This window comes from Chelonia mydas, chromosome 6, assembly GCF_015237465.2.
Source record: "Chelonia mydas isolate rCheMyd1 chromosome 6, rCheMyd1.pri.v2, whole genome shotgun sequence".
NCBI lineage: Eukaryota > Metazoa > Chordata > Testudines > Cheloniidae > Chelonia > Chelonia mydas.
The window spans coordinates 54,209,796-54,353,974 of NC_051246.2; the positions used below are offsets into that span (position 1 = coordinate 54,209,796).

General features: G+C 41.5%; 3 protein-coding genes across 16 annotated transcripts; 2 read left to right on the forward strand and 1 right to left on the reverse strand.

Moving 5' to 3' along the window:
* The first annotated feature begins 6,661 nt into the window (after positions 1-6,661).
* RAG1 (recombination activating 1) lies at positions 6,662-15,350 on the forward strand. Its single transcript, XM_007055236.3, has 2 exons — positions 6,662-6,801; positions 11,851-15,350. Exon 2 carries the CDS (start codon positions 11,871-11,873, stop codon positions 15,012-15,014), a length of 3,144 nt encoding a protein of 1,047 aa, XP_007055298.3. The 5' UTR covers positions 6,662-6,801; positions 11,851-11,870; the 3' UTR covers positions 15,015-15,350.
* An 8,192-nt stretch (positions 15,351-23,542) lies between these two features.
* Positions 23,543-33,167, reverse strand: RAG2 (recombination activating 2). 2 transcript variants are annotated; one of them, XM_043548437.1, is made up of 3 exons: positions 32,981-33,143; positions 26,129-26,184; positions 23,543-26,054 (listed from the first exon to the last, which is right to left on the reverse strand). In XM_043548437.1, the coding sequence occupies exon 3, from the start codon at positions 26,038-26,040 to the stop codon at positions 24,439-24,441; it is 1,602 nt and encodes a 533-aa protein (XP_043404372.1). In that variant the 5' UTR covers positions 26,041-26,054; positions 26,129-26,184; positions 32,981-33,143; the 3' UTR covers positions 23,543-24,438. The 2 variants fall into 2 exon arrangements, with proteins under 2 accessions (XP_043404372.1, XP_007055297.3); XM_007055235.4 differs by lacking the exon at positions 26,129-26,184 and having other exon boundaries at positions 32,981-33,167.
* IFTAP (intraflagellar transport associated protein) lies at positions 27,382-95,931 on the forward strand. Of its 13 annotated transcripts, none has more exons than XM_037900065.2 (9): positions 27,382-27,534; positions 36,866-37,004; positions 43,744-43,897; positions 60,826-60,983; positions 61,995-62,066; positions 63,889-63,955; positions 75,865-75,992; positions 85,470-85,595; positions 88,419-95,931. In XM_037900065.2, exons 3-9 carry the CDS (start codon positions 43,792-43,794, stop codon positions 88,506-88,508), a joined length of 747 nt encoding a protein of 248 aa, XP_037755993.1. In that variant the 5' UTR covers positions 27,382-27,534; positions 36,866-37,004; positions 43,744-43,791; the 3' UTR covers positions 88,509-95,931. The 13 variants fall into 13 exon arrangements, with proteins under 13 accessions (XP_037755993.1, XP_043404379.1, XP_043404376.1 ...); XM_037900063.2 differs by having other exon boundaries at positions 27,471-27,598; XM_043548440.1 differs by adding an exon at positions 32,722-33,111 and having other exon boundaries at positions 27,482-27,534; positions 85,470-90,828.
* The last annotated feature ends 48,248 nt before the right edge of the window (positions 95,932-144,179 follow it).

Consider the following 144,179-nt stretch of genomic DNA (forward strand, 5'->3'; position numbering starts at 1 on the left):
CTATGCCTCCTTTTCTCTATCTATAAAATGAAGATAAGAACACTTTCCCACTCACAGAAGGCTTAATTAGTTCCAAAAAATGTCTTTTAAAAAGGCCCATTTGTTCATACAAAAATACACATGAAAAAAAGCATACTTACATTTCTACATGGGGTAGCACAACAGCAGGTTGCAAAATAGGCACTTGTACAAACAGATGGTTATTTTTGCCCCCATTCCTGCAAACACATATATGCTTTATTTTAAGCAGGTATGTAGTCCCACTGTTTTCCAAATAATGGTTCGTAGGAGGGGGGCCTTTTTGTGCGTAATGACATTGGTGCTGAATGGAAAAGTGGTCCTTCTTTTTACAGTAATGGTGTAAAGTGTTTTGAGACCTTTGTATGAAATACACATGTAATGGTGTGTGTTAAAGTGGCCAGGGCTTCTATACTTATCCAGCCACATAGCTAACATACCCCTTGCGATTAACTGCACTGCGTATTAGGTACCCACCACTCTACTGCACCACAGATCAAAATGTTGACCTAGCAATTATTTTGGGAACTTGTAAGCACTTATTCTTGGAAGTGCTTTTGCAACAACATCTTTTTGGGTGGGCAGCTGGGAAATTTTTTCTCACTGTGATTCCTGTGTCTTACACTACCATTGGCTCAGCTCCACTGGTACTAGCAATGGGGAGAGAGATACCATAGACAAGGCATAGGCTGGTCTACCACAGTACCATCTAACCTTGTTTAAGGGTTGCTGATAGACTGAATGAAAATGTTCTTATAAGGAGAAAGAAAAGGAGTACTTGTGGCACCTTAGAGACTAACCAATTTATTTGAGCATAAGCTTTCTTGAGCTACAGCTCACTTCATTGGATGCTGTAGCTCACGAAAGCTTATGCTCAAATAAATTGGTTAGTCTCTAAGGTGCCACAAGTACTCCTTTTCTTTTTGTGAATACAGACTAACACGGCTGTTACTCTTATAAGGAGAGTTACACCTGCATCTCTTTTGTATGTCAACAGTGCCATCCTGCGGTAGACTTATAAAATTGCCTTGCCACTTCAGGCAGGGGGAATGAAAATGAGAATTATTAACAGCTCTACTTAGGAAACCCTAAATTGTCTTTTATGTTTGCAAAAACCGAGCAGTACATTCACTTTTCCATGCTCAGAGGTTCTTTTTACAAGCTGTTATTTTTCATTAACCTCCTCCTTTGCTGTGGGATGCAGTTTGAGAGGCTATTTTTTCAAATACACATATGATATGAATTCAAAGTATTTAGATAAATAACACTGGCATAGAGCTAAACAATAAATCACAACACAGGGAAAGAGCAGGTGCAGAGTACTAAGCAGGTGCAGCTGCAGGGCCTTACTCCTGACAGTGGCTAGGTCTTGTAAGTAATATAGTTTTAATAAACACTGTGATTTGGACATCAACGTGGCCATGATGTTCTTTCATATTACACTTGTGGTGTAAACAGAAAAAGACGCATGTCCCTCAGTGTGACCTTGGGTAAGTCATTTAGGCTTTTTGTGCCTCAGTCTCCCTGTCTGTAAAATGGGAATAATGATACTTACCTTTGTAAAGCACTTTGAAAGCTTCGGACGAAAAGTTCAACATATTTGCAAAGTACTCTTGCTGTTCCTGTAACCCACCAAATAATACGAGTGCAGGTGCTCATCCTAGGAACGGGAATATTCTGGATTCTGAAATCCCAATCAGAGTTTATTCTGACACTTTATTTCAAATCTAGTTTTAATGACCATATTCAGTGCAACCTCCAACTCCTAATGATTTATGAGGTGCTGAGGCCCATAGGGGCTGTCCATAAATTACATAACACCCTTTTTGGTGATTTTTTTGAGACCCAACCCTTGTAACACTGAAACAAAAGAGGCAAAATTAAGGACCTACCCACACCCTCCTGCATTAGGTAATTTATAGACAACCCTATAGGTTATGTCTACACTTGGACCTGGAGGTATAAATTGCCTCAAGGAACATACCCCTGCTAGCTTTGATTGAGTAGCTCATTAAAAATAGAGTATAGTCCTGGCAGGAAGGGTTAGCCACCTTAAAGATGTGCCTTGTGCCTTGGATAGGTATGTACTTGGGAAGGCGATCCTCCCCAGCAGGTACACTCTATTTTTAGCACGCTAGCTTGATCAGAGCTAGCGCAGACATGTCTTCTCAAGAGGGAATTTACATCTCCTGCTCAAATGTAGACATACCAATTGCTGCCAGATCCCCACCTTGTGACATAAAGTGATGCAGAAACACTGTTCACCACCTGATGGTGCCAGCTGCATGGGGAAAACAAATACCCATCTGGCTTAACACGGCACACACTACTGCAGAAATTAGGCTTTGGTTGGGAATTAATCACAGCCGATGCTCAGGCTACTGCAATTCAGGATGAATTAAAACTTTTACAAGCTGACTTCTCTACAAGACAATTCCACGTGTGCTTGAGAAGCAAAGCATTAAGCTGCATGCATAAGAACTCAAATGGTTACTGTGATAATTGAGCTATTTCCTAGAGTACCTGATAGTTTGTGCTAAAATCCCTGCTCCAGGGATACAGAGCAGGCATCCAGCCATCTCGGTGATGTTCTGAGTAAACACCTCAGAGAGGGATTTGCTAAACTACTTACCAAACAGCCCCTCCAACAATCCCCATTGTAGTGAACTGCATTTGTGCTGCTTCATGTAAGGAAGGAAAGCATAGCTTGTGTCAGTGGAGAGAGATTTTGATTGACACCTGCTAATGCAGCCTGACTTGGAGGGCTTTTGAAATGTTTTCTCCAAGAGCTAGTGTGTGAATAGTACCACTCAGGTTACAAGGAAGTCCAGGTAGAAGGGGGATCAGAGAGGAAGCAGGGCCCACAAGAGGCACTCTAGTTAAGGGTCCAATGTTTACAGAAATTAACAGTTCAGCTGTGAGATTTCCACTTTCCTGCTGACGCTTAGCGGGGACTGTCTTAGTCTGGGAATAACCTCTGTGTTTTCTTTTTCACTATGGACCCAATCCTGACATCCCTGCTAATTTGTTACTCAAGCAAAAATCTCAGTGATGTCCTTGCTCCCCAAAACTTCCATTTCATTTCAGTGAGAATTTTGTCTGGGTCCAAATTTGAGTCAGTTTGTTAGGATCTAGTTCTACATTTGGTTTGGATCATTGTGAACAATTTGCTCTGCGGTGGCTCATTAAACCTATTTACTGGGGCACGGTTAGCATCCGTTATGGTACATGGTGCAATTTGAACCACTGACTCAGGAGTAGCTGCACTTCCATAGGCCTCATCACTCTTGAAGCAAGTACTCTTAAGGGGCTCTGGAGTTGGGAAGTAGGGAACCCTCCCGCCTCTTTCCCCAGTAGCAAGAAAAGTGCTACTGTGTCTTGTATGAGAAGATTTAGCTAAATAACATCTTAGGGAGCACTGTCTAATCAGAGAAAGGCAGCGTGATCCACAGGAAAGGGCACCTGACAGTGAATCAGGAAATGTAGGTCTCTCCCTGGCTCTGTCTGCTCTGTGATCTGGACAAGTCACTTTGCCTCTCAGTGCCTCATTTTCCCCATCTGTAAAATGAAAATGGTGATATTTACTCTTATTTATAAAATGCTTTTAGATCTCTGGATGACAAGTACAATAGAAAAGCTAGGTATTAATAGCTAGAGAAGGAGGCGGGGATGTTAGACTCTTGGGACCTAATGGCAGTTGTGACACTTTCTCACTATTTTATCTAGAGTACTTTTTTTAGGGCCCAATTCCCAAAAGTGGGTGCCTAAGCAAGATGTCTGAATCCCTTGTTCGGATATATTGTCATTTAATCAGGGCTTGTTTGAACAAAATATGGGATTTGGGGAATAGATATAACTTTTGCCATATCTTCTGATTGCTTTCCTCAGTCTGCCAGCATCACGGCAACCTTATCTTGATTCAGCCTCAGCCAGCTAGTCCTCATCCCTGCCCCAGACACCATATAAAACACTTGATTGCATCAACTGGGAATCGAGAGATATGGAGATATGGGGCTGTTAGTCTTCAGCATAATGAAAGCACTATAGCCCATGTTTCCTGACTAACTCTCAAACTGTCCCATATTCCTGTTGAATAAGGGTATGTGCGGGGACAGGGAGAAGGAAGACAAGCTGGAATCTTGTGGAAACACAGAGAGAGCACCCTATGAAAGAAGAGCAATTCGCATGTGCAGTCAGGGTTGTAGGAGTTTATGTAGTTATGGCAGGAATCACAAGGTGGTGCTGTTACACTGAGGCTATGTCTACGCTTGGAGCTGGGGGTGTCATTCTCATCTTGCGCAGACATACATGTACTAGATCTGCTCAAGGTAGCATGCTAAAAATAGCAGTGTAGCAGAGGTACCATGGCCAGTGGTGAGTGAGGGTTGCACTCAGGGTGGCTAACTTGTGTCATCGCTTGCCGCTGCCCATGCTGTCACAGCTACACTAACACTACAATTTTTAGCAAGCTAGTTTGAGCAGAGCTAGCATGGGCACGTCTGCATAAGGTGGGAATCAAACCACCAGCTCCAAGTGTAGATGTAGTCTTAGTCTGCCAACATCCTGTTTTTAGCACGTGAGCAAATATTCAGTTTTGGGAAGACTAACTGGGTGGTTAGATTTAGTTATGCAAGATTCTGTGTAGGGGACTGGTCCATGAAGAGCCTACTGTGTGAGCAACAGGAGAGTTTGCTCTCCTCTTTGCTCTCTGATCAGAGTCAATCTTGAGGCACAGCTTCTTCCTGGGAACTAGTTATTGGTGTTCGGGCTGAGATTCCTAAAAAAGGGGATTGTCTGCATGCTTTTTGTGACCACCTCTGTTCCAGACCTGGTGTATATCACAGAATCATGTAGTAGGGCTGGAAGGGATCTTGAGAAGTCATCTAGTCCAGACCCCTGTTCTGTGGCAGGAACGAGTAAACCTAGACCATTCCTCATAGGTGTTTGTTCAACTTGTTTTTAAAAGCTTCCAGTGATGGGGACTCCATGACCTCCCTTGGAAGCCTATTCCAAAGTTTAACTACCCTTCTAGTCAGAAAGTTTTTCCGAACATCTAACCTAAATCTCCCTTGCTGCAGATTAAGCCCCTTCCTTCTTGTCCTACCTACAGTGGACATGGAGAACAATTGATCCCTGGCCTCTTTATAACAGCCCTTAACATACTGGAAGACTGTTATCAGGTCCCGCTGCCCCACCCCCCCCCAGTCCTCTTTTCTGAAGACTAAACATGCCCAGTTTTTTCAACCTTTCCTCATAGGTCAGATTTTTTAAACCAGGGGTTCTCAAACTTCATTGCACCTCGACCCCCTTCTGACAACAAAAATTGCTACATGACCCCAGGAGTGGGGACTGAAGCCTGAGCCCGACCAAGCCCTGCTGCCCCGGGTAGTGGAATGGGTGGGTCAAAGCCAAAGCCCCACTTCCCCAGGCAGGGGGAAAGCTGAAGCCCCAGTGCTTCAGCCCCAGGCAGGGGGCCTGTAATCTGAGCCCTACTGTCCAAGGCTGACACACTCAGGTTTTGGCCCCAGACAGTGGGGATCAGCCCCTGGCCCCAGCAAGTCTAAGTCAGCCCTGGTGACCCCATTAAAATGGGGTTGCAGCCCACTTTGGGGTCCCGACCCACAGTTTGAGAACCACTGTTCTAAACCTTTTATCATTTTCTTGTTCTCCTCTGGACTCTCTCCAATTTGGCCACATCCTTCCTAAATTTGTAGTACCCAGAACTGGACACAGTACCTCAGCTGGGGCCTCACCAATGCCGAGCAGAGTGGGACAACTACCTCCTATGTCTTACATACAACACTTCAGCTAATACACCGCAGAATCATATTAGCCTTTTTTGCAGCTGCCTCACATCGCTGACTCACATATTCAGTTTGTGGTCCACTATAACCCCCAGATCCTTTTCAGCAGTACTATCACCTAGCCAGTTATTCCCAATTTTGTAGCTGTGCATTTGATTTTTCCTTCCTCAGTGAAGTACTTTGCACTTGTCTTTATTAAAATTTATCTTGTTGAATTCAGACCACGTGAACAAGTGAAACAAGTTACACACAGAATATACCTAGAATCTACATCACTGAGTTATCTTCCAGTGGGTAGCTGACCTGCAAGACCCTGGCCATCTGCATTCATCAGAGAGGTTACACTCTTGTTAGAATGGAACATTACACTGGTGTCAGAAGAAAGGGCAACAATATGATTCATATTGTCTGCACAAAATTCCAATCACAAAAATGGAAGCATGGTTATGTCTGGACTGTTAATGTAGGCTTAAATGTCAGGGTCCTTCAAAGGGATTAATCCTGTGAATAAGGGTGGCATGACTGGGTCCCACATTCTTCTCCCCAATGTGTAACCCAGTGGAGAAATTAGCTCTGGAGCTATAGACATAAAAAAGCAAATACAAAAGTTTAGTCACGTAAAGGTGCAGACACTCTCCTGGAATGGCTCTGCATGGAATTAAAACTCATCTCAGAAACAAGGGGTCTCTCAAAGGAGGATCGTGTTTTTATTAACTTCATAGTTAAGCCTCGTAAATTACCAGGTGCCACCTGGAGCAGAGACTTCTGTATTGTGTTGTGGTTGATGGTAACTTGTGGTTAGCACCAGAGCGGTACTGGGAGATGGGAGGGACAGGGATACGGTGAGACAAACAGCACTGCAGTGAGCTTTAAAAATCAGAGGGGAGAGGGGGAGAGAGAGAGATTGAGAGAGATCTTGACGTTTGAAACCAATTGAGCAGACGTACAAACGACTCTACACACTGGCAGTGAGAGAAAGGTAGGCTAACAGTCTTAACTGCAATAACCCAGCTGCTTGTGAGACATACAAAAATTGATTCAACTATTTCACTGTATTAATGTACATGTCATTAATCTGATTTTATAAACTTTCTCCCAACAAGTAGCATCTCACTCCACAAACAGTCCCCCTCTTTTCAGTGGGGCTACTCACAGAGTAAGGTATTACTCAGTGTGAGTAAGAGCATGACAATCTGACCCTGTTTCAGAAGGACCTGAGATATTCTGAGATGGCCAGAAAGGGAATTTTCTTTTTCTTTCCAAGCTAAAAAGAGGTAACATTAAACACAGCTGTCAGATCCAGTTAAATTACCAGTGTATTTGATGGTTGGGGAGTGGGGTTCATGATGGAGGATTGTTCAGTGCAGCCCAATTAGAAAAACAGAGCAAAGGCAAATTTCTAGTAATGTCAGGAAAATGTTCCCAGCATTGAGGTCTGTGAAGTAGTCTTCCAAGGGACCGGGTTCAAGCTCCATTGTTTAGGAGCTGGAGAATTAGACTAGATAAAGTATTTGATTAATAGACTGTAGGCAACAATCCTGGACTAGTGGAATGGATGATCAAGTGACCTAATAGGGCTTCTTTGTCTCTCATCTCTTTAAGACATATTTGCTGAAAGGAAACAAATGAATTTTTGAACTTTTTCTCAGCAGGGAGTAAGAGCCATCTGCTGTATTTGAGTTGCAGTTTGACAGCAAGGCAAAGGGCTTGGGATCAGGTGTGGTACTAAGATGACACATCATACTAGGGTGGGACAAGGAAAGAAGGTATTAGTTACTTTGCACTAGATTTGGAACATACCTATTGCTGGCTGGTTCATCACAATAACTAGTGAGCAAACTCAGGAGTGTCATTTCAGAAAAAATTATGTGCTGGGAAGGCCAAAGTTGTATCAGCATATAGAACATTAGATGTGATTATATTATATCCTGCAAAGTCTGTGGGGGGCAAAAAGTAGAAGACATAATGAAGCATATTGACCCCTGAAAAGTTTTTTAGGTACAAACTAAGGTCAGGGGAGGCAACTGCCCCTCGTGGCCCCCTAGAAAATGATACCCCTGAGCAAATCTTAGGGGGCATAGCTTATTGGCTGCTCTCCAAAGCTGGAGAGGTGCTGATGATGCAGCTAGAGACACTGAGAATCTCAATGAAAGCCCCTGTAAACAGGTTTCTGCTTTAGCTGCAAAATCACAAGACCAAGGATAATTTTTAGTGTGTGTGTAATCAGTAAAATGGAAATAATAATACTTCCCTATGTCACAGGTATGCTGCAAAGATAAACTGACTAATGTGTAAAAGGTGCTCAGATATTCCATTGACAAATGTTTTGGAAAAGACTATAGGCAAGCAACAGCTTTATATGTTACTTGCAGAATAAATATTGACCATTTAACTGATGAATAAGTACTATGCAGTAGTAGGATAATTAAATAGAAAAGTAGTATGTGGTTACAAAGTCACTACATGATTATGTCAGTCTTTTATAACACAGACAAGGTGGGTGAGGTAATAGCTTTTATTGGACCAACTTCTGTTGGTGAGAGAGACAAGCTTTCCAGCCACACAAAGCTCCTGAATAAGGGCTCAGTGTCACTTAAAAGCTTGTCCCTCTCACCAACTGAAGTTGGTCCAATAAAAGCTATTACCTCACCCACCTTGTCTCTCTCATATCCTGGGCCCAACATGGCTACAACTATAATTTTATAGCACAGTTCAGATACCAAATAATTCACAGGTTAGTTGGCCAAATCCTAAATCCGTACTCAGGCAAAACTCCCAGCTTCTGCATTTGGCCTTATCAAGCTAGGTAGTGCAGTATTCCCAGGTAAAACCTTTGGAGGTACCACACAAGTAACTCCATGATATTTAGTGCACTGCGAAGTAGTCTAGTACGAGACAGGCAGGCCTTATCTCTGGACTGACAGTCACCTAGGGAAAAGACATTTTGTAATATTTATTTAAGGCAATAGAGCAGCTCAAAGGACTGTAGGAGAATAGGGTAAAACAGTGAAAGACAACAAGTCATTCAGTCCCTCGGCAGGCAGCAGAGTACAGCTCAATAGGCAAGCAGGACTTTGTGGGGCAAGCAGGACACCGCTCTGCTGGTAGGAGATTTCGACAACTAGGTCAGCAGGGTCCACAGCAGGGTCCAGTCAAGCAAGACAGCAGGTACAGCAGTCATACATCTGGGTACAGCTGCACCAGATAGTAGGTTACAGTTTTATAGATAGCAGGGTACAAACAAGCAGGACAGCAGGCTATAGCCCAAAAGGACAGCAGGGGATGGCAGTGCAGGCGCTCATATTCAGCATTGTAGGCAGCGGGGCACAGCAGTGCAGGCAGGTGGATATAGCAATGCAAGCAACTTGTTCTCAGTGGGATAGAATTAAGAGAAGCTGGAAAGAAAACAAACCCTTAATTTGTTTGCCAAGGTCCACTTGAAGGATTTTGAAGTTAAACTCTTAAGGCGAGAGCTGAGCAGGTTGACATGTCACTCTGGATTAGGAACTTAATCAGAGCCAGTAATCCTTTCCAGCTGGCCTTTAGAAGATTGTATTGAAATATTGCTCTATTGAAAGGTTATATTTTTTAAAAAGAGATAATCTCAGAAACATAATGCAGGAAAGACAGATCAAAATTTCAGACACTGAAAAGAACGTGTTCTTGTGTCAGGCATCCTCAAAATAGATACAGTGGTCTAGAGTTTTAGAGAGCACTATAGCTAAGTGAAGATAGCGCCTTTATTTGAAACAAATACTGTAAGGTTAAAATAATATATTCTTAAAATACATTTAACTTTGTTTTTGTTACTAACTGCAACTTGAGTATTAAAAGCAAAAGAAATCAACAAATCTAAATACTTTACACTGTGCCATTTGCTTACTTTGTGCACTTCTCCCACCTGGGCACTGAAAAATAGGCCAGTCGGTTTCACTTTTGTTTCCAGTCAGTGCCTAGCCAATTTCATTTTCAGGCTCTCATCCACTAGCACAATGTTGCAATGTTTGAATTGCAAGCCCCAGCGGGGAATATTTATTTGTATAAAATGTCATGTTTCCACAGCAACAACATCAGTGGTGTATTTGATGATAGATTGTTTTTACAAAATGTAAAATTTGACCAGACATTTTCCATTGTCCAAACCATGTAACTCTTCCAAATAAGGTCGCAGCTCAGCAAGGTATTTAAACACATGCCTGTCTTTAAGCATGTGAGTTGTCCCTTTGGGGTGGATCCTCAGCTGGAGTAAATTGTTATGGCTCCATTGACATCAGCTGAGGATCTGTTCCATTGAATTTAAGTCGTATGTGGCTAAGTGCCTTCTGAACTGGGCCCCTAAATGAGGTCATGATTCTGCATTGGGATTGGCTAGCATGGAATGCCTTTAAAGGAACCACGCACTAGTGATCCCACTCCAGGATCAGGGCCTAAAAAGTGAAGTGGTGGCAGTGGTGTTGACAACTTAAAAACATGGTATGAGAGATGCGGATTTCCACTATTCACCCTCCAGTTTAACTCAATTCCATATAAGCAGTGATCATAAGTCATCAGATATCATAGTCCTTACTCACTCAAATAGTTCCATTGACTTCAGTAGGACTACCTGTGTGAACATGGATATAGGTGTGAGCAGTAAAGGTTGGAGGATTGGATGCTGCTATCTGTTAGTTGTTAGCTGTCCTGTGGTGTGTGAAGTGAGTTGGTGGTCTCAGTGCACTTTCTATGGCCACTTGTCCACATCAGGATCAGGGCTGAGGCACATCAGTAGGGCTGTGTGGGGAAGTGTACAGTGCCCCTACCTATGCTGCTTCTGTCCTGTAGATAAACAGAGGGACGGCCATTTTTAGGGATCTCAATCTAGTACCTGTCATGAGCACTCAATAGTTTAATCCCATCCCCTTCTGGATAAAATCAGAGTATGCATGTTAATCAGTATTACTGTGTATTTTTATTACACCCAAAATGTGTAAGGTGCTTTATGAACATATAAGTAGATAGACCTCACCCAAAAGAGTTTATAATCTCAATAGGCAACATACAGGCAAAGGAGTGTTTGGGGTCAGGGGAGTGTAGAAAGCATAGTGCAAGCATCCTTTACGCAGGCCTGCCAGTGTACCTTACGTCTCAGTACCCTTCTCCTTGATTCCATTTCCAGCCTGGGCAAAGGTTACCAATTGTGCAGTGTTCTACGGCAACTTTGCTGTGTGGGTAAATATCTCAGTTTACACTGAGGTCACCAAATTGATTTTATTTGTAACTAGAGGTACTTGAAAACTGGTGAAAATCTATTGCATTTGCACAAGTCCCATCCATACTTTAATGTCTCTCCCAGTATCTTTAGTCGTACCAAATGTGGCTCTCTGAGCATTAACAGTTGTCACACACTCAGATCTTTACAGTAAATGTGGCAATAGAATCAAATATTTTTCATCCAAAAGCCTAGGCTCCTACCACTTGAACTAAAGGAAACTCTCCTTTAGTTGTTAGCCGTATAGAGCCTATGACACACAGCAGATCTGTTTCAATTCTGTCCAGTAGAGGGCAATGGCATACATACACTAGCCATTTCATTACTCTATTATTACCCCCAATTTAAGATGGTACTATGTTGTAACCTGTGTCTGTTTAATTCAATCATGGAATTCCTTTCATGGAAACATTCGCTTATTTTACAATATGGGTGAAATTTACTCCTGAGTCCTGAGTAAAGTGGCAGCACAAAGCCTATGCAGCACATAAATCTCACTTTAAACCCTGATCTGAGGACATAACTGGGTCTGAAGTGGTGCATAGGTCTTTTGCTGGCCCTCTGCACAAGGGTGAATTTTATTCGTTGTGATTGTCCAGATATCTTATTGGCATGACATAATTTATATCTACTATGGTATTTCATACTTTGGGAAAGCATCTACCAGTCATTAATGATCGTAGATTTATGCCTCTTAAAATCCACATGCTTCGTACATTTTCACCATTGTTCGTTTTGGAGTATTTCACTTACCTACAGTGCTCTCTTTTTCCCCCTCAGGTGATCCAGTTCCTGCCAGAATGGACGTGATGACGTCACCAAGCATGGGCCTGCACACCATACCAGAAGAAATCCAGTACCCATATACTAAATTTTCTGAATGGAAGTTCAAGCTGTTTAAAGTGAGATCATTTGAAAAGGCACCTTCTGGAGACAACCAAGTGGAAAATAAAGAGAAAGCAGAGAAGGAGGCTTCTTTGGACAATGGCACTCTGGTGCAGATGGATGTGGCAGTTCCAGTGGCAGAAAAGCCACTTCTGGCAGATACAGACTTAAATCACAATAAGCAGGCTCTTGAAAAAGATGCTGACAACCTGAAAATACAAGAGAATGCAGCTCATCAAGCAAACCTGCAGCAGCTCTGCCGCATCTGTGGAGTTTCATTTAAAACTGATCGCTACAAGAGAAGTCATCCAGTGCATGGACCAGTGGACTGTGAAACTCAGGGACTTCTGAGAAAGAAAGAGAAAAGAGCAACATCTTGGCCGGATCTTATTGCCAAGGTTTTTAAGATTGACGTGCGAGGAGATATCGACACAATCCACCCCACTCGGTTTTGTCACAACTGCTGGAGCATCATCCACAGAAAGTTCAGCAACGCCCCATGTGAAGTGTATTTCCCGAGGAACAGCACCATGGAGTGGAAGTCCCACTCCCCAAACTGCACTGTTTGTTGTACTGCTCGTTGTGGGGTCAAGAGAAAGAACCAGTCATCCAATTTACAGCTGGGCAAAAGGCTCAAGATCGTTGCAGAACGTGCCCGAAAAACTAAAGGTGTAAAAAAACAAGTACAGGTGAACAACAAAAACCTTATGAAAAAGATTGCCAACTGCAAGAAGATACATCTTAGCACCAAACTTCTAGCAGTTGACTACCCTGCAGATTTCGTTAAGTCCATCTCTTGCCAGGTCTGTGACCATATTCTGGCAGACCCAGTGGAAACGACATGTAGCCACTTATTCTGTAGAACCTGCATCCTTAAGTGCCTCAAAGTTATGGGCAGCTATTGTCCCACCTGCCGATACCCTTGCTTCCCTACCGACCTGGTGAGTCCAGTGAAATCCTTCCTGAACATTCTCAATTCCCTGGCTGTGCGATGCCCTGTGAAAGAATGTGATGAGGAGGTTTTGCTGGGCAAATACTGCCATCATTTGTCCAGTCACAAAGAGGTGAAAAGGAAAGAGATTTACACGCACGTAAATAAAGGTGGCCGACCGAGGCAACACTTACTCTCATTGACCAGGAGAGCGCAAAAGCATCGTCTGAGAGAACTTAAGCTTCAAGTCAAAGCTTTTGCTGAGAAAGAAGAAGGAGGTGATATAAAGGCTGTGTGCCTAACTTTGTTCCTGCTGGCTCTGAGAGCAAGAAATGAACACAGACAAGCAGATGAGTTGGAAGCTATAATGCAAGGAAAGGGATCAGGGCTTCACCCAGCTGTTTGCCTGGCAATCCGAGTCAACACCTTTCTCAGCTGTAGCCAGTACCATAAAATGTACAGAACGGTAAAAGCTATAACTGGGAGGCAGATCTTCCAACCATTGCATGCTCTCCGCACTGCTGAGAAGGCACTCTTGCCAGGTTATCATCCATTTGAGTGGAAACCCCCTTTGAAAAATGTGTCCACTAATACAGAGGTGGGAATTATAGATGGGCTGTCAGGCCTGCCACACTCAGTTGATGACTACCCAGTAGACACGATTGCCAAGAGGTTTCGATATGATGCAGCCTTGGTTTCTGCCTTAATGGACTTGGAGGAAGACATTTTGGAAGGCATGAAAGCACAAGATCTGGATGACTACTTGAATGGCCCATTCACTGTTGTAGTGAAGGAGTCTTGTGATGGGATGGGAGATGTCAGCGAGAAGCATGGAAGTGGACCAGCTGTCCCTGAAAAGGCAGTTCGATTTTCCTTCACACTCATGAACATCACTATAGCTCATGGTAAAGAAAACATAAGGCTCTTTGAAGAAGTCAAGCCCAATTCAGAGCTGTGTTGCAAGCCCTTGTGCCTTATGCTGGCTGATGAATCGGATCATGAGACTCTGACAGCCATCCTGAGCCCTCTCATAGCAGAAAGAGAGACCATGAAAAGCAGCGTTCTGCTTCTTGAAATGGGAGGCATCCTCAGAACATTCAAATTCATCTTTAGGGGTACAGGGTATGATGAGAAACTTGTCCGTGAAGTGGAAGGCCTTGAAGCCTCAGGCTCTACTTACATATGCACCCTTTGTGATGCAACCCGCCTGGAAGCCTCTCAGAACTTGGTCCTCCACTCCATAACAAGAAGTCATGCTGAAAACCTGGAGCGGTATGAGGTATGGAGGTCCAACCCATATAATGAATCTGTTGATGAGTTACGTGACAGAGTGAAGGGTGTTTCTGCCAAACCTTTTATTGAGACTGTTCCTTCCATAGATGCATTGCATTGTGACATCGGCAATGCGGCTGAGTTCTACAAGATATTCCAGTTTGAGATAGGTGAGGTGTACAAGAACCCTGACATATCTAAAGAAGAGAGGAAGAGGTGGCAGTCGACTCTTGACAAGCACCTTAGGAAGAAGATGAACCTGAAGCCCATAATGAGGATGAATGGAAACTTTGCTAGAAAGCTTATGACCAAAGAGACAGTGGAAGCAGTATGTGAATTAATAAAGTGTGAGGAAAGGCATGATGCACTAAGAGAACTGATGGACCTTTACCTTAAGATGAAACCAGTGTGGAGGTCTTCATGCCCAGCCAAAGAGTGCCCAGAATTGCTGTGTCAGTATAGCTTCAATTCACAACGTTTTGCTGAACTCCTGTCCACAAAGTTCAAGTACAGATATGAAGGCAAGATTACAAATTATTTTCACAAAACTCTTGCTCATGTTCCTGAAATTATTGAAAGAGATGGCTCCATTGGTGCCTGGGCAAGTGAAGGGAACGAGTCTGGGAACAAATTATTTAGGCGTTTCCGAAAAATGAATGCTAGGCAGTCAAAATGCTATGAAATGGAGGATGTCTTGAAGCACCACTGGCTGTATACCTCTAAGTACCTGCAGAAGTTCATGAATGCCCATAATACACTGAAAAGCCAGGGCTTCACAATCGATCCAGGGCAGAGTTTTGAAGACTCTCTGCCATTGGAAGACTCTTTAGAAATGACTGATTCTATGGAATTCTAAACATAACGATAATTTGAATTGGGTTTGCAATTAAGTCTTCCTAGACAGGGTGCAGTAAGGCCTGCAAATATCACTTTTACACTGAGTGTTAAAGGGAATCTGTCCCTGCTCAGAGGAGTTTGGTAAACATCTGGATGGTAGTTTCCAGAAAATGGTAATGCAGAGTAACTGGTTGGTGTCATTTTCCAGCCATTTTGTGAGGTAAAAGTGGAAAGAAAGGTGATTAATTTACTTTGGTCTCAAATTATTGTTTAATAAATAGCCAAAGTGAACCAAAGTTTTTAGACTATGTGATATGTGTGAAATGAAGAGGATTCAGAAGAGTTATGACAGTTACAAAGAAAGTGAAGATGTTTTTTTTTCTGTTTGCATCATTGCATTTTATTTGCTATTTAAGAATAGTTTTCCTTTTTTTAATTGATGGCCTCTTGCTTCTTAAAAGTAAAGGTTCAACATGGAGACATTTAGACGATTCTGAAGTACAGAGTCAGTATTTTTTGTATAACACATTGAGTCAAGCTCCAAAGGTTGACCTCACCAACAGTTTAAAATATTATTATTTTATTTAACATTTATATTGTGGTAGTGCCTAGAGACCAGTCAGGTGTGGGGCTCATTGTGCTAGATACTGTACAAGCACAGAGAAAAATTAGTCAGTATTTTAAAATAATAATTATAACCTAGTCAATTTGTTCTACAATGCAAGCTTGTGCATAAGCTTTGAAATCAGACCTTAAAATGAAATTTTTTGTCTCTGTACATTGTATACTTTCAAGCTTTGTTATAAACTTTGCTAACAGCTGGCACCCACAAGGCATTTTGTTCAATAGGCAATCTGTACTTCCAAGATTAGATCCTAACTGGTGTATATCATCTTAGCTCCACTGGGTGAAATCCAATGAACACACTGTCACAATTCATATTGACTTCAACAGAGGCAGAATTTCCCCTATTGACCTTAATGAAGCTACACTTATATACAGCAGCCAAGGATCTGGCCTATAGTAGTTCCCCAGTACTGTATATTGCTATTATGCTCTTCTATAGGGTATATTTCACAGACTAAGGGAACCTTTTATTGTGTTCTAGTCCTGGTTCTGATATGGACACTGCTGTCTGGAGCATGTCATTTAATTTCTCTGCCTCAGTTTCCATGCCTATAAAATGGAAATAGTTTTTACCTATCTCACAGGCAAGTTGAGATAATTATTTAGTCAATAATGGTGAACTGCTTTGAAAATGAAATTGCTATTTAAGTGCTAAGCATTATTATGTCAATATTTAGACAGCTCATAAGAATAGTTTACATTGTACTAGGGGCATCATTTAAATGGTGGCAATTTTCTTGTACACTGATATTGCTAGATGCCTTATATATATAATAAAAATAGATCAGATAGCACAGAAAACTTGACTCTTACAGGTGATAAATATCCAGTCTTTAATAGTGACCATGGGTAAAATGATTTTAACATATTAGTTGAATATTTATTAAAAATGTTGTGAAATTTGGCAACCAAATTATTCCTGAACATACTCATTAAATTAATAGCATAGTTTTATGACCCTGATGTGGCAAAGCACTTAAGCACATGCTTAATTTTAAACATGTGAATTGTCCCATTAAACTCAGTATGTCTACTTGGAGGATTAAAGTTAAGCATGTGCTTAAACGCCTTGCTGGTTGGGGTCCAAATTTGGGAGACTGTTTTTTAATTGATTGAATAATATTTTTTTTAATTATAAAATTAATCAGATAAATTCTTCAGGAAATATAATTCAAAAGTACCTAAGTGACTGGGAGTTATGCTCCTGAACACTTATGCACTTTTGATAATCCCACACTGAATGCTCATTACGCAATGATTAGCTGAGGTATTTTACTATTTGGAGAATTATATATGACACAGGATGAAATGCACAAATAACTACTGCACATGGTTTTTTTTTTTAAGCAATTCAATTCTGCTTTTATTTTCTGTTTTGACATTAGATTTGGCTCATTGGCAATTAAACTGGAAAGAGCTAATAGTTTTTATCTTTTGTAGTAGTTTTTAGTTGTGATTATATACTGTATCTTTTAGAATTTGGTATTTACCATATATAGACAATTTATAGGGAGAATTAAGTGCTAGTAATTCCTAAATATATTTTAGTGTTATTCTGACTGATTATTCTGATTTTATTGGATACAATATCTACTTCTCATAAAAGAGTTTTATAATTTAGATTTCACACTTCATATCATTTCCTTAAACAAACTTTAAGCATTCCATCAGAACTTTGGGTTGCCAATATTTAATACAGGTTTTTTTGGAAACTACATGCTTCCAAATAATTTTTCAGAAGCACTGCAAAAAATGGTGCCTTTTATATATGTTGCAGTATAATTTTCCATTTATAGCATAGTGCTGATTTTGATCATTTTAATTCTTTTTCTTCCCAGATCAATTTTTTAACTCTTTATAGACTATAACAGATATTTTCCATAATGTATAAATGTCAGTTTTACATAATGTAGCAATCTTTTCTAATACATTCAGAAACCAACTCAAACAATATTTTTGGTTTGTTTTGGAAATATTTCATCATGCAAATATGCTGTATCCATTTTTTTGCATGTTTATTTGCTGTGATTATCATATACCGTGTGTTTTATACTTGAATCTGTTTCATTACCACAGCGCCCAATCTAGCAACCCTCACTCATGGTGAAATTCATCCCTTTGCTGAGGGCCAGCATAAGGCAAATGCAACATTTAAGACTAGTCCTTAAAGTAGGGTTCAAATGGGATTTAAGTAGTGTATGCTAGCCCTCTGCACAGGAGTAGGGTGACCAGATGTCCCGATTTTATAGGGACAGTCTCAATTTTGGGGGCTTTTTCTTATATAGGCACCTATTTCCTCCCACCCCTGTCCCGATTTTTTACGCTTGCTATCTGGTTACACTACACAGGAGTGAATTTCACCCACATGTAGTCCTTACTCACACATGTAGTTCCATCCAAGTCAGTGGGCCAAATTCTGCTCCTTTTGCGCAAATTATCTCAGTACTTTTACTGAAATTCTCAAATCAAAAAATGACTTCAACAAACTGCTTATGTAAAAGCAAGTGGGTTTTGACTCATTGACTTCAACAGGACCAAGCAAGGATTACTCATGCACTTAAGGATTTACAAGACTGGGCACATACTCTGGGGAAGTTCAGTACACGGAACAGTACATAGACTGGGACTTAGGAGTGCAATGGAATTTAAACATATTCTTTTGTGAAATAACCATGTGGAACAAGTTACACTATTAAGCCAGCAAGACGTATTACAAATACTAGCAACTATGTACAGTTTGGCTGGCATTCATCAGAAAGGCAATTGTTATTTTTATTTTTTTTAACGAACTTGAATTTAGTTTCATCTCTTTTTTCCGTTGTTGTCATGTTATTTAAATCAAGAGACTTTCTGCTTGAGAGTGTTGAACTCATTAAACCAAACAATTCAAATGCTAAACACCTGCTGCAAGTGAAGCTTTTGTACACAGAGACTAGAAAAACAATACTACAGACACACAGGCGTGCATGTGAATGCAAGTGATTCTTGATTGCTAAAAGGTGCACTGTGTTTTCTCTCCATATTTGAGAAATGACCTATCATGAAGCTGTTTGATTTTGAAGTGGCTTTAAACAAGTGGAGACACTTGTATTCATTTTATGCTTTCAAAAATCACATTTTTTTCTACTCTAATAATTAGTGTAAACACCTCAAATGATTACTTTGTGGGCAATGGTTTTCTTGTTCTGAAAACTGTATTGAACTCGTGCTGTTTTTTATACAAATCAAATTCTATATCTTCCTTTGTTTAAAGTTTCTTAAGGATTTATTAAAGGCATATTCAGTTGTTGTGCTGTGAAATGTTGTATCTACGGTCCTGATTCTGGTCTCAGACCATTTTTCCCCCCATAGGATAATCGCCATTGACTTTAATGGAATCAGTCCTGATTTATGCTGGAGTAAAGGACTTCAGAATCAGACCCTAGATATTTGCAACACCATAATTTCTGATTTGAATAAGATGTTTTCAGTGCATTGTAACACAGCATTTGTCTACGGTTTTTATTGTTACTTCTTGTATCCCAGTTTCTTTATTTTTAAAATTGGTTTTAAATAAAGTTCTTAGAAATAGACTTTGGATTTGTATGTCTCAGACAGTTTTTTAGCTGTGCAAACAATTTAATGACAATCACCTTACATTTTTTCAGTTCCTTTCATTCAAATCATGAGTATTTGTCAACATTTACATTATAGTAAAGCAAAAAGCCCCAGGCAGGATCAGGGCACTGCTGTGGTAGTCCTTATACAAACACATATGAAGATTCTCCCTGAAGCCCAAAAGCCCACTCCAGCCCCTCACTCCATACGGCATTGCAGGCACTATAGCACAGCTAAAAACTCTTTTACTTTTCTTGGAATCTCCTACTGCTTCATTTAGAAATGACATCTGATCTCTGTTTAAATTCATCCACCTTGCTCTGACCATGTTCAGCCCTTCTTCAAGTCTCTCCACTGGCTTCCTCACATCCTCTGCTTCAAATTCTAGCTCCCCATCCTTGACTTCAAAGTCAACTGCAAAAATTAACTCTCACCAACCTCTTAGTTCTTGTCTCTTTTCACTGCCTTCATTAACATTTGACACAAAATGGTGGGTGGAAAAATTGAGGCCATGTTAAAAAACAGCCCAACAAGTCTCCTGTGATTTTGGATTAGCTTAATTCCTTGGCTGGGTTTCACTTTCCACATATACTTATAGCATCAGAATCATGGGGGAACCGGAGGATAAAGAGCGCTTGTAAGGAGGTAGAACCCCTTTCATCTCCAGGGCACTGGTTCAAATCACCAGTTGATGTTTGGTGGCCTGATTAAATTTGACCTGATTTGCAAAGGTTTTGAGCACCAGCAGCTCCCAACAACTCTGGTGCTTATTACCATTGAAATCAGGCCAAATTGTTCTTAGTACTGTCTACATCATACAAATATCAACATCTTAAAACTATACCATTCAGAAAGCAGTGATTGGCCCCTGTGGCAGTCTCAGGAGATGGACCAAGAAATGAAGATTCTTGGAGTTTGAACTACCTTCTCAACATGTGACGGTGTAACATGCTAGCTTTGTGTTTATGAGTACACCACAAAGAGACTAAGGTACCTACTACTGCTATGAGGTAAAGAAGTTTATTGGCTCATGTGGTATAGAGTCCTGTATGTCGGCCTACTGCCCCCACCCTACAGATATAGGTGAGTGTCAGAGATGGAGGTTTATAAAGTAATTGGGGCCTATATTTATCAAAAAGTGACTAGTGAGTTTGGGAGTCTCAATTTTTGAGGCCCAAACTGAGATGCCTTAATGGCAATGGGGCCTGATTTTCAGAGGGCTGGTGCTTAGCAATTTCTCAGAAGTCAGTTCCCTTTAAAAAATAATAGAATCATAGAAATGTAGGGCTGGAAGGAACTTTGAGAGGCCATCTAGTCCATCCGCCTGTGCTGAGGCTGGACCAAGTAAACCTAGGCCATCCTTGAGAGGTGTTTGTCCAACCTGTTCTTAAAAGCCTCCAATGACCGGGATTCCGCAACCTCCCTTAGAAGCCTATTCTGGAGTTTAAATATCATTATAGTTGGAAAGTTTTTCCTAATATCTAACCTGAATCTCCCTTCCTGCAGATTAAGCCCATTACTTCTTATCCTACCTTCAATAGACACAGAGAACAATCGATCATCATCTTCTTTATAACAGCCCTTAACATATTTGAAGGCAGTTATCAGGTCCCCGCTCAGTCTTCTTTTCTCAAGACTAAGCATGTCCAGTGTTTTTAATCTTTCCCCATAGATCAAGTTTTCTAACCCTTTTATCATTTTTGTTGCTCCCCTCTGGCCCCTCTCCAATTTGTCCACATCTTTCTTAAATTGTGGTGTTTAGATGTTGCTTGTAATTATTAGAATTGGGAGCACTGGCTGTTGGGAGTCTGAAAGGACAGGAAAAAGGAAGGAGCCGGGAGGAGTTGAAGAGGCTGAGGGAGAGCTACTGAGGTTGCAACAGCAACTTGGTAAAGAGGTTTCCACTTTAAAAAATAAAGTCCTGTTAAAGTTTGTTAGTACCTTGCCTGGCTACTACAACATAAATGTCTCAAGTGAGGTACCCAAAAGTGGAGATACCCATAATCACTAGTTATTTTTTTAAATTATGCCTGATTGTTTTGTCTGTCATACATGGATTCTTTACAGAAGATTTAAGGCACCTTGGCAGAAAGATGTGCCTTGGAAGCCTGCACTACCACTATTTGTGCTGTACCTGTTCTATAGATAGAGGACATGTCAGACTCCAGGTCCCTTTCATAAGCACTAAAATCCATGAATGAGTCTTTTGAGAGCCAATAGCAAAATCATGTCTCAAAATGATATTGCCCATACTTGTTACAAAACACAGAGGTCAGATAGATGCAGATGTGAAAGAGGTTTACTCACCTATACATTAATATCTGCTGTATTTTATCTTCTTAACCAACCCTATATGAAGAAGGAATATTTTCTATTGATTATCCATCTTTTGGAATGAATCAGTACTTTTTCACAGCACACATCTGCTTTCCAGTGGCATTGGAGACACCACAAAATCAATTATGTTCTCTAATCTTGAATGCTACGTTAAGCATCTTCACAAATATGACTAATGACCACTGATCTCTTATTTCAGTCCATCTGGGATATTATATTTTATACTGCTTATGACTTCCTTTTCCTGTAGTATTTGTATTTTCTGATTTGTGATTTGATACCTGTGAAGCTGCCTCTCACATCAAAGCTGGACTCATGGTTTCACTTACCAATTTTCTTCTCTATTTGAAATAAATGCATATTTTAAAAAGGCACCACACAAATATACAATTTATTAGTACAATGGACTGCGTCACTGGCTGAACAAGTGACAAGGCCAGCTTCTGTGCTATTTTTTTCAGAATGCATATCCCGGGAGTGGAGGGGCAAAGGGCGGTGAGTAGACAAAAAGTGGCTGTAAGCCATTTTTTGTGCCTGGCAGATTCTAGTCTTCCATATTATACAGTGCTCTGGAAACTGATGTAGACTCCAGTGTAAATTTCAGCAACCCTAGGGGCTATTTTAAGATATTGCAGCCTCTTCATGTCTGTCAGTGGGCTGCTATGTAGTTCAGAATAGCCTGAGCACAGAGAACTTTGGCCATGACCCCTCCTACCATTAATCATTCCTCTGATGTGATCTCATGCTGCAGGATGTGGTGGTGGCAGTGTGGCAAAAGTCATCTATGCCACCACGGTGTGGGAGTTATTTCCTGGAGATTGTTTCTGGCCTTTTATGTCTCCAGAACAGTGAGGCCTTAGCAGAGTAGAGTCTAACCTACAGAATATGGATGTTGGCAGCCAAATTTCTACAATTTTAAGGGATATTTTTCATGTTCTTTGGAATAACATATTGAGCTTAATTCTGCTCTCATTTATGCTGGCATGAAAAAGGAGTAATATCATTGAAGCCAATGGAGTTACACTAGTATAAAATTAGTATGAGAGGAGAATCGGGTTGACTCACTTCTGAGTTATGACCCTTTCTGCACTGCAGCCCCTAACGCACTTAGAAGCTGGAAACTGACATTTGTTTATTGTAGATCTTTGTTTTCCTCTATTGCTTATGTGCATACTGAATGTTATTGTTGGTTGGACATGAGTGTCCCTGGTGACTATAGGGTTGCTCAGGAATGTTTGACTACATATACTGGTTTGTAAGGGTTGAACGTGGCCAGAGCTGCACAGGTTGCTCAAGAGTGCTGGTCTGCTCATGTTGTTTTTCCTTTTTATCCCAGGGCCAGACATGTGAATTGGACTATGAACACACAGCTCTAGTATTGTAGGCTCACAAGTGTTGATCTGATGATACTGATATTTTTTTAAAGTGAACTGGAACAGTAACAAAAATAAAATAAAATAAATTTAAGACTTATAGGGACTTTACAAACAGGTAATACAAGACACCACAAAAAGTTAATAAAATATTGGGCCAGTCAACCTTGACAGTGACTTTTGCAATCTGAATTCAATCTGCCCATTCTGCTTTGAGCACACAACGGTATTAGTTTCCACCCCTCACAATGGCCTATTGGCAAAATGAACTGCTAAGAACTACAGTCTATATTTCAATACTTTCACACACTGCAGAGCCATCCTGGGGGTGGGGCGGGGGGTTGGGGGCAGGGTAAAGAAATAGCAGGGTAGTAGTGGACCCAAAGGAAATCATAAAAGTCCTGTTCAATGTGAGGAACTTCTTTTGAAATCAATGGGAATTCTGGGCATGGAGCAGCTGCAGAATCAGGCTCTTTATCAGACTTCAGATAGGCATCTCAGACATATATACTATAGCAATTATAGTCATTGTTTGCAAATGAAGACAGAGCTATTTCCAACCTGAGAGTCACAGTACTTAGCTAGCCACATAATAGACGGAAACAAACGTAAAGGCCATTTTTATTATAAACTTTATTAGTTCATTATACATTTTAAAATACAAACACAAATGGCAGGCTGAACAAATTGATCTTTTTTAAATGGGGAGGGCTTGTCCATGAGCCCCACCTTGAAAAATGGAAACAAAACAAATATTTAGGCACCTAAATAAGTGGTCTGATTTTCTGGTGAGCTGAGCTTCCACAATTCCAGCTGGTGCTCATCTGTGGCTGCCCAGCACCTTTCAAAATCAAAATTAGGTCCAAAATTAGGTGCCCCAAAACAGAGGCTTCCCAAATTAGAGATCCCTTTTGAAAACTGGCTCTTGATGCCTTCATATTTTTGATACAATGGGCCTGAACTAACACTGCATTACTCCAATTTAATGAATTAAAATCAGACGACTTAAACTGATGTTAGATTAGTGTAAAACTGGAGCAATGCAGTCATGAATTAGACCTTATATTTCTAGTTCTACTGATTGAATAGATTGATTTGCAAAAGCAAAATTGGTAACGCTGGCTTCCCTTTGGACCAGAGTCTAGATCATTTTTCACACAGGGTAGTGCCTTACTCTTCAAATGTTTTCTTTAAAGTCAATGGGGATATTTATGAAGTAATGTACCATTCTATTTGAGGAAGGCTATCTGAATATGATCCTATGTGTTTGTATAGTGCCCAGCACAATGGGGCACTAATCATGATTAGGACCACTGGATGCTACCACAATACACATAATAAACATCGATTTGTGAGCTACAGTAAACTGAAATAATCTAATAATTAAAATTAATAAAATAAAACACCATTAGGAGTTCTAATATTACATTCTGTTGCAACCATCATTAACTATCTTTGGTTTGTGATTTCTTCATTTAATCCTAGCTGAACCTTAATATTAGCTCAAATCTATTCAAATAACCTCCGAAGAAAAGATTTTTTCACTGGAGTTGCTATCTTCATGGATGTTTTTCTGCGCAATGGTTTCAGAGGTTGTTTTTTCACAGGCAGAACCTTCTTTGGGGTTTGCAGCCCTCTAGCAAGATCAACATGCTCATTGCAGAAGTACTTGATATTTGCCTCTGAAAGACGTATGAGCATGCCCTCAGATAGGTCCATACACTGAGCATGGACCCAATGGCCATCTCCATTGGAACAGTAGATCATAGCTGGCTTGTTGAGTTCAGTCGAATAGAAAGGGACCCAAGTGTTGATGTCAATGTCACAGTTGGCAGAGCAGGTGATCCAGTAGCCTGTTTCTGATTCATCTTCTTCATCATCTTCATTATAGGTGTCAATATCATCATCGTCAAAACTATTGGCTTCGGCACTAAAACAGAACTCCTCTGAATCTTCAAATGGAGTGGAGTCCCCTGGGTCTTCTGTAGATGTCTGACTGCAAGTTTGTGCAGCCTCCTCCTCCTCATCTCTTGCTCCTCCACATCTCAAAATGTAAAAGTAGTTTGCATCTGAAATTAGCTGCCTATTGTCCCCCGGTATACCAAGCAATATGGCCCCATTACCCATATCACTACCAAACCATATCTTGCAGTGTTTAATATCTGGTGTCCAATCTGGGGTCTCCCTTTCCACAATCTCTATGTTGTTATCTTCTAAAGTGATTGTATTACAAAACATCCTCTTCTGGTTGTCACACTGGTAGCCCCCAACCATGACAAACTCTTTATCGCCAGTCTGAGTCACAAGAGCACTGGAGACAGAGATCCCCCCAGGCAAGATGGTGCAGCTCACAGCTGGGCTGCCTAGTGGCAGGTCAATTTTTAGTCTGTATAAGTTGGGGGGTCTGATGTTATTTTCAAGAGAATGACCCCCTAGGATGTAGATGGTATCATTTCTGGCAATGGAGACATGGAAAGAAAGTCCATCCTGAAGCTCTGGAAGGATGTATGAGGTACAGCATCCAAACTCAAAATCAACCAAAAACACATGGGGCATACAGTCTACTACACTATTCCATTTTTCTGTGGTTCTTTGTCCAAGAGGGATATATGACCTTCCCCCAAATATAACACTCATACTTTTACCTCGGCTATGAACCGTGTTAATGGTATGACCATATCTGGCTTCAGGAACATCCCCAACTAACTCTTTCTCAGTGCATTTAAAGGTGATTTTCTTGCTAGGCTTGCATACTATACCCATAACATAAATCTTATCAGATAGTTCATTGTTTGGCGTTTTCCCACCATGGATGACATACTGGCATTTCTCAGACTCTGTTCTGCCCCTGACAGCGCAGACAGCAGGGTAACGGAGAGGGGGAAGATAGCAGGAATCCTTAGAGAAAAATGCAGGCTTCAATTTGAGCTCATTTTTTTTTAAGTCAAGGAGAAAAACTCCAGTGGGGCAAGATCTCTTTGGCCAGCCTTTCTGTCCAAAAAAGAAAACTTGCCCATCAAAATTCAGCAGAGAAAAGCCTGGCTGAATCAAGGATGAATTATTAATGGCTGATATCATCTGCAGGGACATTATGTCTGGTGATTGCGTCATGGTACCGTCAGTATCTGAAAAAAAAAAAAAGATATAGAAAACCACATCAGGCACACTTTAAACAATGTCAAGGTGATCAGCTCGGTACCTGACTGACTGTGATCTTGGACAACCCATGTCAATTCTGTACCTCAGTTTCCCCACCTATAAAATGGAGTAATGATATTTACTCAGCTTTGTAAAATGCTTTGAGATCTACAAATGAAAAGCGCAATATAAGAGCTATTAAAATCTAAATAAGGAATTATGCCAGAACTGGGTGAATATTGTAAAAAATTAACCCCTCTGAATATTTGACTGCATTTGTGACCTTTTCTGTGAACTTACTAGGTAACAAGTATAACAGAGGGAATGGGGAGAGAATGTTCACTGAAAGGGTGAATATTGCAGAATGTTCGTGAAAGGCAAATTCTGAATTAGTAATCATGACTATCTGAACCAGAAACAGTTCTCAGAGTCATGCCCAGTCGGAGAACAGAAACATACCATGTGACCTATGTGTTCAATTAAAAGTTTGCATTTTGAATATCAACACTACTTATAGGTGAGCTATAGACCAAGAATTAGTCACAGAAATTATTTGGCGCAATATTTTGAAAAACAAATTAAGCTGAGTAAATCACAATCTACAGAAATCTCCCCTCTCCACCTGAATCACCTGCAAAATCAATTTGTTATGAATTTATTTGCTAGACTCTAACTAGGGTTGCCACCTGTCCAGATTTTCCCAGGATCATCCTTTTTTCAACATAGCAGCCCTTGGAAATCTGAAAGGGTGCTCAGTACATACTCCCAACTGTCCAGTTTTGTGGGCTCAGGATCATCCCAGGTGTCCTGTTTTTTTTGTACCTAGTGCTAACTATCACATCATGGTTCACTACATCAGCTTCTCCAGGATGTAGTTTCAAATTGTTCTATAATTGAACAAGACTGAGCATAAACAAAATATTTCCTTAAAATGTATTCACAGGTTGAATTTGGTGCTTGGATAATAACTCTGGATTGGACTCTATAACTTTTGCATATGTTAAGTAACATTTACTCCATAAATTGGCACTACTCACTTGAGCAAATACTTGTGTGGGTAAAGGTGGGAGAACCAGGCCCGCCCTGGGCTGTTAGTTTGATCTTTAAATGGACACCATCTCTACTAAGTAACTAATCTCAGCCTGTTGCTTGGTTGGTTGCTGAGGTCAGGTTTTGTTGTATTTAATTACTGCTGATACTTCAAATGTTAATAAAGAATATTTCCCCTACTTGTTCACATTCCCAACCCCAGTAGACCTATAGCAGAACCATTCTGTACCTACGCTGCCTGCCAGCCGGGATTGCTTTTAAAGAGACACTTGGAGTCACAGCCCTTCTGGGAACTGTAGTTCTTTCTCCCTCGTTAGCTTCAATCTCCCAATAGGAACCTGCCCGGCGGAGAGAACTACATTTCCCAGCAGCTGCCTGAGCCGGAGGACGCTGCCGCTTTGCCGTGGCCTCCGCAGAGTGGGTTTCGGGTAGGGGGGCTGTCAGAGCCGGGGTGTGAAGGGTTAAGCTGCAGGCTCGGGAGGTGAGAGCAGAGGTCTGGTGAAAGCCGTGAGATGGGAGAGGAGGGAGGCTGCAGACCGATCTGGGCTCGGGAGACGCGCTAGGGCATGGGGGGTGGGTAAACGGGGCGGGGGGGGGGAGTCCCTCCCGGTGTTTGTCAACATCATGTCAGGGGCAGGGGCGGCTGCTCGACCGCCTCCCAGCTTCAGATCGCAGCGTGCATTGTCCCGGAGGCAGGGCAGTCCTGTCTGTTTTGGGCTCTGCTTCTGGCTCGGATGCTGACCTGGGACTGGGGGCAAGTCGCTGGGCTGCCTTTGTGCCTTAGTTTCCCCAGGGTAGTGTACGTGAAGATATCACACTGCAGGCTGCACCCCTGGCCAGGCGGAGGGGGTATCTCCTCTCCATTTCTCTCCCTGAAGCTCCTAGTACACTCTGGGTGCCACAGAGACTAGTTTATTTTCCTTGCCCTATTTTGCACAGTGCACGTGCTGCGAGCAGGGAAGGGGGCAGAGCACAAAGACCCTCCATGTAGTTTGGGTCAGCAGTTCTCAACCAGTGTCCCGGGCCCCCTGGGGGGCCACGAGCAGGTTGAGGGGGTCTGCCAGCCAGGGCTGGTGTGAGACTCACCGGGGCCCAGGGCAGAAAGCCAAAGTCCTGCCATGCAGGGCTGAAGCCCTTACCCTCAGTCCTGCCACCTGCGGCTTAAGCCAAAGCCTGAGCAGCTTAGCTTCGCGGGGCCCCGGGCAACTGCCCTGCTTGCTACCCCCCTAACGCTGACGCTGGTTTTTATATGCAGAAAAATAGTTGTTGTAGCTGAGGAGTTTTTATAGCATGTTGGGCGAGGGGGGGCGGGGGGGGGGGCTCAGAAAGAAAAAGGTTGGGAAGCCCTGGTCTGGGTTACGAAAACTTAAACACCAGTATGCTGATGGGAAAATCCAGTTTTGTAGGTTTTTCCTTTTCCCCCCTAGTCATATTGTTTAGAACAGGGATCAGCAACCTTTGGCATGCTGTGTGTCAGGGAAATCCGCTGGCGGGCTGGGATGGTTTGTCTACCTGCAGCATCCACAGGTTTGGCCGATCGCAGCTCCAGGCCAATGGGGGCCGCAGGAAGCGGCACGGGTCCAGGGATGTGCTGGCCACCGCTTCCCGCAGCCCCCATTGGTCTGGAACAGCAAACCGCGGCTAGTGGGAGCTGCGATTGGCCGAACCTGCGGATGCTGCAGGTAAACAAACTGTCCCGGCTCGCCAGCGGATTTCCCTGACGGGCCGCTTGCCAAAGGTTGCCGATTTATTGTGAATTCTCAAATTTCTCAATGTTCAAATGGATTTTCACTGAAAAATATTACAGTACATCAGGTCTTTTGTGTGTATGGAGAACAGTCATTTTTGGACTGCCTGGACTTAAATGTTTCCTCACTCGCAGACTCCAGATTATTTAATAGGGGGCTGTGAATTGTAATCCGCAAGCAGGCATTTTATTTACTCTGCCACAAGTATCTTTCTGATGCCTGGATGGGCCAATATCATGTTTACGCCAGACTCAGTCCATATTCTAAACCAGGGATCGGCAGCTTCAGGCCAATGGGGGCCGCAGGAAGCGGCTCTGGTCAAGGGATTGCTGGCCGCTGCTTCCCGCAGCCCCCATTGGTCTGGAACAGCGAACCGCTGCCAGTGGGAGCTGCGATTGGCCGAACCTGTGGATGCTGCAGGTAAAACTGTCCTGGCCCACCAGCAGATTTCCCTGACGGGTCGCTTGCCAAAGGTTGCCGATCCCTGGTTTAGAATATGGACTGAGCTTGGCGTAAACATAATAGTGGCTCATCTAGGCATCAGAAAGATACTTGTTGCAGAGTAAATAAAATGCTTGCTTGTGGATTACAATTCACAACCCCCTATTAAATAATCTGGAGTCTGCGAGTGAGGAAACATTTAAGTCCAGGCAGTCCAAAAATGACTCTATTCTCCATACACACAAAAGACCTGATGTACTGTAATATTTTTCAGTGAAAATCCATTTGAACATTGAGAAATTTGAGAAATCATAATAAAAATACGGTAAAATTTATTTAAATGTGTGGGCCAAATTCACGTTAGGCTTAATGTCACCATGTGGGTGTTATGAAGGTCCTAGAGGAGGAGGTCATAGTAGTTCAGGGAGGAATTTGACCCACAGTATCAAACTGCCTGTGTTCAGTAGCTAATCACCTTCTGTTTGGTTTGAAAATCCCAAGTTGTTTTTTGTTTGTTTTCATATTGTGCTCAATTTCTTTGTTGTTTGTATTTGTTATTTGCCTTTGTCATTCGCTACCTGCTTCTTTGAGACAGGTTCTAATGGAATGTTTTGCATTTGCTTTCTTTATTCTAAATCCTCACTTTAAAATAATGTATAAATTTACAAAACATGTTGGAAAATAACACTGAAGGGTCCATTCTTCCATTCACCTCTGGGGATCAGAGAAATTAGAGATGGAAAAGACTGACCAATTTATTTGCAGCATCCTTTTGTCATAACAGGATTGTGCCATTCAATCATCGAATCATACAAATGTAGGGCCAAAAGGGACCTCGAGAAATCATCAAGGCCTGACCCCTGAGCTGAAGCAGGATTAAGTATATGTAGACCATCCCTGACAGGTGTTTATGTAACCTGTTCATAAAAACTGCCAGTGATGGGAATTCCACCAACTCCCTTGGAAGACGATTCCAGAGCTTAGCTACCCTTGTAGATAGAAAGTTTTTCTTAATATCTAACCTAAATCTCCCTTGCTGCAGATTAAGCCCATTACTTTTTATCCTACCTTCAGTGGACATGGAGAACACAGATAGATTGATTGAGGTGATGGCAGGCACAAACCTTGATAGAAACAGCTTGTTGGTTACAAGTTTTTTTGTTAAATAAACCCACTTAATTTTCCTTTCCCCTTGTCATCTCCCAACAGCAATTACTAGCTTAAATTCCAGAGATCTCACACCCCTCATGTCCAACATTAGACACCTGCATTCTGCATAAGTGAGCGGTTCAATGAGTAAAGGAGAGAAAGGTTTCGTGTAAGAAGAGAGGGTGGTGGTGCAGGAGTGTTCCACGGGTAGGGGGCAAGATCGAAGATGATTGTGGGGGGAAATGGACAAATGAGCATTTGTCCTGGCACCACTGGTGGAGCAGAAGATGGGGTGGGAAGGACACCATAAGTAAAGCTACGATTTTTTCATGGAGGTCGCAGAAGTCATGGAATCCGTTACTTCCAGCGACCTCCGTGAATTCAGCCTTGTCAGCCAGAAGCTGCAGAGTCCCCATGCCGCTCCCTATGGCCGCGGGTGCCGGGGCCCCACGGAGTTCCCAGCTGCTACGGGCAGCAGGGTCACAGCTCCTGGCTGCAGCGGGCAGTGGGGAGACCCTGCAGCTCCATGTGGCCATGGGTACTGAGGGTCCCGCAGAGTTCCCAGCTGCCATGGGCAGCAGGGCCGCAGCCCCTAGCTGCCGTGGGTGCGGGGCCACAGCTCCTGGACTCTGCTTGCAGCGAGGGACCCCGGAGCTCCCAGCCAACACAGGCAGTGGGCCACAGCTCCTAGCCGCAGTGGGGCCGCCGCAGCTTCCGGCCGCCGCAGGGTGTGGGGGTTCCCGAGCTCTGAGCTGCCATGGTGCTGGGGGTCCTTCAGAGCTCCCAGCCTCCACAGGTGGCGGGGGTACCCTGGAGCTCCGAGGTGGGAAACTCTGGAGCTCTGAGCCTCCATAGGCGGTATGGGCACCCAGAGCTTGGAGCAGCCCCCACAGCTGCCCAACCCCTGCAGGTGGTGTGGGACCCCACAGCTGGGCTCCCCATTTTGTCAGGGTTATTTTTAGTAAAAGTGAGGGACAAGTCATGAGCTTCTGTGAATTTTTCTTTATTGCCCGTGACCTGTCTGTGACTTTTACTAAAAATATCCGTGACAAAATCTTAGCCTTAACTATAAGAGACAAGGGCAGATAAGTGGGGTGGGGGCAGAGTTATGTAGGCAGTGTTGCCAAATCTTGTGATTTTACTGTGATTGTTATGCTATCTAGTATTTTTATTAAACCTCAGCTTCAGGTCACGTGGTTTGATGAGAATCTCAGTTTTCATTTTAAAAGAAAAAGTAAGTTTGTAGCCCTCATAGTCGCAAGAAAATCGTGAGGGCGTGATCTGTGTGCATGCTAAAGGCTCAAAAGCCAGAAGAGAAATAAAAAGAACCTTGAATATATTACTTTTTAAAATCTTATGATTTTTTGGGGCTTGAGTCATGATTTTGGAATGCTTGGGACTGGCAATACTGTGTAAGGTATAGAAAGTGGTAATAAGAAGCTTGAATTTGATGTGGTTGAGAAGGGAGAATAAGTGGAGGGATTCAAACAGGAGTCTGTCTACATGAGGATAAAGAATAAAGGTGCTTTTTAAAACTGAGTTGGCTGAAATGATTTGAAAAATCCTGTCGTGCCTACTGGATACAGATCTGCATCTTTAAAATCATGTTGTGGGGGTTGTATTAGAACCTAGGGGGGAGCCTGTGTTACCAACATGTCCAGCAAAAATGTCTTTGTTTTTTCAGAAATATCCACTGAAAAGCTTGGGATGTATAGTTTTCAGATAACTGGTTTTTTTCCTTAACTGTGTCCTCTTTGATTATAAATGCTGTTTGATTGGTCACCTAAGTCACATGATAATGTTTCTGCTCTCCAATTGGATGACTGAAGCAATTTAAACAGGAGAATAATGAATAACAAGCATTGCTATTTAGTATAAATTTTCAAATATATAATTATTTGGGCTAAAATTCAAAAAAAGTTTAGTACTCACAGCTGTTTTCACAAATACCTGGTAGCTGTCTGGATACTAAGTTGCAAATAATGAATGATATGACCCCATGAATCTAGTGAACCAACTCAGCTTCTGGTCACAAACAGATTTGCAAAGCACTTTATATGCTGTTTGAACAGCTTTGATTGTCATGTTAGACTGCTGACTCTCTAGAGTCTTAATTGGTAAATGCTCCCTCTGCTGTTTTCTCGAATTCTCCCCTCAGTCTGCAATCACTGGCATCTTGGCAGGAACACAGGTGCTTAGTGCAGGGATTAAAAACTACTTTGCAAGATTACATCTGTTTTCCTCTCTGATGGTTTTGCCATTGCAGCATTTTGTTCAAAAAGATGAACCCAGGGCCTTCTGAAGGACCTCGGTCTAACACCCCACACCACACACCCAAGACTTGTACGCTGAGAAGCAAATGTAACTCCTCAGTTCTTTAGGATCAGATTCCCATCTGGACCCCCCAGACAGCTCTAGTCTAAACCAACCAACTACTGAGGCATGTAGATAACATTTCTCAAAGCTTTCTCTAACTTTGGCACCCAGAGTTTGTTTGGGTAAAACAATAAACGTATTAGACCTACCTGGCTGATGGAGGGTTTTTGCTTCCTCCTGAAACCTTTTGTTTGTAACGGGGATTCGAAAGCTCAGCACTTGTGGAATCTTCTGTGACTGCACAAAGGGGCTGTGGCATGGACAAGCAGGCAGGCAGAAGGTATGTATGCTTAGCTTGCAGATGTGCTCCTTAGTACTCCTCTAATGTGGCTAACTGTCTGTGACCGTTTTTTTTTTCTTCAGATGGTGCAAAAAGAAATCCATCTTGCACCTTTAGAAGTTTAACCTGTTCATGCCTAGCCAGCTCAGAGTGACAGTAGACGTCTGTTATTTAGATTGTAAATTCATTGGGGGAAAATGCTGTTTTTTATTTGATATTTGTACAGTGACCAATCCAGCGGGGTCTGATTTTTGTTGCGGCTTTTGGATACTACTGTGTTATAAAGTCACTGCTAAATTCAAAGACAGCGTTTGGAATTCTAATATCTACAAACTTAAACAATCCTCAACACTTTGATTGGAATATTTTTTTTCCCCTTGGAATTCTCAGGCTATAAATAGATTATGACATTGAAACTGAGTAAAAGAAGTAGTAAGTGCGCGCAACCCAGTAAGTGAAGGCTTAGACTCTGTTTCAAAGCCCACTGAAGTCAATAGAAACTTTTCCATTGACTTCAAAGGACTCTGGATCAGGCTCTAAAAGAATATTAGTACTCTGCACACTTCTGTGGCACTTTTAATCAGAGTTCCTCAGAATCCTTTTCACACAAACCGTAATTAAGCCTCCTAACTCCCCTGAGAATAGATCCCTTTTACAGATGGAGCAACTGGGGCTCTGAGAGGGTAAGTGGCTTGCCTATATGATCACTCAGCAACTCAGTGTTCGCAGGAACAGAGTTCACAGCTGCCTCACCAGCTCCCTTCTGTGGTTGGCAAGGGATCATTTCAGCTACCACTGAAATACAGCAGCCTCTGAAGATGGGACACGGCAGCTGTTTTACATCACAGAGCAACTCCGCACAACAGTTAAGAACAATCTGGTGTCCAATTAGGGTGACCAGATGTCCTGATTTTATAGAGACAGTCCCGATATTCAGGGCTTTGTCTTATATAGGTGCCTATTACTCCCCTCCCACTGTCCCGATTTTTCACACTTGCTGTCTGGTCACCCTATGTCCAATTGAAAGTGCAGTGGGAATTTAAATGGAAAGAGCCTGAATTGGAATTTGGCCAGGACATCAGGGTGAATACACTCTTGTAAAAAGTGCCAGGAGACCTTTAATGACTATAATGCAGACATAAGGGTGGCTTTATGTCTCACCTGAAATATGGCACCTCCAGCAGCACAGTGTCCTCTAACACTCATGTTGATACATTGCTTCAGTGCTGACACTCGGAGGTCATCACATTAGTAAAGATGGACTTGAACCACAATGTTGAGATCCAGAATTGAACTTCCCCAAAATTCTGGGATGTTCAGATCAGGTTCATTTCTATTCCAGTAGCGCCTAGATGAGATTTGTTAGTTTTCCATCCAAGTATTGACCTAGCCTGACCCTCTTCAGTTTGTCTGATCAGAGGAAAAGTTGGTCTGACTGCAGAAGTGGTGCACAGATGTCAAAAGAAAATGTCAGTTTTTTTCTAGTGCCTCACCTCATATTTTAGATTCATTTTACTCTCCCTGTGTCAGTTAGTGTGTCTTGTCCTTAGAAAATGCTTGTCTTTCTGACATGATTAATTTGGCTCAGAGGAAAGGGAGGTTAAACTTTGCCTGCAACAGAATGCTAATCAGAAGTACTGCCTTACTGGATGAGAACAATGGTCTTTTTAGTCCAGTTGCCTTTCTCCACCAGTGATCAGCTCCTTCAGAGGAAGGGGGATGAAATCCTGCAATAGGTAGTTTTAGAGTCACCTGTCCACAAGGGAAATCAGAAGAATCCTGTACACAATTATGTGTGCTCAGTATACTCAGATTCCTAACATGAAAATGTTGGATTCTCCTCCTGAATTTGTTTGGCAGTTAAAGGCATAGCACCATACAAAAACTGTATCCATTTAATAGACCCATTCCTTTAAAAATAGTATTTTAATAAAATGAATTTAGATAGCAGGTCTTTACCTGGTTACTTGATATCCTGGACATATTGTTTCAATTGGTTTATTTCTTCTACGGGAATTCGTTTGAAATACGTCTCTTACATTTAATACAGGATCCTTCATTCCAAATGATTCCAAATTGCTTTACAAATTTCAAAAAACATCTGCCAATGACATGCAGTCACCTCTGAGGTGGAACTCATCAGTTGGCTAACCGTGCACTGCAGTAATATACAGCAGTTTGCTATGGAGAGTGAAGGATGTCTCTTATTCAATTGTGAGAGGGCTGAAGAGCTGACACTGGCTCTGGTGAAAAGTAACATGGTGTCCTTAATGACCTCAGAACAGTGCCCTTTAACACTATACCTTACTGGGCATCAGAGCTCTCCCCTGGGTATGGCAAATTGGGGTGACCACTCCGAGCCCCGGGCTTTGGGGGGCCCTGTGGGCCGCCGGTGGAACTGGCCGTCGCTGGGCATGGTCGGTCCTGGAAGTGACGGATTCATCACTTTTGCTCCGGGCCCTGCACCTGCCTAGGGATGGCCCTGCTGGGCATTCAGCACTGACATGGGTTATGTCTAGACTGCCTGCAGCAGCGAGTCTCAGAGACAGACTTATGCTCGTGGCTCCGGCGCTATGGCACTAAAAATAGCAGTGAAGACTTTCGGGATCAGGCTCTGAAGCCCAGGGAGGTTGGCCAAGCTCCAGGCCAAGACTCAGTGTCTGCACAGCTATTTTTAGCTCTGTAGTGGGAGCCCCATCAACTCACGTCTATTGACCCGAGCTCTGAACTCGCTTCTGTACTGTTGCTCCCTGTGTAGATGTACCCAATGTGAAAGAGTGCCCAACTGCATTCCCAACATTACCTTTTGAAGCAAATGAGGTTTCTTTGGAGGCCTCCCATACCAGAGCTGATGAAACCCACCAGTGCTTAGTCTCTGAGATCTGAAGAGGTCACACCTCATGGGACTGTGACTGCTGGTTTTAGAAAAAACACGTTTGCTGTACAAGAAATTTACCCTTGTAGCCAGCCCAATTCTTTTCTTTCCCTAAATAATCTTTTAAGTAGGCAGCACTGTCAGAGCCATTTGGAATGCACAACAACTAATTAGGCACTGAACTCAGGCAAATATTTCCACAATCAAATGAGAGCAATATGGTTGCTTGCAGTTAAAGTTCTTAGATAGCACGGCATCTGCAAAGATGAGATTTAGGGACAAGTATTATTAAAGCACAAGCAAATCCCAGTCAAGTAAATGGGTGCTGTACACATGTGCATCTAAAGACCTGCTCCTGCTCCCACTAAAGTCAGTGGGAAGCTTCCAGTGACTTCAGTGGGATCAGGCCCCTAGCTCTTGAAAACAGTTTGAACTGAAACAAGAAACATCCAAGAATCATTTGAAAGTTTTTCTCCTTCATAACTGAAACATCTATGCTTTGAGTTCGTTCATATAGTTCAGTTGATCTGCACCTGCTCATAACCAGAGGCTTGCTTAGGGTCTTCTTTAAAGTTCATTCCAGGAGCTGCTGTCTAGTTGCAGGTGGCTGGGGGTAGGGGGAGGAGGTAGGTAGGGCAGGATTGTAACACAAGGAGGGGAAGGAGTTTTTCTGTACAACTGTAGTGTTGCAATCCAACCAATATGTGAAACTGCTATAGAGGAATGTAGTTTTTAAAAAGTTGTTGCTCCTGTCTTGAGAAAGTTAGGGATCCCTAAGCATGACCCCTCTTATATCTCTTTTATTCTCCTTTCTCTTGAGGTACCATGCTGTAGTGACTATTATGATATATGGAATCAATTTAAGCTCTTCTTCAACAGGAAGAAAAAAGCTACAACTACAGACAAACAGGCTTCCATTCAGCTTGAGTTCCAGCTTTGTCTCTATTGTTTACCAGGGACCACACCCTGTTTGGAACTATACAGCACACAGGACCATCTAGTGGCTGAATGATATACTGTGAGTAAACATATTACAGGGACTGCCATTCTGGCCAAGGTGGATGAACCACAGCTTTCCGAGGAGTTTGTCACTGAGGTTCTTGAGCTGTCCAGTAGGCAGGGATAGGACTGTGAAATGCAGGGTACTTATGACCCATCTGTCAATTGCACCATGTTACGAAGCACACTTGCTTAATTTAGACTAACATTTACTTCTTCCCTACAGAGACCTGATGCTAACTCATTGTTTATTTCAATAATAATAATATTGTAGCAAATCCATAGCCACCTAAGACTTCATGGTGACCTCCATGCTGATCACCATTGTGACAGTGCGGACAGAATTCAGACACTCTTGCTTCAGAAGCATAGGCTAAATGAGAAATGTCTGTATGTGTTAACAGTATAGGGTCCATGAGACATACTTCAGCTGTCCTGATTCTATGCAACAGAGGACAGTGGTACATTATCCTCATTAAGGAGGTCATAGCAATATCTATATCCAACTATCTATCTAATAATCTATGGGATTTCTATGGTATTCATGTCAAAGGGGTAAATTGTGACATTACACTCTGCCCTGTGTAAGGGACAGCATATTGTTGCACAGCCACTAGAGGAGCCTGGGAGGGACAGTGTTACTCAGGGAGGTACGATCTCCCTTCTGGTCAGCCTTCTGCTCTGGTGAGGGAATAAACGGCATTAGGTCTATACCTGCTACAGAGTATGTTTCCCAATTTGCCAGCGTAGCTATGTAGCCAAGGCTTCATCTATTCCCCACCATGTCCCGCCCAACTGCATGAGGAATGGAGGTAACAGACTTTCCTGGCCTGATTCCCCTCCTACGCTACTGCATGCCTTGCTTTCCTTTAGCCCCTATGCTGCCACCCTAGCCAGGCCACAGTTCAGCCCAAAGGAAGTTCCTTGCATGGAAGTTTTGCTGGTGCAAGAGCAAAGTTAGTAAGTTTTACTGATGAAAGGTGCTATAGAAATGTATGTGGCTTATCACTGTCATCTAGGCTGGAAGAGAACAGATTTTGGTTTTATAATCTGGGTATCTCAAGGAGCTTTGGAAAACAATGATTGAGTCCGATACAGGTAGTGGAGTGACTGTGTAGGGGAATGGATCAGGCACTATACAGTGAAAACAGAGCATCAGACATTAAACTAATACAGTTGTGGAGCCTGAGACATTCAGATTTAGATGATAAACTCTTCAGGACAGTGACTCTGTCTTCCTGTATCTCGCCATGCATCTAAATAGTGTTCTATAAATAACTATACTAATGAATTACTTGTTTTGATTGAGAATGATTGTTGATAGATCCAAATTCCCAGCATTGGAATGTGACTTTGCCCGTTGTATGAAAATCAAAGAGACTATACCACATAATGCAGTGGTGGAATATTTATTTCTGAACAGTAGAATTATGTAGGATTTTTCTATGTGTGGTTGGGCACTGCTGCTTTTTCAGTTTACAAATTCGTAAGTTCATTTTGCTTTCACTGGTTTAAAAAATATAATGGCTTTAAAAATCATAATGAAGTGCTCAAAATGCTGTATAAAACAAGAAATCCATGTTTCATAGCTACTACATTTTTCATTGTTTAATGGAATTAATAACTGTGTAATTGAAATCATGCTAATACTCAGCCAACTTGCTTCTGGGATTCACTGCAGACATTTCTGGTCTGGTTTAAACAGCTGAGAGGAAGGCTACATTTTGGGAAATGAAATTGATTCTGCACAATCTGCTGATGATCAGCAAGACTTAATGAATGATAGCCTGAAGTGACCTCATTACTGTAACTTGGATGGATGAGCAGGAAAGGAACGCAAATTTTTCTAAAAGAAAAAAATTGGTTTCTGCTTCATCATTTTCAGAAACTCTTATTCTGTTACTATTCATAAGAATGTAAAAACAACCATACTGGGTCAGACCAATGGCCCACCTAGCCCAGTATCCTGTCTTCTGACAGTAGCCAGTGTAGATACTTCAGAGGGAATGAGCAGAACAGGGCAATTATCAAGTGACCCATCCCCTGTCATCCAGTCTCAGCTTCTGGCAGTTGGAAGTTTAGGGACACCAGAGCATGGGGTTGCATCCCTGATCACCTTGGCTAATAGCCATTGAAGGACCTATTCTCCGTGAACTTAGCTAATTATTTTTTGAACCCAGTTATACTTTCCCTACAGAGCTTCTAACAAGTGGAAAGGGTTCAGGAGTCGTTGACATCTGCTTCCCCCAAGGAGCAACTTCATAACTCCTTTGATGTATTGGAGGGACCGCCTCTGGGAAGAAAAAGGATGATATCAGTTACCATGGTCCATTCAGGCCTTGTTCTCATTATTGAGACTGTCAGCAACAGCAACATTCCACTAGGAATTGGACTAATTCACCAACATATTTTACATAGGCAGCCAAACAGCTGTCGTGCAACAGTGCCTTTTGGCTGATACCAACCTGAGCTAGATTTGAACTGGTGACCTAGCAGTCAAAGTTCCCCCAAGCCAAGGGCTCATCAGGCTGGTGTGGTTCAGGCACATTCATGTCATAGCTAACAATACACAAGGGAGTGATGTAGCCAGCATCATGTCCAACTGCCCTAGCCCAATAGATCAGGTATCTGTTTTACAGCTGGGTGAACTGGTGGTGGCCTTTCACTGTGAGATGGAGCAAGACTCACTCATGTCTTTCAGGACTGTCATTGAGCATCTTACCACTCAGCCATCCTCCTTTGAAAGGCTCTATATGCCCTTATTCTTCCTTCAGTGTGATTCTCTCCTCTGCAACACAAAAAATTGACTTCAGTCCCTGCCAACTTTCTGATTCTGTGTTGTCTCTTTTCCTCTAGATTGGGTGGAGGTACCACAGCGTAACAAATCCTTAAAAAGTCGCATCCCGAGAAATATGGCCACATCAAATGTAGAAATCCTGAAGGATTCTCAAGCATCAGGAGATCCAGAATGTTAAGCTAAGGGAAACTCAGTTGCTTTGTTGATATGAGTTCAGCTCGGTGCCTCTTGTATATTGTGAATTGTATGAATGCACTAGCCTTTCGCTTTTGGAAAGAAGGGTTCAGATATGGGTTAGCTCAAAAATGAAAATGAGAGTTTGCTGGTCAGCCTGGTTTCCCTTGTTTGCACCACAAAACTTCTGCACAGGGCTGACACAGTCTGAAACAACTGATGGTCTTTATTTAAGAGGGACATGGGACTGGTGTAGAAGGGATGCAGCAGGAAGCCACAATGGAGTAAAAATATGCCAGTATGAGAACGTAGGTAGATAGTGTTGGGACAGTTTTCCTAACACATTTCCAGCCATGTACAATTTGTCAATTTCAAGAATGGTAATAATCCAAGTCTCAACCCTTATCATCCAGACCCATGCAACGTAGAACCCCAAACTTCTCCAGAGTGACTAGAATTAGAATGAATAGATCATTTGGGTGTAGAATCCACACGCAAAGCTATCTGCATATTTCATGATCTGGAAAACTGGAGGTTTTTTATGATTGATAGAACCTTACGCTTCTATAAAGAATCCACCTGATTCTTCCTAGTCACCAACTCCTAATGTTACTAGGCCTGCAGTAGACTCCTGGAAATTTAGGGAAAGTTTGTATCCAGATTGAAACACTACATCTTGGGCCTAATCTTTAGTTCAGGGATCAGCAACCTTTGGCCCACGGCCCACCAGGGTAACCTCCCCGGTGGGCCAGGCCAGTTTGTTTACCTGCCACATCTGCAGGTTCGGCTGATCGCAGATCCCACTGGCCGTGGTTTGCTGCTCCAGGCCAAAGGAGGCTGTGGGAAGTGGCGGCCAGCACATCCCTCAGCCCGCGCTGCTTCCCGCAGCCCCCATTGGGGATGGGGAAGTCACTGATGAACACAGCTGGTGTCTTAGTTTGGTAAAGAGTTACAGTGACTGGGCAACAAAATGGCAGATGAAATTTAATAATGATAAATGCAAAGTAATGCAAATTGGAAAGCGTAATCCCAACTATACATATAAAATGATGGGGTCTAAATTAGCTGTTACCACTCAAGAAAGAGATCTTGGAGTCATTGTGGATAGTTCTCTGAAAACATCCACTCAATGTGCAGCAGCAGTCAAAAAAGCGAACAGAATGCTGGGAATAATTAAGAAAGGGATAGCTAATAGGACAGAAAATATCATGTTGCCTCTATATAAATCCATGGTACGCCCACATCCTGAATACTGTGTGCAGATGTGGTCGCCCCATCTCAAAAAGGATATATTGGAATTGGAAAAGGTTTAGAAAAGGGCAACAAAAATGATGAGGGGTATGGAATGGCTTCAGTATGAGGAGAGATTAATAAGACTGGGACTTTTCAGCTCGGAAAGAGACGGCTATGGGGTGATATGATTGAGGTCTATAAAATCATGACTGGTGTAGATAAGGAAGTGTTGTTTACTACTTCTCATAACACAAGAACAAGCGGTCACCAAATGAAATGAATAGGCAGCAGGTTTAAAACAAATAAAAGGAAGTATTTCTTCACACAATGCACAGTAATCCTGTGGAACTCTTTGTCAGAGGATGTTGTGAAGGCCAAGACCATAACAGGGTTCAAAAAAGAACTAGATAAATTCATGGAGGATAGGTTCATCAATGGCTGTTAATCAGGATGGGCAGAAATGGTGTCCCTAGCCTCTGTTTGCCAGAAGCTGAGAATGAGCGACAGGGGATGGATCACTTGATGATTACCTGTTCTGTTCATTCCCTCTGGGGCACCGGGCACTGTCCACTGTCGGAAGACGGAATACTGACCTAGATGGACCTTTGGTCTGACCCAGTAGGGCCATTCTTATGCTCTTACCTCATGTTCAAAAGTTGGGAACCACTGGTCTAAGATACTAGCATATAATAGAGCAAAGGGTCATTAGGAGAAATTGGCTGTATTCCCAGCTTTACCACTAGCTCACTGGCAAATCACTTTAACTCTCTGTGCCTCCGTTTCACTGTTTGTAAAAGGGGGATAATATTTCTTGGCACCTACCACCCAGGAGGGTTGTGAGTTGAATTCATTCATGTTTGAAAAGCACGTAGAGATCCTTAGCTAGCAGGTGCTGCAGAAGGGCAAAGCATTGTCATTAGTATTTAGATCTTAGATTAACAAATGAGGTTCTTTCATAAGTTCTTACAAGTTTTAGCCTTTCGCACAGTGATATTTACTTAGAGTAGTGACTCTAATAACTGAAGAGTGATGAAAAAAATAAAAAAAAGCATTGCTTCCCCTTGAAAACCACTAGAATTTGCATAAACCACGTTGTCCGTCTGGTAAATGATTATCTGCTCGGTCAGTGCCTAGAGTGGTTAATATTAGCTTGTTTTTAGTGAAACTTAAAGTTCTGTGTTTTGGGCTCTATGTGTTTCGGTTTATTTTAAACTTCAGAACAATCACCTCCTGTGACAATCAACAGCACGACAGAGTTAGATTTCACGGTTATTTTGATGCTGTGGTTTGGATGTTCCGGGTTTGCTTTAACTGCAAATCCAAAATAAAGGGATAAATAAACGTAGCCCCATTGAGATGAACGGTAGTATTGCCATTGACTTCAGTGGAGCAGGTTGTCACCTCTAAAGTTATTTCTTAACGCCCCTGAAAATTAACGACCGCATTTCCAAAAGGCAAGAAGGCGTGGGCAGCGTGAAAAAAATTGTGCATAATTGCACGCTTAATATGCATACACATCTATAAAAATTGTGTATACAAACTGGGTAGTTACACATGCACAGCTAGGCTCCCACATGGCCACTTGAGTGTGGGTCTGCCATAAAATGTAGAAATTACTGTATGCATGTGTGCACACTAGCCTGGATTCCCTCCTTTAGGTAATCGGGTCCCATATGTACTGAATTTCCATAATAATAATACATAGCACTGTACAACATTAACTTCAATGTAGTTGAAATGCAACTGTCTCAGGGGCTGTCACTTTCCCTATACCTATTGAAAGAGTCAAGATTAGTTGGAATGCTGCAGCTGTCTAGCCTGAGTGTTAAATTCCTGGAGACAGGCAGAGCATTGTCCGTGGAGGTTCCTTGGCATTTGTTCTTTGCCTTCCACAATGTGTCCCTTGTGCTGATTTGGGCCTTTGTGTTCTACCTTGATACAGATAAATAATAATGTAATATCACATTCTTCCAAAGCTTGGTTTAGTGGCTTTGAGAATATAGTACAAGATGCACCTATGAAATGAGCTGGTGGATTCAGTCCAAGTTCCCTGTGTACATGTGTCCCTATCATAAAATCCAGCACCACAACTAGTGCTAAGTGGCAGCCTCTCAGCAAAGAAAGTAAGGATTGGACAGGCAGTGTGACTGATCTACTTAGACATAGTCCCTCCTGAACAGGACGGAAGCACTTTGGTAGGACATTCTGGGAGATACAAGCACTGTTGCGCTTCCCATGTAGTACCTGTTCTATGGATAGACACTTTCTTTCTCCCAGGATTCAGATAGGCCACTACTTGTCATCTAAATGTGCCTGAAATAACTACGGCTCTAATCCTACAAAAGCCTTTCCCTGTGCCTCCCAGGAACCCCAGTGAAGGAATCACGGCCTACAGAAGGAGAGAAATAGCTGATTCTCTGAATTCCAGTGCTTACCTGCTCTATGCTAACTAGAGAAACTCCCTCCGAAGTTAAAAGACCCTCTGATTTGTTTTCTGCCTGCGGAATAAAAAAGGCTTTGTTATTATATATAGTTCTCCCTTTTTTCATTGCAGAAGAATCCGCTTAGAACAGGTATGCCTGTTTGACTGTCATGGTCATGGATGATGGAAAAGCAACCGTCAAACAACAGTATCCTCCATCAGTTTATTAATAGCCAGGAGCAGACATATGAAGAATTTCTCAGCATGTTCACTTATCTTTGGAAAGGTATGTCAGCTTCTAGAGTTTCCCATAACAAATTATATTGAGAAAGGAAGAGAGAGTGTAAGCATAAAGAGAAGCAGTGTTATCTAGTGGATAGGGTGCTCTACTGGGTTCTTTCCTGGGTTCTGCCACTGGTTCTGCCACTGACCTACGGTGTGACCTTGGGCAAGTCACTTCAACTCTCTGTGCCTTAGTTTTGTTAGTGCCACCTTTTGTTTGCCATATCTATTTAGATTATAACCTCCTGGGGGCAGGGACTCTCTCTCTCTCTCTTTCTCTCTCTGTATGTACAGTGCCTAGCACGATGAGGTCTCGGTCTTGGGGTCTCCAGTTTCTAGTGGAATGATAATAGGTTGGCCAGGTTTTTTGTGTTTTTAAGATACAGTACCGGTGGAATTCACAACCACACTGCTACCCACAACTTTACTTCACTTGCTTTATAGGCTGTTGGTTTTGACATAATGCTAGATGTGTATTGTAAAAAGTTCTGAATCTTTGTTGGGCATGCAGTTCAGTGAGTTTAGGAAGGTAGAAGATTGCAGGCTGCTTGGAAGAGTGCAGGCTAGACTTTCCAACCGTGGGCGACATCAGTGGAAGGTCTGGGCGTTCAGCACCTCTGAAATCAGATCATTGTTACGTAGGTCCCCTAATACGGATTTATTTCAGAGTAGCAGCCGTGTTAATCTGTATCCGCAAAAAGAAAAGGAGGACTTGTGGCACCTTAGAGACTAACAAATTTATTTGAGCATAAGCTTTCGTGAGCTACAGCTCACTTATGCTCAGGTGCCACAAGTCCTCCTTTTCTTAATACGGATTTAGTTTCCCCATGTTTGAAAATTTTGACCACAAAGTATAGTGCATTTCACTGAATTCAATTGCCGGTTGGTTTGACTTTCTGATTGATTTGATCAATCCCTCAGGAACAATGTTAATAAAAATAGCAAAACTTTGTTCCTTTATTTTGATCAATTTTGACCACATTAGTCAGATTTTATTGGGTGATTCAATACCTGTCTTGAGTTTATCACTAATAAGGAGGGGACCAAAAATTTGAATGCACGAAAGATAAAGAGCCCAAGGAAGATACACAATAATAAAAGATGCCTTGTGACTTGTGGTTAGGGCTATGATTTTGGCATGGAAATTATTCAGATTCATGCTTTCCATGGCCACTGTAAAGTTTGTGAAATCTTGGAAATGGCTGCTAAAAACACATTTGGCTGGGTCCCCAACCAAATGGTGTTGTGAACTGCTGCACAGGGGCGCAGGTTCAGCCTGTCTGCCACTCCATCTCCATGTAGGAGGGGTGGTGGTGGGGGTGGGGCCAAACCTGAGTGGTGCCGTGACCCAGTAAGACAAGTCACAATGCCTGGTGCGGGGAGCTGGGCCCAGCCCTACGGCACAAGAGCTGCCGCTGCAGGGTGAATGTGTGATGGGCTCTCTCTCCAATCCCTTACCCTCTGGGTCTCACCTTTCACTATCTGCACTATATTCCTGTGTATGCTGTAGAAAAAAAAACTATATTGTTTGGTGACCTTTCTGCAACTTACTGTTTTTTTTTCTCCCTCCTCTCTGCTGTGAAATTTACTAAAAAATTCCTTACTCATGGTTGAGTTATTCAGACACTCTGATTGGCATTATAAGTGCTGATTACATGTGTTCTGCAATCTGTGTTATGCACTGAGCTGGTCATATGGATAACTTAGATCGACAATTGATAAGGAAGGATTTGATTATGGTGAAGGAAGACTAGTGAATGAAAGGCTAAAGTGTTTCTTTCAGACGTTCATGCTTTCTGAATGAAGTAAGCATAGCTGGTGGAGCTGAAACAGTCTCCGAGATCCAAACACCCACAAACTCTAGCAAAGTTCAGATCTGGATTCAAACTCTATAGCTCAGGCTCGTCACTGGTAAGAACTGCACCCCTGGGTTCTTTAAATTAGCCTTACAAAATGAGTATGTCAATTTAATATTCCCCAATTACATTGCTCTTGGCCACAGCTTTCTATTAAGAGTGATATTTTCATCTTATTCCAGAAGCAGAGTATTTTCCAATTACACCATGCGGCATGCTCCATTGATTGGCACTCAGAACCCTGCTCTGTCCTTGTCTGTCAGGCAGAACTGAGTGTCATTCACAGGCACTAGAGCAGAAAAATCAGTCAGGGGAGTGAAAACAGTCTCAGCAGTGCTTCCATGCCAGCCTTCCCACTCCCAGAAAACTAGCGAGAAGGTGAGACACTGGCGGTATCAGATAAGAGGGTTAATACTAGGGTCTGGTCTGAAACAAACTTCTTTATGTACAGCTGTTACACTGGGGAGAGCTCAGACCCAAGACACAGGGTGCATATCGCTTGCAGAAAGCCACAGCATGTACTTCATTCACCTTGGTTCTCAACACAGCATCTGGCTCTAAATGTGTGTATAAAACGTATCTGAAGTTCTAGCTGAAATAAATGATTGTACCAGCCCAGGAAACTGCATTTCTAAACAAAATAACTTGGGTTGCTCCCCCCACACCCCTTTCAGAATACCCAAAGGCACCGGTTCACATTATAAACTAATGACCGGCAAAAATTCCACTTTAAGCACAAAGCCTTAAGAGCTGGAACAGTGCAAAAATGCATTTTAAACTATTTGACTCCTATTTTCTTTCTTTGGAACTCAAATATCATGAAAAAGAGCCATTTGGATTTTAATGAAAAGGGCAACTGGGGTAGCTAAGGTATATCTGACAATGAAGCTCAGAGCTTTTCGCTTCTAGGTCAGCACCAGTTCAAGTCCCTTGTTCGGCCAGATGTAAAAATAAAAGACTGCTGATGTTTTGCACATTTATTTGTATGATTAAATTTGCATGCACTGTAAATGTGATTATACTTTTGCAAACCAGGCATGTACATGTGAAAATGCCTAGTTTGCGTCTGCAGTCTCAGTAATTTCACATATACATTTTTAGACCTCTAAGTACCTATTTACATACTCAAATATGCCCTTGTGTGTGCAAATTAAGATACTTAGGTATACACACATTCTTAACATGTGGACTATGGACATCTTTTTAAAAACACTTTTTCTTGCAAGTGATCCCCATCTAATGGGTCTTTGGTGGTCAGACTGCTGGGAAATTAGGGGAACAAATCACAGAGAGTTACTTGGGTCCCATTGGTATCTCAGGGTGTCTGTGTGTTTAGATACTTACTCATGCTGATTCTTGTTCATGTGCATGGGGTCAAACTGCCTTCCTGATTTGGGGTCAGGAGAAAATTTTCCCTAGAGGTTTTTTATTTTATCACTCAAGCATCCTGTAAGGCTCTATCTGCCTATTATTAATATATTATTTGGTCCTTATTTGCTAAGCATCAGTAGCTCCAACAAAACACTGAAGAATGGATAATCTCTGTCCCTGGGAACTCATGATCTAAACAGATAGGCAAGACAAAATACACTGGGAGATCCAGAGGAAGGGGCCTTTCGGCAAGTATGTCACCCAGGAGTTTCCCATTGTATGCATGTAGGGGTCATCTCTTGGTTTTGTATTCCAAAACCTGTTTCTTGGAATTGTAGAAAGCTGAGTATTAATGGACCTTGGTACTTCCTATTTTCTATGGCTATGATAAAGGCTATGATCCCAATAAAAGGAAACTAATATTTTATAATACTGTCTATATATATATCTGAATGTGTGATGTTACCCTCTATTGGCTGCTCTATAGGAAGGGTAGAGGATCTATTACTACTCCTAGTTAAGGAAATTCTCCTTTAGCTCAAGTGGTCCAGGTCTATAGTTTTGGAGTGGAAGGCTAAGATTCTCGGCCTGTTTCCGCAGTTTTGTGTGATTTATGTAGTGGTAACTCTGTCTGTTGTAAGTAGCCCATGGAGCCATGCTAACTTGCTTGGGGAAAAAAGCCAGGTGTTTAGTACAAGAAATTAAAAATTTTTAATTTTGGGATTCCTAAGCAGAGCTAGCTTGAATCGATATTACAACATGCATACTACTGGTGGCAGTGTGAGGGTTCAAGAAACCAAGTGTCATACATCACTTCTACCAGATCAGATAACAACGGCAGATGGTTAAATGTCATTTAAAAAAGAGTGAACTCAGCATTTTAAAGGTCAGCATTCCTACAAAAGATGACCTAGATTTTTTTAATATATCATCTTTTAAAAAATTGACAATACATGGCAGCACTCCATGCTTAATTGGTAGAGATTGTAATCATTTTTATTGACCCCTACAGTGGGTAGACACTTGAAGGCTAAATTGCAGCTCCAGTAAGTCCTATGGTTTTCCTGTGAATACTGTCCCAGATGTCTCCTTCATCCTAAAGATAGCATTAACAAGGGGCATGTAGCATTTAGGGCATTGATGGACCTTCAGACAGGCAATATAGTCTAGTGGTTAGTTTGTTTCTGGTAAAAAGAAACTCCTGTGTTCTCCTTGAAGGGCTATCAGAAGCTTCAGCATGGGCAGAATACAACTGCCTGCTTATATAATGGGATTTGAGTAAATCCATAATAAAGGCAGTGGAAAGCAACATTCTTTTATAGATCATATTTCTTTTAACATATTTGTTTATATTTTTACGAGTTTCATTGTAACCTGTTGTGCTCATGCTAGTATATGCATTTCTTTTGATTCGTTTGCACTTAAATTTTTAATATATAATTGATGAAATAGAAATAAAAAACTAACATTTACTTCCAGGCTGTAGGACCTCTCTATCTTAAGTTTCAGTGCAGAGCAAATATTAACAACAATACTCTGATAGTGCAATTGGACCCATTTGGATGGACTTTCGTGGCTTGGCGAAATCCGCTTCATGTCAGTGGAGCTCTGCGTGGGTACAGAGATCCAGTTGCAGGATCAGGGCCTGAGTTAGAAGCATGCGAAAAGTGGGTTTACAGTAGAACTGGTGACACAGCTTTATTTAGGTTGGAAGATGAGTGATATTTTCAATACTGACCATTCAATAGAGCTGATTTATGCCCCACATCTCTTTCAATTTGAGCAAAAAAAGTCACATATTTTAACTGCCTTTTCCAGCTTTAAAAACATGTTTTGAAATCTGCTGGTACAAAATAATAAGACAGCATCTGCTTGTTTTTCTAACTTCAGAGTGGAATGGGAAGTTCACTAGAGCAGAAAATATCTTCTTCCTCCCTTCCACAGAAACACAGAGAAAAATTAGAAATGGTCCAAGCTGCAAAATTTGCATCTGGATTTTAAATCACTCTTCTGAAAATGTGGAGGTGTTTTGATTCAGCATCTGGATTAGCCTGTTATATATAGAGAGGCTGTCAGTAGTTAAATTCTGATCTGAATTTGAATTTGAGGGTGTTTGGATACTGTGTTTAAGTTTAGTCCATTATAAGAACAAGGAGTCCTTGTGGCACCTTAGAGACTAACAAATTTATTTGGGCATAAGCTTTCGTGGGTTAGAACCCACTTCACCAGATGCATGGAGTGAAAATACAGGAGCAGGTGTAAATACATGAAAGGATGGGGTTGCTTTACCAAGTGTGAGGTCAGTCTAATGAGATAAATCAATTAACAGCAGAATACCAAGGGAGGAAAAATAACTTTTGAAGTGGTAAAAGAGTGGCCCATTACAGACAGTTGACAAGAAAGTGTGAGTAACAGAAGGGAGAAATTAGTATTGGGGAAATTAGGTTTAGGTTTTGTAATGACCCAACCACTCCCAGTCTTTATTCAGGCCTAATGTGATGGTGTCCAGTTTGCAAATTAATTCCAGTTCTGAAGCTTCACATTGGAGTCTGTTTTTGAAGTTTTTTTGTTGAAGAATTGCCACTTTTAGGTCTGTAATTGAGTGACCAAAGAGATTGAAGTGTTCTCCGACTGGTTTTTGAATGTTATAATTCCTGATGTCAGATTTGTGTCCATTTATTCTTTTGCATAGAGACTGTCCAGTTTGGCCAATGTACATGGCAGAGGGGCATTGCTGGCACATGATGGCATATATCACATTGGTAGATGTGCAGGTGAATGAGCCCTTGACGGTGTGGCTGATGTGGTTAGGTCCTATGATGGTGTGCCTTGAATAGCTATGTGGACAGAGTTGGCACCGGGGTGTGTAGCAGGCTTTGGTTCCTGGGTTGGTGTTTGTGTTGTGTGGTGTGTAGTTGCTGGTGAGTATTTGCTTCAGGTTGGGAAACTGTCTGTAAGCGAGGACTGGCCTGTCTCCCAAGATCTGTGAGAGTGAGGGATCGTCCTTCAGGATAGGTTGTAGATCCTTGATGATGCACTGGCGAGGTTTTAGTTGGGGGCTGTAGGTGATGGCTAGTGGCATTCTGTTACTTTCTTTGTTGGGCCTGTCTTGTAGTAGGTGACTTCTTGGTACCCTTCTGGCTCTGTCAGTCTGTTTCTTCACTTCACCAGGTGGGTATTGCAGTTTTAAGAACGCTTGATAGAGATTCTGTAGGTGTTTGTCTCTGTCTGAGGGATCGGGGAAAATGCGGTTGTATCTTAGAGCTTGGCTGTAGACAATGGATTGTGTGATGTGGTCTCGATGAAAGCTGGAGGCATGTAGGTAAGAATAGTGGTCAGTAGGTTTCCAGTATAGAGTGGTGTTTATGTGACCATCGCTTATTAGCACTGTAGTGTCTAGGAAGTGGACCTCTTTTGTGGACTGGTCCAGGCTGAGGTTGATGGTAGGGTGGAAATCGTTGAAATCTTGGTAGAATTCCTCAAGGGCCTCCTTCCCATGGGTCCAGATGATGAAGATGTTATCAGTGTAGTGCAAGTAGAGTAGGGGTGTAAGGGGATGAGAGCTGAGGAAGCGTTGTTCATGTATTTATACCTGCTCCTGTATTTTCACTCCATGCATCTGATGAAGTGGGTTCCAACCCACGAAAGCTTATGTCCAGATAAATTTGTTAGTCTCTAAGGTGCCACAAGGACTCCTCGTTATTTTTGCTGATACAGACTAACACGGCTACCACTCTGAAACCTGATACTTCAGTCCATTATAGTTATTATATGTTCTATAATTCACATTCCAAATATAGGGGTTTAGTTTGGATCTTTGATTTTTGATCAGATGCATTAAGAAAACTAAGTCCTTTTTGTGTGCTAATAGAATGACACCCCCAATGCTGTTTGCAGTGTTTGCGGTAGCCTTGTAGGTCCCAGGGTATTAGAGAGACAAGGTGGGTGAGGTAGTATCTTTTATTGGACCAACTTCAGTTGGTGAGAGAGATGTTTGTCTCTCTTCTCACCAACAGAAGTTGGTCCAATAAAACATATTACCTCACCCACCTTGACCCTCAACACTGTTGTTTTGATACTTTTGCACCCAGCAGCAGGCTGGCTAGCAGAGGAAGTTGGAAACTGACCGGCCACTTTTGTGCTTCCAGGTGGCATTTAAGAGGCATTTTCTGTGCTGTTGTGATCAAGTTACTTTAATTCCCCAGTGGATGTTGAGTGGTGTAGTTAGTTCACACTCCATTTAGCAATATCTGTCTGCTTCCTTTTTTTCGTTAACCACGTTTAAAAAAAACAACAAGTTTAAACTTCAGCATAAGTGGCTATGAAGGTCCTTTACACATGTGAGTTTAACAGCATGAAGCACGGCTGAAAATAACACAAGGGACAGCAATAAATTTACTTTAATTTAAAAAATGGAACAATAGGATGGCATTAACCCCAAAAGAAATTTGTAGTAGGCCTCGTGTGAGTGGTTTTGCCAATAAAAGCAACTAGGCAGTTCAATAAAGCTAATTAAATTAATCTGTCATCCCCAGGGAATTTAAGCAGGGCATGAAATAGGGAAACAGCCTCAATTCAGAGCTTTTTATTGATGAGTTTTGCTGGATCATTGGAAAATAATTGGTGGGGAGAAAAAAAGGATTGCAGTTTTCTATTGATCATAAATTCACTGCCCAAACTCTATCTAATCTCTTTCATCATGGTGTAAAAGCAAATATCATACAGAGCCCTGAAGTTAAAAAACAGCTATGTGGATACAATGGGCTGTAATAGATTCATATTGCAACAATAATAGCTTATCTGTCCTCTGACTGATTTTCATCCTTAGATCTAAAAATATTTACCAAGGGAAGGTAAATAGCATTATCTCCATTTTACAGACAGGGAAACGGAGGCCAAGAGTGGGAAAGTTATTAGCCTAAGTTTGCAAAGTGGGTCGGGGCAGATTTAGTGTGGTAGCTGCTAATGGCCATTGAATGGCACTGCCTCTCAAAAGTGCATGTCAGCAATTGTTTCTTGCTGTTGTGTAGGATTTTTACATATTATAATCAAACAATTTTTTAAAAAAGTTACTATTTTGTTTTAAATTGTAAAAGATAAAACATTGCTAGCTTGGTTGCATAACTGACTTTTTTCTATTTCCAGAAAGAAAGATTTAGAGCAGATTAAGTCATTTCTGGTTTGGATATTTTGCTATAAATCTCTTTCTACTGTTTTATACATTGTATGGTTGTGTAGTATGCCTATTTATGAAATAGTAATACATGGTATGTAACAATAGTTTGGTCTGCCAGAGCACTCTTCCACCAATGATACCAAAATGCTTTGTACATGTCAATTAGCTAAGCCTCATAACACCCAGGTGAGATAGGGAAATATTATCATTCCCTTTTACACATGGGCAAATAGAAGCACAAGGTAAACAAAATTTCCCAAAGTCATATTGTGGATCTGTGGGAAAACCAGGAGCATAATCCCAGTCTTGTGCAGTAGACGCTAGACACACTGGCCAAGATTTCCCAAACTAAATCAAGGTGTCTCAAATTGGGCACCTCAAAATTGATGAACTCCAGATCACTAATCACTTTTGAAAATCTTGTCTGTTTCTTCTTTTTATCCTGTTCCCTGCTTGTCTCATATTTTCTATGATAGTAATTGGTATGGGAGAAAGAAATTGTGTGGAACTATTAGTGTCAGGTGATTGGGCCATTTAAATTACATCCAATTTCGACAATACATGCAATGCTTAATGAAAACAGCTGAGATATCTACCAGTTTATTGAATTCCACCTTTATGAGATCTACATACAACTTTTCAAGCCAGTCTCTGTTCTTATTTGAATATTGTTAGCATATCACTCAACCATTCTACTGTCTCTCTTTCCTTGGCAGTTCCCAGTGTATATACATGTTTAGCAGCTGGGAATTGTGCTGGGGAAGCAAAGAAGGATTCTAACTTCTCAAGTAGAGCTTAAAAGCTTGTGGTAGGCTTTGTTATAAAACAGAAAAGTTAATTTAATGAATGCCTTTAGGAACCAAAGACAAATACACCAGGCTTCCTGCAGTCAAGGTGAAAGTAAAGATCTAAACTGTGGCTCTGTCAGTCAAGTTTAAGAGAAGAAGTGGTAATTACCCTTAGGTGTCCTTCATCTTCTTCTGAGAGCCTTTTTCTTGATGCTCCCTGACAGATTTGTGCCCAGTTTTCCCTAAAGAAGGTTTTCTCCCTCTTACTATGTTTTTTTTGGAGGGAATTTATTATTTCCCCACAGCTGGCCCACCTGCGATCAGGTCAAGCAATGATAAGATCACCCTGTAGACAGAGGGAGCAAGCTAATTTCTCCCAGCCAACTTCTGGAGAGAGTCTATATCCCAACCACATGTGCATATAAACTCTCAAGTCCAATGCAAATTGTACAATATATACCTTTAAGAAGTTGCTCCTGGGTTTTTCCACATAGTCACTCACCATTAACTTGATTTTTTTAGCCAGAGTTACGTATATGATCTACTGTTTTAACCCTGCCTGGGCCAGATCCTCAGCTGATGTAAGTTGATGTAGCTCCATTAATAGAGGAGCTACACCAATTTACATCAGCTGAGGTTCTGACGTAATAGTTTTGTCTTGGATGTTTTGAACCTTTACAGAATTGTTTTTGGCCATTGTTGTGGCACAGACGTTTGTTTCTGTGTTGGAAAAGGTAGGATCTTGCCCATTCAGGAAGCTGAAATGGTCAGGTGAACATGTGCCTGGTGATTCAACTGAGTGGATGCATATTCAAATATGGAAAGTTTTTAGCAACATCACTGTTGAACCGTGGAAGAAAAATATATTTTTTTAAAAAATGGTCAGATGAGCAAAAAAGTGGCACAAACAGGAAATGTTTCCTCTACAAAGTCCAAACACTGACAACATGCAAAGCAAAGCATAGACAAGGAATTATTTTTTAGATATTGTATTTAGGTTACATAAGGAAAAAGGAGAAACATTGATACGGTAAGAGAATAGTTAGGCATCTGCAAATTTAGAGCTGCATTTGTTACACGGAAGTAGTGTGGTACACTAAAATAAGGTAGGTATGTCAGTAGTGGTTGAACTGTACCTGCCAGCGGCAATCAGTTTGTTATTGCAGGACGATAAACAAACAAGACAAAGAACCTCAAAAGGAAAGGACTAAACATAAAGCACTTGGACAGAACAGTCAACGTCTAATACTTAGGATTTGATTCTTTATTCATACCAGTACATTCAGAAGTAATTCCAACACAATCAATTGGCCAGATTCATGGAGCACTGATTTATACCAGCTATGGGTCTGGGACAGTGGAGTCACACCAGAATAAAACTGACATAAGTGAAAGGAGAATCAGACCCTTATTGGTTGCAGTAGAACTTTCAATGAAAATCTGTAGCTAAGTAATCTTTGCTGTTTGCCTATGATCTAGTCTGGGTAAGACCAAAGGAGTATGAGGGAGAGATCTAGAAGGGCCTGATTCACCTCTCACTTACACCAGTATAAATTGGGAATAACTCCATTGAAGTCAGCAGAGGTACAGTGTCTTAAAACTGGTATCAATGAGAGGCGAATCAGCCCCATAAATGTCCTTGTTATGGAAGGAGATATAATATATGATACAGAGGGGACTAGTCAGGAAAGATCCCAGAAAAGATTCCCTACAGTATTATATTGATTGTTGGCTCTAGTCTTGATTTAAAATATTTCAAGCTATAGGGCTTTCGTCATTCTTCTTTGGCTACTATTTAATTTAATAGATTTCACTGTCAGGAAATTATCAGATAATCCTGATATCACTCTTCTCTGACTTTGTGATAACTGATTTCACTATTCTTTGAAATAGGTGGGTGACCAGTGGGCATCTCTAGGAGAAGCCAGTCCAAATGGGATGACAATTATTTTAAACAATACAAAGGTTGGATAGATGGGCAGAGAGAGCACATCAAGTTGGATACACTTCTCTGATACTAATGTGTTTATAAAGCCTGGCACCTACTTCTCAGAGATACCTGATTATAATTTATGTACCTCACATACTTTAAGGCCAGAAGGGATCATCATGATCATCTAGTCAGACTCCTAACCATTGCAGGCCACAGTACCTCACCCACCCACACGCCTGTATTAGACCCATAACATCTGGCTGAGTTATTCAAGTCCTCAAATCTTGATTTAAAGACTTCACGTTAGAGAGAGTCCACCTTTTACTCTGGGTTAGACTAGCAAGTGACCTGTGCCTCACGCTGCAGAGGAAGGGTCTCTGCCTGTGTTTCTGCCTATCTGACCTGGGGGAAATTACGCCCCAACCCCAAATATGGCCATATGTGGGCAAGACCCAACAGCCAGACACTTGGGAAAGAATTCTCTGTAGTAGCTCAGAACTCTCCACATCTAGTGTCCCAGCTCTGGCTGTTGGAGATATTTGCTAGTAGCAGTTGTAGATGGGCCATACGCTATTGTAGGGAATCTCATCATTCCTTCCCCCCTATAGACTGATCAAGACTTCCTTAGAGGTTCATATTTTGCTTTCCCACTCACCCATTCCTGTTTGTTGTTTCATTGCTTTAAGATATTGGCAATGGAAATTATGAAAAGTAAAACTGAGTTTGGAAGACTTTCTGCAAGTCAAATACATGAATCCCCGCATTATTTCAGGCGTCCTGCTTTGCTACTTTTTATTGTGTTTTATTTTGGGCCTTTGTGACATGTTATAAATGCCAATGTGGTATATTTGGGTCTTGGAAGGTAGAGAAATATGGCTGTGAATAATGAGTCAATTATTGCTTATCCAGGGGGAAGGCAGACTGATCCTCCCACTGGCTGGAATGTGGTCCCTCCTTCTTCCCCCATCTCCTTCACAAGGAAGGACAAACAAATGGCTGGCTTTCAGACCACTGACAAAAGAATTTAGCCAAAACATGTCTACAAAATATAGTTTCTTTAGGTTTAGTCCAGTTTATGATGGAGTGTTTTTAAATTACTTATTTATAATCTCTACTGCAACTGCTTCAGGGGAGGCCCGTTACTGAGATGAATGTGGTAAGGAAGCTATGGACTGCTCTAGCTAGTATGTACAAATCAAGAGTAAATCTCACTAGCCCAGAGGGACTGTGCCCTAGGCTACCACCATAATGTTAAAATCAATCCCCAATTTATATGGTGTAGCCTCATTACAGACATAATAGCATATCTTGTATTTTGTTTGCAGCATGCATTTTCAGCTGCCTGGGTTGCTTGGATATTTTTTTTTGCTTCCTTTCCAGTCGTGAATCTAGCATCACATTGCTTCTGTGAACATTTCATCAAATGAAATGGAATGGAAGGGCCTTGGCAACAAAAACGTATCTGACAGTACTTCACATGACCTGAGTGCCTGACCTTTGGTTTGGGGAAAGGGACAGTGCTACTGGTTGGTTATTTGGGGTTGGGAATATTACCTGTGGAGATGAAAGGCCTGTATCTGTTGAAATTACACTTGATTGCTTATTTGTTCATTTGATCTGAATAGCTTTTCCTTTTGAAATCAAGGGAATAACTGTGCCCCCAGAAAATATATAATCAACATAGTATAATGAGCTTCTGTGTATGTTTTGTGGATTGGAACTGCTATGTATCATAGGCCCTATAAGGCTAACGAAGACATTCCTTTAGCTGAGGTTTTAGAGCTGAAGACTGAGTTCTGAGTGGCTATGCTCTACAGTATAGTAATAATACCTAGCTCTCAGACAGTGCTTTTAGTCAGCACATCTCAAAGTGCTTTGCAAATGGAGGTCAGTATTATTATCCCCATTTTACAGATGGGGAAACAGAGGCACAGAATGATGAAGTGACTTGCCCAGGGTCACCTAGGAGGCCAGTGACAGAGCCAGGAATAGAATCCAGGTCTCCTGAGTTACAGCACAGTGCTCTATGCACTAGGCCACATTGCAGTTTCGTACGTTGATATGGATTTGTACCAGGAGGATCATAGAATGTCAGCCTTACATAGCATGGGCTTAATCCTTCTTCCATTGAAGTCACGGAGATTCTTCTTCATTGACTTCACTGAGAATTGGATTGGACCCCTACTTTTCCAGTGTTACATTTGTTGCATTTCTGAAACAAGAACTGGTTGCCCTGGTGGCCTGGTAAGAGTGATCAGCTGGAAGTTTGCCTGGTATCAAAATAAATTGAGATACCATTCCTGCAGAATAATGAAACATTAAGAAACCTTTGGAAAAACTTTTGTTTCATGTGTATTAAAATTGTGACTTAGAAATGTCCAAAGAAAGCTCTCTTTGGTCGAGCCTTCTTGTTCCATGAAACACTCAGTTAGATTTTGTAAAACATATATCTGACACTTCTTGCAAAGCAAGAAATATTAGGGGTGAGATGAAAGAGTGGCACAAAGCTCTGATGAAAAATAGAAGTGAAAATGAGATGAGACAGACATTTATGTATCAAATTTATGTTGCCAAATGCATAGACTTGGGAAGCATCTGGCTAACTAAGTAATCAGAGCTTCAGGCCAAACTATTCTGGGGCTCACCAACATCCTTTTGTGACTCGATAGCTCTCAAAAGGAGCTTTTCTCTTTCAGTCCTTAAAGCAGGCTGCTTAACTTTTGATCTTTTTTTAAAAAAAAAGTAAAGCTTTTTCAGTTACTCAGCTTTCTGTTTCTGTTATTTTGGGGAAAAGAAGGATGCCTTCAGATAGAAACCAACCATCTCATCTGTAGGATATTTAGGAGAGGTCTTCTAGTGAGATACAAAGTTGTTTCATTGGTGTGAAAAAAGGGATGGTCTTGAGGGGAATAAGTGGCGAATGCTCTTGTGTCATTTTTATTTTGTCTTTTAAAAAAGAAGCCGGTGGAGTTGTAAAAAAACAGTGCAAAGTCCAGTGTCCAAGCAGGATATATAGGCAGTAGGAAACACTCAGAGAATCTTGAGCCATACATTAGCGCAGAGAGAAACCTTTCTGTTATTTTACTCTGACGTGTAAAGTGCAGCTTATTTCATTAATTCCTAGTAATATTGGCCTACTACTGCAGCCTTTACTTATATGAGTGAGGACTGCAGGGCTGTGGCCATGGTATTGTCACGATTTTTATACAATAATGACTGGAGCACGGAGGTGCCCCTGGGGATTAATAATTAACTGGGAGAGTTGATTTCTGAGTATACTAACCCTGAGGCCATCATTAAGTTCTTGGAAAATGCTCCATCCACACTGCACATTGAGTGGTGTTACAATGCATGAGTGATTGTAAATGCATGAGACATGTATGTAATCATGCCTTAGAAATGCATTACAGATTGCTTCTTGTTGTTATTAGAAAATGTAATTTTCAAATTAAAAATAAGGCAGATAGACCTGTGCATTTATTATGCATTATGAGCGTAGGTGTGCTCTTGGCATGAAGTGAGACATCCATTTGTGCCTGTTGTTCTAAAGCCATTTAATAATTTACAATGTCATTTTTTTATAGAAAAAAGCAAAGTCACACTTTACTATTTTCCTCTTGGCAGCCTCCAAAATATTTTTGTAGGGCTGCAGGAAGAAAACCCTCCTATTGTTCAATGCACGGTCAGTAGTCAATAAGCCGGTTATTAAACAGGTCCTGAACTCTCAGGAATGCCTACACTGAGCTAGCATTGCTGAAATCTGGTTAGGTGACACTACTAGCTAAGTTCTATCTCAGCAGGTGCACCACAGATACAGGTGTTGGGATTTTCAGAAGCACTTACAGTTGTCCTAGCTCTGCTCCTACTGAAATTGAGGAAATTTTCAAAGGTGCAAAGGGCCATTAGGTGTCACCCATCTACTAATGAAAGTCAAATGAGTCATTTGTGTCTTTGAAAATCTTCACCATTAGTGGTAAAACTTCACTGGGGGCAGAGTGAGGCTAGTGCTGTGTACTTTTGAAAATCCCACCTAGAAGTCAGAGTAGCCATACTATTCTAATCTAACTTTCAGTGCCAGAGAAGTCCTCCAAGAGAACCAGCTTCATTTGAATACATCCCCTTAATCTTTGCACTCAGGAACAAGACCAGTACTAGCATCCTGCTGACGGTTGTCTACTAAAGAGCAAATGTTTCCTAGTGTAATTTCCCCCATCCAGTGGGGTTTCAGGAATGCTTTGGAAAACCAAACCAGGAATGTGCCAGTGCAGAGGGTGATCTGCACTCTGCCCTGTAAACTATCTTGGAGGGATCCCAATAAGCACTCACACATGGCTCACATGAGAGGATTCTTTACTAGGGCTGCCAAGAAGGAAAGGATGCAAATAAACTAGGTACAATAGCTTAGTTGCATACAGACAAGCGTGAACATAGTAATTCCCAAGTTAGCCTTTAGGTAGGTGTCCAGTACAGGGTAGAGTGCTAACCTTGTCCCATGGGGTTCCTCAAGCGTAATACTTGTGGTGTCTCTTCTAGTCTGTTCCTTTATGAGAGGGCTTGTAGATTGCTGTGGCCAGATCTCAGTCCCTGAGATATGTCACTGGGGTCCCTCCACATTGTCCTCCTGTTATCCAGTTATAGCATTTGCCTCCTGCCTCCTTCCTGCCAGCTGTTGCACTGTGTGTGACAATAGGCTACAAGCCCAGAATCTCTTGTCTGTATGTCCTAGGACCGAGACAGACAGAGCTAACAGAAACATTGTCCATAAAGGTGCTTGAGTTCCTCAATTCTGTTGTCCTGGGAGACTTCAAAAACCCACAATAGCAATGACTCTGATGAAGAAACCTCAGAGCTGTATTTCTTCTCTAACACAATGGGATTCTCCCAAATGGTCTCCACATCCAAATACATAAGGGTAGAAGCTTGACCTGGCCTTCATTCTATAGGAGGAGATAGGAGGTACAAGAACTACTCCTATCTTGTATGGCAAGAAGATGCTCCCACAGTATAGGAATATGAAGGAGGAGAGGGAAGTTACTTAGTACATTGGGTGGGATATGGCCTTCTGGGTGCAGGGAGCATCATGAGAAATGGCCAGTGGGATTTTATGAAAGCAGCTTCCACACTTGTGCATGTATATGTGTTAGATTATTGAAAGTAGACATATAATTGCTGGAGTGTGCACTGGTGTTGAGGAGCAGAAGTCACATTCTGGTCTGAGTTATACTGGTGTAAATCTGATGTAACTCTGTTGCATTCCATGCAGTTACTCCGGATTTGACTGGTATCAGAGAAGATTCTGGTTCTGTCTGCACTGGTGTTTACTTGCCAAGTGAGGGCATGTGCACAAGTGTGTGCCATTTTGCACAGCATATACATGGTGGCCAACCCCTGAACAAGTACCCCAAAGTGTTTAAATGAAGAACAAAGTAGCAACCTTCATTAGGAACTGGGCTTTTGTCTTTCTGTTTTTCATTCATTGTGCTATTTTATCTAGTTTTCTGAACAACATATGAGACTGCACAACAGTAGTGAGTACTTGAAGAACAAGGGTAAAGGGGAGTTACTGTGTTTTACATAAACAAAATGTTTATTCAATTTTATGAAAAAGACCACACAATACATGCCATAACACACATGCATGTATCTTAAGCTCCAATTATGAATGGAAAATGATACTGAATAGACAATGGAAGGAGTTATAGTAATAATGCTTGTTCCAACAAGATACAATGTGCATTTGTTATGTATCTTTCTTTTTTCTTGGAGGGTGTATTATGTTTTCTAATGCACTATGATTTCTCCCTGCAGAAGAGGTGAAAATGAAAAGCCAAGTATCTGAAATGGATTCCATAGAAAATACATTTTCGATGCTTGAGTTGTCAAACCAAAATAAACAGAATGTCTCTCCTGTAAGAAACAAAGAGCCATCAGTGTCTCTCTCATCACAGCCTCTGGATGAAGACCAGGTAATGAGACTGGCATCAGTCCACAGAGGCAAACATTAAATTAAAGAGAAGATAGGCAAAAATATTCATGCATAGAGAGGAAGAGGCTCTCCTCTGGCTCTGAAGGCCCTCAGAGAGTGAAGCAGAGGAGATGCACTGGCTGAGTGGTAGTGACTGAAAGCAATATCTGATCTGAAGCAGATTCTGTAGAATCCTGTGTCAGGTGTGATGCCCTTAGAGGCACTTGAGGGGAACACACCAGCCATTTGCTCTATCTGTAGAGCAGCTGTAGTATACAGGGGTGTCCGGGCTCCTGCAGGGACCACATTCCTGTGTGAATGAAACTCAGATAGGAGTTTTAAAAGAATCACAGTCTTTCAGACCCTTGCATAATACTACTGATAACAGAAGCTTTGTGCTGTTTCTCTCATCAAGAATATGGTTCCATCTTTGGATAAACTGCCTTTTGGTCTCTTGTCTTAGCCACTTGGGAACTGGCTTTGTGCCGTGTAAAGTGCGATGAGACCTCCATTATCTCTTAGTTAATAGAACATCCTAATATTTATCTTTGTTGCTATAGAACAAAAGTGTCAGGCATGATTACACGTTTTTGTCACATTAGTAGTTTAAGAAACAAATCCAGTAATAACTGGATGCACTGGAATCATTGCTACGGTAATAGCACAGAGCATTCATAATGCAATGAATTGGCTGCTGTAACCTTTACACCTGCCTTCAGGAAAAGAACAGAGAGAACAACTCCCATTGAAAACATTGCTTCTGTTCTAAACACTGCTGTTGTCCTTATTTTGATTGCTTATTGTGTTTCTCCATTGGACCTAGTTCGGATATATTTAAGATGACAGGTTCCCTATCCTCTGTTCAAAAACCATTTCATTCACTCTTTTTTTTAATTCTACATACATTTTAAAGGACCTGAACATGCAGTCTTTTTGCAAGTGTAAATCAGTGGGAGCTTTGAATGTGATCTGTATTCTTGCTTCATTTTAATGCACGTAAATATCTCTGCAGATAATGATGGGTAAAGGCTGGAAAGTTGGCTGCTCTAACCAAGGTGACCTCAGTCTGGCAAGAAGAGTGAAGGTAAGATTTGCTTCAATGCTTTTCAAGGTAGGAATTATAAGCAGAACACATCTAAGCTCTGTTTAATGCACTGATTTACAAATTATTTTACTTGGGGTGGGGAAAGTGTCTGGAAATGCAGTGTTTGCTTCCACGATCATTCTGAGGGAAGGAAGAACTCTAGCAGCACCATCTAACCAGTTTTTTTCTGTTAACAAGTTTATACGTTTAATATGATATAAGAGTGTGCTCTTTGTAAGGGCTTAAATTGAAAGGGGCTGGTTGGAGGGATTGGTCTTGAACTGGATGAGATGATTAAACCTTTTGCATCTCTAATTTCTCTGTGGTTCTGTGCTGTAAGCTCAGTGCAGTATGGGACAACTCTCCAACTCAGCAATGCTACTTCAAAGGAGCATAGTACGACTGTGTTCCAGTGTTTGCTCTGGTTTCCAGTTCATTTCCAGGTGTAATTCAGGACGCTCATTTTGACCTACAAATCCCATTCTGGATTGTGTCTCTTCCCTTCTTTTAACCTGAGACTTGAGGTCAGTTGAGATGCTCTATCTGACAATCCCTGAATACGTTTGTCTGCGAGTTGGGGGAAAGGCATTCCCAGTGGATGGTTTCTACTGTGAAAGTTACTCCCCACTTTGCTCCTACTGAGCTCAGATTCATTGACCTTCATCTCATGTTGCCAGGGCAATCCATTTTTCCAGGCTTTTTCTAAGGGGCTTGGTTGAGTGGAATGGGAGGGGAAGGTCTCTGTTTTTTAGCATGAGGTTGAGTCATTTTGAGTTTTTTTTGTAATGTGTATGTAGAGACTAAACTGTTCATATGTTCAGAGTTGCAGATAGGTACATTGTTTATTAGCATAGTTTTCTACATCTCCCATCTAAGAAAAGCAAGTTCCAAGCCCAAGGAGGAAAAGTTTCCTGTCATGTCTCTTGTATATATTATATATTTAATCAGTGAACTCATTTTATCATTTATAGGTACTTAGGAGGGAATTCTATTTTGAATGCTTAAGAAGGTCTCAAATGGGGCAGAGGACTTTTTCTGGCCCTCTACACCCCTAAGCACAGAGGGTGAACTTAATGAGTGAAATTTTTTCAGATCTGAATATTTGTAAAGTTGTGCCTGACCCTTATGTGGGCAACACTGGAGGGTGGGGAGAATCTTTGTGCCCCCTCCCACTGTGCACCCATGGAGAATTTGAATGATAAAACAATATTCTTACAAAGCACTTTAAATACGCTTAAGACATTTTAAAATGGCCATTAAGGCTAAAAAAATAATTTAAAAAGTCCTGATTTAAGTCTGAAAAAAATTCATGTAAGTTGTTTCTTTGCTTTTTTCACTTCAGCCAGCTTGAATACTGAAACTGTAATGGTCAGTTTCTCTTTTCTTTAGAGTCAGTTTCACTTTCTGGGTTTCATGCAGTGGATTTCCAAGACTGCAGAGTAACATTTGGCTCCTACTCCATTTACGGAGAAAAATGGTTTTACATTCTTGTAAGTTATGAAAACATTGCTATTCAAATTAGGCATACTAGAATTTATGAAACATATTTTTCTCCTCCCGAAAACCTAACGTTGATACTAAACTATTTGTTAGTGTTTCTTTAACTACTTTTAAAAATACAGAAAGGATACCAAACATTTCTTTCTTTCTTTCAAATAATATTTTAATAAACTTTCAAACTCCTGTAAAAGCTACAGAGGAGAATGGAGAAACTGATGTTGACAGTCATAATTTTTGCTTTGCTCCAAGTTGCAGTGAGAACAATGGAAAGAATAGACTTCATTTTATTTGTTCAATCTTTTGGTTTTGGGTCTTTTCACAGGTGGACAATTTCTTGGATTTGGAAGATTTTGACACAGATGATGAATTTAGTCAAGGGACATATAGTGGTATGTTTCTTTTCCTTCGCTCTTATAATTGCTCTCTGTCCCTAGCTCCGAATGTATGCATTTTCCTTCCTCTTTAGATTCTGAATCAGGCTGTGGTTAGGAAGAAATAACTCACGCCTTCACTCTGGAAGAAAATATTGAAATAATTTCTTTATCCAAGGTTGTGAGGAGTTCAGTACAAGTGTAACCCCTTGGGGTTTAGAAAGCATGGCCCCTTTAAATCTTTTTCCTAACTGGGGAGAGGGAGCAGTGAGAGAAAGGAGGGAAACTTCAGGTGGGGCTCTGGGGCTTGAGAGAGGGAGAAGGGCTGCAGCAAGCAGGCCCTCGCAAAGTGAAGAGAGAGAACCTGCCTGAAGCCCGGGAAGGACGATCGGGGACACTCCAGGACAGGAGCCAGGAGGAGCACTGTGCCAGGGGGGAATCGCTTGAGAAGGACAGGCCAGAGCTGGACCCAGTATCACTGCTGCCCAGAGCTGCATGGGGCTGTGAGTACTGGGGCTTGTGACTCTGCATTGGGAATAAGGAGGGAGGCTGCTAGCTACTTAAGTGGGGAGGTGGTCGTGCTTTGTGGCTTTGCAGAGAGTGGCAAGAGAGGGCACTGGAGAGGTTTGTTGGGGAAAGTTCCTGGTGCCAAAGACGACCAGGAACACCAAAGACTCAGCACTGGACTGGAACTTTGCTCAGGACTCCTGAACTCTGTGTGCATACACATAGCACAGTCTGAAAGGGCAGACACTGAGTAACCACTGGGCCTGTGGGGTCTTGGTTTGGATGCAACCCTGTTCTACTGCTCCCCCTACATATCCCCTTGTTGTTTTTCTCCGCTCATCCCTCTATAAATAAATATTTCCCTTTGTTATATCCCTTGTACTTTTCCGGTGTGTGTGTGTGTGTGCGCTCTGGGGGATTTGGAACAGGTGCCCCTGGGGTGGAAGGGATTTTTCCTGCTGCATTCCTGCGCACGCCTTCTCTTGGCCAGAGCTGCCTGCAGAGCAGACTCCGTCTTGGCCACGAGGGTGTTAAAGTTACACAAGTAACAGCCTAAGATTTATTATTCTGGCTACTGATGAATGGTATTTTTTGATAACTGTTCCTGAATTTTTGTCCACACTTATTTTGTCCAGAAATCATTTTGATTTTTGCAAAATTTCTCAACAAGGCTACCAAAAGATGCAGAATCCTGAAGTTCTGTATGTTTTTACTATGGAAAAACAATTTCACTCAAATGTGGACCCACGTTCACTATAAATATTTCATTATAGTGTTAACATTTCACAAAGTTGGACCCATTTTGAATTTGTAGGGACATGCCCCACAAGATTGCAAATATTTCATTGCAGATATTTCATACACCTATAGTAATTTTAGCCCCCGTCCCCCCCCAAAAAATCCTACAGGCTCAATTATGCTAGCGTCTATCCTAGATACTTGTGTGTCCCCCACCACCCACCATTACCACTGTGCTTCAGAGCACCTTACACAGTCTTTAACATACTTATCCTCACAACACACCTGTGAGATAGGAAAGTGAGGCACAGATAGACTATGCAGCAATTAAACACCCATGGCTGGCCCAGGTCAGCTGACTCAGGCTCACGGGGCTATAAAATTGCTGTGTATAGCTGTTAAGGTTTGGGCTGGAGCCTGGGTTCTGTGGCCACAAGAGAGGGGAGGGTCCCAGAGCCCAGGCTCCATCCCAAGCCAAACATCAGAAATTGTTTAGCCCTGCAGCCTGAGCCCTGTGAGCCAGTCTGTCCAATGGCACTTTTATTCCAACGTAGGGGTACCTTACGTGTCTTGCCTAAGATCACACACAGAATCTGTGACAGAGTATGGAATTGAATGGAGGGTTTTGAATCCACAGTGAGTGCTCTGACTGCTTGACTATCTTTCACTTCTCTGTGTGTATAGAGCTTCCATTGAAGCCAGAGGGCCTGCAGGATTGGGCCATCAGTCAGGAGAATATGAGGTCTGGCTTTAATTCGCAGAAGAAAGCAAATAGAGGGTTAATGTTTCTTCCTTCACCCCTGGCATTTCAGAACACAGGCTATGATATTGCACTCCTACATTAGGTCCGGACGGCAAAGGTTTCTATTCAATGTGATGGTCCTTAGTTCACTCATTTTTCCCTTTATAGATTTCTAGGACTCAGGTCTGAATACTCACTCAAATTCTAAGTATATCTGTTAAAGAATTAAGGGTTCCATGACTGCAGTGAGTTTACTCTCTAGGCTGCCTTTTGACTGGAAACCTGAATTCAGATCTGGTTTATATCACTAGTGAAATGAATTAAGTCAACTTAATCTAGTCCACAGTGAACACCTGTATCTATTTCAGAACAGGTGACAAGGTGATAGCTCTGAAATAATTGGCAGTAGGGCTGTAGATTAACCGCAGTTAACTCACGCGATTAACTCAAAAAAATTAATCGCACTGTTAAACAATAGAATACCAATTGAAATTTATTAAATATTTTGGGATGTTTTTCTACATTTTCAAATATATTGATTTCAATTACAACACAGAATACAAAGCGCACAGTGCTCACTTTATATTATTTTATATTTCAAATATTTACACTGTAAATATGATAAACAAAAGAAATAGTATTTTTCAGTTCACCTCACACGAGTACTGTAGTGCAATCTTTTTATTGTGAAAATGTAACTTACAAATGTAGATTTTTTTTGTTACATAACTGCACTGAAAAACAAAACAATGTAAAAATTTAGAGCCTACAAGTCCACTCAGTCCTACTTCTTGTTCAGCCAGTCACTAAGATAAACATGTTTATTTACATTTATAGGAGATACTGCTGCCTGCTTCTTATTTACAATGTCATCTGAAAGTGAGAACAGGTATTTGCATGGCACTTTTATAGCCAGCATTGCAAGGTATTTACATGCCAGATATGCTAAACATTCGTATGCCCCTTCATGCTGCGGCCACCATTCCAGAGGACATGCTTCCATGCTGATGATGCTCATTAAAAAAATAATGCATAAATTAAATTTGTGACTGAACTCCTTGGGGGAGAATTGCATGTCTCCTGTTCTGTTTTACCCACATTCTGCCATATATTTCATGTTATAGCAGTCTCGTATGATGACCCAGCACATGTTCGTTTTAAAAACACTTTCACTGCAGAATTGACAAAACATAAAAGAAGGTACCAATGTGAGATTTCTAAAAATGCTACAGCACTCGAACTAAGGTTTAAGAATCTGAAGTGCCGTCCAAAATCTGAGAGGGACAGGGTGAGGAGCATGCTTTCAGAAGTCTTAAAAGAGCAACACTCAGATGCAGAAACTACAGAACTCAAACCACCAAAAAAGAAAATCAGCCTTCTGCTGGTGGCATCTGACTCAGATGATGAAAATGACCATGTGTCGGTCTGCTCTGCTTCGGATCGTTATCAAGCAGAACCCATCATCAGCATGGACACGTCCTCTGGAATGGTGGTGGAAGCATGAAGGGACATATGAATCTTTATTGCATCTGGCATGTAAATACCTTGCGACACTGGCTACAACAGTGCCATGTGAACACCTCTTCTCACTTTCAGGTGATATTGTAAATAAGAAGCGGGCAGCTTTATCTCCTGCAAATTTTAACCAAACTTGTTTGTCTGAGCGATTGAATGAAGTAGGAATGGGTGGACTTGTATGCTCTAAAGTTTTACATTGTTTTATTTTTTAATGCAGTTATTTTTTTGTACATAATTCTACATTTGTAAGTTCAACTTTCATGATAACGAGATTGTACTACAGTACTTGTATTAGGTGAATTGAAAAATACTGTTTCTTTTTTTTTACAGTGCAAATATTTGTAATAAAAATAAATATAAAGTGAGCACTGTACACTTTGTATTCTGTGTTGTAATTGAAATCAATACATTTGAAAATGTAGAAAACATCCAAAAATATTTAAATAAATGGTATTCCATTATTGCTTAACAGTGCAATTAATCACACGATTAATTGGCATTTCTTACTCATGGCAGATCCAGCACTAGAATAGCACAGATGATGGTCAGGAGTGAAGAGCACTGGCAAAGGTGTATAATAGCTTGCACTGCAGCTTCCCACACTTGCCTAGCTGTATCATGAACTATCAGTCATTTTTGTGAGCATTAATATTAATCACATACGTTTAAAAATACAGAGTTAAACAGATTGCATTTAAAGAGGTTGAAAACTACAGAAATGATCATCTGCTTGCCCTGCCTAAAAATAGATTTATGGTAGGAATACAAACCATATTGGGTTAATCTGGCAACTGCTGCTTTTAAGGGTGATTATAAAATAATGGTACCGTTCTACCTTCATTACTGCAGATTTATCACTGGGCTAACAGTTATCCTTTTATGTGACACTTGATTTGGTTTGCAGTAGCAGCTCTCCTCAGCTTGTCCCACGAGAAAACCTTCATTGCACAATACCCTTTAATGCAGGAGTAATCCTTATCAACACTCAACAATCTACAGTGTACATAACAACACTAAGGCTTTATATAGTGTATAATAGCCTTAAAAGCTCTGCACAGATATGAACTAATTCCTCATAATCCTTCTGTGAATAAGGTAAATAGCATTCAAAGTTACAGATGGGGAAACTGAGGCACAGGAGTTAGCTGTATATTACCTATGGCAACAGTGGAGACAGTTGCAAAGCTGAGATAGAATTCAGGAGTTCTGGGCTCCCGATCCAGTGCTCTGACTGCTAGACCTCACTGACTGGTTTGTATCTTGTATGGTAAAACCATCATAATAAGCCTAATGAGAATGAAGGTACTGTCCTCTCTACTGTAGAATACAAACCTGTAAATAGTGTAAATCTTAAAAGAATTATTAATCAACACAAGACAGTGCAAAAAGCATAATTGATCACAGGTGTTAAAATGTCCCAGTTGAACCAATACTTTTTTTGGGTTTATCCTGGAAGAAATCACTCTCTTTTTCTTTCCTTTTTTAAATTCTGTGTCCAACTAACCTGTCCTTCCCGGGCCGGATGTAGGTGCTGCTTATGAACAAAAGAATTCATAGAAATACAATGGCCTCTATAAATCAGCTGGCCAATGTATAAAAAAATTATAGTTATTTTAGTTAGACAGCAGTCTTGCAACTGAAAGCCTGGAACTAGTGCTTTGAATTGTGGGAATTTGACAGAACTCTGGTTAGCCATGCAAATCTCATTCCCCAAACCATAGCTTTAACCCACAGTGTACAGACAGCACATGCATGGTGGGCCATTTAATCTCTCTCTTTCTCATTAAATTTAATCTCTGACTATAAGTAGCTTAAAGCAACAATACAAAGGATCAGGAATTCTCATGGGACATTGAGAAATACCTTGTTTCCACACTGTGGCAGCATAATTCATTTTACATCTAACCTTTTTCAGGAGTGTTGACAAATCATTTTCTGCACTGGTCCAAGAATGGCTCAATTACTGGGTCTTCTCTCAGTAAAATGTAAAATTAAAAAAAAATCCTGTACGCATAACATCGATAAAAATCTTAAGGACACAAGTAAATATAAATGCAAAATGATTCTGAGTGCTGTATGAGCGGAACAGCATCAGAAATAATACCACTTAGCACTTATATTGCACTTTGCATCTGTAGATCTCAAATGCTTAATCATTATCCCCATATTACTGATGGGGAAATAGAAGCACAAAGAGGGGCTTAAGTGATTTGTCCAAAGTCACTAGCAGAACCCTCCCGACTTCCAGTTTTAGGGCCTTTTCATGGACCACACCATCTCCCAGTTAAGCTTAAGCTTTCTATATATAACCTCCTGATTTTTAGGGGTTCATAACTTCATGGTAAAAATGCCCTCCAAATACAAGCTCACTGGATCTTGGCATTCCGTAAAAGACAGTCACTGTCACTTCCAAAACCTCTTTTAAAGGTGATGTGCAAGAGAACTAAAGTAAAATGGTGCCTACACACAGAGACATATTCAAATAATTCCAAGAGATAATAAAAGAGCTATCTGGCTATTGATAGATAAGATTTGGGTTTAAAGAGATTTTATTGCATGATGTGATGCCCCCTCCCCAGGGCTCACCGTCTTTTAAAATCTCTATGGAAAATTAGTGACCAGAAAAAACAGATTTCCTTGTAATAAGTGAATCAGGGCACATATATGGAAATATTATTTTTTTATTGCTAAGGGCCACTCCCAGGTTATGATGCATGAGCTAACACTGCTTCAAATAATTCTTGGCAGTTCAGATTATAATGGCTCTGAAGCCCCATTTCAGTTTGCTGGGGAGAATGTTCCACGTACTGGGATGGGGAATCTAGTGTGTGACTCATCTAAAGCCTGATCTTACCCCATTGAAGTAAATGGGAATTTTATCGTTGACTTAATTGAGAGCAAGACCAGGCCTTAAATACAATGATACCAGTATGAGAGGCCTGTCAATGGGCTACTTGTGTGAATAAGGGTTTGCAATATTGGGCCTTAGGACCGGCAGCGAAGAATAATACAGTATCCTGTTGAAACTGCAGGGTAAATACTGGAATGCAGAAGGGAGTAATTTTCTAAGGCCCCAATTCAGCACATCCCCATTCAGCAAATCACCTAAGGCCTGGTCTACACTAGGGGGGGGAATCGATCTAAGTTACGCAACTTCAGCTACGTGAATAACGTAGCTGAAGTCGACATACTTAGATCTACTTACCGTGGTGTCTTCGCTGTGGTAAGTCGACAGCTGATGCTCCCCCGTCGACTCCGCCTGCGCCTCTTGCTCCGGTGGAGTACCGTTGACGGGAGAGCGCTCGGCGGTCAATTTATTGCATCTAGACTAGATGTGATAAATCGACCCCCGCTGGATCGATTGCTGCCTGTCGATCCAGTGGGTAATGTAGACAAGCCCTAAGTATGTGCTTAAGTAAGGAATTTGCTGAATAGGGATGTATGTAAGCATTTACAAAATGGGGCCTAAAGGTCTAATTGCAATACACTCATATTGAGTAGCGTCTTCCTCTGCAAATAGTCCCATTGGAATCAATGTAATTGAAGAGTAACAAACTATTCCACATGGGTAAAGGTATCACAGCCTAGCACTGAGCTGGTTTAGGACCACAGGATATATAAACCTGATTTTCAAAGGTGCTGAGTACCCACAACTCCAGCTGAAGACAATGAGGGCAGTAGGTGCTCAGTACCTCTGAAAAATCAGGCCAGATATCATCAGTTAACAACCACTTTAAGTTTTTCTGTGGGTGAAACGGATCATTACCCATTATTTTGCATAATCCATGCTTCCTTGTTTCCATTTTGAACTGATATTTACATGCAATAAAACAGCTTGGGGAACCAGATTCAGAGTAAGTACTGTGAGGTTTTTTTAATACATGGGGGAAAAAAATCCACGAATAGCTTGTTGTTCCCAGCCTCTGCAGTTTTACCACCGTTTCAAGACAGTTTCGCATGATGCAGCTCTCTAGGGCTGACAGCCCGACATTTGAGAATCAGAGGAGGTAGAAAGCTTAAAAGCTCAGTTTCCCTATTTATTTACCAAACCTCCTGACAGCCCTTAGCAAAATATTTTTGTCAGGTGAGTTCTGAAAGTGGTAACCTACTTGGGCCCATCTATAGTTAGACATGGCGGGCTATAATGAAGATATACAGTCAAGACTTTGAATTTCTTCACACTTGTGAGTTCAAACCAGATCCATAACATTAGCTTTTGGTTTTTTTAAGTTTAATTAAAATGTCAATGCTACATAACTACCTAAGAAACTGGCTCATTTAACAGTATTCACTGATTTAGCAACCACTTGCTGCTGATCCATCATAACACCAAAGACTAAAGATAAGAGAATTGTTCAGTTTCCGAATCTGCCCTGCTGTGCTGTGTTGTATGTTACTAGAATCCCAGGATTTCACAACCACATCATCCAGGAAGGTGATTCTCCATAGTATTAAGCAAGGTGCATTCCAAATCCTTCTTGCTTTTCTGATATCAGTACCTCCTCAGTTACCTCTATGTATATGATGTCATTGGCAGTGTCCAAGGCAGTCCTGTTGCTAATTAATCACCTCCAGTGACAATGTAAATAGTAGCTTAATTAGGATCATGATCTTCCACTAGTGCTGTAGCATTGGGCTAAGCCAGCTGTGAGGTACTGGCTAGATCTTACAGAATCCTACAGTTCCTGTGGAACCTCCCACTAGGAAGGAAGGCTGTCAAGACTCCCTAATTTTTCTCTCTGAAGGAGTTTCTTGATTAAACATTACCAAAGAAAGCAGCATTTACTGATTAGGCTCTCATTTGCTGTCGCACAGCCAGGGTACAGAGAAAATGCTCATTTCTGACATGTCTACTGGCAAATAAAGATTGTTTACCACATTCTTATGGTGGTAATTGAAAGAAATCTGAAACATTGTTTGCATTACTAACAAGCTTTAAAAAATTAGGACTGACATCCTGAGTATGACAAAGCACTTCTTGCTGAAAGCAAAAATAAATTTCCTTCTGTTGTCCTAATTTGTAAGTGTTGTCTTTTGGAGATTTTGCCAGATGGTTTCAGTATGGGGGTTTCCCTCCCCTTCTCTCTCCATAAATTGGTCTATTGGGAATAAACAGTGGTATATTTGTTCTTTATACAGAAATGATCAACGATATACATCAGGAGGGAATGCTCAGGCCTGCCTCCTGCAATAAGTACATTGAGCAAGTGAATTTGAAACAAGTTGGGGGAGATCCCACCATATTTAGATGTTGGCCCACTTCTTCCTTCTGTAGCAAAGGAACAGTTTTGATCCCTATGACTCATAAACGAATGGGTGTGTTTCTAGTGAGGTCCTGCAGGGATTGGTTCTTGGTCCTACACTATTTAAGTTTTTTTAATGACCTTTAATGAATAAGAAAATATAAAATCATCTCTGATAAAGTTTGCAGATAGCACAAAAATATAGCTAAATGTAAATGTATACATCTAGGAACAAAGAATGTAGGCCACTCTTACAGGACGGGTGTGGAGGGATTGTATCTTGAGAAGCAGTGACTCTAAAAAAGATTTCGCCACCAGGCCCCCCAGTTAGCTGCACATGAGCTCCCAGTGTGATGCTGTGGTCAAAAGGGCTCATGCAATCCTTGGATCCTAGGAATCCTAGGAAGCTGAAGCAGGAGTTGAGAGGTTATTTTACCACTGTATTTGGCACTAAAGGTTACTAGTCCCACTGTATTTCCTGCTGAATACTATGTCCAGTTCTGGTGTCCACAATTCAATTCAAGGATGTTGCTAAATTGGAGAGATTTCAGAGAAGAGTCATGAGAATGATTAAAGAATTAGAAAACAAGTCTTATAGTAATAGACTCAAGGAGCTTAGTCTATTTAGCATAACAAAGAGAAGGTCAAAGGTTGACTTGATTACAATCTATAAGTACCTATTTTCACAGTTCAGGACAACTTTAACTATATCTCCCCTCTATGATCCAGCAAGGGCACCAACTTTTAGATTTCCAGCTCACAGGTATCACGTCTCTTGGGTGGAGGCCATGTCTGTCTCCCTCCTGACTAGGGTTTTTCTAGGCTGCATGGTTCCCTGCCTGCACTGTGAATTCCCTGCCTAGACAGACCAGGACTGCACTTTGTTTGATCTTCAGAGGCCACACAACCCTATATAATCAAACACAGTTATTCTTAATATAAAAGCATTGCAGAGAAAACATTAAAAACAACAAAAGTACCTACATGTATGCTAATAAGCTTACCTGAGATCATCCCCAGCTCCAGGGATCGGCAACCTTTAGCCTGCGGCCTGCGCTACTTCCCACAGCCCCCATTAGCCTGGAACAGTGAACCGTGGCCAGTGGGAGCTGTGATCGGCTGAACCTGCAGACACTGCAGGTAAACAAACTGTCCCAGCCCGCCGGCAGATTTCCCTGACGGGCCACGTGCCAAAGGTTGCTGATCCCTCCCAACTCCAATAAGGGCTCTGGCAGATGTTAGTCCTCCCTACCCTTCCCTAAGGATTGCTCCCCTCCCCCGGAGAGAAGGTTCTGTCTGTTTGCTGGATCAGGACGAAGACCCTGACACAGTGTAAACTCAGCTTGTTTATCCAAAAGTCCTTTCTTTGTCTGTTGGTCTCTGGAGAATCCAATTTGTTCCAATATACGTGAGCCATTCAAGGTGGTGGTACCTCTCTGCAGGTGTTACAACATGAATAAATTGGTCTGACCAGTCCCACATCCCACCACTGTTCTTAATTCCTGAAGGACTGTGGTCACCCTCCATCATGGAATTATATACAATCCCTGGCTCAGAATGATACATAAACATAATATAGTAAGATCTCCCAAAGATCCCACAGGAAATTGCCATATCTATTACACCTACATGGGGAACAAACATTTAATAACTGGCTCTTCAATGTAGCAGACAGAGATAAAACATGATCCAGTGGCTCAAAGTTGAAGTTAGATAAATTCAGACGGGGAATAAGGCGTGCTTTTTTAACAGTGACAGTAATTAACCACTGAAACAATTTACTAAGGGTCGTAGTGGCTTCTCCATTACTGACCATTTTAAAGTTCAGGATGGATCATTTCCTAAATGATATGCTCTGGGAAGTTCCATGGCCTGTGTGGTGCAGGAGGGTAGACTAGATTATCACAGTGGACCCTTCTGGCCTTGGAATTGATGAATAATGGAAGGAGCTTCCTCTGCAGCATGGGGCAAGGGTCACTTGCAGATTTAAACTGATGTAAATGGTGGAGTCTCTGTAACTTGAAATCTTTGAATCATGATTTGAGGAATTCAGTAACTCAGCCAGAGGTTAGAAGTCTGTTATAGCGATGGGTGGGTGAGGTTCTGTGGCCTGCAATGTGCAGGAGGTCAGACTAGATCATCACGATGGTTTTGTGGCCTTAAAGTCTATGAGTGGTTGAACATGTCAAGGCTTAGCACACACCTATTAGCAACCTTATCCAGGTTCTTTCTACCTTTCAAAAGGCTTTTTCAATCTAATTGACCTAGAAGATGCTCAAATATTATGGAAATGAGAGCCAATACAAACCCCTAGATAGAAAGATTTATGGAGCAAACTACAAAGAAATAAGGCTGAAAGGTAAAAACTTTTATTCCTGGACTTTCATCTTCTGGCTCATGATTTGAATCTAATTTGAGATCCAAAGGGGGATGAGCTTCAACTCTTTAATAAAGAAGAGTCCCTTTTACAAAGCCACTGTGTATAATCCTGCTGATTTTGACACAATAAACAATTTTCAGATGAAGCTAGGCTTCCCTGGGACATCCATCACCTAAACGGGACAATGGGACTACGTAAATTCATCTCCTGAATTTAAACTGGGAAGTGAAGAGGTGTGACTGGAGCATTGCACCTCCCAGGTGCCCCCACAAACCCACAAGTCACCCCAGGGGGGAGAAGAAGTCTCTGTCTCCAGGGTCCACTGAGACAGGCTCCATCCTATCCAGTTTACAGATGGGGAAACTGAAGTGAAGTGATTTGCCAAAGGTCACCCAGCAGGTCAGAGTTGGGGATGGAACCCACGTTCCCGGGCTCCCAGGCCACTGACTTCTGCACTGGCCCTTGCCTCCTCTTTTGAATAGAGGGCCATCCAGACCCAAACTTCCTGAGAGTTTGGGGGTCTCCACGATCTATGGTTTTGATTTAACTTATTTGAGAAATTGGGGCAAGCCATCAAGTTCAAATCCAATTTGACTTCCCCAAAGGCATTTTTTTGATCTGGCTTTTGGTTCAGGACTGCATCTGCTCTAAAGATAAGTACCTGTATTATATTTTGTAGAACAAGAAAAGTATAACACAAGTGCTACCGAGCTTCTGAGCTCTGCAAGGTTTTAGAGTATGATTTTGCTAAATTATACATTGAGTGGAAGGATTGAGTCAAGTGTTTTGTATTCATCAGGGTCATTAGTGCTTCCAGGAGAGGTGGAACAGACAGCGACTTATTATACACCTTTCTTTGATCAGCCTACTAATCTGGAGTTCGGGACCTTGCCAATTACACAACCATCAATCAGCAAAACACAAGAGGTATGAGATCAGATTTATTTAAACATAGTTTTCTTTTTCCAGAGTGAATTTTAATGCTATTTCCATACAGAAACAGAGGGCTGTAGAGGGAGCTTTGTGGAACTTCCTTGAACGGAGTTAGCAATTCATTTTTAAATATATTAAAAAAAATTAACAAGTTAAAGTAATTATGCTCTTTGATGGAACAGCTCCTGATTAGTGATGCACACTGCTGCTGTATAATAAATGAGCCGATGAAATATATCACTTTTTTGCTTACCTGTAATTTTAGCCAGTACATTTTTTATAATTGGTAAAGCTCACAGGCTATTCAAACAAACCTTTGCAGCTCCTGACCTTTTAACAAAACATTAGGTTACATAGAATGAGGGACCAGTTAATTTCCTGGTGCTTTGACAGTATTACACTACACTTAAACTCTTGCTGGGGTGAGTGCAGAAATCCATGTCCCAAATTGCAGCTAGCAAACAGTTCCTTTAATGCCACATTAAAAACAACAAAACAAAAAAGAATCCCTCCCTAGAACATATCTTGACCACAGAGTTGGAGTTTATCTTTTGGAAATTATTGTCATTGAGATGCAATTCAGTATTAGCACTGGCTACCAGGTGAAGTGAAAAGCACTGCACCATGGCATGTCAGCAATCATCAGCAGTCAACATATGTTTTAATTTAAATTGCCCCTTCCTCTCAGAATTTTAGCCCCACTCACATCAGAAATGTAGGTCTAGAATGCGTGCAGGCTTATTTTAAGTCTTTAAACCTCCCGACAAATCAGCCAGTGTGAACATTAACTTTAGAATAAGGAATTTTTCTGTTGCAGAGGTGGTGTGGTGGTGGTGTTGTTGGTTTTTTGTTTTGTTTTGGGTTTTTTTGGTTAATCATTATAATAGACTTTGAAATGTTAAGGTTGCTTCTGGCTAAAATGAGGCAGCTTTGCTAGTGTCATTTGGTTATTGATGTCATGTGAGGCTTAAATGAAGATGATAAAGATGTGTGACCAGTGAAGGATTGATGCTACTGTATTGCATATGCAGTTTTGCCTGCTGAGCTCAAATGTATTTGATTATTTGAAATCAACCCTAGAAGATATACTGTTAAGGCCAATTCTGCATTGGCAGGGAGATGGACTAGATGCTCTAATAGGTCTTTTCCAGTTCTAACCCATATGGTTCGGTGATTAAAATACAAGCCTCTGAATGACCGATAACATGGTAGTTAACCTCCATCTTTATACCTTTAGAAATATATATTTTTACACAAAAATACTATGACATATTGAAATGCATAGCCCAGGATATTAATGTATGGGGACATAAAAAAGAAGGGGGTTGCAAAAATCTCAAGTGTTAATAAATGAATGCACATGACAATAGAAGGTACAACTTATGAGAGGTAGATGGAAAATCCCATTCGCTGCGGCATTTATTTCTATTAGAGGAACAGTTTGGTCATACAGTAGAACCTCAGAGTTATGAACACCAGAGTTACAAACTGACCAGTCAACCACACACCTCATTCGGAACCGGAAGTATACAATCAGGCAGCAGCAGAGACAACTCCCCCCACCCCCAAACAAATACAGTACAGTATTGTGTTAAAAGTAAACTATTAAAAAAAAAGGGAAAGCAGCATTTTTATTCTGCATAGTAAAGTTTCAAAGCTGTATTAAGACCATGTTCAATTGTAAACTTTGAAAGAACCATAACATTTTGTTCAGAGTTACGAACAACCTCCATTCCCAAGGTGTTCTAACTCTGAGGTTCTACTGTACATAAAATAAACTGAGTGTTATAGGGGACAATGGAAGGATGTGAAGGTGTGCCAACATGCTCAATGCTTTACCAGACACAAAATGAAGCTAGTTCCTACCTTAAATTATTCACGTGTTTATGTCCATCCACGTAGACAATATAGTTACAGCCTAATTTTCATAGTTGCTGAGCTCCCACAATTTCACTTGAAGTCAATGGGTGCTGCGAGTGCTCAGTACCTTGATAAACAAGTCCTAAGCTCTTCAGGACAGGGAACCTGCCATGGGATGTGGGAGAAAATTATTTCCAGAGGCTCGATAGAGCACAATCATTTCCATCCCTTCTTTCAACCCAAACATGTCCCAGCCCATCAAATTGGCTGTTGGAGGAGGGCAATAAAATATGGCTATCTATGCTGTGTTACTAGGATTCGGCTTTTCCATTCCCCACCCCCAAACCACTAGTATGCTACAGGATGCTGATGTGCGTCCATGTCCCTGACATTCTGTGTGAGGGACTTGGGAGAATGTGTAGTTTTCATCAAATGGCCACAGTTAATGTGTTTACTGAGGGGAAATTACATGCAAATGTGCCTAGTTGTTAAAGAGACTCTCATCTTCCTGAAAATTATCCCTCTCTTAAATGCAACGAGAACAAGGATGAGTGACTCAGTAACTTGTTCATTTTGGCTAGCAACGTGACTTCCGCTTTCTTCAATGGTTTTAGGCATGTGCGCATCCCCTTACAGTAAAAGTACCATGTGCTGTATGAACGCTGTCACAAACTGAAGCTTGTGACAATGTCACTGAAGGATTTGAGTCCATTACCCTAAAATACTTGAATCCCTAGCCCAGACAGTCATCCCTTTCTCAACTCCTACTCATGCCTTTCTTTCAACCCTGCCATCCTTTTTCTCCACCCTGTGTATTCATTTCTGCTTGCCCAATCCCCTCCTTCCTTGCTCTCTTCCCCCACGTGCTCTCTAGATGAACATAAACTTTCCATCCAACGATACATATATGCTTCCTTCCCTCATCACCTATCTCTGTCCAGTTAAAGTATTTACATAGTGCCAATCACTGTGTCATTATTAATTATTAAAAAGAAAAGGAGTACTTGTGGCACCTTAGAGACTAACCAATTTATTTGAGCATAAGCTCCATAAGCTGTAGCTCACGAAAGCTTATGCTCAAATAAATTGGTTCGTCCTCCTTTTCTTTTTGCGAATACAGACTAACACGGCTGTTACTCTGAAACCTATTAATTATTAATTATTATTATTATTTGTATTACGGTAGTACCTGCAAGATAAAATCCTGGCCCCAGTGAAGTCAGTGGCAAAACTCCCATTGATTTCTATAGGTTCACAATTTTACCTATAGTCTCGTACCAAGATCAGGGTCCCATTGTGTTAAGTGGTGTACATACCCATAGTAAGAGCAAGGGCTTGCCTCAAAGAACCTCCAGTCTGAAGACAAGACAGACAAAGGGTGAGAGAAGAAAATGCCGTATGTCTGTGCTGCAAAAAACCCCCGCGGCACCAAGTCTCAGCCCGGGTCAACTGACTCAAGCTTGCGTGGCTCATGCTACAGTGCTAAAAATAGCAGTGCAGACGTTCCGCTTGAGCTGGAGCTTGGCTTCTGAGATCCACCCCTCTCTCTGGGTTTCAGAGCCCAGGCTCCAGACTGAGTGGGAATATCTACGCTGCTATGTTTAGCCCCATAGTGTGAGCCACATAAGCCCAGATCTGTTAAGATGGGCTCTGAGATTGCTGCCATGGGTTTGGTTTTTTTGCAGTGTAGACGTACCGATTGGTTAAGTGACTTGTCCAGTGTCACACAGGAAATCTGTGGCAAAAGTGTGAATTGAAACTAAGTTTTGTGTTGCTCACCTCAGTGCCTTAACTGCCAGACAATCCTTCCTTTCTCAAAGTGTCTTAGCTCATCATAATCTGCATGTGTACTCTGCCTACACACGTTTTTTCTACCTTTTCCACATGGGTATTGAGCTGATCAGTTTTCCCTTGAACATACAATACATTCAGCAGTGTTTGTCTGTGGGGACAACCCTTTACATAATTTAAACAAGAGAACTGTAGATTGCCCTGAGTTATGCAAAAATAGAGGTTAGAAAGGACAGAATCAAAGCTTTTAGTTCAATGTATCTGCACAGAGATTAAATAAAAAGAAACTGAATTGCCAACTATTAATAGTCTTTTGAAACTCTCAATTTAGGGTGTTTTATTTACAACATTACTTTGCAAAGTGGCCTCCAGCAAAATGCTCCAGTTATTAATCTGAACATTACATTCCTTCCTCTTTAATTTGGATTTGTGGTAGCTGTGAATGAAAACGATTCTTCCTTCGGAGGTGTGTCTGTTCGAGTAAATCACATGGGCAATCTTAAGAAAACTGGCAGTTCTCTAACAGAGCATAAATTCTATTCCCAGAGAGCTTCCAGAAAAGATTTCAATTAAATGTTAAATTAGACATACGCATATTTCTCTCGGCTCCTTAGGCAAAAATAACAAGATAATAACTTGATTCACTGTTGTTTTTGTTCAGCTGTGAGGGATTCAGTGTTCCGTAGCAGAATTTCTTCCTTTTGAAATAAATCAGAATTTCAGTTTGTAATCTAAAGGCCTTTGGACTGATTTCCTTCGTACAAGGCTGAAATGAACTAATACTTGGGAGAAGATAAAAACCAAACCAAACCCACTGCTTTCAATGCTTGCCTGAGAGATGAAGCACACAAGTAGACATACCGCTGAATTAGACTTTTTGAAACTTGCAATGAGGAGATAACAGAGTGAAGTCTGGTGTGTTCTACTCTTACATCCAATTTCATTTGGAATTACATGTACATTTTTCTTTTTTACAAACACTTTTCCATTACACATCTGCATGTTCATGAAATGGTTTAGTTAAATGCAAATCAAGACAAGGTCATAGTGGCTGAATGTGTTTTCTCAATACTCTAATAGCGTTGGTGCAGAGGTGACAGATTTGATTTTGTAGAATTGCTACAAAGGTTTACTGCAATTTGAAGTTTTCTTAATTTAATTACTTGTAATCATGGTATCAGCCGCTATGGCAGCTACAGCAAATGGAAAACACTTTGAGATTAAATAATACTTTATGGGGTTTGGTTTTGGATTTTTCTCTTAACTGAACACTTAGAAAATTAAGATGGATCACTGTTAGATCTCAAGGGCCTCCTCCACGGCATGGTATTTTAACAGGCTTCTCCTGAGAGAATTCATGGAATGGGTACTGAGTGAGTTGAGGGACTAGAACTTTAGTTTTGGTGGGTCAAGAGAGCTTGTTTGTGGATATTGACTCAACTGAACTTTATTTGAATGTTATTTATAAAAAACCATGGGTATACCATTCTGCACCTAAGGTTTGACCCAAAGCACGCTTAAATCAATAGAAAGAGTTTCAGGAACTAGACAGGTACAACTGATGAATGGAAATTAAACAAATAAAGACACATAAATACCATTCGTGCAGTCCGTTCATATCTAGAGTCAGTAGTTTTAGCTTCTGCAGAGAACAAGCTTTTTGGCGGCAACACTAATTTTTGCAGCGGAGCCACAGTTACTGATCTGCTGCAGATCTGAAATCTGATCCTGCAGACCCTTACTCATGTGAGTATTCCTTAGTGAAGTCAGTGGGATGACTCACGTGCAGGATCAGACTCTTATTTCCTAACTCTAAGTCTCTTCAGCACCAGAAGGTTGATGAAATTTAAGCCATTTGCATAGAACAGAAATATAGAAATTGAACTTCTGAAAGTGCATCCAAGAAGAGAAGGGAAAGCATTCTAATTCTTCCAAAGAGACTTACATCTAAGTTTAATGCTAGTTAGACTCATTGAGACCTGGAAGATTCTACTCTCACATATTTAATGTTGTGGATTTCCTTTGGTTTTTTTCCTGCAGATTTTGCAAACTGGAGGGTAAATATTTTTGATTGTAAGCCATCCCCTCCACCAAAACAAAACAAAACAAAAAAACAGTCATGCTTCAAGATAATGAGGGTACACACATTGCTGCATTGTTAGCTCTGCACCATCAAAAAAACCTCATTAAAATCATCATGATTGCTTCTTAGCCTTGTGACCAAAATCAATTGTAGAGTATGGTCAGTGTAATATCTACTGCATGATCAAAACCTACTCTTGCAGGAGGTGGCTCTGGTGATCTTACAGATCTTTTCTATATCTAACTCTAATGTCTGTGATGTATTATGTGAGATTAATTGTGGCAATATGACCTCTTGCATAATCTCAGCAGAAATCCCATGGGATAATGTGACTCCTAAATTGAGTAGCTAATGAACACAAGTGTGAATTTTAAATATGGGCTGGAGTGATTTCCTCTTCTTTTGAGGAAGTCTCTCTTTTCCAGGATTAACCCAAAAGTAATGGAGTGATCCTATGTTCTTAATCCTACATCACTGATGGATGTTTGTGAGTCTCAAAATAAACTTCAGAGACTCCTAAATATTGTTGAACTGTGACCCAATGACATTTTGATGCACTACTTTGTCATTGTACTATGATCATAGAATCATAGAATCATAGAATATCAGGGTTGGAAGGGACCCCAGAAGGTCATCTAGTCCAACCCCCTGCTCAAAGCAGGACCAAGTCCCAGTTAAATCATCCCAGCCAGGGCTTTGTCAAGCCTGACCTTAAAAACCTCTAAGGAAGGAGATTCTACCACCTCCCTAGGTAACGCATTCCAGTGTTTCACCACCCTCTTAGTGAAAAAGTTTTTCCTAATATCCAATCTAAACCTCCCCCATTGCAACTTGAGACCATTACTCCTCGTTCTGTCATCTGCTACCATTGAGAACAGTCTAGAGCCTAAATGTCTAAATGATCTAAATGTCACTTTCCCTTGATGCACAAGCCTGTTCCATTGTACAGTCCTGATTTCAAATTCCGGTTAGCTCCATTAGAACCCTTCAATAGGTCTTGATTGAATTCTGCTGGACTCTGTGGATTTCAGGTAAATTACAAGTTTGCATTGCATCTAGGAGTCCAGTAGACCTGTTACTGTGTTTCAAAACTTTGTTGCCAACTAAAATTAATAGGAAGCAGGAGTATTCTGAACAGGAATTTCCAGTAGATGGCAATTCCTAATAAGACCTTGAGGATTTTATAGCTTTCACCTGTAGGCAAGAAACAAAAAAAAGCTGAGATTGGAATACATGCTATGACATGGAATTCTTAGCACAGTTTTCTCACACCAGCTTCCATGCCTGCTTTCACTTCTGCAGCTTGAAAAGCTGCTCATCCTGCAAAGACATTGATGTAAGATCTTTAAATGCCACAATAATCAAAATCAATTTTCATCCCAGAAGGCAGAAAACAGATTCAAAAGGTCATCGATTTAGGTGGTCCTGAAAACTTCAAGGGAATATGGGAGCGGGGGGAGAGGTGGGGAGAACACTTCTTCACCAGGATTCTGTACTGTAAGAGATCTAAAGTAAAGGCTAGACATTTCCTTCCATAGACTACAATTTAATGAACTTGTTTGAGGAGAAATAGGTGGATTATAATAGAAAACCTATGTGTGCCTGCTTCAAGTTACATTTTTCTGCTTCTGCCAAGGTCATTGTTGAGACCAGAGTTTCTGTCATGAAAGTACCAGTGACAAAAGTTAATAATAGTATCACAGGAATTAGAAATAGGAAAGATCTATGACAGTGGGGTCATCTGGTCCACCCTCCTGCCAGTACAAAATTGTTCTCCAGCGCTTTGTCTGGTCTTATTTAAACTGACTCAAGAGATGGGGCAGTCCTCATTGGAGAATAGTGGGCAGTATAACAGAGCTCATGCTCAGGAAATTGTTCCTGATATTCCACTCACATTTTCCCATTAATTTTATCGCATTGCCCCTCGTTACACCATCTGGCCTCCCCTCCCTTGAACAATCCAAGGTTTTAGTAATTGATGAAAAAATCTCAACCCCAGTGTGCAAATAGTAAGATGTTGAGAATCTGGCACAAAGCTGCATGTTACACAAACTCAAGTGGAAAACAGAGCAAAACAAGTCTAGGCGGAGATTTTCGAAGGTGCTCAGGAGATTAATGCACACATCTTTTCTCTGTTTTGCACTCAAGTGGGTGTAACATGCTGATTTTTGTGAATTCTGAAGTGTCCCATCACATGCAAAGCATCTGGGGCTCAATCTTGCAAAATGATCTTATCCAGCACAGCACCTAAGCTTGTGCTTAACTTTAAACATGCTTAACGTCAAGCATGTGGTTAATCCCACTGAAGTCAATGAGGCTATTCATGTGCTTAAACGCTTTGCTGGCGTGGGGCTGGAGTTTTCGGCACTTTGTAGCATAGATTTCTTGCTGCCAAGAAAAAACATCTTCCTAATAATGAATTGTCTATGATTATTGAAGCCCCATAGGGTGTGTCTACACTGTGTACTGAAGCTGGGCTCTGACTCAGGTTAGAGCCCAGGCCCCACTTCTGTCCACACACAAATCAGTCTGATTTGGGTCAGCAAGCACTCAGGTCCTGAGTCCTAGGGCCCTGCTAGTTGGGTGGATCAGAGCCTGAGTCCCACTGTGACTTGGGTCCAAGCCCTGTCATTTAGCAGTGTGGATGCAGCTTGAACCACAGACTCGAGTCAGAAGGTCTGTGTAGCACAGTATGGACATGTTAGCATAACTGTGAGACCCAGGTCCAGCAACTATAAACCCAGGTTTACAAAGCAGTGTGGACACTCAAGCATGGGGTTGGAAACAACAAGTCCACAAACCTAGGTCCAACACACCCAGGTTTAGAGTGCAATGTAGACCTACCCATAGAAATATTATGCTAAATTGGGCAAAGCACAGGGACCAGTCCTGTACTGGTGGAGAGCAGGGAGGATGTAAAAGATGTGCTAACAAGATGTTCCCATCTGTAATTTCTAGGATTAATTTATCTAGTGTCTTATTGAAAACATTTTATGCTATGGTCCCTCTGCTTGTCCTTATTAATATGCAGCCTTTAAAATATTATGATTTATTTACTTATCCTATTTATAAATTGTGCCAACTAAAGTCTTTTCAAAACACATTTATAATTTAAAATATTCAGTGCAACATATGTCAGCTGAGCCAATATTGACTAATTCTGCAATACTGTACTTCCCATCAACCAAAATAACCCACTGCACACCTCTGCAAGCAACTTCTTTGGTTAAAGGAAACAGGCCTTGCAGTGTTTTAATAACTGAAAATTGATTATGCTTCTTTGCTCCTTATAGGCATTCCCATTGCTACAAAATGTAGTATCAGTTGAGTAAACAGCACTTAAAACTAGCCAAAATCTTAAAGTTGTGGGACCTATCCTTGCAACTTAACATAGCTCTACATATTTTTTCCATATCCTCACAACCCTGCTGCTACAAGTGGTGGAAATGTAATAGTTGTATGCAAGGGAGGTTTTTTGATTCCTTGCCTTCAGCAAAAATTAGTTAATGATATTCGTTCCAATACAGTATGGTACAAATGGGGCACATTAAATGGCTTAAATTAGGTCAAATTGAATAATTGAATTTATTCTTTTACTTAAAAACAGCTTAATCAGCTGAGAGTGCTGGAGTCTAAAAATAGTTTAATTAAATATTAATCAGGTGTTTATGTTTTGAGCTGCTTTATCGTTACTTGCTGCTGTTTTATTTATATTTCTATATTTTTCCCTGTTGCAGGTATGTGGGGATGAAGTTCAGCTGTTCTCCCTTGATGAAGAATTTGACTATGACAGTGTGGCATTGACCCCCAAGTTCTCTGAGGCTGAGATGAAGGCCATTATAAACTTGTCTGTACAGAAAAAAGTAAGGCTTGGCCTCAAGTCACCAGAATGTGAAGACTGAAGCTGACGTACCTTGCTGGGCATTCTCTGTTAATCAGCTGGAAAAATATTTTTAAGGGGAAAATCCAGCTCCTTCTTCTGCCATCATAGAGGGCTCTTTTGCAATAGAGCCTGTCATAGAACCTGTGGGATGTTCATATACCCTGTGCAGCACTGGGCTGAAGTAGCCTCTGCGTAGTATTATTATTCATTATTTGTATTACTGTAGTGCTTAGGAGCCCTAATCATAGATCAGGACCCCATTGTACTAGGTGCTGTTCAAACACAGAACAAACAGATGGTCCTTGCTCCAAAGAGCCTACAGTCTAAGCATAGCAGCTCCACAGCCTGGAGGGTAGATTCCTCTCTCTCTGCCCCCTTTACATATCCCTAGAACCACTTTCCTAGGTACTCATACTGGATGCTGTGATCTGGATTTGTTCCTATATGCATACAATTCCTACATAGATCAGTGGGTTTTGAAAGACTTAAGCCCTGGTTCTCAGCCCCAGTTCCACTTGCTTTGTTGTTCTCTGGCAGCACAAAGCAACAGGAATGGTGCCTTAAAAGGCAGCTAGGAATTCCTGTGGTGAAGAAAAATCCTTGAGTAGCATATAATGCTCACAGTGCTAGAATAATGACTCCTTAGGGGGTCGGTATAAGCCGGTGTAAATTAGAGCAGCTCTATGGCTGCTCCAACTACATTTTGTGCTGGCTTCAGCCCCTAACCAGCCTAGTGCTGTCTCAGAGCCGTTTTTGCCTGGCTCCCTCAGGAGTGTAAACACGAGCTTGTGGCAACTGAGCATTCAGCCTTTAGTCTCTTTTTCTAGCATTATAAGGTGTAAAGATACAGAACTGTGGACCAATGATCCAACCCAGGAAGGATTTTGAGACCTTCTGTGTGATTTCAGTTCTTCAGACTAGTAATATTCCTATTTTTTCAGTGTTTTTTCCTAACCTGAGTTTGAATTAAGTGTGTATAATTCCTGAAAAATCACAGTTCTGTCTCTTTTTTTTGGTCACAAAAAAGTCTTCAGGGCAGGAGAAGCAGAAAAGCAGTGATTTCACCCATTACCTAACTTGACGAATAAAATTTAGTCTGTAAATACGGACATTTCATACATTTATATAGGAAATGGTCCCAAGGTTTTTCATCATATGATATACATTCAGCACCACTGAAATGCAGCAGCCTGTGGGGTGGAGAGTGAAAGTGCATACAACATGCTGCATAGCATGTGAGGGAAGGAGAACATGTGGCCAAAGGCCCTGGGGAAAATGCTTGCTCTTACATGGAGAGTCATGAGATATGTAGGACTCAATCCTTCTTGCGTTCCTTCAGCCATTGGGGCCATTTGCATGAGCAAAAGTACCAACACCTGGTCCATAATGGGTCAGGTACATCCTGGCATAACTCCATTAACTTTAGTTTGTGGACCAACAATTCATCTTTGGCATAATACCATTAACTTTGCGATATAAGATTACAGTGATGGGTGTGGTAAGAATGCCTGGGTAGATAGCTTTGGGTTTGAACAACATGCTGTTTAAACACTTTGAATGAAATCCATAAAGCTGGATGGCTGCTCCAAAGCCAACAGTTTCCATGAGTCAAAAAATGGCCTCCTCATTCCAAAGGAAATGATTTGTTTCAATTATATGGCAAATTATAAACAGGCACCACTGACAGCAGGATATTTTTTGTTTTGATTGATTAGACGACATCATTTGAGGTAGGGTTAATAAACAGGGGAAAGGAAGAAGAGAGTGCTCAGATACTATGCATATAGGCAGTTGTATAAAACCCTAAGATAGGCTAGGTAGAGAATGTAAAAGGTATAGAACCAACGTGGTGGGAGAACATGAGAACATTTTAAAAAACTGTCTTTAAAGCTATGCTAAAGCTGTGGTAAAAACGGACTGAAAACACTCCTTAATTCATTTTGTTTCACCAGCTACAGAGCCCTGTGTATAAAATGGGAGCGGGGGGAGCCATGGCTAGATTTCAGCTGGATGAGAAGGGGGACCTGGAAGGGCATTGTTATAGAAAAGGTTGAGATCCAGTGTATTAAGACATCCAGGCCTCCCTTAAAAACATTAACTATGGCTCACTGCATCCCTGTGATGTAAGTTCAGTGAAGCTGAATGACCTCAGGAGGCAACCCTCTGTTTAAGAGACCACTGTAAAACATCCCCATAGTCTCCAGACTTTGTTCAACCCCCAGCTGAAGAACCAACACTATTAGGAAACAGAGTTTTGCAGGTCCATGGGGTGATTTGTTTAGGCCGGGTTTCATTGCATTCGTTGCCCTATTTTCCAGAAGGGTAAACTCAGGCACAGCGAAGTTAAGGGTCAATTCCATTTCCATTGAGGTCAGTGACAAAACTTGGTCAAAGTTGCATAATGACTCAGCGGCAAAGAGTCCTGTGGCACCTTATAGACTAACAGACGTATTAGAGCATGAGCTTTCGTGGGTGAATACCCACTTCGTCGGATGCATGTAGTGGAAATTTCCAGAGGCAGGTATACATTTTCTGGAAATTTCCACTACATTCATCCGACGAAGTGGGTATTCACCCACGAAAGCTCACGCTCCAATACGTCTGTTAGTCTATAAGGTGCCACAGGACTCTTAGTCTGGATCTGTAAAAGCAGCAAACACGGCTACCCCTCTGAAGCTTGACATAATGACTCAGTAGCCAAATCTAGCCCTGGTAAATGTAAGCACATCTACTATTGACTCCATTAACAGTTGTGTCTTCTACACTAGGGATGAAGTTAACGACTCCCTTCCCTTTCTTTCAGATAGATACACTTCTCTTACCTACTGCTCAGGTAGGTATGTTCTATACACTGTCATTCAGACTGATCATTACATGGTTCAGTTTGGGATAAAGAAATACACCTCTTTGGTTAATGCTGAACAATTGTTAAACTCTGGTGCAACATTCATCTTGTGCAGAGAGGTGGGATACTTCACTTAGGCCTCTCATGAATTTTCCTTTCTCCCTTTGCTTATAGAGATAAATATCATAATGGAGAACAGGCACAGTAAGTTAGACTTGCTGGTCAGTTCATTTTATTGACCGGCTTAGATGTGACTGAGTTGTTAATGTACCATTTCATTGCTTATCTGCTGCTGGGAAACCATATTTCCTATCCTGTAATTATTCATCAAGTCTTTTTTTCAGTTGATATTGATACATATATAGATATATATCTGGTATTGTTTAATTGTTTGCATAATAAGACTTTGGGGCCTGACTAGTAGATTCCGTCCTCCCCACCCAGTATTTAGAATTTGGCCTGGGGGGAAAGCGGGAGAGAATGACCTAACGCGCGCACACACACACATACACACACTTTTTATTTGCAGACAGTTGTACTAAATTAATTTTCCTCTCCTCCAAAATCAGTTCTCCTGTACATGGCAAAAATCCATAAAAGAAACAGTTCAAGGTTCCCCCTTGAGGATTTTTTCTCTGGATTGTTCCTTGAGGGTGGGGTATGCCCCCCTCCCAAAATGACCAGGATTTTGAAATGCAAATCTCACAGATCTTGGAGGATTCATCAGAATGCAGAAACTATAGGGGGAAAATGTAGAAAACGGAGCTTAAATTGTTCATTTGTTAGTTTCAACACGAAGTCCTCTTGCACTCCTTCTCTAACTGCAGACACTTCAGAACAAAGAAATCTAATACATTTTCAAATCATGTTTAGAGCAGTTATTTTCCCAAGTCAAGTTAGTGTTAATTATAATATAGATTAATACTTTTTTAAGAGGATAACTTGCTTGCAAGTGGTGCTAACACACACACACACACACACACAAATAATTCACATTTCTTTTAAAGTCTTTTAATCTAACCTATCTATATGAGGATTGGGAAAACCTAGGGCAACATTGGGCCTTATGTACACTTCGGATTTTTTTTTAGAAGTCCCTACATTACTCAGAAATAGTGACAGGTTGTTGAAGAGGTTCAGATTTGGGCTCAGAGCCAAACCTTTGTGGTATAGAAATCAACATGGAACCAAATTCCATGTATGGCACAAATCCAACAATCCCATGTATTGCACAGTTTGACTAACCAACAACTTGGATGTCAAAGTATCCACTTGGCTTGTAGGATGAAAAATGCCCACTATGGTTTTTACCACTCAATTTTAGCAGTACTCAGTGATAGCCTGATTTTTACTTTGGCCCAGATTCTGCAGTCCAACTGAGGGCAGGAAAGGCCAAGCAGAGCATGGTACCTGTTTAATTTCGCTTCACCAAGGGCCTGCAGCCTCTTCAGACTGCACCATGAAGGATCCTAAACGCTAGTTCAGTTGCGTGCAGGTATGCGCATCTGCTGGTCAAACTCCCTGCGTAAAGAATTGTGGTGGAGCAGCTGTGGGTGCTACTGCAGCCCTGAAGCTGTCGTATTGGATGCAGAGTGGCAACTGAAAAGGCTGGGGCAAAGATTCATTTGCTCTGATCCCAGCAGACCTCATCAGCACATAGTTCATTTACTGAGGCTGAGTGCTGACGAGAGGACTTGAAAATGTTGGCTTCACAAACTGCAAAAATTCAGCTCACCGTAGTTCAAGTGACACATGAAAGATGAGGAAACCCTTGATAATGATTCTTGACAGCCTCACGAGATGAGTTCCCTGCACCACAGAGATGAGCACTTGTGATAAGTAAGGGCATTCCCACCGCTATGAACTTTCTTGTGGTGAACTGGCAGTTAGCACAGGTGGGCGTGAGGTGCCACATGTACCTTGGGGGTTCTCTTGAAGGGAATGTATCCTTTTCACGGATTGGTTGGTTGCTTTGGCCAATCCCTGACATCTGAAATTCTGCCAGGTGTTAAATGTCTGCCTGTCCTTTCTGAAAACAAAAAGGTCGTTTTCTCTTAAAGGGCTTTAATTAAGTTCTAAACTCTTCAAATGATTATGAGTTTGGTAAAGCCGTTTGAGGAGACATCTTGAGGTGACATCTTGTTGGCAAGAGTATTGTACAGCCATATCACATGTTTATGATACTGTCAGGTACTAAGGAAGCAAAGTGGAGATATTTTAGCTTTACCACGTGTTTATGAAATGTTTGCAAGAAGAAAAGCAAGGGTTAAGATGTACTGTCATTCTTATAGTCAAGCTAATTTATCTGCAATCACATGGACTTGCAGCTAAATGGAAATCAATTGTAATAAATTATGAGAATGCAAAATGGTTGTCTTATTTACAGAATCTCTGAAAAAGACAATGGCAATGAAAATTCCCCAGAGCAATCAATTGTGATCTTACACAGGCTATTGGGTATCTTCTTCAGAACAACTATTCACATAATCATGTTTCAAAATAGCAAGTAGGATGGATGTAAACCAAACCCGGGTCTGATTTCAAGCTGAGCTGCAGGGGCTAACCCTACTCACTATATTAAGGGCCAAATCACACTCCCAGGTCTGAACACCCCAAACTTTGGGGAAGTTCAAACTTGGACCTGTATCCAAATGTTTCTTAGTGCTGTTTCTAAGGGCCCATCTGTACTACAAAAATAATGGAGTAAAGGGACCTGCCTGTGTAGAAAAGTCCCATGGAATTTAATAATAATGAAAACAATTGGGTTCTATAGAAATGTAATAGTGTTCTATAGATATGATTGTGAAAACATAGAAATTACATGGAAAATTAACTAGAGAATCATATCCATGCTATAGAATTTTTATAGGGTGATTCAACTTATAGAAAAGATAATTTTATAGAATGGTGAAAAATCTATGGGAAGTTTATGATTTTGTCATGAAGATGATTACAACACATCTGTCCTTTGACCCCATTACAATAAGGTTAAAATTTGTACGCAGGACTTAATTGTGTTTCATAACCATGCTAAAGTCCAAGGCTTTTTCTTGATTGCATGCAATGGTTACAACAGGGTAAGATCCCATCAGCACAACATTCTATTTGAACTATGTTGTAACTGGGCCTTCAGACATGGTTATTTTTGTAATGCAGACAGGCCCTAGCAGTAAATAAACCTCAAGATTCATAAGTATTGTAGAACACATCTCCTATTCTGTTCCTAGGAATAAAACCTTAGAATATCTAATATGCATAACTTTCAGAAAGATTCAAGTGTCATCCATCATATTACTCCTGTTTCTCAGAATAAATCAACTAGAGAACAAATTCCACCCATTACTTAGTAGTGTTGACGCTGCCATTTAGATGCGCTGCAAATTGCACATTCACTCTTTAAAAGATGGAAGCTGAGATGCATTTTTTTGGTTGGTGTCAGATTTACAACCAGCTTACCTAAACATGATAAGACAATACATTTGTCCGATGAGCTACTTTCCTGCTGGATACATTTTTACAGTAAAAGAAGATGGAAGGCTAGTGTCTGTCCCAGGCACCATCGATGCTGTGTTAGTACTTTTATGCATAAGCTTAATATTTACAAAGCTTTCAAAAACAAAGAATCAGGAAAGTACAAATTATGGTCAGACTGCTTATTGAATGAAAATTTAATGCAGGATTGTCCTTTGTTTAAGTCAGATGCTTAGACTTAGTTTCCCATCTCACCGAAAGTTCTGTTAACTATTCGAGTTCAAAATCCAGGCTGTCAAAACACTGGCAGCTAGCACTGGCTGAATAGTATTCACTGAATCAAAAATTTTACCAATTTAAAGACTTTTTGTTTTGTTTATGTAACACTTGCAAACAGTTCCTGAATTCTGCAGATGTCTCACTCATAAGCTTTCATCAGATAGACTGGACGAATAATTTCCTGCCTTGGGCTTGTTTAAGGACTGGATGCAGAAAGATTTACTTTTCCTGTTTGCTGTTTGTGGCATGTGATTTGTCACATGGCATATTTTTCACTCTCTGAGTCATTGGATGACTGAAACGCTTTAATCAGGAGAATATGAATGAGGGATAGTGGATAACTAGCAGATAATAATGGAAATGAGATGCGAATAGTGAATAATGCATCTCTGGTGTAAATTTGTGGAAATTTTGCTGTCACTAACACCACCGTGAATACTTACAATGATATGAATATTCACAAACAAGGCCTAATCGTACAAGATGTCGAATACCCTCAACTTCCATTGTCTTTAATGAGAGCGCCTTGTAGAATGGGGCCCATAATGAAGGACCCCCATAAATAGCTGCAAATTGAATTGCTTGCTGATATATTCAGTCATCTGTTTTTTCATTACTCATGCAGCTGTATTGACACCCAGGACTCTGATACTGATCTTTTAAAGGATCAAAAACTGGACATCAAACTTCTACAAGTCACATTTGCAACTCAGTCAGTATTGTGCTTTGCAACCCATCCCATATGCTCCCTTCTCCTAAGCCACAGCAACAAGGTAGATATCTACGAGGCCATTACTTTTTCATTAGTAGATGTTTGGCATAGTCCAACAAGGATCAGATCAAATGGCCACATAAACTGAATAATTTCAGGTGGTTTGAACAGAAGTAATGGATGAAATTAAGCAAAGTTAAATTTATAATGAACATCAAAAACATTTCCTGAATTAAACAGAGATCTGTGTTGGTGCTGGAAGTCTCCCAAGGGAAGTAATAGAAGCTGACTTGCTGGTGTTATTAAAGCTAGCCTGGACAAAACACTGGAATATACTATAGAGATTAATGCTTTACTCTAGCCAGAAAATGGACTGAATAACCTGACACTGCTTTTCCATCTCTAATTTATAATACTATGAGAGTCTGAGTGGTTTTAAATATGAGATTTTATTTGTTTAGATTTTCATCACCAGGAGATTTTAATTCAAGTGGTGGGCTCAGTTTGGAGATTTTAATTTTTTTTTCTGCTCACAAATCCAAAGGAATTGTTTGCTAGCTGCTGATTTGTACATAGATTGGACATTCTGTGACATAAAACATTGCTCCCACTACACCAAAAAAGACATCACACTGTTGAGCTATTTGAATAATCTATTTGAATGATCAGTAATTTGAACAGACCTGGTATGTTACAATAACCACCTAAGACACGAGGGAAGGCTTCATTTTTACAACTACTGTAGTGCTTAATTTACAGGTGGGCCTGAATTAAAATGTTAGATCAGACCCACTCAGAATTTTTGGAAAGCTCACATCTGGAACTGGATCCAGACATGAACTTCATGGCTCAGGCACGTAGCATGGATCTGAATAGGAGTACTGGATCCAAACCCAACTGACCTTTGTGATTCAGCTTTGTCTTGAGTTTAATTAATGATTAGCCTGACTTTGGGACACCTCAAACCAGGCTTGCTCCAGAATTCATAAATTACTGGTGTGAATCAGCTTTAGATTTAGAAATTAGCTTCTTCTGTTGTTTATTTCAGCATCCACTTGTCAGTGTAGCTATCATAGGTATATATTGGACACCTATCACCATAGGCTCACAGTGTCAGGAGATGGCATCACTACCCTTTCCAGAAATGGATTCAGCAAGAAATAATTTCCAAGGGAAACAATAAACATGTCTCTTAGTTGGAAGTCCTTTCCCTCCCGTGCATTCCTTTTTCACCAAGAGAAGTTAAAGGTGGACGTAAATTAAGAAAATGAAAATCTAATTAAAACTGGTTCAGCCCATTTTCTGCTGAATGGTTGATGCCAACCAGGCTGTGGTGATGGTAATGATAATGGGAGATCAGTACAGAAATAAATTCAATTAACCTTTTAAAAATTATTTCCCTAATCCCCTATGAAATCCTCCTGCCCTTCCTGCTTCACTGAAGGTGCTCCAGAACCAGCACATGAAATCAAAGAAGTCCAATTTCAATCCATGGTATTTATGATCTCATATAATGAAGCATTCTGGAATATCTTAAGTGATGTACCAAGAGGATTTCACAGAGGGAAAAGACTTTTTAAAAGGTGAATCTGATTTTCGTGCTAACTATACACCTCTATCTCCACCCCCTAAAAAGAAAAGCATGGTTAGAAAGTGCCCACCATTGTTATGGTAATGGGCATATCCCAAATACTTTAGCCAGCTCATTCAGCATATGCACCTGCTTTTAGCTCAGTTTTCAATTTTGCTTTGCAGATCACCTTTCCTAACCTTTTGTTCCTACATGGAATTTACATAACCCACAAGCACAGAGGAAACAAAAAATTGTGGGTCTTTCAAACCATCACCATCTTATTAGCACTCTGAAAGACGTTTGCTGAAGAATTCAGTAAAAGGGGGGTGCTGATTGCTACCTCATGTTAAGGTTTCTCTGTTTTAAATATTAAGTGTTGAGTGCACTCGAGATTTCAGTGGCCTCTGAGTCACATTTTTTATGATGGTTGATGCAATCTGTCACAAGAGGGGAAGAAAAAAGTAGATTGACGGTCTAATTTGAAGTAACCTCTAAGTTACTCTGAGTGGGAGCTCAAGAGGACTGATTACACGTAAAAGCACCACAACTTTTATAAAGCTTCATTTGAATGCCACAGAAAAAAAATATGTTAGAAATTCAATTAACTTTCTGCATGAAAAAATGCCTTATATGGTGGCTAAGCTCACCTTACATAGTTTCTTGATTATGCTTGGAAGCAAATTGCCTTGATTATACCTTTGTCAGGAAGGGAAGTCTGTTAATTAATTTGATACATGCTATAATGGTGCTAAATTGTATCATGGAATGATTAAATTAGGCTTCATCGATATTTGTCTCCTGTAGAAAATAAATATTGCTCACTCAGTCAGTCTCACTTTTTGCTGAGTTTGCACACCTAGCTGTTGATTACCATGTATGTTAAAACAAAAATGATTACTGTGTTATATTCAGAAAGGTAGAAGTAGTAAACAAATTGCCTACATAGTTGAAATAAGATTGAAACAAATCTCCCTGGTTCAGAGAACCTCTGAATTTTAGAGAAGTTTGGATTTGAACTTCACAGCTGGCTTGTGTCACTGCACGTGCTGAACCAGAACCTCAGATTCAAACACACGGGAGTTTTGGAAATGTTCAGGTTTGGATCTAAATTCTTATTTCGCCTGGTCAGTGGCTGAACATGATTCAAGTGAGAAGTAAAATTGGTTTCTAAATTTGTCCTATCACTACATAAGAAAAAAATCCCCCAAATAATTGCACAATTATTATTTTTATAATAGGCTTAATACTATTATTATTTTATTAGTTTCTGGTGGCATACACAATATTGTAGGTACTTTCCAAACACAACAGAAAGTATGGTGCCCAACCCACGGTGTTAATAATTTGAAAGATTTACATACTGTCAATTCCTTATGCTCAAAACATGACTTACATGTAGAGACAATGCCAAGAGTAAAATGCAGTATTTACAAAAATATGTCCTTGTATTATTAATGTCATAGCAGATTATTAAAACAAAAAGAATGTAAAGAATCTCCTTTACTTATCTCCACTGTTTGTTTGTTTTTACACTTTGTTCAGTTAGGGCAGTGAAACTAGACTGGTCAGTTTCACTTTCCGGTTCTTATGAATTGGTGCTATAATCATCCCCACAATCTCAAAGTGCAGCTGTGGGGGCTTTCCTGCTGTACTGTGGGATTAAATATTCTGAGAACCAACTAGTGGGATTAAATGATTGGAGAGGCAGATTCCCCACAAGAACATTTCTCGGTTTTATGAAATTGTCCACAGAAGTCAAAGCTAGGAGAACTCAATATCTCAGCCAGTCTAATATCCCAGAGCAGGCACTTTTTGTATAATCTAGCTGGAAAAATAAAATACTTCACAGTTAGGGAACAATACTCTGACTGTAGCCCACTATTATCAACCATTTCTGCTTTCTTAGAGATGAGCAAATCAGATGAGAGTTGAAAGGGAAGCTAATATTCATAGCTAGGGAAAAATCCTGCAGAGAGAAAGGTTTCTTGCAGCATGCTCTCAAGGTGAATCTTTGGCAGGAATGAACTCTAGAGCTGAAGAACCGTGACTGCAAAGGCCGTACCTTTGGTCCCTAACACAGTCACACAGGGCCAAATTCATTCCTGGGGTAACTCAAATGTAATCTCAATAGAGTTACACTAGAGATGAATTTGGGTTAGAGTTTCAGCAACTATATTATAGGCAGTGTCCTTTTATTTGTTTGTTTGTTTTGGGAATTACGGATGTAGTATATTTTGGTTCATGAGTTTCCCACCCAGGTCAGGAATCATTAATTAATAACTCAAATTGTGTCCTGAGAATAGAGGAAACCAGAAAGATAATATAAAGTGTTATTCTAGTGTTGTTGAACTTCCATAAGAGGTTAAAGAATGATGGACAGGCTTTCAGGGAAGGTTGATTAAGAGAGGGTTGCACAATGGCTACTAACTGGGAAGCTATTGTCTGTGGAGGAAGAAAGATTAAATGAATGACAGCAAAAATGTGAGTTTGAGTGTGGAAAACTTGATTACAAAATTAATATTGGGCTCCTTTGATTGGCATCATTTCACAGTCCTAGGACACTATTTTGATAGTTCTGTGCCCTGATTTCCTGCTTCGAAGTTCAAAATAAACATCTAAGTTGTAATGGAAAAAATACATCCTTTGGAAGCACTGAGTTTTTTTAAACTACATAAGATGGAAAACAGGAAAATAACATTGGCATCTCAAAAAAAAAAATCTCATTTAAAAACTCATGGTGGCAATGTTGCACCATTTCTGACTATCCAGTAGTTCAGAGTACTTATACAACCAATATTAATTTACTAAGCAATAAACAGGGAGATGCAGTACAGTACAGATGCTTTAACCAGGGAACATTATACTTGTGCTTGGTAGCACTGACTATGTTTTCTATTAAAATATAGAGCATGGTATGGGAAAAATACATTTTTGTCTTTTTATAACACTTGTATAATTCAAATGCATAATAAACACAGGTACAGTTTGAATTCCGCAGTAATAACATACCCAGTTTTGCAAAAAAGATCTGACTAATTATTTTTATTCCATCAAACCAACAGTACCTGCCTGAGAGGCACATTTAATGTAATAAAACAAACCACCCACCAAGCACACAACGAAACCAGTAGCCGCATCGCACCAATGTTACAAGGCAGAGTACTTTTACCTCTCAGAAGAAAGATTTACTGCTCTGATGTGCTTACTATGAACACTCTCTCTCTCTCTCTCTCTCTGTCAGAAAGCTCTCTCTTCTAAATATAAACTTCCCCCTTAACTTGAATACCCAAAAAAGTCTTTGAAAAAATGGTGCCACTGCAAAATGTTTCACACAGCTCAACAGGAAAAGCTTCAAGAGGGAGGTTAGCATGAGTTTGCTGGTCCAATTGCCAGCACGTAAGTGTCCATGTCACTGAACTTACCACCCTTGGTATTATAATTGACCATCCTTGTTTGACAAACTCAGAATAGCAGCCAAAGAGTTGATGGGCCATGGATCTTCACTATACTCTCAGCCCTGCAGAAGGTTCCTCCAAAGCCAAAGCCGACGCCAGAGGCGAAAGTAAGCCGGTACGGGTTGGTACGGCATACCGGTAAGAAAGTGGCCATCAGTATGGGCCGGTATTGGCTGGTACACACTGCTGTGACAACGCTTTAAGCACCATACCAGGAGGGCTGCTGATTGGGGGGGTAGGAGGGGAAAGGGGCAGCTGCCCTAGGTCCTGGCGATTTAAAAGGGTCTGGGGCTCCTGGCAGTGGCCAGAGCCCTGGGCCCTTTAAGTCGCTGCTGGAGCCCCGTTTGGCGCAGGCCAGGCAGCACTGAAGGGCTGACTGGGGGAGTCTGGCTCCAGCCCTGCCCCTTCTGCCTGAGGCCCTGCCCCTTCTGGGGGGCCCAGAGCCAACCCCCACCGTGCCCAGCATGGGAGAAGCTCGCACTGCCATGGCCAGTGCTGTATAGAGGATTTCAGTTTCCAGGACTGTCAATCTAACACCTTTCATGATGTCCTGCTCTGTTATTGTACCTCTGACTTTACACCTGTGCCTGTCCCTTGTTTGGTTATCTCCCATATTAGCTGACCTCTATGTCTTTGTGGCCCCTCCCCTCTCACAAAGAGGAGGCCATTGCTTTTCCTGTAGCTCCATGCCCTGCTTAGATGTTAAATAAACTGATATCTTCCACCACCACTAAATTAACTTTTTAAGGGGGCGTTTTTTAAGGCTGGTAGGCTCTAGGGGAGAGCCTTCCAGCCTTGGGTTACTGCAATAGCCCTTCACCTCTGTAGAAGTGAATTCAAATCCTGAATTCAGGGATGACTTACACCAGGGATGACTTTGGACCAATTGGTTTATAAAAATAATGTAAAAGGTACTTTGCCTATGCCTGTTTAAGGTGAAGACTGGCAGTCCTAGAACTCTTAAATTCTCTCTTTATCTACAGAACAAGCAAAGCATTAGCAGTAATAGGGCAATGTTCTTCATTTATCACTGCCTCAAATTTTAGATGGAGAGGCCACTTTGCTAATCAGGAGTTCAGTATCTATAGTCATTGGTCTCAGTTCTGAAAAAGAAAACTAGAAATATATCTCTGAATTTACCAACTCCAAAAAATATTCTTCATGCAGGAAACTTAAAATGTCATGTAGATTGGTGTAGATACCCATCTATATAACCTGAGTTTTAGGATTCTTTATTTCTGACATCAATAACTTTGAACAAGAGAAGTGAGAAGCCAAATTTGTGTGGCATGGTGGTAACTTTGGGACTAAAATGAGTAACATTCCCTGAAATGAACTGTACTTGAGAGTATGACTAGAAGAAATTGGACAGAGACCATCACATTCATTTCACAGGTTTCAGAGTAGCAGCCGTGTTAGTCTGTATTCGCAAAAAGAAAAGGAGTACTTGTGGCACCTTAGAGACTAACCAATTTATTTGAGCATAAGCTTTCGTGAGCTACAGCTCACTTCATCGGATCACTAAAGCTTATGCTCAGATACATTGGTTAGTCTCTAAGGTGCCACAAGTACTCCTTTTCTTTTCACATAGGCCAACAAATAGCCTTCAGATGGCACTATTTACTAGGGTTGATTGATAGTGGTTACAACCTGTGTACCCGGCTACTAATCCCAACTGTTTTCTTGTTCTTTGAAACTTACCTTCTCAGCTCTTTCCAAAAAACAAATACCTCTTACAGTCCCTTAATCAAAGGTATTTTTCCTTTTATTTCCCCTATTCACCCTCTTCCAAGTTCCCATCTGCGTTACATCTCCTTAAATACTACCTTTCAATTGCACGATACTGTGCAATTTTCAACATCTATCGCCTCTCAGGCTGTTCTTTTGGTCTTGTGAGGATTACAAATGAGCAGGATTTTCATTATGTGCTGTTGACCCTCATCTGGACAGGCGTGAGGCAAGGAAATATACAACTTCTGTATTTCCAAACAATTTGACTTATATGCTTCCTCTTCTTTTTCTTTTTTTTTTTTAATTAAAGTACGCTTGAATTGAAAATGAGATGGAACACACTTATCCCATTATTAAGAAAATAATTACCCTTTTGTAAAAATTACTACCTGTGATCTACAGCGTAGATGTGAGGCCTAATATTTTTATCTTTAAAAGGGACATTAAGATTCATTCCTTACTACTTCCACTTCTTCTTCTCCTCCTCCTCCTTTTTTAAAAAAAGGCTTTGGGCTGTCTCTCTCCCCCCAAAAAGGAATTGGTAAAAGATAGTAGTTCTGTAGTCTCAAACAAGCACTAAGAAAAGTAGCTTTGATATTGATTAAGAAAACAAATTGTGCCCTTAGGGCTTTATATTAATGGCATGATGATCCTCTGCAGTGGTCTCTGCCCATCTTGCTTAAAGGACGGTGTGAGTAATGTTAGACAACAAGTCCCCAGAATCCCTTGCAAGGATTCCTTAGCGTGCAGATTTTTTTCTGTGTAGCTGGAAATGCTTCAGGATGTAAAATACACTGTAGAGAAATACAGTAGAATCATAGAATCATAGAATCATAGAATATCAGGGTTGGAAGGGACCCCAGAAGGTCATCTAGTCCAACCCCCTGCTCGAAGCAGGACCAAGTCCCAGTTAAATCATCCCAGCCAGGGCTTTGTCAAGCCTGACCTTAAAAACCTCTAAGGAAGGAGATTCTACCACCTCCCTAGGTAACGCATTCCAGTGTTTCACCACCCTCTTAGTGAAAAAGTTTTTCCTAATATCCAATCTAAACCTCCCCCATTGCAACTTGAGACCATTACTCCTCGTTCTGTCATCTGCTACCATTGAGAACAGTCTAGAGCCATCCTCTTTGGAACCCCCTTTCAGGTAGTTGAAAGCAGCTATCAAATCCCCCCTCATTCTTCTCTTCTGCAGACTAAACAATCCCAGCTCCCTCAGCCTCTCCTCATAAGTCATGTGCTCTAGACCCCTAATCATTTTTGTTGCCCTTCGCTGGACTCTCTCCAATTTATCCACATCCTTCTTGTAGTGTGGGGCCCAAAACTGGACACAGTACTCCAGATGAGGCCTCACCAGTGTCGAATAGAGGGGAACGATCACGTCCCTCGATCTGCTCGCTATGCCCCTACTTATACATCCCAAAATGCCATTGGCCTTCTTGGCAACAACGGCACACTGCTGACTCATATCCAGCTTCTCGTCACCCCTAGGTCCTTTTCCGCAGAACTGCTGCCTAGCCATTCGGTCCCTAGTCTGTAGCGGTGCATTGGATTCTTCCATCCTAAGTGCAGGACCCTGCACTTATCCTTATTGAACCTCATCAGATTTCTTTTGGCCCAAACCTCCAATTTGTCTAGGTCCTTCTGTATCCTATCCCTCCCCTCCAGCGTATCTACCACTCCTCCCAGTTTAGTATCATCCGCAAATTTGCTGAGAGTGCAATCCACACCATCCTCCAGATCATTTATGAAGATATTGAACAAAACCGGCCCCAGGACCGACCCCTGGGGCACTCCACTTGACACCGGCTGCCAACTAGACATGGAGCCATTGATCACTACCCGTTGAGCCCGACAATCTAGCCAGCTTTCTACCCACCTTATAGTGCATTCATCCAGCCCATACTTCCTTAACTTGCTGACAAGAATACTGTGGGAGACCGTGTCAAAAGCTTTGCTAAAGTCAAGAAACAATACATCCACTGCTTTCCCTTCATCCACAGAACCAGTAATCTCATCATAAAAGGCGATTAGATTAGTCAGGCATGACCTTCCCTTGGTGAATCCATGCTGACTGTTCCTGATCACTTTCCTCTCATGTAAGTGCTTCAGGATTGATTCTTTGAGGACCTGCTCCATGATTTTTCCAGGGACTGAGGTGAGGCTGACTGGCCTGTAGTTCCCAGGATCCTCCTTCTTCCCCTTTTTAAAGATTGGCACTACATTAGCCTTTTTCCAGTCATCCGGGACTTCCCCCGTTCGCCACGAGTTTTCAAAGATAATGGCCAAGGGCTCTGCAATCACAGCAGCCAATTCCTTCAGCACTCTCGGATGCAACTTGTCCGGCCCCATGGACTTGTGCACGTCCAGCTTTTCTAAATAGTCCCTAACCACCTCTATCTCCACAGAGGGCTGGCCATCTCTTCCCCATTTTGTGATGCCCAGCGCAGCAGTCTGGGAGCTGACCTTGTTAGTGACCTTGTTAGTAGTTACAGATAGCCTGGCTTTGAGGGCTGGTTCTGTAAAAGCATTGCCTGAGGGATAGAAAATTACTGAGATTGTTGAGTCTGGTCCTGGCCATTATTTCACATCTGAGGTAGCCTCCTTTCCCACAGTGGTACTGTTTTACTTGGATGTTGTTTGAAAAAACAGTCTTTGTTTTGTTTGATTTTTCTTTTTGAGACTAATACCCAGAAAACAGTGTGAAGCTTACTAGAGTCTTCTGGATCTATTATCTTGTCTTTATGGAAGCAAAGACTATTAAGCCTGCACAGGGATGCATTGCTTGGGTTTGAGAACTTGATTTTCCAGGGAGTCACACAAATGGTTTTTGAAGCTTAGGGCCAAATTTCTTCTCAGCAGATAGAGGGGATGAAAACCTAGTAAATTTCCAGTTGCGGGGCAAAGAAATAGAGTCATCTACCTCTGCACCAACATAATCCCCTTTGCTTCCATACATTAAGCGGATCCAGACTAGGAAGGGATGGGGGAAGGAGGGAAAGAGCTGGTGGAGATATGGTGGTGCCATATGGATTATCCTTCTCCTCATTCCCCCAACCCTCAATGTCCTGAAACCACTAGGCCATCCACTTTGAAGTTAATACCAGCTGAGGCTGTATTAACTTTTGTGCTCCTCCATTCTGCACTAAGAGGGTTCTGGAGGCAGTTATCTGCATTGGAAGCCCTGTCAGCATGGCTCCATGGGAATCATGCTCAGAGGGAGCGGAAGAAGGCTGGAATTGGATGTGTGGACAGTCCTGGCCTCCCACAGACCTGCACATTTGGGGTGGTTAGATTCCTCCCTCCATCCCCTCATTCTGCAAGGGGAAAGCGTCCTTTCCTGATACAATGATCAGATGGAAATTCAGTGAGGGGAACCTCATGGTATTTCCTGAGTCCTATATTGGGGCAGGAGAACAAAGAACATAATGATGAATGGGTTAATAAGTGATAACTGATGCATTGCACCACTGGAACAATTCTCACCAGTTGATCAGTGTCCTGCCTTCAGGACACTGTTTCCTTGTCACTTTTGGTTAGCCCTTCTCCTCACCCCCCAGGATGGGAAAAGCCATCTCATGTCATCAGGTGGTTTCAGAAGCAGCAGGTGGGAGGTATAGGGGTATAATTGGGGAAACAAAGGGATCCTTTGCTTGAATTAGGTGTCATGGCCCCATTTGAAGCAATGTTAGGAGTAAATTCACCACCTCCCTAAAGAAGGCTCTACTGCAGCAAGCTCTGCCACCTGTACTATGTTAGCCTGGCCTTTCCAGAAGATATAACACGAAGAAGAGGCATGTGAAGATGACCATGCTACTAACCCTGGTGTACATGTGCACCTAGAAATGAGCCCGGGCATGTGCTACATCACAATGACACCAGAGTCCAGTGCTGGCATCAGTGCTGTTATATCATAAGAACTATACTCTCTGCCTTTCCCTCATATATCTTGGGTTGTTTAATTCTGTGGACAGATTTCAACACTAGGTAAAATGCCTATGTTTCCTTTCACCCTTTTGACCAAATGCCTGAAAGTTTTAACTATTTGTCCAAGTGAAATGGAGATTTTTGACCAAATGGCTGAATGTCTTGTTTGACGGAGTGAGTGCAACAGAAATACACTACAGGTTACAGCCCTGTCCCGCTCCTTTCATGTGTCATGTGGCATCTTAACAGAGAACATTCTGGGATATGCCCCTCCCATGATGGAATGCCTGTTATTTTCGTTTCTACGAAGGATGCATGGTGGGATTGCTACCAAGGATTTTTTTGTTGTTCTAGACATTTGTAGGAGAGAAATGGAAAGAAAAAACTATCCTCAATGCCCAACTTTTGTTTAATTTAAATGTTATCCCTTGAGACGAATGAGGATGTTTGAAAAAAAAATTAACAAAATGTCACTACACTGGTTTTAACTTTTATGCTGCCTGGATTTCAGGGATAAAGACACTAATGCTGCTAGTAAACTTTGGCCTAGAAATACTCTGTCCTTTTCAGTTTCTAACACATCATTACAGAAGGAGTATTTCTTTCTAGCCTACAGCAGCAAGAGTTCACATTTATTTATTGCCCCTCACTTATATCACACGAAGTCTTCAGATGCTTTATGATTAACTAGTGTAATTGGCTTCTAAAAATCAAAGAATTCATATGGGAAAAGCCCTGTAATAAAATAAAGCCTGGATTTTATCCAGCTATAGGGTAGGAAAAGGAAGAAATAGGCCTCTACTACCGTGAATAAAGGTAATCAGTGACAAAAAATGGCACCCCGAGTTGTTGAACCAGGAGACAGAGGGGTCCAATATCACTACACAGTATGGAGAATGTAAGGAAACATAGAATGATCAAGTCATCAAAGAAATCCAGGAACTGGGCTTGATAGCATAGCGTTGTCAAAATAAGCAATAAGACTGCTGTATTCAGGAGGCACGAAATAACTCTTATGAGTCATTTTTGACTCAGCCTTTTGCTGCTCAGGACTTAAGCTTACTGATAACAGTCCATTCCACTTTGGAAATTTGTCTTTCTCATAAATCCACCTCACAGTTGGCTGCACTGCTGCGTGGCTGGCAGTCTTTGTTCAGAAAAAATCCAAGAGCAGTCACCATAGGTAGGGACTGTGCAACATTGCCAAACTTGAGCCTGAAATTGTACAGGCAGGTGCTGCATGCTGTGCCTTTGCTCTAACCAGTAGTATGAGTCACTATCATTAATTAAAGTAAAATTCAAGATACAAACATGGTTAATCAGTCACTCTCTACACCAGAATTAAGCATATGTCTCCGAACCATTCAAATACAAGGGAGCTTGACAGCTGCAGAATTTTGCATGAGTTGTATTCATGCAAAGTGTTTTCATGGGAATCCAGCATGGTGGAAAATACCAGCATCAGCATCCACCCAGACAACAGTATAAGTGCAGTAGATAAGCTGTTAAATGTTAATGGCTTAGTCGTTTAAACATCTTCTCTGAAACAGCTAAAATCCCTAGAATTACAGCTTCAAAACCTTCCAAAGCAGATAAATAGAGTGCAGTTTACTCTGGGTGGTATTTTGGGGGGTTGGGGGGAGGCAGGGGAGGGTGAGTCCTTAAAAATAGTACTCAGTCTGCTCTGCTTGGATATTTAAGATCCTGCAGCAGTTTTTGTAAGACTAGAGGTTTTCCCTAGTGTCCTAACTAGAAGTCTTCCCCTGCCACTCTTCAACTACTATGCAGTGTACCTTTCCGCAGCCACTGTAGAAGTGGGTAGATTTTCTAACTGCTTAGTAACAAAAGGCCTTAAAATTAATCCTGGCCTTCAGGAATGCAAAGTCTTTTAAATGTTTTTTTTAGAGGAACTCAATGTTATTCAATGAAATTCACCCTACAGAAGAGAAGGAGTTGTAAGGTTTTTGGAATGTATTCAGGAGTCAAGTAAGTGTGATTTGGTTGGGGGGGGAGAACAGATCCTTCTCTGCTTAGAGTATAGGGCAGTGGTGGGCAACCTGTGGCTGGTGGGCCACACGTGGCCCATCAGGGTAATCCAGTGTTTACACTGACCATCCGCAGGCATGGCCGCCTGCAGCTCCCAGTGGCTGCAGTTTGCTGTTCCCAGCCAATGGGAGCTGCGGGAAGCGGCGTGGGCGGTCAATTTAAACACTGTCTCGTGGCCCGCCAGCAGATTACCCTGACAGGCCGCAGGTTGCCCACCACTGGTATAGGGCATGTCTACATTGCAGTTGTGAGTGTGTTCCTCAGTGTGGGTAGATAGACACAGGCCAGTTCTGTTTGAGCTAGCATGCTGAAAATAGCAGTGTAGCCATGGGTAGCATAGATAGCAAGTTGGGCTAGCTGCCTGAGTGCAAACCTGTTTGGGCTAGCCTGAGCAGACACCCATGCTACCCCAGCTGTGCTGCTATTTTTAGCACACTAGCTCAAGCAGAGATAGTATATGTCCATCTACCACTCTGGGAAACATCCCCCCAGCTGCATTGTAGATGTATCCATAGGGAGAGCATGCACTTCTCTTTCATGGTGTGCTGGTGAGAGCTCCCCCTCCTGCTTCAATCCGTTCTACCCAGTAATATGGAGCGATGGACTTTGGTGAACTCCGGCCAGTTGGGTTTTTTTTACTACCGAACTGCATTTTAGAGATGGGAAACAAATAATAATATGGCAGGGTCTGAAGAAACCTGACGATGTTCTCTTGTTAATAAAAGAAAATTGAATAGAGGAAGGGATAAGACAGAGGAGATTAAATGATTCCTTACCTCACAGCGCACTGACATTTTCCCTTCCTGATTAGAATTCTAGACCACATCTAAGAATTGTGCTCGTAAATGTGTATATTAAAATTCAAAACTACTTGCTGAACTTTAAATTTTTTTTCCCTAATGCTCATTAGATTGAAAATTGAAAAAAAAAATCTGCATTGCTTCTTTATTTGTGAATAAAGCTGCCTTCAGCTGGCTTTATTTTGTGAGTTGCTAATAGCCGAAGTCTTGCTTTACCTATATTTAGAATGGCTAGACTTACGGAGTGATACATAACATATTATGAATTTAATAATAATTTGTGAATAGGTGTATAATATGCAAAAATGTCACAGAGTTTGCAGAGATTAATGCAGGAGCCAAGTGCAAATATATTAACTTAACCAACTATCTGGAAAGCAAGCTTAATGAAAACTGGAAATGAATGCAACTGGGGGAGAAAAAAACATTGACAGAATATTTTATGTAGAATATATAACCTAACATGGGGACATGTATGACGTAAGGGCTCATCTGTGACCTCAAGTATGCAAACATGTATCATGAGCAGGAAAGGACATATGGTCCGGGATGAGCCAATTGCATCTGATTCTGACAAACACAACTCTAATGCTGGAGGTTTGGAGCTAGGTCTTTTAAAATGTTGTGCCATGGCAACATGACATCACACCTCCAGTTACTGATCCATTGTTGTGCAAAACTGTCAAGCAAATACCCATGCCTCATGCCACCAGCTCCCATTCTACAATGCAGGTAAATTTAAAAGGCTGGGCCACATCTGAATGTCTCCAGATCCGAACTTCTCTAGTAAATTACTTCATACTGAAAGAGCTGCTCATCTTCTCATGCAGACGGGTGCAGATTGCAAATCTGAGCTCAGTATTGAAGCCAATCCCAACATCATCAGGTGTCTGGGGTACCCTCTAATACATGCGTAACACCGAAAGTTCCCAGTCCGCGGCAGGCAGAATTGAACCTGGGACGTCTGGAGCTACATGCATGAGCCTCTACTGCATGAGCTAAAAGCCACATGGCTCTTAGATAAAGCTATAGAGCAGACTCATTAATCTCTGTGTAAGTGGTCTCAGTGCTACTAGATGGGACGGAGCACCACACCCAGGAGGTGTGTGTGGATTACACATGGATGTTATTTGCATGACACTTTTCTCTACACTGACGGAATTTGCCATGCAAAAATTCCTAAACTATTTTGTAGATATCAGAAAGATGGTTTGTGTGGGCTATTTTGTGCCTATACTTGGCATGGAATGACACACTGCGATTGTAACCTTTTCTGGTAATAGGAGATAGTGATGCTTAGGGTTAATCAAGACTACAGCTACCAGGGAACGCTACCATCAAGGGAAAAAGTCCTGACTCAATATCCCACATATTTTTTCTATGGTGTGAGGCCAGTTAGCCTAATTTTCTCCAATACTTTTTGATTTCAGGTATTATAGATGGGTTGTGCTACAGGAGAGACCAGACTACACTTCAGTGTCTTACCACAACAAAAGACCCAGTGCTCCCCTTTCCATATGATAGTATAGGAAAGAAGGGGGACTGGAGGATGGCCGTGATGATGCTGGCTGATGCTCTCCTCTTCAAAGGGGAGGAGAAGCTGGGGAGCAGCACTCTATTTGGCATGGTTTTCTAAAGCTCATAGTAAATTGCCCTGGATGACAATATTGGCCAGAAATGTATTAACTCCCACATTTCAGTATTAACTGCCTATGAAGTTGGCCTAATGTAGCCTGGCACAGGAGCTAGCCATGTTGTCAGAGGGAAAGGAATTTCCTGAGGATCCCTGGCCTAAGTGCCACCCCCACATAGGGGAATAATGCAGCAGAGAAACCATGCCAAGGTTCTCACATTGATATATTTAGCTAAATAACTGTAATGATCCTGTTTTCTGCCAATGGCTCCATTACATTTATAGGATCCTGCTGTGTATAGAACCAGCTGCCATTTTGTGAGGTAGAACAGATGCAGCATGTTACAGAGAGACACACACTGCTTCGTTATGAAGACTTTTTATTTTTTCTTGTTTTGCTGTTTACAATAATCTAAAATAAATCACCCAGACGCGGTTACCATTTGGGACATGGAAAAACATAACACATACACTCTTGCTAGACTAACTCTTCTCCTTCTAATGGGGTTCATGTTCCTCAGAAATCATAATGTTTCCCCACATGACATTTTGTCTCTGTTTACAATTTTATTTGCGGTTTTCCATTTAAGGAAAAATCTCATCCTGCTCCATTTACATATATCTTGCGTTTTTTTATAATATTTTTTTCTAAGATCCTTTACGTAGACAGACCACCACCAATTTGCCATAATAATATTAAGGTATTGTTAACTCAAATATGCACATCACTAAGTAAACACTCCACACAGTAATTGACCATATGTTTTAAAAAAACACAGTTTTAAGCTTTGGTATGTGTGATTTCTTAAAATGATACTGAAGAAATCAAATACTATCTATTTTAGTTAACAATTTTGTATGGAACATAAAACAGAACTGTTGACAGTAAAAGCTATGTTCTAAATAAACAGCCAATGTGCGGCTGTAGATGTAAGGGCATACTGTAGAGTTAAATCTATATGGGTTATAGTAAGCATGCCCGCTTTTAGAAAAGTTGTTAATTATTATTTAGTATTTGCCAAGCAAAAAAAAAATGTAATTGGTTTATTTTTTAATCAGCTCTTCTATCTTGGGCCACTGTTTTCTCCAGTAGTTCTAATAAGAGAATGAAGCCATTCTATTTTGTTTAATTCTTTTATTCTTGACTACCACATTTCTATAGTACAGGGATTGGCAACCTTTGGCACGTGGCCCGTCAGGGAAATCCGCTGGTGGGCCAGGCCGGTTTGTTTACCTGCAGCGTCCGCAGGTTCGGCTGATCGCAGCTCCCACTGGCCACGGTTCGCCGTTCCAGGCCAGTGGAGGCTGCGGGAAGCAGCATGGGCTGAGGGATGTGCTGGCCACCACTTCCCGCAGCCCCCATTGGCCTGGAACGGCAAACTGCGGCCAGCGGGAACTGCGATCAGCCGAACCTGCAGATGCTGCATGTAAACAAACCGTCCCGGCCCGCCAATGGATTTCCCTGACGGGCCGCGTGCCAAAGGTTGTCGATCCCTGCTATAGTAGGTATTAGTTATTTGAAGCCCAGCAGCAAGATTTTCCCTTTGCTTCCAGTGATGACTAAAGGGTGGTGAGTACTACTTTAGAAGCAACATATGGAAAGAACTGTGCCTCCCCTGCTGTCCCCTTGCTCCAAGGGGATAGTAAAATGCTACTGGTACGGACCACCAGTATATTATTATTCCATCATGTACTGGCTCAGTTGCACTGGCTGGTGTGTTGGAGGGGCAGAGCCCAGGTTCTGCATATTCCCCACTCACCTGCTCAGAGAAAAGTGGGTACACAGTGCCCACTTACCTCTGCACACCTGGATCCAAGGTCTGACTCCCTCTTATGCATGCAGCAAGGCCCACATTATGGCCTGTAGCTATGAAATACATGGATTGGCTTCCCCAAACCATCAGGTTCCTTCCAGCATTTTGCTGTGAATTCCATGTCTATTTTCTTTTGTAAGACTGTTGTGCGATAATATCTAATGAAAATTTTCTACTGGTATTCACTCCATGAGGGACCATAGTGCTATGCATTATATTCTTCCAATACCCCAGAGAGATTTGTTGGTTCATTTCCTTCCACCAACCTACCTGCACAATATCAATATGGCGTCATAGTTCTCTAGAGAAATGTGAAAACAATGTACCTATTTTTATTTTTATTTTTCACTAGAGACCTTATTATCTTCTAATTTCTGCACATAGTTCTCTACTGAGGATAAATCTGATTTAAACTGACTCCAGGTCTTATGATTTTGTAAATAATGGGTATGGTTCTGATTTTACCCCAGAAAATGTCCATTGACTTCAGTGGACTTACTCCTGATTTACATGGGCTGGATTCTGTCACCATTTATCACTGGTTTTAATGGGAGAGATTGCCATTTACACTAAACCCCCTTAGTACTCCCCATGCAACATAATTGAGTCCTGCAATAAAACCCCTTTATGCTGCCAGACTGGTGTAAAGGGACCTTAGTGTAAATGAGAATCTAGTTCAATATATCTACTTATTGAGTGAGGTACTACAAAATGAATTTGATCCAAAGTCCATTGGAATCGATGACAGTCTTTCCATTGATGTCAATAGGCTAAGGATCAGCCCCCTATTTAAGGGTGGCAGGGTCCGAGTCTTGTATATTCTAATCATTCTGTGTCCATTTTTCCCTTACATCTCTGGTGAAATTAAGTATCAATCATATGGGACATTATAAGAAAATGCTAGTGCTTTTGATCACCTTTTATATTTTCTGCACACTGGAAATCCACAAATTATTTCCTGAGATTTTGTGTTTGTTTCTGATTTAGTTGATCAATACGTACCTGTTTCAATGTTATTAATTGTGTCTCATCTTTTCCAATCTGGTAACCATTTTGATCTCATCATCTTTGATTGAGTCTACCATAAATTTGAAGTGAGATACACAATAGCATAATCATACATTTGACCCAGATACTCTTCCATAATTTCTGGTTCATCTGAATCTTTCTATGTGCTTATCAATTAATTCTGTCTCTGAAGTATAGTTAGTAGAAAATATTGGAAGAAACCCAGTATTCCTAGTTGCTTTGATTATTTCTATTAGATCTAGTAAAGATAAGGGCAGATGATCCCATCTATTTAAATAATCTTTTATTCCTTGGAATAATTTACTGTAATGTTCTTTAAATGAATCATTGAGAGCTAGCTTTATTTATGATTCCTATGTATTTCAGTCACCTTTGGTTCTACTTAAATATATCCATAATTCCAGTATTATCTGTTTACCTGTTGTTTAGCTTCATAGCTGCTGTTCTCTTGTCATTTATCTTTTAGCCAGAAATTGAGTCATGTTCCTTTATTGTTCTGAATAGTTCTGGAATTGATTTTGAAGGGTTTCAAATAGCCTATAAATCATCATCCCCATAAAAGGGAATTTTTATGTAAGACTTTTCCTCTTATTATCCTTTTTATTTTTTTTCTCTCTAATATTTGTCACAGTTAAGGGCAACTGCATCTCTATTCCATCTCCATAGTCCAGCAAGAACACCATTGCATGTTCCCGCCTCCTCAGCCATCACCTTTCTGGGACAGAGACCCAAATCTTTCTCCCTCCTGAATGGGGATTTTCCAGGCTGCAGAGTTCTCTGCCTACACTGTGTTATTCCCAAGCCAGACTGCCTAAACAGGACAGCATATGCTCTTTGCTCTGTCTCCAGAGGCTATAAACAGCCCACAGTTATGAGTTACCACACAGCTCTTTCTAAGCAAGCACATTTATTCTTAAAATGAAAGCATTACAGAAAAAATAGATCAAAAACAACTAAAGAATCTACACACATGCTAATAAGCTTACCAGAGATTGCACCCCCAGCTCCAGCAGAGACTCTGACAGGAGCAGTCCTTCAAACCCCATAAAGGGTTATTTTCTGTGGTTACAAATTCATAACAGCCTCCGCTCAGAACAAGCACATCCATTTGGTTAGTCTTTCCTTTAAACAGCGTAGGCCTTTGATCTTCAGATTCCTGGAACAGGTAATCAGTAGACAATGGTCCCCTCCTCAGGGCATAGCTTCAAAAGACTGGGCTTTTGCTTTTGGAAGTGAGAATTTACATCCACATCCTCCTAGAGCAGTGTTTCCCAAACTTGGGACACTGCTTGTTCAGGGAAAGCCCCTGATGGGCTGGGCTGGTTTGTTTACCTGCTGCGTCCGCAGGTTCGTCCGATCGCGGCTCCCACTGGCTGCGGTTCACCACTGCAGGCCAATGGGGGCTGCGGGAAGTGGCGCGGGCTGAGGGACGTACCGGCTGCCGCTTCCAGCAGCCCCCATTGGTCCCGGCCTGCCAGGGGCTTTCCCTGAACAAGCGGCATCCCAAGTTTGGGAAACACTGTCCTAGAGAGTTCCCAGGCAAACACTGTCGGTCCAAAAGTCCATTGATGTCTGGCCCTTGTTCAATATAGTCAAATAGCAAAAAAATGAAAAAAAAAAAGGCAAAAGCTGGTATGTACTCCTGCAGGATGGTGCTCAGAATAAATGAAGGCACTGCAGGCAGCCTGTTCCCCTCCTCCACTCCTAACATCCTTCCTTCTGCTGCAGGTAGATCTTAGTTTCAAAGAGAAAAACTGTGGTTGGAGATAAGGGAGGCTGTGTCAGCGGATGATAATGGAGGTGAGTAGGGAAGTAGAAAAGAAAATGGGTGCCCTTTCCCGTCCCCCATGCTCTTCCACTTTCAGAATGAAAAACTGGGACACCTGAGAAAAATCCTCAGCTCGGAGTCTCTCCTGGTGATGGAACTAATGTGGTTCTGCTACACAAATGGGTGGATGGGGGTACATAGGTACACAATCGTTGTATGGTATGGGGTTCCCTGTGCAGTAGGGCACTGGTGCGGGTGAGCCCACATCTGCCACTAGTTCAGTCCTCCACCTTATGGAAAGGGCAAATAGAAAGTAGGCTGAAGAAGACTGCATAGAGGAGGGCTCTGTTGGTTTCAACGGGAATTCCACATGCAGAGCAATTACAGGATCAGGCACAGCTGAAAGGGTGAAATAGATTTCACTGTTTTATTTAGCTCTTCACTTCATTATATTTCCCCCTCAAATATGTTTAATGTAAAAAAAAAAAAAAGAGAGAGAGAGAGTCAGTTAAATATAAGAATAAGAAAGAAAGCAAACCTTGTTCCAAGCAGATGTCAGGCCAGCTGGTGTTCTTACGTGTTTTACAGTATATTACAGTCTAGTGTACTTTACTGTTAGAGCACAAAAGAAGTCTTTATGTGATGTCCATTAAACACTGTGATTTTTTTCTCAATGTATCACAGTTACAGAAACACCCTCACTAAATAACTATGTTCAATGACTTTCAACATTTCTCATTTCATACGTGTAGTGTGATGGTCTAATTGGTGCACTGGGTAGATGTATAAATCATGAACAGAAATGGAAATCACTAAAATTATGTATTTACACAGCCTACAAGTTAGACATTTCTTACTTTCTCTCTCTCTTGTCTCTCTCTTTGCCCTCTCTCTCTGATATGTCTGGCTCAACCCTAGCCTAAATTTATGATGGATCTCTCTAGATTCAGATCTGATTACTGCTTCATTGATCCATCTCTAATTTGAACTTTTGTTGGACATTATCGGGTGACCTTTTAATATCCATATACAGCCCTTGTAATCTTGCCAGAATTCTCAGAAAGGAAGCCCTCAATTGTATTTGTAATACAATGGTTAAGTGTGTATGATTATGGCCTCCCCTACTGGCTGGTCAATGTATAGAGGATAACAGTTTAATATTGCTACCAGTTAATGGATTTTTTCCTTTAGCTCAAGTGGTAGAGGCCTACACTGAAAGCTGCATGTTCAGTACCCCACTTACAATCCATAGTAAGTGTCATTTCATGTGGGAAATGAATATGAAGTTGGAGTTTACCATTTGGAATTGGAAAAATAATTATAGACCACATACAGTCTTATTTATTACTCACAGTTGGATAGAAGCTCAGGATTTTATTTTTTGGAAACGGTTTATTTCTCAAATTATACAGCAGATATAACAGACTGTTACCAAAGACACTGGTGTTTAGAAACCACACTAGCTTTCTGTCAGTACTTTTGGGAATGTATTAAAATCTAGACAATTTGGGTAAAAATATAGAAGGATCTGTCAACCATGATTCAAGTCATTACCCCACTCCATCCATCTCTAATGGCCCAGAATGGAGGATCACGCTTTCAAAAATGGAAGCTCAGAAGGCTTGTGTTTTGGATGACATGGGTACCTAAGATATTTTAGATGTTCTGGACAGCTGAAATGGAATCCACTTTCATCACAGGGGGTTACACTGGGAGTGGACTGGTCATGGGCATGCTGGTACTTAGGTGGGGAGATACTGAAGATTCGGAGGGAAGGCATGGTGAATGGAAGGTGCTTGTGGAGGGGGTCATGCTGATGCAGCAAGAAGGTGGTGCTGCTGGGTGGTGACAGTGATGAAAGAGGGTGGGTGGAGACTAGTAGTTGCTTCCTCTCCCCCACCCCATTCTTACCACACTCAGCTCCAAGGAAGCACGCTTTAAAATACAGTGATGAGCTGACTGAGCACTGAAAGCAATAGAGACTGGAGTCAGTGAAGTGACTCCAGAGATATATTTGGCTCTAAGACATGAAATCATTTCCAGCCATGTTTGTACCATAACTGTACAGTTACAAACCCCATCACAATTGTGATCAGAAGGTACCTTAGGCTCTGGTAACATGGCTGTTCTTTATAAGAGAAAAATCCGTTTCTATGTAGGTATGGAGAATGTGAGAGAGATCTCTATTTTTGATAAATATTGTATGTGACTCAGTTTACTTGCTAGATACTATTATTCTGAAAAAATGGAATTGAATTAAAAAGGGCTGTTAGGAAGAGCAAACAGGAAAGAAAACAACAGTCAGAGTTAGGCTAGAAGAGCAATGGGAACAATAGCTGAGACATTAATTGGGAAGGTGCCCTTACCAGGCATCAGCAAAAGAGATGCGTAGTCTTTTATTCATCCTCCTCATAGCATACTACCTGGAGATTTCAAATGAGTTGTTTAGGTCAGCTTGAAATTTTCACATGGCTATACATACAAGGCATTAATACCCTTTCTGTAGCCTTCACATCAATATACCCTGCTGAGTTAATGTTTTGGATTCATTCATAGGCTCTCAAGGGCACATGTAGACACATAAGAACCTAACAGGCAGTGAAGTAGTGAATCTGAAAAGATGAGATGCAGTGAACATTAGACAGTAAATGTGCTTCATTTTTAGTTTCCTGGATAATCACAGCTTGGAACAGAGCTGTTGAAATATTTTAAAATGTTCTGTAGATTGAAAGCACAGCTCGTGAAGCATAGACAATCGTATTTAAAGAAGTTGGCTGAGATCTGCCATATTTTGTAGCAAAGCAATGATGGCATGTTACAAATAGAACCCTTTATGCTACCTTAAGAGAAGGAGAGCAATGCAAAGATAACACACTGGGTTTCTGCTTAAGGTTTCTTTAAAAAGGTAAATTTGGTATTGGATTATTACTGTGTGTAAGTTATATGCAAAACAAGCTGCTGAATATGGGACTGTTTCTATTGTTCACCCTTGCGAAAAACAAGAGCATACAAGCAACACACTGGGGCTGCGTGTGGCACCAGCAGGATTCATTCATCCAGGACATTCATTTCGGGAGGCCATGCATTTTTATTTCCAATCTGATGAACTAACTCTCCATAATGCAAATGGAACCGAGCATGTTAGGGAATGCAATAGTATTTTAGCATACAGTAAGCAGATCCATATTAATAAACTCATAGCCCAAGGCAGATTTACTCTGTTTAATTTTGTTTGTTGCAAAGGAGAGGTTAAATCTAGATACATTATTAAGCAGATAAAGCAAATTTTTATACAGTGTTTACAGGAGCAACATCAATTCCTAGGAGCTCCGTCATACTGCATAAGCAAATCACATTTATATGAAACAGCTCCGTGAACTGCCTTGTTAACATCTAGGGCCAGATCCGTGATCCTCCATCTGGCTACTTTGCACTGCTCAGGCAATGCAAAGAAGCCAAAAGGGACCACTAGATCATTTAGTCTGACTCCTGTATATCACAGGCCACCACCACCACGAAACACCTGCACTCTAAACCCAGTAACAGAAATGAGACCAACCTACAGGAGACTAGACTATTATATGCCACAGTCTGCTAATAGCAGAGACTGAGGTGCACCAGTGTCTGAAGCCCCTGCAATAGCAGGGAACTGATTGAATGAGATATACAAAGATAATCCTGGCAACAGGTCTATGCTCACAAGCTACAAAGGAAGGAGGAGAAAAACCCCAAGGTCACTGCCAATCTGACCTGATGGAAAATTCTTTCCTGACCCCACATAAGGCGATTAGCTAGACCCTGAGCCTGTGAGCAAGATCCAGCCAGTCACACACCTCATGAAGCGGCTGGAGATCCCTCTGAAAAAGATGGCTTAATACAGCGCTACACTACCTGCTTCCGACCTGACATAGGAGGCATATTGGGAGAGGGGAAAAGGGGCATTCTCAGCAGATGAAATGATTACAGCCCAATTTGCTGCCCAGAGCTTGTCGGAATTTTTCTTCCCCATGAAAAACTTTCAAAGAAAAAACATTTTTCTTGGATTTTTTTGGGTGGCTTTGTTGAAAAAAAATCAACCCTTTCCCCAAATTTTATAATTTTCTGCCAAAATTTTTCAGTTTTTTATGGTTTTTTTTGCTTGAGAAAAATCTGAAAACTTTTCTTTGAAAATGGACATTTCCCACAGAAATGTCCATTAAGACAAAAGAGCCATTTTCTGCTGGAAAAACTTTGTGACAGAACATTTTCAATGAACTAAATTAGAGCAGTTATACCAGAGTTCAAATTGGCCTCTAGCCAGCTCCAGAAGGGGATGGTGTGGTAGTGGTAGAAAGATGATGTCAACTCACTTTTTTCTTCCTTCTTCAAGTGTTGCATGGAACATAGCTCAGCTGGACTTGGGGACCTAGGCCAGCATCTTTAACCTAGTAATTAAGCAGCGATCTTGACAGACCCTCATAACAATAAAGAAGCATAGTAGTGAAACAGAGCTTTAAATCCTCAGCTGCTCTACAAACATTAGCTAGTTAATCATAAGCAAATAACTACAAACTAAGTGGGGTCAAACCTGGTCAGTGATTGGATGGGAGCTCTCCAATGACCTGAAGGAAATGTTATTGTTGAGGGTATAGGTGCCACTCTTCCCTCTGAGGGTACATCTACATTTGAGCAGGGAGGCGTGATTCCCAGCTTGCGCAGCTCTGCTCAAGCTAGTGCTTATAAATATCAGTGTGCCTCCGGGTTAGCCACTTGAGTATGTACCCAGGGGGTTGGGCAGACTGTACTTGGGGCAGCTAGCCTGAGCGGCTGCCTGTACCACTGCAGACACAATAGTATTTTTAGGTGCTGGCTCAAGCTGAGTTAGTGTGGGTACATCCATGCAAGCTGGGAATCACACCTCCAAGCTCAAGTGTAGATATACCCTGAACTGGTATTGAACCAATGCTCCGGCTTGGTTTTTGGAGTAAGAGTTGGTCAACACAGTGATGTAAAGAACCCAGAGGAGGACTTCTCTCATTTTCTTAGCTTTACTGCTGATTTTTTTATACCAAATTTTGACAGAGAAGAAGTGGAGATTTGAATGCCTGGTGTTGAAAGAAGTTGGACCTGATTCTCACTTAAATGGACATTACTCTTGATTTAGATCAGTGTAAATGAGAGCGGCATTGGGGCCAGTCTGTCTGTACCATTACTATGAAGTAAAAAAAAAATTAAGAACAATTCAGCCTGCAAAAAAGATTCCGATACAGAATCTGTCCAGTCCTGGTCATATCAATGAGAGCGTGGGTTATTTGTACTGGAAGTTAGAATTGCCTCTTTAATGGAGACTTCTTTGAAAAGATCAGGGTGTTGTTCATGCACTGTGAATAGCTACATAATAAGCACTTGACTTGTGAGCTAGTCTCTGAAAGATACCCCTGTACAGCATTGTAGTACATTGTTGGAGCAATTTGGGGATGAGATATATAATGCTTTCTCAGCCTATTTGTTTCCCAAATAATAGCAATACAGTTTATTGAGCCTGATCTTTACCATGACAAAGTTCACTTTCATCAGTTTTACTTTGGAGCTGAGCTCCTCTATAAGCTCTTAGAGATCAAATTTACTGTCTACAAGCAGGAACATTTAATCTGCAAACACAAAGTATGGTATTTCTTTCCACTTGACACTGAGGCCTTTTTCTTCCTCACATAGATAATCTTAAAGAGATAGCATTAGTTCATCCTACTCCTCCCTCTTAATCTCTTTCAGGTTCTTAATTATTCCTCAGTTTGTAGATAAGAGAGGGTTGTTCTATTTTTCTGTTTGTTTCCATGAAAGATGAATCTACCTGTGGCTTCATAAAGTTAATTCAGATTGTTGTTATGCTTTATTTGACAAAATTGCGTAGCTTGTGACATTGGAGATTCATAATATACACCATGTGACCTGGGAGCATGAGTGACAAGAGTCTTCCAAAATAAGGAGCCTATTGGCCCTTCAGAATGCGTATTTCATTTATTTTTGACTAATTGGAGCTGAAGACACAGATCAAAGGGGTGAACAGACTCCCTGAGATTTTGCAAGACCTGGGGGTCAAAGACAAAATTGTAGCAGAACAGCAGCACATCAAAAGTAAACAAATAGTCTCAGCATTGACTCTCAATATACATTGAGCTGTGCACTTTTAGTCCTGAAGAAGACAAAAACAAAAGACAAAAGTAAGTTTGGTTTGAAGCTGCTGTTCTGTCTCATATACAGGAAATCTATAGTTGGACAACTCTTTTTCATTAATATATTGTGGCAAAGCTCTGACCTTGTCCCCATGGGTCCCGCACTTCCAGGCAGTTTATTCTAGCTTCAGAGGCTCACTGCAACCCTCCACATAGCCCTTCTCTCCCTGGGGCCAGAGATACAGTCTACAGAGCCCTTTTCATCATAAGCCAGCAATGGAGGTTGGTGAGAGAACTCCCACAGTCTCTGTTGCTCTTATGGCCTCATGCCAAAACAGTTTAGCCTCCTGTCCTGACAGGGGCCTGTTTTCCCTCCCAGGAGGTATTTCTGTAGTGGTGGGTTGAGGGGAACCCGGGCCCGCCCTCTACTCTGGGTTTCGGCCCAGGGACCCTAATGGTAGCAGCTGTTGGCAGCCAACCTTTTACTGCCAGAGTTGCTACATTTCCCTGGGCCACTTCCCCACAGCTCTCCTGCTTCTCCCTTCTTCACCCTTACCTTAGGGCTTCCTTACCAATGACTTGAGGGTGTCTTCATTAACCAGCCCTTCAGCCACACTTCCTCTCCTCTGGCTCCTCTCTGCCTGACTAGAGTGATCCCTTTTATATGATCAGAGGGGCCTTAATTAGAGTCAGGTGGTCACATTAGCTTAATGGCCTCACCTGACTCTTTGCAGGTTAATTGGAGTCAGGTGTTCTCATTAGCCTGGAGCAGCCCCTGCTCTGGTCAGTCAGGGAACAGAAAACCGTTAAGCCAGTGGCCAGTATATCTGCCTTCTGCTACTCTGCTGTACCTAACTGGCCTGGGTCTATCACAATATACATAGTAAAAAAAAACCCAACACCACGATGAAAAAAGTCAAAGGGTGGTGGTACATGGGGATTGCAGTCAGATGGCATGTGACCAGGATTCATCACCGAATTTGGTCCTCTGGTTGGATCTTCTCCGGCCTAGGTACTGATGGGGAGCGTGATGTGAATGCTGATCCATTGCCCCCCAGTCATTAATCACTCTCTCCTCACTGACCCAAGCATCTGTGTGACCAATCTCTTTAAATGGGGTTTTTCTAATGACCTGCGATGCAGTTGTGGTCAACTTCAGATTATGTTGCATATCATCGTTGAGTGCCCACTGACTTATTCTAACAACAGGGCTACCGGTTCTCTGCCTGGCTGATGATGACGCCATTAAATGGCTGGGCACATTGCGCATACGCTGATGATGACTATGAAAAATAGCTGGGCCGCTTTGGCAAAACCCTTAGACTATATCATTTAAACTATTAAAGCAGAATTTAATTTCCGTTTATCCATGCTGTTGAGTGTAGAGTTCTGATCCTGGAATCTTCCAGGTAGGACCCTGCTTCTTATAGGCTCAGTCCTGTTGGGTACAGAATATTGAGTGTCCTTAGTTCCCATTCACTTTCAGATCAAACTATAAGTATTACTGCTGCTACTACTGCCACTCAGTGTGCATGCTAATACCATCTGTGAGATGTCCCTATATGCTGCTTAGAATACACAGTGCTGACTCCTGGCATCCTCTCCTAGTCGGGAAGTACTGTGCTCTGATTTGTAGTAGCAGAGCCAGACAACTGATCAATCAGTCGCCAGTATTGCCAACTCTCATGATTTTATCACAAATCTTGTGATGATTAAAGAAGTTTTTTAAAGCCCAACTCCTGGAGTCATGTGATTATATGAGAAACCCAGCTTTCATTTTCTTTTAAAAAATTAATGTTCTAATCCAAAGAAAAACCCTAGAGAGGCTCCAAAACCTAAATGAAGTAAATGTATTTATTTATATATTAACAAGTCATGATTTTAATGTCATTTTCATGCTTTTGGAGGGCCCTGACTCATGATTTTGTAATTATTTGAGTTGGCAACACTGCAGTTCTTATTAACCCACAGAACACTCGGATGTCCAGTTATCCCATATGTCAGTCTTTGCACCATTTGTCTGATGCTGCCTTCCACTCCAGAGCTCTGCTTTCTCCTAATTGACCCCTCTGTTTCAGATTCCTGCTGAAAAGTTCACCTTAACTACCACATTAGCAAGATCTCCCTCTCCAAGAGGACTACTCATCCTTCCATCAAACCTCCCGCCTCCACCTCTCATACCTCCTCTCCATCACTTGATAGCTGCTCTTCCACTTGTGTTTTTTATAATCTGATTGTATTACCTTATATATTAGAACCATCATTTGGCTGGATCTGTAATAAGGCTTGCTGTAGTCTGTTCTTCCATTTCTTTAACTGTTTGTTTACCTATCTTCTCCTTATCTACCCCTATTTTAGGGGCCTGGTTCTCATCTTTCTCACACTAGTATAAATCCACTGAAGTCAGTGGAGTTTCATCAGTGTAAACCATCATAACTGAGATGAGACTTAGGCCTCAGATATTTAAAAGGTGCACAGTCTTTGGTATGTAGTGTCCTTTCTTTCACTTTTTCCACCAGTGTGTGGCCTCAGCAGTTCCTAGCTTCTCTAGGAATATTTTATTCCAGCTGGCAGCTTCCTCCAATAGCTGCTTTCTTTGAAGACCATCTTCTATGTCAAATGGGTATCATGTATATCTGTGGCATATGGCTACCACTTCTGTCTTCTTCCATTCTGGAACACGAACCTTTCTTCTTTACTCCTACCTGTGGTTTGGCTGACAGAACCTTTAGAAATCCATGCCTACTTTGGCCTGACTATCCCCCACCTGATCCAGTGCATATGCTTTCCTCACTCTCTGGCTTCTTCACTGAAACCCTTTATATAGGATGTAACATACTAGATGAATGTTGCTGAGCTGATCAGAAAGGAACAGGATGATAACAAATAGTTCAGCTTCACGATAATATTTACTTAATACATTTCCTTTCCAAGTAACATTTGTGTCTTCACATTAATTCTTAACTTTGCTCCTTTCCTTTCCAAAGTAAATGTAATAATATTGGTTGCACAGTTCAGAAAATTAAACTTCTTGGGAGTATTTCTTTAAAATAGCTCAGATAGCTTGGAAGAAATCAATGTTATGTTCCTTCACCCAAAGTATATTGTATTAGCCCAGTTTTTTACAGTCAGCTTGAGACCTGGTGGTGGTTTCTGGGGAATGTGGAGAATTGATGGCCTGCTACATACCTTCTAGAATGCTTCTGACACTTCATAGAAGCACCTGGGGTCTGATTTTTTCAGAAGGGCTGAGCACCACAGCTCCTGTTGAAAAGCAGTAGGAGCTCAGTACTTCTGAAAAGCAGGCTCAAGGTGTCAGATGAGTTCCCAAAAAATGAAGCATCCCAAATGAATGGGCATTTTTGAAAATGTTGGCCTAAATTTTCCAGAGTGACTAATGACTTTGGGTGCCTCCCTTTTTGCATTCCCTTAAAAAATTCTGGCTTTCAGAGGGTTGATGATCAATATTTTGTGAAAACAGCCTTTTTCAGGTGTCTCAAAATGGGTACCAAATAACTGAAATACCCAAAATGTCTAGTCTCTTTGGGAAATGTAGGCTTTTTGGCCTGACCTGCAATTGTCACAGCACTCTCTTGACACACCGTATAACAAAATTATAGCGTTATTATATTTTTGGTATTTGTCTTTCTTGCTATCAGTCAGTTTAATCAGATGCTAAGCATGAAAGAATTTTCTTTGCTTCTGCCTCATTTTATGACATTTCTGTTATAGCAAGTAGTTTACAGTAGTGTCACTGGTCTTTATAGCTGCTACACGTAGCCTACATTATTTATGTGCTGTCTCATTCGTTAATGTAAGGCCTTTTGAACTTATCATGGCTTGATTTCTCAGTGAGACTAATGATAATCCAAACATGGTACTGAGATTTTAAGGGGAAAAAAATTGAAAGTAGGAAGTATTTGGAAGTTCCACCAAACCTTCTGGTTGCCATAAAACGGAGAATTTAATTTCCAGTCTTTAGGGAAAAATTTTAAGGAGCAAATCCCACAATACAGTACTATTCACTTGACGGTGTGTTTTTCAAAAGCTATAAAAGACCAACGTCTAAGAGAGAGATGGGGGAATGTGAGGAAATGGGAAGGAGTTGGCAGCATTAAATTAAATGTCAGAAAAGAGCAATATTAACTGCACTGCAGCAGACTCATTCAGGAGCTGTATTTCATGGCCTTAAAACCAGAAATGTGCAGTATAGGGGAAAAATAAGAATGGATGGCAACTTAACACGAGTATGTCAGCATCACATAGGCATGTAGCAAGCTTCATGAAAGATCTGTTTATTTTTGCATGGCCTGTTTTACAGGGAGAGAAAAAAAGTCTTTGCAGAGGCCGAAATATAAAGGGCCTAGTTTTGTAACAATGTCAGATGAGTAGCCCTCCATCACGCACTAACCTCACTGACTTCCATGAGCATATTCCTGAATATAGATTGTAGGACTGGACCCAAAACATTTAAATCCACAATTATTAATTAACATGTGGGATTTATTTCACAGAGGGGCAGAAAGCAGAAGTTGAAACATATAAAAGTGATTTCTTCCTTTCCCCTCTAGACTTCATGTACTGGCTTGGCAAGAGCAAAGACCAGCCATTTGTAACATACAAAGAATGATTTTATGAGGCCGACAACTTTCAGAAAGTAACTGAGAAGGGAGAGGGGAGAAATTGCATTGCTTTAAGATGTTAAGCTATTTGATGAGATTGACTTTTTGGCTATTCTAGTCAGACACTGGATCTGTGCTAGATTCTGCACAAGAAATTCCAGTAATTAATCCATAGAGACACCTCTGCAACTAATCAAATTTAATATGGGACATTTCTTGGCACAAGTAACATTTTATCATTGCTTAAGACTTATATAAATTGGCATTATAGACCCGCTAGTTTGATTGTAGCCAACACCTGTACTGAACACGTGAACTCTGACTTGTCAATAAACCTGTCTCAATCTTTCCTATTAAGAGAAGGAAAGAAGAGTATGTAATGAGGAACTGGGAAGCTCTGAAGCCTTGTCCCCAGCTCTTAGAAACAGGGCTATTTAAGAATCTATTCTACACTTCTTGCATTAAAAAATATTCAACCAAATTATTTTAGTGCCAGCTCTTAGCATTAAGAAGAGTGAGCAAAGGTGATTCAAAATGTGACCGCTATGGGGACATAGAGATGAGATGGCTGGAGGTCTCGTCTTGCAGTGCCAACCCCTCTAATCACAGGAATTGTATCTCAACACACATCTGAACCAAATGGCTATTCTGTGCTCATCACTGAAGGGGAAGATGAAAAATCTCCAAGATTCCCGTCAATGTGTCTTTGGGGAAAATTCTTACTCCTCCAAGTTGGGTGATCAATTTATCCTCCAATTTATGAGTAAAAACCTCCGGGGTTAAGTGTCTAATAGTAGTAAGGGTAGTGAAAAACCTTTGGCATCTAAGAAAATGTCATATTTTTTCCTTTTGAATTCCAGCAATGGAGACTCTGTGGATAACTCCTAGAACAGGTGTACTGCAGCATGAATGTAATGTTGTAGTCAGAGTGATCAGACCGGCGGTATATATCTTGGGCAGTGCCAAGTGATGCACTGCAACTTGATGGTAGTGAGACATCACAGGTAGTGTTCTATCCTGTAGAGGTTTGAATGAGGGATGGGAGAGAGCCATGCTGAAACACCAATGAGGCTGTTAACCATGCTGCTTTGCTATTCACAATCCAATAAATTTATATAAATTAAGAAAGCAGGTACTACAGGATTATTATTATTATTATTATAGCTGGGAGAGGCTCCAGCCAAGACGAGATTGAGGCCTCATTGTGCTGGGCACTGTGTAAACACATAGTAAAATACAGTTCTTGCCCCAAAGAGTTTACAGTCTAAATAGAAAAGACAGAGTGTCAGAAAGGAAGTCTTATTATCTCATTTTACGGAGCGGGAAATGAGGCACAGAGAGATCAAGTCACCTAGGGAATCTAGGGCAGAGCCGATAATTGATCCCATTTTTCCTGAGACACAGTTTAGAACATTAACCCCAGGACCATCCTTATCCTCTCTTGGATGGTAGGCTGCAAGGCCATTGTGCCTAGAATAAGCCATTGGGTAATGAATATTGTCCTGTGAGAAATACAGCTTTCTTAGGATATGTCTACATTGGAACGCATACCTGAGTACTGGATTGTGTCCATGCTTATGCATGTGCCCCATATCTGAGAATCCACATATGCTGTGCTGGACATAGGTATAATGCTGTGTATCTGAATCCGCATTGCCACTCCAGTATGTGGGGTTACTGCTATCATTTCAGAGGTTGTATCCCAGGGTCCTTTTTGGCACAGGAAGATACTCTAGGAACTGCTTTATCATATGTTTTTGGTACCTTTCCCTGCCTTCACACATGTGCCAATGGCACTTCTGGATCACGTAGTCCTTCACTTGTTTCCCTGAAAAACTATGTAGAACTCATGGATCAACTAGTTGATGACGTTCTGCCTCTGCTCCCTCATTGTGGGAAAAATCTTTATGCAGTGTAGGAATGTGCCCTGGTAGATGCCAGATGCCTTTTCAGCAGCAATTTCTGACTCATCAAAGATGTCAGGCCTTGAGGGTCAATGAAAATTCAGTAATGTCATAGATGACCAATATATTGATTGCTGCTATTGCCACAATATCCTTTTCGGTTCACTGTTGCTTCATGGTGTGGTGGAATCATAGTCTTACAAAGCAGGGATGACCAGTAGTGGCTGCAGAACGTCTGCATGAGGACACAGACCTTCATGGAGTCAAGTGAGGAGCTGTGTAAGGAGCTTAAATCAACTCTCCGACCCTGGAACCTTGAATCAGTTCAGAAGCAGGTTGCTATTGCCTGTGGAAGCTGGTTACCCCAGACCAGCTATATGGCCATTGCAAACAGCTTTGGGGTTAGAAATTTCACTGTTGGGGTCATGGTTATGCAGATTTGTGAGGCAATTAGCAGTGTAGTTTACTCACGGGGGTTGCGATAAGAAACGTTCCAGAAATAATAGCTGGTTTTCAGAGGCTGCGATTGCCAAACTGTGCCAGGGCCATCAAAAACACTCATATCCCAACAGTTTGCCCACCACAAGAAGCGAGTGAGTATGTGAACCAAAATGGCTACTATTCATCATTCTGCAAGGCATAGTGGACATGGAGGCTGTTAAGGTTCCTTCCCCACTCTGAACTCTAGGGTCCAGATGTGGGGACCTGCATGAAAGACCCCCTAAGCTTATTCTTACCAGCTTAGGTTAAAAACTTCCCCAAGGTACAAAGTTTGCCTTGTCCTTGAACCCTAGGCTGCCACCACCAAGCATTTTAAACAAAGAACAGGGAAAGAGCCCACTCGGAGATGTCTTCCCACAAAATATCCCCTCAAGCCCTACACCCCCTTTCCTGGGGAAGGCTTGATAAGAATCCTCACCAAATTGTACAGGTGAACACAGACCCAAACCCTTGGATCTTAAGAACAATGAAAAAGCAATCAGGTTCTTAAAAGAAGAATTTTAATTAAAGAAAAGGTAAAAGAATCACCTCTGTAAAATCAGGATGGTAAATTCTTACAGGGTAATCAGATTCAAAACATAGAGAATCCCTCTAGGCAAAACCTTAAGTTACAAAAAGACACAAAACCAGGAATATACATTCCATCCAGCAGAGCTTATTTTACCAGCCATTAAACAAAAGGAAATCTAATGCATTTCTAGCTAGATTACTTACTAACTTAACAGGAGTTGTAAGGCTGCATTCCTGATCTGTTCCCGGCAAAAGCATCACACAGACAGACCAACCCTTTGAAACTATCTTGTCCTCTCATTAGTCATTTTGGGTCAGGTGTCAGCGAGGTTACCTTAGCTTCTTAACCCTTTACAGGTGAAAGGGTTTTGCCTCTGGCCAGGAGGGATTTTATAGCACTGTATAGAGAAAGGTGGTTACCCTTCCCTTTATATTTATGGCAGAGGCAGACTATAAATACTAATGTGGGGGATGCTAGAAAGGTTCATGATGCCACGATACTGAGGAGATCAGGATTTTACTTGATGCAGGAAGAAGGGACTTTATTCCCCATAATGGAGATTGGTCTGTATGGTGTATCTGAGCCAACTGTTATTTTGCGGGAACCTGCATACCAGCTCCTTGCCTTGAGTCATGAAACCATACCCTGACGTAAATGGCCCAGGAAAAAGGGAACTGAATTTCAAGCTAAGTAACTGCAGAATGGTTGTGAAATGCACATTTGGTAGGCTGAAGGCTCATTGACACTGCTTACAGATCCATCTGGATGCCACTGTGGTTCATATGATCATCGGTTGTTGTGCTACACAGTATCTGAGAGGGTAAGGAAGAGTATTTTCATCCTAGGTGGGCTGAGGACACATTCAGTATGCAAACTCTGTACTGGCAGCCAGAATCCATACACATACATATTGGTCCTGGTCCCAGAGGGAAAGGGAAATTAAGGACACTATATGTGCACACATCCTGGCACAGCAGGGAGGCAGAGGATGACATCTGCCTTGTACCTGTGGCAAAGGACACCTTCCCATCTTTCTGTGAAGCCGCTTTACATCAGGGAACATACCTATGTTCTTATGGGGTTATATATCTTTTTAAGGGTTTTGTTTCCACTTTATGTGCTGTTGCTGAAGTTTGTTATCCACTCCTGCATGATACATTGCAAACATTTACAAACACAATTATTACAGGGCACCTACGTTGTGTTAAGAGTTCGGGTCTGGGTTTCTGCTGTTGAGGATGTTGGCTGTGTTGTTATGCACTCACTTTTCAATATATTTGTTCTTCTCACTATTGATGCCTGAAAGTAATCCAGTCCCTCACTTATGGTTCATTGTAAAAAACAAATGGTGTAGGTCTGATGATGGCGACTGTTTCGTCCATATGACTTTTTTGTTTTGTTTCTCCTCTTCCTAACTGCATGTACAGCTGTATAAGGAGCCTCACTTAACCCAGTTCACACAGTGGCTTCTGCTTGGAAAAATGAAGGACCCATTTGCACTTCTTTTTGTGAAATATTGGGTTTCCAAATGCTTTAATCAATAAAACATTTCACTGATAAATGCAACCCCTAATTTCAGCCTTTCGAGCTGTTGAAGCTGTTGAAGGTGTGGGATTTTCCTAGTGATGGAGACAAATGCTGTCATTGTGTGCCTGAATAACTTTTCAATGCCTCAAGTGCTTGCCACACTTCACATCTCTTTTAAAATCCCTGCTATTTGTGAGTATTTAAACTTTCCTAAGGTGGTGTTGATTGCTGTTGGTGGCAGGGGCAGATATAATCTCCAGATTCCATGGGTGTGGGGACAGAGAGGGCCCAGGCCTGTGGGATTTCTGCTCTCCCTGTGTGGGGAGGGAGAAGGGGAAGGGTGGCGGTGTGGGCTCTGGCCTGCATGCAGCCAGGTGGCCACTTCAGGTCCCACCTCTCAATGAACTCCAGTCCCTCTGCTGGTGGAAGCGGTATCCCTTACCTTGCTCCTATATCTGGGCTCTTGATCAGATGGGTTGCCTCAGGCCTGACTCAATGACATTAAGTGGCAGTTACAGAGAAAAGGTAGGTGAGGCAATATCTTTTATTGGATCAACTTCTGTTGGTGAGAGAGACAAGCTTTTGAGCTACACAGAGCTCTTCTTCAGGCCTGGGAAACTAACTCAAAGTGTCACTGCTAAATACAAGGTTTGAACTGATTGTTTAGTGTAAATAGTTGACAGTGAGGCCTGGGCCTTGCTGGGGTCAGGGAGTTGCTCCCTGTACTATCAATGACAGACACTAAACCTGAGTGATGCTACCACCTCATGCACCAGGTTGTGATGGCACTCATTCAAATTGCTGGCCCAGCCTCCATGAAGAGGGGCAGCCAAGCCAAATTTGAGTGAGTGGTGTTGCAACCCTGAATGCCAAGTTGCAGTGCCACTCGGATTTGACCTGACCTGGCCTGATTTCTGTGGGTGCAAATGCACCCAGGACCCCAGCTAATGCCACCTCAATGGAGAAATATGGCCATTGTGTTAATTTATTGATTAAGAATGGTCACCAGTGCTAAGTACAATTCACAGTTGTTATATACCCTGGCCTTAATCCAAGGTCTGCTTAAGGTTTGGGGGAGGGTGGTGATTTCAGTATAGGGTACTGACAGATACTTTGTGATTGCAAGTATGTTTTTTTTCTCTCTCTTTTTGAATTTCAACATGTTCGATAAAGTCATTAAGAAAGACATCAAGCCACCCTTAGTACACTATGTATAAGACATCTGCTGTGGTGAGAATTAGTAGAGGCTTTTTAGAATTAGTAGAGGCTTTTTATAGCAGAGAAAACATACACTTCACTTTCCCCATTCCTCCTGTGTATCCTTAGGACTTCAGATATTTGTGAACCTAGGGGGAAGACTCAAAATTTACACTGTAATGGCACCAAAACATTACACATGATACCATTACATTACTCACAAGGCTTAGGGCTCATTCACGAACTGAAAACACTCCCCCCCCATCTTAAGTTTGCCACACCCAGGAAGGAGGAGACACACAATTAAACAAATTATAAAATTTATTGAAACTCTGAGATAGAAGGCATATTTTCTAGAGAAATGTGAAAAGAACAATTAAGGCAAGATATGCAACTAATAAACTATTGAAACTGTTTCAAAAGTGAAATTTTCTTTGAAATATTTTAAATGACATATTTTGAAAGTACTACAATATCTTTTTCAAAATGTAGAGATGACAACCGAGAGGACCGCCTATTCTTCAATGGCTGCACTCTGTCAGACACCAGCCCTTTTAGCCACTGCATTCCATTCCTAATTTAAATGGAATTAATTTGCAAATGGGATACGATTAAATTAGGCTTGAATAAAGACTGGGAGTGGATGGGTCATTACACAAAGTAAAAACTATTTCCCCATACTAATTTCTCCCCCCCCCCCCACTGTTACTCACACCTTCTTGTCAACTGTTTGAAATGGGCCATCCTGATTATCACTACAAAAGGTATTTTTCTCCTGCTGATAATATCCTACCTTAATTAGTTGGTCTCATTACAGTTGGTATGGCAACACCCATTTTTTCATGTTCTCTGTATATATATATATCTTCCTACTGTATTTTCCACTGCATGCATCTGATGAAGTGGGTTTTAGCCCACGAAAGGTTATGCCCAAATAAATTTGTTAGTCTCTAAGGTGCCTCCATGAAATTTGCCTTTACCGGTTAAAGTTTCTGCCACTCTGGCCAGAATCATGGAGGGTGCTGTGGAAGGATTCCATCAATCTATGCCAGAGACACGTTTCTGCTAATGGTCACTCTATAGATTGCTGAATGGAGTATGTTGGTCAACTCTGAAGGTGGTCCAAGCAGATCTGCACTGCAAATGAACCTCAAGAATTAGCTGGAGTTTCTGCTGCAAGAGAAAGTTGCTGAGATATGCTTACAGGAGGCGGAGGGAATCAGAATGGAATCAACTACATTCTGACCTAGAATATGAAGATTTCATTCAAAGGTAGCTCTGAACCACAACCTGCCCCTCCATCCCAGCTGCAGCAAATCATCCTGCCCCTATGCCGACATGACAATGGTGAAATGGACAGGGAATGAAAGACATAGAATACATCTTTATTCATTTTTCTGAAAATCCAGGTCAGCACCAGGAGTCTTTGTCTCAGACAACCAGAAAGGGACACTAAATTGCTTTTTTTCTGATTACCTGACTGGACACTTATCCCCCATTGCACCACCTGGCTTAAGCAGCATGGCTCTTTGTGAGGAGAGTGCAGACAGAAGGGACACAGCTCAGCACCGCAAGCCTTCACCTCAGACAACAGGAAAAGGAAACCACACTGGTTTTGCTATGACCATTGGACAAGACACTTGTCTCCCTTACTCAGCCCAGCTTATGTGGGGAGAGGGAAAAGAGCAGTGACAGACACTTTAACTTTGCAAACTTCACAGGGACAGGAAGAAAGCAATGTTGTAACAACCCTTTCCTGAGAGAACTGTAAATTCTCTTGACAAGTGTTCCCGCTTCCACAAGAATGACCTTTTTAGCCACTCTCCGCCCCCACCCTCTAGGTTGTGTGGCCCTAGAACCATCACTGCCTGACAGGGGACCGAGAAATAGACAGACATGGGGGCAGACTGATTTTTACTTTGCAAACTTTTAAAAAAATTGCATAAGAATCCCACGCACAGACTTTGTAACTGTAGTTTCTCAAAAATCAATAAAATCATTGATTTGTAACCCTGGGTATGTCTAGGCAGAACCACCTACCCCCCCAAAACCAACCAAACAAAAAACTTCCACAGCAGTGATTCTCAGACCTGGATCTATTTACTAAAAGGAGATGTGTAGACATTCTGGCTGGGGTCTGAAACCCAGGGAGATGATGGGTTTCAGAACACCAGCTCCAGCCTGAGCCAGAATATCTACACTGCTATTTTTCAAGCTGTAACATGAACCTGAGTCTGTAGACCCAGGCTCTGAGACTTGCTGCCATGTTTTTTGTTTGTTTGCTTTGCCATATAGATGTACTCTCTGTCTCAGGTGACGGCCATTTTGGGGTGGAACAGAGCAGGGGCTAAGAAAGTTGGAGGAGTTTGGTGTGGGTATGGGGCATCACAATGGAGTGGCTTCAGGTAAAGCACTGGATAAAGCTGCAGAATAACCCCCTCCTCACCCTCCAGGTTTTTTGGGGGGGGCCTCCACAGTCCCTGCTGCCTCCTCAGTCTGGCCCTCATCACTGTCTTGTCAGACAATGAGACTGGCTGAGTTGAGGAGGGAATCATGAGCCACTTTTTAGGCTCAATACTGGGGGCCTTGACAGCACCTGTTCAAGCTCCTTAGGGAAGAGGCTTCTACAGTGAGCACCCCTGGAACTGTCTGAGTCCTTGGCCTTCCTGAACAGGAAACACAAGTGTTGTGCAATGCAGTGAATGCCAGTCTACCCCAGCCTCCATGAAATTTGCCTTTACAGGTTAAAGTGTCTGCCACTCTGGCCAGAATCATGGAGGGTGCTGCACTCCACTCAGACAGTGACTAGTACTCAGGTATTCTTGGCAGGCCAAGCGGCTGCTTGTGGAGCTGGATCCATTGTCACCTGTAGCGATCTGTAAAGAATGCAGTGGAAAGCTATTCTGATGTGGTCTGTGCAGCATGCTACTACCTGCAATACAGGGGTGTCAGAATGGCGGGGCGGGAGCCATGATCCCATCACTTTTTACTGGCTGTAAGGGCAAACGATGAGGGGGATGGGGTGGAGAGGAGCACATGGGGGGTGGGGTCTCGGGGGAAGACGTGGTGTGGGGACGTGGCCTCATGGAAGGGGCGGCATGGGGGTGGGTCTTGGGAGGGATGGGCAGTGTGAGGGTGGGGACTCGGGGTAAAGGGGTGGCATGAGGGGTGGGGCCATGGTTCAGGTGCTTGTGGCTTCCCCATTTTTGATTATTTGAATGTCCATGTTTCACAGCCGTAATTTAACAGAGACCAAATTTAAGCTTTTCAGAGTTGGAATTAAGTCTTCAGAATTATGTTCTTTCTCATCAGATGTTTATTCTTTCAGAATGTTTTCTTCTCTTGTTATTCTGGTGCTGACTTCAGTATCTGATCTTCCATCTTCTGTAACGATGCTTCCTAAGCAACAATAATTTCTCACTTGCTGTATGGCTGTGTCATTCATTGGAATCTAGCATGTTTTCCCAGCATCATCGCATACCACCATAGTTTTTGTCTGTTCCACATTCAGCGCTAGACCATATTCATATATAATCTCCACTAGCTCCATTAGACTTTATTCTGAATCTGCCAACAGCACTGGCATCTGCATAGCAAATGTTATTCACCCATTTTTCATTGATCTTAATACCTTCTTCTCTTTCTTTGATTAATTTAATCAAACACTTGCTATAAATGTTGAATGAAGTTGGTGACATTATACAACCTTGTCTCACTCCTGTCTTGATCTCTATTAGATTTTCATTTTCAACTCCCATTATAATCACCTGCTGATTCCAATATAATTGTTTTATTACTCAGAGTTCATATCCATCAATCCCTATAAATCTTAATATATTGAGCAATTTGTAGTGGTAGATTCTGTCAAATTCTTTTTGGAAGTCAATAAAACACAACTGTACTACTTTCCCCATTTCAGGCACCTTAGACTTTGTGAAGGTCAGGAAGGAAAGGGTTTAGGGCATTGTGGGAATGGGTGTGGAGGACTACTGAAACTCAGTGTCATGACCCTGTGGGTCTTGAACCTGAGGGTTCCAAGTTAACTGATGTCATCCTGCTCTCACCCAGCAGCTCGCTATCAAGCAACCAAGGGTGGAGAGACCATGAAACCTGAAGCTACATCAGGGAGGCTTCCCTTGGGCCTGGACTGGAGGAACTGCGGCCTCTGATTGGTCAGGGCTTCCTGTTTAAACCCAAAGAGAGGCACAGTCACTACCTAGCTGCTGCTCAGGTCCCTTGCCAGATGCTACGGACTCTGACATGCTGGATTCCCAATATCCTGACCTTGGCCTGACTTCTGGTAACCCAAAAAGTACCCGTTCCCATCTGGATTAGTTTGACTACTGCCTGATTACTGGTAACCTGAACATGACTCTGCTGAACGAAGTCGCTGATCACTAGACCTAGCTGCCTACATCCTGATCCTGACAATTTGTTTGGACTGCAACCACAAGAGGTGGGCCAAGCAAAAGAATGAGAATGGAGCCAATTGGTCAACCTCAGCTTCAAGAAGAACCGGGCTCGCCTGAGTGGGCCACCTGTCTCCAGGCAGACAATCAACCACTACAGGCTTGAGTTGCACAATTGACCACTGAGACTGTTGCAAAAGCAGGTAAGCCAACTCTGCAATGAGAATACAATGCTGTGGGCACGACCTGAGCAGAGTACCTCGAAACTCCTGCTGGAACAATTTGATTTTAATCTTCAGTGGTTCCAGGATTTTATGAATCAGTGCCTCCAGTTCTTACTCTGTCACCAGGCCTATACCTCTAGAACAGCACAAAGTACACCCGAATCTAGTTTACTGTCTGGGAAAGCTTTGGATTGGGCCTTTCCCCTTGCTGAAGGGCCACAGACAAGTGCTGATAAACTGGGACACTTTTCTTCAGGAAATACTATCAGTTAATGATAACCCTCATTGTGCCCACTTGGCAGAAAGCACTTTAAAGAAGCTTCAGCAGGGACAGGCATCGTTGCAACTTACGCAGTGCACTTCCACGGGCTTGTCATGGACACTGAATGGAGTGAGGCAGTGCAGTGATACCAGTTCCAATGGGGTCTGCGGGAGGAAAGCTAAGGATAAGTTAGCCTGGGTAGAGAATCCTGCAGGCTAGAATGCTTTTATCAACCTTGCTATCCAAACTGGTGACTGATTGTGAAAATGGAGAGAGGAAAAAATGGGGTCCCCTCAACAACCCTGTCCAGGTCTATTGATGGATGACCAGCCTATTGAACCAAAGCAGATCAACCTAGCTCACCAGCAGCGTGTCCTTGAACAAGAGGAATGGTACTGAAAAGATCATCTATGGTTCTATTTTAGCAGTATCTTTAGTATAAATTAGTGACACGCCTTGTAACAGAAGCCACTGGACTTGGTGGAGACTGATTATAGTCATGTGACAGGGGTAGTCACCTTTTCCACCTTGACCCATATCCTATAACTGGAGCCAGCAAACAAAGTCCAGCCTTTCCCCGTCACTCCTGTGTGTTAGACCCCTACTACAGGTCTGAAGCAAAACCTCAGATTCAAATATCACTTTCTCCATCCATGAACTTCGGTGAGAATTTAACTGAAGACTAGACTTTGCTTCGTGGGCCCACCTGCAACAAAATTAAAACAAAAGACCCAGTTACTGTAGTCTCTATCTAATTATTTCAAACCTGGTCCACTCAAGATGGATATATATGGAACATACACCACAATTGAAGTTATAAACTCACTTGGATTAAGTGAGCAGAGTAATTGGATGATGATCATTCTCTTAACTGAGCCGAATGATTCATATGGTCTAATATGGATTAATATATATGTAAATCATCTTGGTTCAATTACAACTTCTGCTTGACAGTCTGTCTTTACAAGGCAGAAACATATTTTTTGTTATTATAAGGATTTTGTATAATATGAGATTTTATCACTCCTGTCCTAGAAACCTGATATAAAAAGCCAGAGGCCTACTCTTTTTAATTCATCAAAGTTGTGATAATCACAAATATACCACTCCAAGCCTGTTATTTTGCCCAGTTGTTTGATCAGGATCGTTATATGGAGACAGGAAACAACAAGAGATCAATCAACAAAACAAATTCATTCTTTGGTTTCTTGTGACAGGATAGTTGTTTGGTCACTATGAGCATTTTCTAGTTATTCACGCCATCTGGTGAGTCATCTAAGTCACATGATATTCGTTTTATTCCCTGATTGGATGACATAAACTTTATAAACAGGAGTTCTTTCTTTTTGTTCACAAATTACCCTTGAATATCTGTAGTTGTTCAGTAAAACCACTGTGTGAATAATAAAACATTATATTCAAAGTGGCTGAGAGAGCATTTCTAATGCAAATACTCTGATGAATATTTTATACACACTAATACTTGTGATATTAATATCCACAAACATTCTTGCATACAAAAACTTGCTTACCTGAATGCTCATGGATAGATGAAGAAAGAGGTCATGAATATCACTAAAGTGGGTGTTATTCACAAAAATGGTCACAGATCCTTTTTTTCTTCTGTCTACCCAGCTCTCTTTCTTATGGGGAACAATTGCTGTGCTCCTAGCTAATGTTCTGGGGAGGAAACAAACAACAATATTATAAGGAATAGTCAATATTATATATAATATATATTATAATATGCAAAGCAAACCTGCACAGCACTTCAAAAGACATGCATGGGAACTTAAATTCATAACTCTGCTAGACACCAAAAAACATGGGCTCGGGCCTGGTCTACACTACAGAGTTAGGTTGACATAAGGCTGCTTACATTGACCTAATTATGTAAGCGTCTACACTACAATGTAGCTCCCACCGATGTAACTCACCCCCTACACGACATAATAACTCCACCTCCATGAGAGGTGTAGCACTTAGGTCGATGCCGTGTCAGCGTAGACACTTCATTGCTTACATTGACTGTTTCCGCCTTTCAGAAGCCGTCCCACAATATACCACACTGACAGTTAAATCGGTGCAAGTGCCCCTGGTGAGGATGTGCACTGCCAACACAAGGAGTGTGTGGACATGCAAAAGCAATTTCATTACTGCTGTGGCTGTACGTCCACGTAACATAGGTCAACTTAATTTTGTAGCATAGACTTGTCCTTAGAGTAGTTTTATAAATCACTACAACAATTTGTAACAAACCCTACTCCTACTAACTCTCCATTGACTTATAACTGCAGAGGTATTACGTGCCCATTTCATCTTAAGTCGTCTCCTACAACATGCATTAACTATTTATGCTTAGCGACCTGTTCCAACTTGTATTTATCTGTGACACTCTGGTTACCTTCTCCAGACCTGAAGAAGAGCTCTGCGTTAGCTAGAATTTTCTCCCTTCCACCAACGGAAGTTGATCCAATAACAGATATTACCTCACCCACCTTGTCTCTCAATATTAGATAGCAATATTAGATAGCAACAATAAAGTCTATTTTCAACCATGAGTGGTAGATTTATAGAGAAACTTTTTTTCATGTACATTTTTAGTGACTTGTAAAGTACAAAACATTTGCTGGCTAGTATAAGTTGAGATGATTTGGCTGAGCCCAGCATCCTTTTAACTCCACCATTGTTCTGCCCTCATCAGAAAGTATTACCAATAGTCAAATAAAGCTGAAGCATTATACAAAATATAATAATGCAATCTTTGCATTAATAATGCCATTTTCAGTTGTTGAGTAGGACAAAATCAATCTTTACAAGTCCCATCTGCAGTTGCTATACACAAAGATAACAGCTGCCATAAATAAAACATGCAAAAGCAGACCCTGAATGACAGCCTAACTCTATGATACATAGCTCATGGCCTGTTAGCCACCTGTGGCCCTCAACATGTTACTGCAGCCTCTTGATGATCCCCCCCGCTGCGCTGGCCACCAGTTACTGAAGACCTGAAGCTTTCATTTAAAAGAATATTAAGCTTCCAGCTCTCATGGCTAACCACAAGGGACAGCCATTGACACAGAAATGTGTTTGAGTTTTCCAAGGGTACGTCTCCATTAGCAACTATATATGTGTCCTTGAGTAGGTTTGTCTCATAACCCCCCTATTGTCCACACTTAGATCCCTGAAGCACACATCACAAGGTGTACAGAGGGTAAGGAAGCTAGCATGCCTGGGTGGTTAAGTACATATGTTAGCTTGTACCCATGCCGGTTTGCAGTGCAAACAAGGATAAGGGGTGTCTAGCAGGTCTCAAGTGTATGGACTGGGATGTAGGTGGCCAGCTTGAGTGGTTAGCAACCTAGTTCAAAAGAGTCATGTTCAGGTTATTGGGAATCAGGCAGGAGCCAGTAAGACTAATCCAAATGGGATCGGGTGCTATCGGACCACTAGATGCAAAAATGATTAAAGGTCTAGAAAACGTGACCTATGAGGGAAGATTGAAAAAACTGGGTTTGTTTAGTCTGGAAAAGAGAAGACTGAGAGGGGACATGATAACAGTTTTCAAATACATAAAAGGCTGTTACAAGAAGGATGGAGAAAAATTGTTCTTAACCTCTGAGGTTAGGACAAGAAGCAATGAGCTTAAATTGCAGCAAGGGAGGTTTAGGTTGGACATTAGGAAAAACTTCCTAACTGTCAGGGTGGTTAAGCACTGGAATAAATTGCCTAAGAGGTTGTGGAATCTCCTTGGAGACTTTTAAGAGCAGGTTAGACAAACACCTGCCAGGGATGGTCTAGATAATACTTAGTCCTGCCATGAATGCCGGGGACTGGACTAGATGACCTCTCAAGGTCCCTTCCAGTCCTACAATTCTATGAAGTCAGGTCAAGGTCAGGATACTGGAATCAGACAGGAGCCAGTCAAACTAAATCGTCTGGGGTCAGGCACTATTTGGATCACCAGGATTCAGGCCAAAGTCAGGATACCAAGGCAGCTCAGAGTCTGTAGTGCCAGCCAGGCAAGGGGTCCAAGCAGCAGTCAGGTAGTGCCAGTTGTGCGGACAACTTCCTGTGCCTCTCTTTGGGTTTAAATAGGTCGTTGTGTTCCTCCATACAGGGACCAAAGGGAGCTTCCCTGATGTAGCTTCAGGTTTTATGGGTTCTCCACCCAGCTGGTTGGTAGTGAGTCACTGGGTGAGAGCAGGGAAGCATTAGACAATGGGGAACCCAGATTTGAGACCCATTGGGTCATGACCATATTCCCTCCCCTTGGGGTGTCTTTGGGGCAGTGCCAGACCAGGTTTCTCAGGGTGCTTTTGTGGAACACCTTCAGCAGAGCAGGGCTGTGAATGTTTTCTATAAGCTCCCATGTATGCTTTTATGGGCCATATCCTTCCCAGTCTATTAGGTACCAGAATTTGCCTCGCCTAATTTTGGAATCTAGTATGGATGATGTACTCTTCAAGGTTTCACACACGTACTGGTGGAGGAGGTGATTGATCACAAATGAGGGTAGGGGTTTCTGTGTATGGTTTTAGTAATGAAACTGGAAAATAGGATGGATTCTGAGGGATTGAGGCAGGTGTAGCTCAAAAGGTGACTAGGTCGATCTGTCATTAGATTTGATAGGGACACAGCAATGGGTGGTCCAGCTTGTGGGAAGGTTTATCTGTACAAAGATGTTCTGATGAGAGCCACACCTTATTGACACCCACCAAATAAGGGGAAACCTGGTTGATGCTGCTGCTCTGCATGCTTTTGATAGCTACTGTTACAAGGCCTATCTCTAATTTATTTTAAAGAAAATGCTAAATTACAGTCTTGGCATTGGAAATTTAATTTTCCTGACACACATTCTTTTCCCAGGCGTGGATGTGCCCAAGTTAAAGGAGTGAAGGTGTTTGGAGAAATAGAGAACGCTAACTACTAGAGCGATGTGCCTGACAGTTCCTACATCCCCCAAACCCCTTCTGGGAGTACCATGCCACTTTCCATGATATAGGATACTGGCATTTCAGAGTAAAAAATCACCCTGATCAATCTTTACTAATCTGCTGCTCTAGATGCAATATGAAAAATGCATAGCAATAAGGAAGGAGCTTTCCTTTCTTTTTATTCTCTCTCTGGAGTCAAGTTAAAATGGAATACAGTCATTAAAAGGTTATCTAGTGTAACAACCTAGCCAGTAAAAGGCAAAAGCAGAAGGCTATATTCCTCTGTGAGTTGTTTTATGAAGTATCTCATGGCTGACAATCAGTGAACTAAATCCTTCGACAAGAAGAGATTTACAAGGACTTGTCTACAGAGACAAAGTGTTTCTACAGACTGCAGGCAGCTCTGGGACCAGGGATTAGTAAAACTGCACATAAATACAGCTTACAGCTATAGAATGCCACAACTGGGAACGTTCTGTGGGAAGCTATGTGTAAATACGCCTATGGAAATGGGCTTTAAATACTGATCATGGAATGTATAGGTTTTTAATAGCTCTACAGGCCTTTCGATTGGACTTCTAAATGGTGTTTTTCTTAATTAACTCACAGTATTTAATTTATGCTCCCAGAGTTTGGAAATCAGGCATCTCTTGGGTATGAGCCTTTCGCAGTGGCCACCCTTTTACAAAGTCTCTTACTTGGGAAATTCCAAGTCACCATATGGCTTTTTGGATATGGCTGATCATTGTCCTGTGCACTGCTATATGGCTAACTTTCTGTGTTTTTATGAATGGTGAGCATTAGAACATGAATAAAGCTCTTAAATATTACACGCTGTTTAATATTTAACACTCAAACAATACTTAATTAAGCAATAAGGCTCAGCAGGTAGTCCGTTTCTGAATGGTTATTGCATGCCTTGGATGGTACTATACAGGAAAAGCAGGAAGTCTGATTACCTTTACTGAGCACCTCAGATGTGTAGTAATCAACTGCCACAGAAATTCACTGCCTGAAGAGTACATTATTATCAGTGAACTGAAGGGAAACCGTGCACTGGCTGGGCATTACTTCCATGCACCAAACAGCACTTACAGAATATTAAATATCTCAGTTGCGAACAGACAGATCTAAAGCTGTTGCATGATGCTGAGTCTAAAAAGGGTTCAGCTGGGCCAGTAATTGGAAGGGAGCCCCCTGCCTCTGAACAGTTAATTGCTACAGGAAGTGGTGTAGGTGACTCTGTAGAGATACTCTGAGAATTTAAGTGCTCAGTCATCATAGAAGCAGATGTGTGGTGTTGCTGAAGATATCCTACTGTATTTCCGAGCAAATGTCACAAGGAATCCCTGAGTGCTAATGATTATTACAGATCACATGACATTTTTCTAAGAATAGGGATGTTAACCCCTAGGCCTGAACAAAATCTAACTTGGCAATTACTTTCCACCCAGGCGAATCCCTGATTCAGCAAAGTATGAAAATATGTGCTTAATTTTACTTGAAGTCAATGGGACTTATTCACGTGCTTAATTTTAAGCACAGGCTAAGTGCTTTGCAGAATTAGGGCCTAAATTCTCCCTCTCTAGTTTCAGTTGGATATACCATTCTTCACTTCTTGCTCTGTCTAAACTGTAATGTAGTCTGGTTGTCACTGTTAAATAATTAGCAAATCCACCTCAGATCATGTGGTTGTAATTCAGTGATGGGTGAAATGATTGCTCCTTTTATGTATTTTTACCGTGCTCAAGTACATTATTATGCCACACTGATACTCTGCACACTAGTCCACCATCCTGGGAATGAAGCAATAATTCTAATCCCCTGAGAAGCTCCAAACACTCAACATTTCTTTTAAAATCAATTGGCTGGAGAAATGTTTCCTTTTTCTTCAGTCAAAGGGATATTTTCCCTCAACATTACCCTGAGGTGGTCAAGATTCGTCCATGGGCCATTGCTGGGTTTCCTATATGTAAAAATGGCAAAATCTGAAGCCCATTATCTCACAGCCCTGCATGGCTAGAAGTGGGAGCATTATTCAGTTTGAACGGGGAGACTCCCAGCTCCTATGGCCCTTGCTTCTAGCCCTGGAAGAGCCTGAAATAACAGATTTAAAGTCATGGCACTGCTATGCATAGAAAGCTATTTGGTTATTTTAAAAGGATTTTAGAAGGATCCAATTTAAATCACTTTGAATCTCCCCCCCCCAAAAAAACCCCACAAAAAAACAAAAAACCCACCATACTCTAGGAATTATTTTGCAGAAGTTCTGTGGCCTGTGCTATACAGGAGGTCAGACCAGATGATGACAATGGTCCCTTCTGGCCTTGGAATTTATGACTTCTGCTGAGCCCTCTGAAGTTGGACCCAAAGGGTATATTTACACTGCAATTAAATGCCCACAGCTGGCCTGTGTCAGTGGACTTGGGCTCGTGGGGCTAAGGCTACAGGACTGTTTAATTGTGGTGTAGACATTTGTGCTCAAGCTGAAGCCTGAGCTCTGGGACCCTCCCACCTCATGGATGATGGTTTTATTGCAACTCATTTGGGTTACAGCCATCTCAGACAAATACCAATAAACCCTTCATACCATAGCACACTATAATGTGTTCCCTATATAGCAGATAGATAGGTTTATACAGAGCTTTGGGATCCTTCAGAATGAAAGACATTTCATTAAGGTAAGGTATTATTATTTAATCATATCTTTAATACAGTTCTTGTTCAATAAGTTGATACTATTAATAATACCCATTTTTTCACATGATCCATGCTTCCTAGCAATAAAACATCAACTTGTTTATTTATGTAAGTGGTGTGAAATAGACAGAAAGCAAAGACAGTAACTTGGGATCAGGGAAATGCTACTTAAAAATGTCTCTCAATAATATTGCTATTTTTAAACTTCTGCCTTTGGCAACCTTTCCTCCCTCAACATGATTACTGATGAAGATGCTATTATTATTGTGTGTGTGAGGGGAATGTAAGACATTCTTTAAAAGATTTAATTTAAAAGAAATAGAGACGGTGAGTATTTTCATTCCCCAAAGTACAGTGAAGGCACATCATAGAAAGAAAGCAACAAAATTCCAGGGACCAAGCTTCCAGTGCATGGGGGAAAAAAATAAATAAAAATAAATAAAGTTTTTTCTTTGCTCTTTGTACTATTTGTTTCTCATTTTATTGTGAGGAGAAACATGTGTCCCGGAGCTGGGACAGTTAGCTATTCTGACAGTCAAGAGTGATTATAAAAATAGAAAAATCACAATGGACAACTTGAAATCCATCTTAGTACAGAAAGTGCTGCACCACAGGCTTGCTGTGTGTATAGAGGAGTTTTTCTTTCACTTCTCAAATACCTGTAATTATTTTGTTATTTTAAGACGAACACTTATTGAATAACAATTCCAATTAAAAATGAAAACATACATTCTGAGATGCATGCACTTGTGCTCCAGGCAACTGGTAGAAATAGTCCTCTTTGGCTGTTGCTAAAATGTCTGTATACTGTAAGGTGGCTTTTCAGTTTGAGCCTTCTTGAATCTTTTGTGCTGAAAGTTTTGAGCCTGTAGTTCTGGAGTACATCAGGCCTTGTCTATACTGGCAAGTTTCTGCATAGTTAAGCAGCTTTCTACATTGTAACTCCTGAGGTGTACACACTGCCAAGGCACTTAGTGCGCAGAAATGCTCAGTTGCAGTGCTATAAAAACACCCACCCCAACGAGAGGCGTATAGTTTTCTGCGCTGGGGGTACAGTGCCGCAGTGCCAGTGTAGACACCCTGGTCAATCACAGTGCTGTGATTGGCCTCTGGGAGGTATCCCACAATGCCTGTTCTCGCCTCTCTGGTCCTTGATTTGAACTCTACTGCCCTGCCCTCAGGTGACCAACCATGAGCCCCACCCCTTAAATTCCTTGGGAATTTTGAAAGTCCTCTTCCTGTTTTCTCAGTGATGCGTGCAGTGGCCTCAGCGCATCTTTCCAGGTGACCCTGCCTGCTCCATGCACCAAGCGATCCCCCGCTTGGAGCAATGCCGAGCTTCTGGACCTCATCAGCATTTGGGGAGAGGAAGCTGTCCAGTCCCAGCTGCGCTCCAGCCATAGGAATTATGATACCTATGGACAGATTTCTTGATGTATGACAGAAAGGCCAGGTCAAGGTTCCTTCCCCACTCTGAACTCTAGGGTACAGATGTGGGGACCTGCATGAAAACCTCCTAAGCTTACTTTTACCAGCTTAGGTTAAAACTTCCCCAAGGTACAAACTATTTTACCCTTTGCCCTTGGACTTCCACTGCCACCACCAAACATTTATCTGGGTTTATTTATTAGGAAAGCATTGTTTGGAAACTTCTTTCCCCCCCAGATCCTCCCAACCCTTGCACCCCACTTCCTGGGGAAGGTTTGGTAAAAATCCTCACCAATTTGCATAGGTGAACACAGATCCAAACCCTTGGATCTTAAGAACAATGAAAAAGCATTCAGTTTCTGAAAAGAAGGATTTTAATAGAAGTATAAGTAAAAAAGAATCACCTCTGTAAAATCAGGATGGTAAATACCTTACAGGGTAATTAGATTCAAAACATAGAGAGTCCCTCTAGGCAAAACCTTAGGTTACAAAAAGACACACAGACAGGAATATCCATTCCATTCAGCACAGCTTAATTTCTCAGTCATTTAAAGAAATCATAATCTAATGCATATCTAGCTAGATTACTTCCTAAATTCTAAGACTCCGTTCCTGTTCTGTCCCCGGCAAAAGCATCACACAGACGGACTCTTTGTCTCTCCCTCCCTCCAGCTTTTGAAAGTATCTTGTCTCCTCATCGGTCATTTTGGTCAGGTGCCAGCGAGGTTATCCTAGCTTCTTAACCCTTTACAGGTGAAAGGATTTTTCCTCTGACCAGGAGGGATCTTAAAGGTGTTTACCCTTCCCTTTATATTTATGACAGGCCGTGACCGGGACACACTGCAGTGCAGGGTCAAAGTGAAGGAACTGCCGAACGCCTACCACAAGGCGTGGGAGGCAAACTCCCACTCCGGTGCTGCGCCCACAAGCTGCTGGTTCTACAAAGAGCTGGATGTGATATTCGGTGGTGACCCCACCTCCACTGCAAAGGCCACTGTGGATACTTGGGTGGCTCACATACCAGTTGAGAGTGGACCGAGCCAGGAGGAGGAAATCTTGGATGAGGATGTGGAGGGGGAGGGGGCCCAGAGGCAGAGGATGACTTGG

Coding starts and splice junctions, on each gene's coding strand:
- RAG1 (XM_007055236.3), top strand. CDS start 11,871: ATGGACGTGATGACGTCACCAAGCATGGGCCTGCACACCATACCAGAA.
- RAG2 (XM_007055235.4), bottom strand. CDS start 26,040: ATGACGCAATCACCAGACATAATGTCCCTGCAGATGATATCAGCCATT.
- IFTAP (XM_037900065.2), top strand. CDS start 43,792: ATGATGGAAAAGCAACCGTCAAACAACAGTATCCTCCATCAGTTTATT. Junction 43,898..60,825: donor GTTCACTTATCTTTGGAAAG/GTATGTCAGCTT, acceptor TTCTCCCTGCAG/AAGAGGTGAAAATGAAAAGC. Junction 60,984..61,994: donor AGCCTCTGGATGAAGACCAG/GTAATGAGACTG, acceptor ATATCTCTGCAG/ATAATGATGGGTAAAGGCTG.